Raw genomic sequence first — 144,179 nt, forward strand, 5'->3', positions numbered from 1 at the left:
GAGGGATCTCCCAGGAGGTATAATACGGTTTTCTGAAAAACTGGCCTGTAGGTGGTTTCATGCATGTTTCTCGTGACTCAAACATGACCTACATGAAGCAGCTGGATCTGCAGAATAAGTCATTATGGTAATGAAACAATAAAGTGTAACCCTCATAACACTGGGAATCAGGGCTAAAATAAATCCTTTGTGTTACAGACCTCTGAGAAGGTGTGAAGGGTCACAAGATGCTTATAATTTTCAGTAATCTTTGTGGTGAATCCTAATGCACGTTTGTATTAGACTCCACTGCTTTCCTGGATTTCAAAACAAACTCTCGTCTCTCTCCCCCCATGCAGATACTGCTATGTTATGAGTTGGTGCCTGAGTAACCCATGGAGTTACAAAGGTAACTTCCCCTTGGTAGGGTCTCCCAAGGTAAATGGGTTATAGGTAGGGAGCAACAGAGACCCAGTTACCTTACCAGGGATGGGATACTGGAGCACCACCCTGGAGCCAGGCCTAGTGGAGGTGATGTCGGTGAGTTCCTGGTGGTCGGACCTTCACCCATTAGACACAACTGTGGCTCACTGCCTGCTCGGGGAGCAATAGGCGCATTTAGGCCAAAGACTGAAGCCTTGTTTTTGAATATGGATTGAGTTTTTGATATGTTGGTCATTGCGAGTTTTAAGGTCTTATGTGTTCAAATTAATTGTGTAAGACACTATTCTTGTTTCCTCCCAGCAGCTTGAGCCTCTGCCTAGTTATGGAAAGGTTTATTATAAAATGTCTTGTCGGTAATGTCTGAATTTACAGCATCATTTTTATATCTTCGTTTATTGCTTGCTATTTGTGAAGATATTCTACAAAGATGACTCGGTTCAAGTTATACCAGTATTGAGGACGCTGAAACTAGGCTTTCACTAGAAGTCTTAATTCCATTGTTCAACTTATGTGTATATCTGAAAGTCTACAATAAAAATACCTGTAAGTACTCAGCCTTGTGCATTGGAAAACCCATGTCCAGTATCTTTTATTAGCACACCACACTCCAAGTATGCTATGTGTATAATCTTGTTCTGAGTGTAACCAGTGGTTTGCACCATGCAAACTCTCTGTATTTACGTTCATGAGGGCATCTCTTGGTTGGTTGAGACGCCTGCCTCTTCAAGTCCTATTGGTTAGATGTTTTCTTAAGCATTGAAATAATCCTATCATTCACTTTATTTTTCTTCTGTGGTCTTTCAGGCCTTGTAGTGTTGCTGAGCTACTCAATGCATTCGTTCTTTTTAAGAATGAACCTTACTGTTGATTTGGCCAATCCTGAAGTTCTTCCTATCTCTCTTAGGTTTTAGGGTTTGTTTGTTTTTTTGCAGGCTAATGATGGCTTCCCATATTTTAAATTACAATTAAAAGCTATGAAACACAAATCCAACACTTGAATCATGTTCAGATGCACTATATTACAAAAGTGTTTCATCTTCTACCTTCACACATATATGAAATTGAGCCATGTCCCATTCTTCATCCATAGTATTTAATATAATGTCAGCGTACCATTTGCAGCTATAATGGCTTTGAAACTCTTCCACACCAAGCTCTCTCATCCATGTTAGATGACTACCGTTCTCCTGGCAATGGCTAAACCCATGCTTGTCCGTCAGATTGCCAGTGTCTACTGATCTGAGTCCAGTGGTGGGGTGCTCTACACTGTTGCATTCCACACTTTGCATTGGACTTAATGATGTAAGACTCGAATGCAGCTCCTTGACCATGAAAATCCATTCCATCAAGCTCTCTATGCACTGTTCTTGATTTATTCTAAAGAACACAAGTTTAAATGTCTGTAGTGATTGACTCTGCAGAAACGTCTGTGTACTATGCACCTCAGCATCTGCTGACCCCACCCTCTGATTTTATGTGGCCTATTACTTTCGCTTTTAGTGGTTAAAATACCACCAATAGTTGACTGTGGAATATTTAGTACTGAGGAAATTTCACAACTGGACTTGATGCACAGGTGGCATCCAATCACGGTACCGCGCTGGAAGCTGTCTGCATGCCTAAGTGCTTGATTTTGCACACCTGTGGCCATGGAAGTGATTGGAACACCTGAATTGAATGAACATGGAGCATTATGTCTACTTCATTTGTCATGAAATAACGAGGGAACAGGCCTCAATTGGCAATGAAACTGCCCGTCGATCAAATGTCCAATTGTGTTTGTCCCCATTACAATGGGGGAAAGTGTATAAAAACTGCTGAAAAAAAACCAACAACTTTTAAATAAAGCTGAAAGTCTGCCCTCGCAAAGACTTAATATTGGTTTAAAACCCATGATGGTGGCGTACACATGGAAAACTGCAGAAACTGTCTTTGTCAAACAAGTTATAATTTGATATATATCCACCCACCAACTTGTGAACTGTTCACTACAGTATTAGGGAACAAAACTTTTGTGTATGCATTTCAACTTTGCATGACTTCATTCCCCAAGTTAGAAAGCTTTACGTGCATGTTTCAGCTGAGACGGCTTCGGTTCGGCACTGACAGCGTATGGGGAGAAAGAGTAAGAAAGGAAGGCAAGATCGCTGTCACAGGTCTTCTCCATGCTGCCTGTTTCCACACACAGACAACCAGTGTCTCACACTGAATACCTCATGAGTGCACAGTAGTGTCACATGTTCGGCTCTTTTCCCTGTCCCCCACCCATGCTTGTCTCACACCCTCATTGAAGTTAATCGCTATAGTTATATTAGCCTTAATAATGTGGGAAACTACTGTGACCACAAAAATTTATCTTTCCGGTGGACTGCTTGTCATGCACTGGGTCTTGTGAATGACCCATTTAAGCACAATTCCTATTTCTTCTTCCCTGGACCTTGGGGTATTTCCTTACCCTGAGAGTTTTAAAAACAGGACGAAGCTTTAATGCATCATTTGTCTGGTAGCCTACTAACCCCTTAATGCAGAAAATCAGGAGGTATGTTATATATCCTTTGACTGAAGAGTTTAACAACTTTTTAGGGCTCTCTACCTGGTTTTGTTTATGAAGTCTTCTAATGAGAAGTGGAGCTTTATGTCATTTAAAGCCACCATATACTTGTAAATTTGTAAACACGTTAAAAAGTGTACCAATTACAAATTAAAAGTTTTAGCTAAAGAGTTGTAATGATGATCAGATCAAACAGATCTAATGGAAAAGACTCCTTTTATTTAATCTTCGGTTTCGTAGAGATCAGGTTCCATCAGATAAAGACTCATTGGTAAAAAAGACCAAAAGTGATTCATCAAAGAATGTAAATTATGACAAAATACCCATTCATGACTTTTATAAAGTGTATTTTTAATAATGTGCCCGTCTTATATCCAATTCAATGTTTCTAATCTGGTCCTAAAGCCTCTCCCTGCAGTTCCACCTTTGCCCACAGCAAGGCGCTCAACACCCTTTTTGTGCCTTTAATCCAATCTAGGAGAGCTGTAGCATCTGGTGGATGAGCAAATTAGACAGCTTAGGGGAGCCAGTGGTCCTACATTTGGCATTGCAAAGCTCCTTTACTGGGACATCGGTACTTAATCCTCACAGCTCTGATCATTACAGCTGATGAGAGGAGGAGACTGCTCCACATTGTCTCAAATGCAAGCCCTCCTCCTCAGCCTCAACAACAAACATCGACGTCTAAGCACAGATGCACATCTAAATGTAACATTATGCCAACTAATTACCACGATGAATTTAATATATATTTATTAAATTCTCATATTTTTGTTCTCTAAAGTAAATTATATTGTAGCAAATTATGTTTTTCTTATTGATTAATCTGCTTTAAACTCACTGGGGTTTTTTTTCTTTTCTTTTTTTTACAGGCAGTCAAACTTTCCTCGAGCCTGACATCAGATATGTAAATGTCTGATTTTACCTGACCAGCAGGTGAAAATATATTTAGTGCACAGTCATCTAAAAAGAAAGTAAGTAGATGGTAACCATGTGGAATTAAAAACGTGCTTTCTGTTTTTACAGGGTTTCAAAATTGTACATGTTTGATTTAATAATTAACTTGGGATTTTGGCAATTTTGACATAAGTGAGTGTGAATGAGTGAGTTCTCCTTTTGTTAAGAAATCAATGCAGCATAAAACGTGTTTAGAAGCTTAAATGAAACTATTTGAAGATCAAATAAATGAATATTTCCAAAGATTACTGGCTATCGGCTGCCACAGTGTAAGAAAGTATAGGATGTTGTAAAAATATTAACACTGCACAAAATATCATCTGAACACTTGTTCTTACTCTTACCAGTCTAATTTGACACAGTGCATTATTTTAAAGCATAAGCAGGTCTATCAAACAGGTTGATCATAGAAATAAATATTGTGCTGTGAAGTCCCGAATTAGCTCTGCTGCTTTCTCGGTGACCCCAGCTCTCATCCTTTTTATTTTTTTTAAAGCATCACGCAGGGCTATAATAATCAGGCCTGCAGACAGCCCAATCACTGTAAGTGTATAATGCTGCTCAGAGGTTTGCTGAATCTGCTAGCATTTTGAATGCAGTGTAATTACAGCACAGATATGATTGAGCTGGATGAGCGGTAAATGGGGATCACAGTGGGGCAGATCATCATAATCAGGCTGTCCACATGTTTCTCAGGCAAATCTCATTTTTTGGTATCTAATCAGCAGTGCAGTGTATTAGCAAAAAAAAAATGGCTGGGGTCAATTAGCTTTTAGTTTAGTGGACTCAAATATTTAAATAAATACAACGTAGCTTGCTTTAAGAATGAATTTAGGCTGAGATTAAAAGGATTTTTTTGCACATCTTTGTTTTTGTTTCTTCTCTGCACGGCAGAGATTGACATATAGTTAGCCTGTTCTTCATAACAAGCTACTTCCCCGTCTCTCCTTCTGCCAGAACTGTCAACCGCCTAACAAGGTGCACATATTCACAGCTGCTGCTGCAGGAGATGAGCCCAAATGAGGAGAGTCTACATAAGATGAGAGGGACGTGCCAGACAACAGGTGCATGGATACATCACGGCTCATCCACTGGCACCACACTGTATGATTCCAGCCATATAAAAGACAGCTGGTTTTGATCTGTTTCATTTTTTTTTAGATCGATTACTTGTAACTGTACAGCAACTCTAGCTCCTCAGACAGGCGGGAGTATGACTAAGGGTGTCTCATCCTAGTCTCACAGGCTACTCACACTTACTCTTCCCCCTGTGGTGATAGCGATGCCTCTCCGCAGTGTATCTGTTTGTTCATTCATAGGAAAAGCATTAGTGACACGTAGATGAGTCATAGAGGCTTGCGTCTAAACAGTCCACGGCGTGTCAGAAACCCTGCCACCCTTCTGCTCCTCGCCTCAAGGCACTACTCATACCCTCACCAGTCTCCCTAGTTACTCTAACTCGTACATATGCATACATATGCCTCCTGTGTTTTTTCAAACAGAGCGGATCCCACCTGATGTGTTGGGTGCCACAGAGCAGATGTTGCTGTAGTTGTGGGCCGGACTGCAGTGGGAGGCTGTGGACATCCTCATTACTGAGATGCTGTTGGGGTTCTCCTCTCTAGTGGGATCTCTTTAATGAAGTGGTTCTTCTTATAATCATTCACTCTATTCACCACACACTGTAAATACAGGAAATTCTGCGCAGTAGTGAGCAGTCTTGGTGAATACAGCTGAATCCCATAAATACTGATACCTCAGAGAAACAAGAAAGGTAGTGTGCAATCTGAACTATGTCGATTTTTCAGCTCAAATCAGAAATGAGAGGCCTGCCAGCACTCGCAGGAATGTGGATGTTTACAACGTTAATTGTGTTGTGGTGGTTGTTTCAGTTATGAGAGCTCAAATGATTAGTCACATCCATCCACATACCCAGAGTTCATCTTCAGGGTGGCTGTCAAAATGTTGTATAAAGCAGGATTATGACTGTGCAGTTAAAGACAATGGGAATTGCTCACCTTATGTCATAATTTAGAAAGGGAATATAATAATTCAGTGTGAACGAGGACACACAGGGAACCTCAGCGGTTGTTACCATGTTTTTAATGTTGCAGTTATTCAATGCTTCACTATATTTTACAGTCATATACTGTTTATGGAGATTAGAGGAAGAACACTAAATTAAAAAAAAGAAATGGCACTCGCACAGCTGACAGTATCATACTGCACAGCTTATATATTGTATACAGTTTCATGCTAGCAGATCTAGCTCCAGCACTTCACTGTAATTTAACAGGGAATTTTATCATAGTGCATGAAATCTGTAACCATCCATTCCAATCTGCCCATAGATGCCATCGCTTTCAGGTGAGACATGAGCATAAAGGTTTGCTTGTGCCCCCCCCGAAAAAAATAAATAAATAAAAACAAAGAACAATTACTTCGATGGTCTGCCTCCATAGCCGAATAAAAAAGACCTTCCCCTTGTCCGTTTTAAGTTTGCTGCGGGAATTTCGACATATTCCGGCCTGGCTGCGTTAATTGTAAAGCCAGCAGATGGAGCAGATGTGTGTGTTTATACAGTATGTGTCACACTCCCTCTGTGACTTTCAGAGGTGATGTCAGGTGCAACACCTGGAGTTTGTCTCCTAATTAGGATGGGCGTCTCCAAGGCGATACCCAATTAGAAAAGCTGAACCCGGCTCTCGGTGCTCACGAGCGGATAGAGATCAGATGCATCTCATCTCTCACTGGCAAATTGCTTTCATCAATAAACTATATTTGTGGTGCTGATACTGTATTTCTGTTCCCACTAAACACATTTTCTCACACTCTTCCACACTTATATCACACTCTTGTTTCCACCCCACTGCAGGCTGAAGAGAAAATCCACTCTGAAAGAATATTATTATGAAGGCTGGTGCACCGACTCACCTTGCAGTGCGGTATTCAGTCTCCTTTGCGCTTGACTGTGTCCCTCTGTTCTTACAGCTATCTATCAGTTTCATAGCATGCAATCTGCATCCTTCCAGCCTCCCACTTCACGCCCACCAGCGTTGTATCTGTTGTGTTCTGCATGCATGTAGTGTGCACAGAAACAAGAGCATTGTGTTTTTGTGAAGGCTCAAGTGTTTTCATGTTCCTCACCCCCCCTTTCTGTATAAAAAGAGACAGGAGCTCCTGGGCAGAGAATACCCACCGCAGAGCTGCCCGGCAGGGTTAGGGGGAGTGTAGAGGATGCTCGGCCCCTGGCTACTTGCTACTCGTAAAAGAGGGGAGATAAGAGCTCTGAGGTTGTTGTGTGGTTGTAGGAAGGACTGAGCGAAGGCTGGCGGGGAGGAGGTTGAAGGCGTGGGGGGGGGGGGGGGGGCTTCTTCATACATTTTTATGACCACGTAGATAAGGTCAGTAGTGTGCCATCGTTACTAGGCAACACTGCGACCCTGAGTTGGATTGAGTTGTGAAATTGAGAAGTCAGATATTCTTATTACAACAGCCCAGCTTCGGTTCTGCTGTGTGCATTTGTTAACAAGCAGCCTGTCTCTGTGTGCCATTCTCTGCGCGAGTCGAGGCTGAAGGACTGCTTTAACTGGACAATTAACTGTGGCACTGAAATAATTAGAAGGCCATTGATTGGGTTATTAAATTGTTACAACCATGTTGGTGATATACTGGTATCTGTGCGCTCTTCAGATACGTGATGATGGTAATGGTGATGAAAAATGACGAGCGGGCGTTTGATTATATATTTTTAATGATCCAGTTCATGTGGGGATACACTAGACTGTGGGCGTATTGATTTTTCCAGTTTTGAAGCAGAGAATGGAGAAGATGGAGACCAGGCACATATGCAGCCGGAGTACAAATCACCAAAATAAATAAATAAATCCACCCTATTCTCTCCCTCCCTTTACTCACACTCTCCACCTTCACTCCCTTCCCTCTCCACTGCTCCTTTCTCCGTCCCCCTCTTTGCCATAACCCTCTCAGCTCTCCATCCTCACTTCCTTATTTCTGCCACTCCTCCAGCAGGTTTTCATTAGGTTCCCCCTTCCACTCCTCTCCCCTCCCCTCCCCTCGCTTACTCTCCTGCTCTCTCCTCCCATTTCTGTCCCCTTCAGCGTCCTAGTTTAGCACGTCAAGGTTGGCTACAGATATGCTCCTCTGTGTCTTGGGGCTAACCAATGAAAAACTGTCTGGGGTTGCTGTAGCAGGCTGGGGTGTTTGTATTACGAATTGAGGAGGAGACGGGAAAAGGTTGCTGTGTGTGCTGTGGTCCGTTTTGCAGAGTCGAAGCGAAGTCTTAAGCACGTGACCCTGAAACGCTTGCAGGGTTAACAGTCGATATCTGAAAAATGTGGTCTGAAAAAAAAGCAGCTCATTTTCTCACAGCACAGTTGAACAGACGACTTCATTAACTTTATTATTCACCACAGCAACAACAAACGCTTCCAAGCGTGTACGTCACTTTTTAGTGTCCCCTGGAAACATGTCTGTCTGAATTTCATTGTGTTTTCTCACATTGAAGCATGTTTTTTCCCTAATTGCTCTGTGTGTATTATCAAATTAGTAAAGGTGTTTTCTCACTTTGCGTGTGTTTTGTCGACTTGTCTGTGCTTTCATACGCTGCAGCGCACTCAGCTGTCAGTTGCAGCACACTTAGGTTAAAACGCATAATTTGGGGAATTTGGCTCATTATTACTGCCTCTGAAATCCTGTAACATCTGCTGCGTGTGACTGAAGTTAGGGCCTAAATCTGAATTAGCAATTAAGAAAAACGAATAAAAGAATAGTCAGGTTTTTGAGAGTTTGCAGTAGGAAGGGAACAAAGGCATCGAGCATGCAGACGCTGAGTGGAAATATGGGCCAAGGGATAGCCTCTGCTCCGAGATAACAAACTACACTTAAAGCACATGTAGAGTTCACAGGTGAATACATACAATCATACAATCCAATCCACAGTTTGAGTAATCTGTTTAAAGACTGCGCTTTAAAAGTGCTGATAAAATTATTTTGTAAATTAACAGTAGTAGGTTAGCTATATCCCCTGTTTCATGGTTTCATATGGTATTTATAGATCTTGTCCTACTTTAGAAGAAAATTAATCCTCCAAAAAAGAAATATCTGTCAATCAAATTCATAAACTAAATACTTGACTATAAATTGATATAGCAATAGGTTATTGGTAGTAATAGGGGGTTAAAAATGTTCAGGTTAGCATGTGAAGGACCACTAAGATCTGCTGTAGCGATGTAGAATTCATTAGAAATAAATTGTCGAAAATAACTTGTTTTGTCAGCTCCAGTAGATTTTTTTGATGCTCTTCTGGATTTAGCAACTGAAGTGTGCTACATGGCTGATTTCCAGCCAGAGATACTATAACACTAGTATTATTCATTCACTAAATGAAACTAATCAGTATCCTCACCTTAAATGTAAAACGGTGCCTGCTACTCTTGATCTAATGATGACGCTGAACACAACAACAGCTCAGCACCAGGCCAACACAGTGCACTGCTGCAAACTTCGTCACAACACTGCAAAATATCCAGCACAGCACGCACTAAACTGTCTGGCATTTTCATGCAATCCCTAAATAAAAGAACATTAGCATTCTTCACATTTCTTTGCAAGATGTTTTGCAAAAATGTAACTCAGAAACACATAATATATATATACCTCCACTACCTGATTTCAAAACTCATAAAAAGAAAAAGTTTAAAAATGCATTACAACATCACATATACAATTTAAATGTCCAGTTTTCAACATTTTTAAAAACTATGTCTATGTTAAAAATGATCAAATGCCACCAAACACTCTCACCTTTCTCTCTTTTCTTTCCTTTCGTACTTTGTTCTCCATCTCTCAGTGTTGCGCATTAACCTCACTCCGGAAAAATACAAAAAGCTGTAAATCACCCAGAAATATTATATGTGTTGAGGTATTTGCAAGTTGCATTTAAAATTCACCGATACGCAAACAGTATGACTGATTATCTGACCTCTACCGCAGCACTAGCTAAATGCTACAGCTGCAACTTTATTTATATCTGTACCATGAATGGACTGCACGGATGAGAACGAATAAAATGACTTATCTTCTTCATAGTGAGCAAGTATCTCAGCACACAAAAAAATAACTCATTTGACAGTAGAATGCATGAATCTGCCTTCACAATTTCATTTCTCATTAACGAAAGGTGCTAGAACACCATTCTGGATCATTCTAACTCACCTGGAACACCTGGTGATAATTGCTTACTTAGTTAGCAAGCTACATCCATAAACTGTATGGATGCGTCACACGGACACAGATAGCTGCTGATTAGAGCTGAGTAACATCCCAAATAAAATACTAGAATTTCACCCACACATCTTAAAACGAACCACGCAGCTGATAATAACATAGCATAGCGATGCTTCAAGATTGTCTTTTGGAGATAGGTTCATATATCAGTAACAATACATAAAAACAATACATTTACGTAATTATGTATTACGTGCGATTTACGTAATTTAAGTATCGAGTTCTAAAAAGCTTCTGTATCATATAAACTCATAGTTCCTTTGACATGTTGACTTCCAAACCCTGATGCCTTTCATGCAGCTGGCACATTCCCAGGTTATAGCAGTTCTGCCCTAATTTAAAGAGTGTGCATGTGTCCTAATGCTGATTGACCCGCAGGTATCGTGTTCATCCCAAGGGGAACTACTAGATTGTAAACATATAGCAGCTTGAACTACTCTGGCCACTCTGTCACCTTATACACAGTTGTATAAGGAGCCACGAGCATGGCTTGTCTCTTATCAATGTCATTGTCTTAGCAAACAAAAGGGATCATTATACCGGTGCTGAGAATGTTTCTATTCTGAGTTAATGGGTCACATAGTGTAAAGGCAACCTGATCCTCCTTTGGGTGGCGAAAGGAGTGAGCTGAAGGCTGACATTTTGCTGATGATAGGCCAGTCTGTGTTTTGTTGTAAGAGACGCTGGGCTTCACAGACGTTGTCAAAACAAGAGACCCCATCCTGAGGGATTACCCGGCCTGTCTGCACACACGCCAGGGACAGGGTTGACCAGAGGGACAGCCGGGGTTGTGTGTGTGTGTGTTTGCACGTGTGTGGAAGGTGCTGAATGGAGGAAACGTAGCTAAAGGAGAATATGCCACTTCCTGTCAGTGTTGATATTTTGGTGTGAGAATTTTTAACACCATTGGAGTATGTTTCAGTTAATCACAGAAAGAGCTTGACTGGATGTAGATTATGGGGAAATTACACTGCCTACTGAAGCATACTGCGTATTGTTACCTACAGTGTTGGGAAGGTTACTTTTAAAATGTATTCCACTACAGATTACAGAATACATGCCCCAAAATGTATTTTGTAACATATTCCGTTAAGTTACTCAATGTTAGTAACGTATTCTGAATACTTTGGATTACTTAATATATTGTCATAGTTTTACAACTACATAATGTACTATTGTGTGATTTATTACTATTACTGAAGGCTACTCGCCATGCTAGTTAGTCTAACATTCTGCAGTCTATAAACTAACCTCAGGTAACAGGAAACTAACAATATTAGCTCGATGGCGAGTGGCCTTCAGTAATAGTAATAAATCACACAGCAATAGTACATTGAAGATGCTGAAATGGGACATAACCCAGGTAGCTACCACAACTAAAACAAGGTAGTTGCAGTAGGCTAACGTTAGTTTTTTAAAAAGAACTTACTTTCAGATGTTCTTTAAGGGTTGGAGTTGGAGTCTTTTGAGCTGAGAGCATCTTGGTTGCTGGCATTGAACGGTCACAGTAGTTCCAAGTAAGAAATGCATTCCTGCCCGTGCACTGCTGTTGTGCTGGCTCCAGGTCATTGTGTAACTGACGCCACCAACATTAACAGGATGCTTACATTAGAGCCTCTTATTTCGTGTTTTGTTTGGAGTTACCAAAAGTAGAGAGGGGATAGCCTAACATATAAAACAGGAAAAGACGGCCGTGTAGTCCATTTATTTTTGCAAACTGTATTCTAATTATCACCTTTTTTAACAGTAACTGTAACGAAATACAGTTACTCATATTTTGTATTTTAAATACGTAACGTTGGCACATGTATTCCGGTACTTCCCAGCACTGGTTACCTACATCACATTATAGACACTTACACTTACTCACTATTACAACATTATGGAGTTAATATTTCACTTCATTAAGAGCTTCAGGTTCTTTTATTATGTCCCACTTTGTCTGATTTCCTTCTTTAACTTGTTTTACATTTTTCTTTTTGTCTTACCGTCAAATAAATAAATTACACATTCACGCCTTATTATTTGTAATTTATTTTTATTAAGATTTGTAATTTTAATTTTATACTGCATACGGTGCCGTGGAAAACTATTTTATCCCCTTCTTGATTTTCTTAGTTTGTCCATATTTGTCACACTTACATGTTTCATCAAACAAATTTTAATTTCAGACAAAAATAAATATCAAATGAAGTTTTTAAATTGTGATTTCATTTATTAAGTGAAAAAAGCTATCTAAACCTAAGTGACTGTATCAGAAAAAGTAATTGCCTTCTAAACCTAATAACTGGTTTTGCCACTCTAGGCAGCAAGAACTGCAATCAAGTGTTTGATAACTGGCAATGAGTCTTTCACATCCCTGTGGACGAACTTTGGCTCACTCTTCTTTGCAAAATTATTTTAATTCAGGCACATTAGAGAGTTTTAGTCCATAAACAGCCCATTTAAGGCCGTGCCAAAGAATCTCAATCTGATTTAAGTCCAGATTTTGACTATGCCACTCCAAAACCTTTTTTTTTTTTGCAAGGCCACCATTGCTGTTATGTTTTATAGGACATGTTTGTCCTGCTACAGAACCCGAGTGTGCTTCAGCTTTAGGGCACAAACTAATGCTTGGACATCTGGAAGAAGTTAAGCAGCCCCAGACCTTTTCATGGCACTGTATATTGTATACATTATATGAAAAAACAGAGGAAAAAAAAGAGTGCATTCCTGAACTGCATCATACATTTACTCCATTACGCTGTATTTTGGACCAATGCTTAACAGAGAATAAATGAATTTGAGGTGTCATGTGGGTCCTCTAAGTGCTGTGAAGTACTCAAGGAAGCTTAGGAAGGGAACCTATTTGCTTTCTCTAAAATCTAATTTCCCACTGTCTCCATTAAACTACTATACAACTCCATTAGCCATTTAACCCAAGATGATATCATTTTGTTTGAGACCTTAATTATAGTTTTCTTTGCAATTACTGACTGGCTTGATCAACAAGGTTGTCCAATAAAAGCTTCCAGTTTTAGTGACCAACACATAGGATAGAATAACATAGGAGCCCATGTTTATGGTGAATACAAAGTGCTGATGGGTGTTGCAACTGTATGTTAAAGCACAAATAATGGAGCCAGATGGGACAGTTCGACATGCACATACATTTACATACAATCCATTTATAAGAAGCAGAGTTCATCAGAAGCTTTAACTTCCAAAATTTAAAATGCTTGCTCTTCTGTAGTTCCTGATTCATCTGTTCTTGGAGAAATGGGATGAGTGCAGTGCAAATGGGATAAATCACAACAATACAACTTCCACTGGTTTAACAGTGGCTGCCACCACTCTGATTAATATCTTTGATCTAATTTTATCATCCCCGCTGAAGCTGGCAGTAAAATAAAAAGCGCCAACAGATCCCATGCCAGTGTGAGTATCACAGTCAGAGGAGTCACGACCATGACTCTGAAATTGACTCTGCTCATGTCCAAAACATGGCTGTGGAGCCACTGAATGCTGTTATATAGTTATTGGATTTGTCATATGGATTTCTTTCCCTTGTGGCTGAAAATGGCCCTTTTTCTCCTTATAATTTTGGTTTGGGAGATTTTGTCAAATGAACTAAAATCAAATAAAGTTACACGATGGATGAACCAAAAAAGCCTGATTGGTGTTTCTAAAAGTGCAAACACATGCATTTAATACAGTTTTATAGAGTGACTGTAGGTTACCACTTTAGTATCAGCTTGCAATGGGAGCACATCAGTCTTTGTGCCAATAAAGCTTTGGACCACAGCTTCATCTTCACTTGTCTTCATACAACTGGTACATTTGTGCATGTTCTGTGGAAGGTGCCTCGCAGTGCCCCCCAAAAAAGGCTTGCGAGCTGATGTTAAAGTGGACTGGTTCATCTCTGAAAGCATTTTTTGAAAAATACCAAAATCAAGACAAATAACATCAAACTGCTGCTCAGACATCAGCTTCAACAACTAAACAGTTTTCCTCTAGTAGAAAAACAGCAGCCATCTTGGTTTTCTCCAATATTTTTCTTTTGGCTTGTTCAGAATTGAAATTTTTGGTGGAAGCTGTTGCAAAATGTTGCAACAGCTTCCAAAATGCGACACTGCAGCTGATGCGGAAAAGCAGAAGGCTCTGATTAGTAGGTCGGTCCTGCAGTGCAAAAACAGCTAATTACTCCTGTGATAACAAAGTCCTTTCTAGACACATGTTTCTACTCTGGGGACATCTTCGTGTAGGTGGTTTTAAACATTTGCTAAATTGTAGTTGCCTATTAACCCTTGTGATGTCCTCCCGATTTGTATGCAATTCGTGCCATCAGGGGTCAAAAGTGTCTCCACTTCATTTGACTGTTTTTTAAAGTATAAAGTATAAATTGTCAATCAATTCAGTGTTACACCTTAGTTTTACTTAAGACCAACGCATTAACACAAAATTTACCCAACATTTTACATTTTAGGGCCACCAGACCTTGTTTACAAAAAATACACCCTGTTTTTTAGCGAAAACAAATTGAGAAAATTAAATATTTAATTAAATTAAATATTTAAAAAAAAATAAATTAAAAAAAATTAAAAAAAAAAATCTCACTAAAGTTCAACACACAGAGTGATGTATGTTGAACTTTAGTGAGAATTCTTTTTTTGAACCATTTATAAATTTTAAATGGCAGCACATAATCACACCTGTGGTCCTCAGGGCTCAAAAATGACCCCGTTTGCTTTGACTGTTTATAAAGCAACAAGTATAAAATATCATCCATCTCTGTGTTTCAAGGTTTTATTCAACTTTATTCCAACTCATTGCCTGACAGTTTTCTATATTTTGGCATGGTAGGAACACCAGGGCATGAGTCTGAGTGAAGGCAAACTTTCATGAGGACAAAGGCGTGTCCATATTTGACCCAAGTGCAGGAGGAAGCTCAGGTTTATTCCTCTGCACTGGTCCCATCATGGACGGCATTCTTTCTGCAGTTGCAGGCCAAGGGGCATATACAGTAAACAAGCTGTTACAGGTGATTGTTTTCTTTTGGAAACCTGCAATGTTAGGGACAACTCGTGTCCTGACTGCAGGACAGACGGTTTGCCATCGCACACGAGCATGTTCCATGTACAGCTGGACCTGCATCACATGCTGCCCATGTTTTGTCTCAAAGTTCCCTGGTTTACTTGGATGTTCTGTTGGAGGGGACAGAGTCCTTTGAAGGGGACTTGGTGCTCATACAGTCATATCAGTACCAGGATCTTACATCACAGCAGGAGAAACACCCACTTGTGTTTCAAGTCAAGTCAACACCAACACACATCATACACCTCAAATGGGAGCACGTTTGTGTCATGAACGACGATCATCTATTGTGTCTTTATCAAGAAATTATGTCCTTTTTGTGCTTCTATGATTAATCTTGTGTCACCTTTAAAACTTCTCTACCAGACTCAGGATGTCATAAACTGGCCGTAGCGACTCTACTGGATGCACGGCAGTAAGAATCAACACACCCACATATGCCTACAGCTGCATTCGGTCCATTTTTCTTCCTCTCTCGTTGTCCCTCCTTGTTCGTCATCGAGTTGGCTGTAGAGCAGGTCATCTGCTAATTGGATGGTTGTTGGTTCAATCTCTGTGTGCTCTAGTCTGGAGTTCTTACCAAGGTGTCCTTGGGCAAGTTACTGAACCCCAACTTGGTCTCTGATGCATCCATTGGCATGTGAACGTTAAAAAGCAGAATACAAGCAGAATACACTGTGTATAATGCTTTCAGTACTCGAGTAGAAAAGCCACTGAAGGAGTATGGGACCTGGCACATGTGCTTGGACTGTGGTAGATCATCTTTCTCTGAGACACATGAGAGAGTCATGCATCGTCTGTCACTGGGAAGGTTAGAAGACCAGATCAGTGTTTCCTCACGTTACTGCAAATATTCCTCTGTCTCAGCTGACTCCTCTTTCCTGCTTGATTCTTTGTCTTCATCATAATTGAAATGGATGATGTGTAGTCCTCTGACACATCTTCTATTTCAGTTTCACATTCTGAAAATTCAAGAAACTTCAAGAAGCCCAGTCACTTTCTCTCCAAGCTCCTCAGACTACCATGTCCTGGATGCCTGAGAACCTACTTGAACATAGTTCAGATTCTTCATCACTTTTCTTCCACTTCTGCAGGTGGCTGATGTGCTTTTTCAGAGAAAGGGTAGCATGTGCTCTAAATATTGACAATATTTTCTATATCTTCTAACCCTGGATCTTCCTGAACATTGATTCTCCCTTGTCACGGGCTGCGATGGCAGACCGTGGGGGAATGTGGGAAAGGAGGACCCAGGCGCGGAGCTCAAATTACAAGCAGTGCGTTTATTTACAGTGTGGTAGAAAGCAACAATGAATCCCAGTGTTATCCCCAGACTCCCGTGTTGTGTCCTCCTAGTGCTCTCTGCTCTCGTGTCAGCACCCCCCGGTGCTCGCTGCTCTCCAAGCCTTCCACGCTCCTCCTGCGGGAAACAATAGCGGCAGCTGTCAGGACACTCAGTAATGGCAGGCATACACTTATGGCAAAACCTAGACTGGGTAACTAACGTGGAGTCCCAAGCAATGATCCCGCGTCGGTGGGAGCTCCAAGACTCTCTAAAGTAGCTCCCCCGACGAGGCCTGATCAGTAGCAGGTGTGTGGCTTCGGGTGTGGCCAGTCCCCTAGCAGGGCCACACCCCCCCAGGCCTGACGGCGTCTATAAACAAGTACTCAGACACACAGCCACCCACACACACACACACATATGTACAAGCACAGAGAAGGGGAAGCAACACCAACAATACATAATAATAACACAGGTCCATGACTGCCCAGGGGTCCTGGGTCTCCCAGTCCCTGGACCCTGACAGTACCCCCCCTCTAAGGGTCGGCTCCCGACGACCCAAAAACACAAACCAAAAACAACAGCACAACCAACCCAGGGCGGGAGGTCCAGGACGGAGGGCCAGAAAAAAACAAGCAAAAACCCCCAAAGAAAACAACCCCCCCAAGGTCACAGTCCCAGAGTCCGACCGCGCATCCCGCAGCGGAGCAACAAAAAGAAAAAACGCCACAAAAACAGTCTCAGGCGGCCCATCAACATAACAAAAGAGTTCAGGGGGCCTACCTCGAGTCCAATGGTGGCGACATTGCAGCTCCGGCGGACGGCCACGGGTCCGGCAACAGCAGAAAAACGGTTCTGGGGGCCTGCCACTGCTCCAGTGGCGGCGGCACTGCTGCCCCTCCGGTGGCGAGCCCCGGGCCCAGTAGCGGCGGCGCTGCTCCCCAGGCGGCCTGCCTGAGATCCAGTGGCGGTAGCGGCGCTGCTGCTCCTCCGGCGGCCTGCCCCGGGTCCGACGGCGGCGGCGCTGCTCCCCAGGCGGCCTGCCACGGGTCCGGTGGCGGCGCTGCTCCTCCGGTGAGCAACAGCGAGGTGTGGCACATGGTTCATGACGCGCTGGTCGCTGACGTGGATGCAGAGGACGTGGATGGCGTGGAGGCCGCGCCAGACGTGGAGGTCCCTCCGGTTCGCTGACCTCCGGCTCTGGCTGAGCGGATCCCTCCTCGGCTGCTGGCAGCGAGAGCTCCTCCTCGGCTGCTGGCAGCGAGAGCTCCTCCTCGGCTGCTGGCAGCGCCGGTTGTTCCTTCCGTTCGCCGAGCTCCTCTGCTGGTGGTTCGCTGAGCTGCTCCTGCTCGCTGGGCTCCTCCGGCTCGCTGGGCTCCACAGCTGGCGGTGCGGGCTCCTCCCGCTCTCCGAGCACCCTGAGCACCTCCGGCTGCGCTACAGCTACTGACGGTCGATCTGGAGGTGAAGATGGTGATGCGGTGTCTGCAGGTAGGGAAGGTGAAGGTAGAGTAGGTGATGCAGATGGCGAAGCAGAGAGTGCTGCGGTCGCTGCAGTCTGATGGGACTCTGGTGGAGAAGTAGCTGCAGAGGGCGGAGGTGATGATGGTGCGGCAGCTACTCCCGGTGGACTGGACAGCGATGCAGGGACAGACGGGTGAAATGATGGCAGAGGTGGTCCAGCAGGCATATCGACCTCCAACTGAGGATGAAGGTGAGAGGCAGACCGGACTGAAGACTCAGTCACCAGCTGGGCAGCAGACTCCGTTACTAGCTGGGCAGCGGACTGAGTTGAGGGTGATATGGCTATTATGAAGGGTGGAGGGGATGAGAATGTTACAGCTGCCTCAACAAATTCCAGGGGTCCAGAGGCAACTGAGGCCTCCAGTTCGGCCTCTGGGGAAGCCCTGGGGAGAACCTCTGTCTCCATAAGGCCAGACTGAGCCAAAAAGTCATCTGGGTCTGTATGCTCTGAACACCCTAGCTCCCAGCCTACAGTCTCAGAGTGAACATCTTCTGAGTCTTTGGAGGTAAAGCAAATAGTTTCTGACCCCACCGACTCTGAGCTAACTACCTCAGGGCTGTCTATGCAAAATTCTGCCCCAGCATTAGCCCTCAGGCCACATTCGTCCGTCGGTGGTCCAAAATTCCCCACTGGGAGTTCAGTTACACCTCTAACAGTTTCTCCATTGTTAATCGCTGTAGTGGCTATAGTCTCTATGTCCATGTTCACAGGAAGGGAATTTACGACACCGGCAGAGTCCATTTTACTCACTGTGGCGTCCAGAGCCGCTGGTCCTGAGTCTTCGACCAGCACAGGAGTGAGTGTAGAGGTGGCTGAACGCTGCTTGCGAGGACACCTTCTCCTCCGTGAAGGCGGGGCCGGGTGTAAGGAAACAGTCCTCTGCTGTTCATCTGTGTTTTGATTTTCAATGACAGGATTAATAGAAACAAATGAGTCTGGTTTACTCACTGCGGTAATGAGTGCTGTCGGTCCGTCGCCAGCTGACCGGACTGAAACCGCAGGAGTGGGTTGAGGTGTAATGGGGTGATGATGGCGAGTGCGACCTCCCTTCTGTAATGGAGGATCAAACAATTGTGCCGCGAGCATCGACGGGAAAGTCCTCCACCGATGCGCGAAAAACCAAGCGGCTAGAGTCGCTAGGAGAGCAGCCGAACTGTCCATGCTCGGGCCACCCAAGCCGAATAACTCAAAACTAGAGCTCTCCCGTAAACTAGTGACCAATGGTTTAAGGTTGTGAATGTCCAAAAAGTTCATGGTGAAGGTAGTGGATGAGAGATAATTGTCAAAGAACACTACCTGTAAATGTCTCTTGTGTGGGTCTACAGCCTGGATTACGCTCCGGCAGTAATCCCATAGCTGCGCGAGCGATCTCTCCTCCGTGGCAACTCCTGAGTTTGCTGGGTCCATGGTGTATGGCGGGATCATTCTGTCACGGGCTGCGACGGCAGACCGTGGGGGAATGTGGGAAAGGAGGACCCAGGCGCGGAGCTCAGATTACAAGCAGTGCGTTTATTTACAGTGTGGTAGAAAGCAACAATGAATCCCAGTGTTATCCCCAGACTCCCATGTTGTGTCCTCCTAGTGCTCTCTGCTCTCGTGTCAGCACCCCCCGGTGCTCGCTGCTCTCCAAGCCTTCCACGCTCCTCCTGCGGGAAACAATAGCGGCAGCTGTCAGGACACTCAGTAATGGCAGGCATACACTTATGGCAAAACCTAGACTGGGTAACTAACGTGGAGTCCCAAGCAATGAGCCCGCGTCGGTGGGAGCTCCAAGACTCTCTAAAGTAGCTCCCCCGACGAGGCCTGATCAGTAGCAGGTGTGTGGCTTCGGGTGTGGCCAGTCCCCTAGCAGGGCCACACACCCCCAGGCCTGACGGCATCTATAAACAAGTACTCAGACACACAGCCACCCACACACACACACACACACACATATGTACAAGCACAGAGAAGGGGAAGCAACACCAACAATACATAATAATAACACAGGTCCATGACTGCCCAGGGGTCCTGGGTCTCCCAGTCCCTGGACCCTGACATCCCTCCTCATTATACTAGAGGACAATATGTGCTTTGTCCTAATGGTCATTGCTTTGCACAACATGGTAAAAAAAAAAGTATGCTCATCAAAGTATGCAAATCTCCAGTGCAATGGAGGCTTTTGAGGATACTTTCTGTGTATGTATTATTGTAGAGTCTACCTTACAATACGAAACACTTTGATGCGGCTGTTGTTGTGATTTGGCGCTGTATAAATAAAATTTCATTGAATATAGAGCACCTGCCTCCTCATTGTGCTACCTGTTGTGGTTGTTATGACCAGTGCTTGACCCCACACATCAGTGATCCAAGATCAAAGATGTTTGAAAACAGTATGGTGTGAAAATACGGCTCTTTGCAACACTTTGTACTTTGGGGTCATTTTTGTCCACGAGGACCACAAGTGTTATAAAATTCAATAAAAACCCCATAAATAAATCAAATTACTTAAAACTTATTACAATCATGCATATCATAGTACTGAATAACTTCTGTTATTTTCAGCCCATTTGATGAATAACAAATACATTTTTGATAGCAAAAGATTTCTTTAGAGGACAAAAATGACCCGTGGACATCACAAGGGTTTTAATAAAATATATTATTACTATTATTATATTTCAATCTCTTTTTACTTCAATGGTTTAAAAGTTTGATCATCCTTCAATTATCTCTTAAAAAACAGCGGGGACAGAGCCCATTTCAGCAGTTTACACCCTGTACAGGTCGCACCCTATTACAGGGTAACACAGAGAGACAGACAATCATTCATGCTCACATTCATGCTATCTATCTATCTATCTATCTATCTATCTATCTAGATGTGTCATTGCCTCTATTCCATGCTTTGTGACGCCAAACGTTAGTTTTCAAAGGCAAACAAATATCACCTTTTGATTAGCTTTGCTTTATCTATTTCACTGCCAAAGTTTTAATTTCAGCTTCTCATAAAATCCTGTTTGCTGAGCGAGATTACACCAGAGACGTTATAAGGACTTTGATTACACCAATGCTTCATTTCCCCTAAAATGTCAGATGGCAGTCTCTAATGCCATGGATCCCTCCCTCAATCCCTTGAACCCACAGTCAAAGCCTTTTTTTCCTCCCTCTCTAAGAACTGTTTGTCTTGACAGGCTGTGGATGTCACCTTTAGTTGTGGAAAAGCTTTCTTTTAACATTACTAAAAAGGCTGAACCGAGGAAAACTACGGGCAGTTCTGCTCCATTTGATTACCTGTAGGGCATGAATGGGCTTTGCCTTCGGCATCACTAACACGTAGTCCTTGAACTTTACAGAGATGCCCTTGAGCAAGGTGTTTTACTTTCATTTTAAAATAGCTTATTGGAAACAGATGATGAAACCTTGTTTCTGTATTACAGTATTTAAGTGTGACTGCTGTGAATGAGTATGGGCAGCAAGCGAGGCGAAAACAAAGCTTGGATAAAAATATGGCACGGCAAATGATCATATCTCACATTCTGCAGCAGCTAATCAACTCAGCTGTTCTTCCATGCCAAGAATTTACAGCCAAAAAACCAGCACAGTGCTCCTAATCAGCTCTAAATGACAGCCCGGATCTTTAACCATTTGCCCTGAAACACTAGCACTTTCTCCTTTCCTCCAGTCTTAAACTTGTTTGGATTTATCTTGCACGTATAGGCAAAAAGTAAAACAGCATCACTCATTCAAACAGACATTCTGGAGTAGCATTAGTAGTAAAAAAAAATAATCCAGACAATATCTGACCAATCAAACATGAGTAAATACAAATATCTGAGTACTACTTGAACAGTTTTGAGGCAAGCAACGCTCCTGTTTGTCTGCTGGAGTGTGGAGAGAAACAGGAAGAACGCTGTGACAGATTAGACACAGGGACAAACCAGACTGGACAGCAGCAAAATGCAAAGATCAAAATAGCTGAACCGAGAACTCTCAGCTCAGCATCTTTACCAACTTAAAAGGCAGCTATTAGCGCTACAAATGTAGTCAGTATAGCCTTTCACCATGAAACCTTCTATTTATTTATCTTCGTACACATTCAGACTTGTAAGGATATGAGCATACAAAATGAGTGTCTTGGGGTATATAGCTGGAATCTCACTTGCAATGTATTCTGTCATGTGGGACAGAGCATGAGCTGGCGGTTATATCACACTGAGTGTAACCCGGCGCTGTGGACAGGCCCACAGGCTTCCACAGCTATACCCTTGACTTCAAGGCAGGCATTAAAATGGAGGGGTGGTGGTAGTGGGGGTTGGTGGTGGTGGTGAGTGGTGGATTATTGGGTTGAGGGAGGCGATATAAACTGTGTGAGTATGTGCGTCTTCGGGGTGGGGGGGCTCTTCATCTTAACCCCTTTTCTTCCCCCAGACAGAGTGGCTGCCTTCCCCTCCTATCTTCTGTTCAATGCGATTATTAAATCTCATCAATCAAGTTCACGTTGTTATTCAGTTTAAAAGAAAAAAACAACTACATTTTCTACTTAAACAACAGAAAATACGCGTCACTGGGTGTCCTTGCAGATTTCCATTATTACGGGGGAGCTCGCTTCTGTTTTCACACACGAAAGAAAAACATTAGGAACTAAATTCAAGCCAGATCTGGGGCACAGCGGCGTGTTCCGCGTACACCTGCACGCCAGCAGACAGCGCTTTCTGTTTGAGCTGATACAACCCCGTGCGTAAAAATCTTTGGTACCTTGGTGCGTCAGGTGCAGCTCATTTCCTTAATGCAAATGCCCCACTCGCTGCGTGCTCTCACACTCTTCCACCTCCACAACAGTATCCTGCCCCGAGGAGCGACCGGCTGCCGCCTCTGCTCCTTTAAGGCAATGAGGAATTAAAGCGTCTGCAGGGGCAGGGGAGAGGGTTATTCTGTGTAATGCTCAGAGAGTCAGTGTGGTGCGATTAGAGAGCGGCAGCGGAGAAGATGCGCTTGCTCGCCTCTTGCTGGACGCACAGAGGCGATGAAGATGATCTGACTTTGGAGTCTGAGCAAAAAACCTGCTTTTCATTCTTCTGCCACCGCCCTCTCTCTTCTCTTTGCTTCTTTTCTCTTTTAGTTGTTTTAATTTTGTAACATTTTATTTATTCATTTATTTTTACCTTCAAGGATGATCCGTCTTCCAGTGTTTTATTCAGGAAACCTGAAACCGGACATTTTTCTTTTAAAGATTTAGTTTAACCATTTTTTCTAAATTTTAATTTTTGTTTGTTTCTTTCTTGTTTTCGGATTTAATTTCTTTTCCCAGGATCCGCTCTAACCCGGCTCTGACTCAGCATCACACACACACACCTGGGCTTCACCCCTTCAGCATCCTTTTGAATAACAGGGACAAGCAGCAAGACGCGGAGCACAGGAAGGAGAGTCTGAGCAGAGCTCTCCCCAAGAAAATCACAGAGGCGCATTTATGCTCCGAGACATCCCAGAAACCAAATCAGTGTAACAAAAAAGTACGAAGGAGATATTAAAAGTAGAGACTTGGACCGGTTTGCTTCAAGACAGTGGCAAATGTTTAACCTTAGCCCAAGCGCACAGAAGAGAAACCCAGGGAGGCACCGGTCAGAGGAAGAAGAGAAAGCATAGCTTGGGGGGATTGAACGGAGCAGGGCATGTGGATATTGGCTTTTATCTTTTCCCAGAGCATCTTGAATGGTAAGTTGCACCTGCTCATATTTTTATTTTTATTATTATTATTATTATTATTGCTCATCACATACTGCAGAAGGCAAATCACTGGTAGACAGCTAAGTGACTGAGGAGGGAGGATGGAGGTCACCTGTGACCCACATGAAATGGATTTTATATGCTTGTCAAAAGGCTGACACCCCTGATAGAGGGGGAGAGACGGGCGAGGCATGAATTGCGTTTTAAATCCTTCAAGCTCTCCTACAAACCATTAGACCCATATCTGGCCTTCAGATATACACCCTGAACCAGGAGAAATAAAACGGCTATACCATGTTGTTAGTGTGCCTGTAGTCAGTCTGTTTAATTGCAATAGTTGGATATTATGTCAAGTTTGAATAGTTTTTCATTTGAATCATATTAATAATATTTGTTTTTGTTTTATACCAAATGATACTTATTTTTTCCTGTCACAACCTTGTTTCACTGTGGCCCTTAGTAATAAGTGACGTCTTTGATATAATGGACATTTGGTTTAACCCTTTCCCCATCCCCCACAGAGAGCATATTTTTCAAGTTCAAATGGCCTAAATTGACACTAAAGCATAAAAAAAAAAGGCCAGTTTATACAAAGATCTTTAAAGGCAGTCATTCGTATTTGCATTTTAACGTTTTGGGGTTTGTTTGTTTTTTAATTAAAAAAATTAAATTATATTTCTGGCTTGAGCAGGGTGTTCGCAGCACCTGCAAAACCAGTTTTGTTACAAATGTGAGCTCAGCTTTTTGTTTATTTACCTTAAAATGTAGTTAGCAGAGAGAAAGCGTGCACCATTAGTACAAAATGTTCATGCAACGAATGTAATGAACAGTACAGGTGTAATGTTTTTGGATGAAACACAGTCCTCAGGGGTCATTTTTGTATTTTATTTGTCTGCAAATGCAAAAGTACTTCACAAATTTACTCGTGAAAAGAGTGTGAAATGCATTTTTTCCATTCAAATGCTGGAATTGAGACGTTCAGACCTGGTCGTGCATCTTGTCGCTGTTTTTCGTGTACACAAGTGCAGTTGCATGCATTTGTGCCATTGCACACATGCGAGACACCATGCAGGTATATTTGCACGCTCTCACAGTGCGTATATATGCATATATATAAAATCAATGGTGGAAAATTGATACAGTTTATTGCGGTCACTTATTGGCCAGAGTCCCTTCTACAGGGAGGGATTATGGCCGACTGGGTGTGTACGAAAACAGGGGGAGAAAAAGGGAGAGTTGAAGAAGGAGAAGGAAAGAAAATGGAAACATGTCTGGGAGACATCAGGGTGACAAGATGGGGATTGAAAAAAAAAAATCAGTGGTCGTTTGCTTTTGTATGGAAAAAAAAAGAGAATTCACAAAAGAAAAATTAGGGAAGTGGGGATTTACAGGTATGAATACATTCAACCGCATCAAGGGGCTGTGATATATTATAGTATGCCCCCAAAATGGATTTTCCCCCCTCTGGCCGGAATGATAAAATAAAGCTTCGAAATGGATTTTTGTTTCTGTGCCAACGCGTTTTCGGTGCTGAGGCAACCCTCCGTCGGTGCCGTTTATTGACATTGACTCCATATAAAATGGTATCTCCCTCAGCCCAGCTTGTGCTGAAACTCATAAAGGAACAATAAGGAATCCTCATTAATCATAATCATCTGACTCTGACATTAGATCAACTGCCATGCAAGATTGTGTCCGTTTATTGCTTAAGGGATTTTTGAGGAGGCCTGAGGCAACTGATAGGGATTAAGCAATAGACAGCCTTGAGTGCAGACGTTACACTTTTTGTGCTTGTTATTTGCACTGCAATCATTACACACACACACACACACACACACACACACACACACACACACACACACACACACACACATATATATATATATATATATATATATATATATATATGTGTGTGTGTGTGTGTGTGTGTGTGTGTGTGTGTGTGTATATATGTGTATGTATGTGTGTGTGTGTGTGTGTGTGTATAAGTGAATTTTAAAGTATCTTTACCTTTTTCTATCATTTATATTTGATTTTCCCATTATGTACAGGACCCTGGCTATATATATATATATATATATGGTTGATTATCATGAAAATGAGGTGTTCATCGGCTGAGTAGTCATTGTCAGAATGAATGAATGACCTTGTAGATGGAAGCCAGCACGGAGATTGGATTCCAGACAGTTCTTGCTGTTTCAGAGTTAGGCCTATCATGTGCACACTGGCCTGTCTCTATGGTAACCTCCTTAATGGGTGTTAGGGGCTGCGTCCTAAAACGTTCACCCATTCACTCTTCACCGTATGGGGGGGAAAGAAAGCCATATGATGTGGTGTTGTGCAAAGAAAATACCATGCAGTTCAGAATTCCCGTTCATAACATTGGATAACCGGATGATTTCATTCACTAGGTTGGGCTTAATAATTCTTCACAAACTGGAAACCTTTTTAAAAAATAAAAAAATGGCACACCTGTGGAAATATTAGACTATTCCTGATGGGAACTGTGAGTTTGTCTGCAAACCGTGCTGACCTGGAAGCTCCCGACCCAAAGCTAATCACATCTCGTTACGTCGTTGTGTCCACAGGTGTTATAAGCAACCATATTATAACCGAGCACCTCACAGCGCTTCTGGGTTCTCTGTGTTCTTTGCGTACATTCACTGGATATCAGCTTAATGAACTCAATTAAAGAAAGGGAAATGGATTCGCAACCACACAATGCTCAAAAATGTCACATTTTAATTGCTTTCCTTATCTTTGCAATTGATTGTTTATTATCAAAAGGAAGCAAAAGACAACCCCGGTCCTTATTACTCTTTTTATGAAAATTAAAATGTTAAATCTGACACATTCACCAGCCAAGAGGCACAATTACTTTTTGTATTCCATTTAAGACTTTATGCTCTTGCTATTTCCTGCACCTATCAAAGTAGCATCTATAAATTCAGTCATCAGTACAGGAGAGGAACCATTAAATATCTCTGCCTGAAAGTTGCCTCTGGGCAAAACTACAGCAAGCTAAACCGGCCTATTCAAATTCTCGTTGCAAAGATATAATGAGACAAGGCTTCTCACAGAGTCCCCACCAAGACTGCGATGATTTGTAGACATGCACGTGGCTTAACCCGACGCTCGTGACTTAAAAAGGACTTATCTCGTGTTTCTTCAATAAACGAACTATTATGTAGAGGTCAGGAAATCATGCAATCAAATTTTGATCTCAATTAGCTGTGACCTTTCGCAGACCACACACACACACACACTAACACACACACACACACACACACACACACACACACACACACGGAAATAAGGAAGCTCTTCCAGAGCATCCATCCCAGTGTAGCTTAAAGTACAGTAAATAGCTGCCAACATCAGTTAGCCTGCCAATTTTACATGACCCCACATTATTAGCAACCTGCAACACTGGATGGAAATGCTGCGGAGACTGGGGTGGATGGATAGATTGAACTTGGCTGCAAATAGAAGGTGGGACGAGTGTTTGTGTGGTAATAAATCTACATGAAGGCGATAAAGCCAGTGCAGTGATGAGAGCCTCCTTTTGTCGGAGATGCCTCTGTAAAAATGACTAAAGATCAGTGGCTTCCCAGTGGCCGGGTCTGTAAAGCAAATGGAGAGAAACCTGACCACCCTTATTGTTGCACTCACGACTAACTGTTTACTAATTACCAATTAGGATTTGGTTGCACAAGCAGTATCATAGCTCTTGAAATCAAATTACCCCATGAAAGCACCCAGCGTACAGTCAAGTGATAGATCATCTTGTGCAGTCTCACTCTGATCTGAATATCTAATGGGCTAAATTAAGTTTACAAACCCACTTAACTCTTCCTCACTTGTCTGAGTTGTGTGAAGGTTTGTTGGGTTACGTTTTGAACTCTGCGCGCGATTCCAGTTGAAAGAGGTGCTAATGTTGGGTAATGGATACCCTGATGTGCGATCATAATAGATATCCCCTAGTTCATACATCCCAGCTGTATAATGAGGGCTACTCTACTGTACCATACCTCCTCGAGCCTGTCTAGCTCCCTAATTAGGAGCAAGCTTTGGTGACTCGTGCATGTGCGCGCATGCTTATGTGCTTATTCGTGTGCTCAAGAGTTGGGAGTTCGCCTTGTAATCGGAAGGTTGCCGGTTCGAGCCCCGGCTTGGACAGTCTCGGTCGTTGTGTCCTTGGGCAAGACACTTCACCCGTTGCCTACTGGTGGTGGTCAGAGGGCCCGGTGGCGCCAGTGTCCGGCAGCCTCGCCTCTGTCAGTGCGCCCCAGGGTGGCTGTGGCTACAATGTAGCTTACCATCACCAGTGTGTGAATGTGTGTGTGAATGGGTGGATGACTGGATATGTAAAGCGTATTGGGGTCCTTAGGGACTAGTAAGGCGCTATATAAATACAGGCCATTTACCATTTACCATCTAATTGCAATTGGTCAAAAATGAAGGTGTGTAAAACAAAAAAAAACAAAACAAATTTCAACACACTCACCAGGCAACTACATATAAAAAAAAAAAGTTATTTCATTTATTTCTTTTTCATAGTTGCAGTGAGGTCTGCAAATGTTAGTCAGGAACTGGTTTAGTCTATAGTTCACAAAAAATTTCTCAAAAAGCTTCAAGTTATTGAAGTATAGTTTATTCAAAAATGAACAAAATGTGTCTCATCAAACCCAAAGTGTTAGTAGCACAATTTAATTAAACTACTCAATCTTCTCAATGACTTTTGTATCTTTTTTGGGTTTAAAGTGTTCTAAGTTAGCTTTGCTAACTTGCTTTAGTTTGTGATCTTCTTCCAATCAGATGTTTGCTTTAAATAGCAATTATACTAAACATGAGATTATATTGTTACAAGGTTGCATGAGCCTTTGTGACAATATCCCCCCCAAAATGAGTTCATTAGAAGTAAAACCTTGTTTCTCTATTTGCAGTTTTTATGTGCTGCTGTTTTGCCAGAAGAAACTTGGTTTTGTGAAATTCAATCCAGTTTTGATTCCCTTTTTCCAAACAGGACAGAGAAATGTTATTTAATACTTGTGTCAAATATAAAAACATGCATGACCTTTTCATAAAATATAGATTATATGTGCACGCACACCAGTAGTCCCTTTTGGGTCTCATTGGTGTGTGTGTGTGTCTGCAGGCTCACTTGTGGTGAGTATCCCACCACAGTTTTTGCCCATCGTGGAAGACAGGTGTTGAAGGTGCGACGAGTTTGCTATCCATCACCCATAGAGACAAACAATCACACTGCACCTCATAAATACTGCCTGTTAATCCAGCCATCCACATACCAGGTCCAGGAATTGAACTCGACTCACTTGGTAGCCCAAGGCTGAATTGATTCGCGTGACTTTGTCCTTAGCATGATGCATGCCTGATGTATTGTGGCTCACCAACTGTCTGCCAGCCTGTCTCTTTCTTTCCAGTGATACCTCTGAGCTTGGCTTTTCATGGACCCTCCTTGTATATTCAAATCTGCATCTCAGTCAGTTTATTCAAAAATGCATTTCCTGGAGATATTTCATCATCAAGTCTGTCCCAGTGTCTCATGCTCCGTTGTCCAAATATTAAAGTAGGCTACGGGATAACGGAGGAGGCAAAGCTGGATAGACAGAGTGACAGAAAGACAAATGGGTCCAGCTTGGTTTCTTGACATTGCTCCTTATTTTTAAACCTGGCACAGATGCTAAGATTTAAGACCAAGTTAGTGGCGGTTATTTTTAGCTGGCCATTTTTAAAGCGCTGTCATCTTGTTTGTAAGGTGTGTGAGAATATGCCTGTGTGTGTGTGTGTGTGTGTGTGTGTGTGTGTGTGTGTGTGTGTGTGTGTGTGTGTGTGTGTGTGAGATGTGGAAGGTAGTGCTGTATTTCCTGGTGTTTATGTGAAGTATATATATAATGTGTCGGGAGGCTTTACAGAATGTGTGTTCCTGTGTGCATGCAAACCAGTGCGTACGTGAGTTTAATTGGGAAGTGGGGTGGGTGGGTTAGTGTGTGACATGGAGTGGAGCCACAGGAGTCTGATTTATGTCCTTCTGGCCACTCATCGATCCCTCGGCCCGGTGTGAGACTGAGTGCATTGTCAATAATCTTAGCACTTTGTGGTATTCCTAGAATTCCCAGACCTCCTTTGCTCAGGCCAAGGTGTGATGCTGCAGTAAGCCATCTTGTCCAAGATCAAATAAGCGGACGCGGGGCCTGGCTTCAGTGCATTTGATTGTAGGGTAGTGTAGCAGTGAATATATCACTTTGCTGGGGCTGTGCTGTTGAAGAAAATAGAGACTTGCCTCTATTGTTCGTGCAAGAGGAGGTAATTTGGGCAAAGCCCCACATGGGTCCCTAGAAGCTTGTAACATTTATATACTGTATGTGTTTTTAAGTGTCCCGCAGACATTTAGCAACACATAGACGGGGTCTATTATGTATTGCTCTGTGTCTCTATCTAGACCATCCATCCCCACAAGTGATTATGCTAATTAGTGTTCAGTGTTAGGAAGGTTACTTTTAAAATGTATTCCATTACAGAATACAGAATACATGCCCCAAAATGTATTCTGTAACGTATTCCGTTACGTTACTCAATGAGAGTAACGTATTCTGAATACTTTGGATTACTTAATATATTATCATGCTTTTTACAACAACGTGAATGTACTATTGCTGTGTGATTTATTACTATTACTGAAGGTCCGCGACTCCGAACTGTAGTAAAGGGACCTCTGACTAATACGGCGGGGTCCCTGTCGGCTCGTAGCCAAAAAATAGCTTTACTTTGTTGTGTGGGTCAACTTTTCTTGCGAGAGACAGAGAGAGGCGTTGAAAGGCTGCTCCAACGGAACTTATTGTTTTCGGAGGAAAACACGAACACGGTGTACAGTCGAGTCTTAATAGCTTACTTACAACTGGGCTCGTCAGGCACTCTTCTCGGCTGCAGTGGTTATTATTATATTTACATGTTTCCAGCTCCCGTTTTTCCTCGATGACAACTCGTACCTTTCCACTCGCCTTTTTCTCCCTCCTCGCGCTCACAGACACATAACGTGTATGGCAGTGCATTCTCCCTGCAACACGGACTACACTGCCCATGATGCTACATTCTTTAGAGCTATGCTTGTAGCATTCTGCCTGTTAGCTTAGCACAACAACAACAACAACAACAACGAAAAGGTGCTCTCTCACCCAGGAAACACACAGTCGCAGAAAGAGAGAGAGAGAGCGTCGCCCTGTAACCATGGCAACCGTAACGCTGCCGCCTGGAACGAAAGAACGTAGCTGTCAAACAAAACCCAAACAGTCCTGACCCGCGACAAAATTAAACAGGAAAGTACCGCAGTGTAATCCATTTATTTCAACAAAGTAACTGTATTCTGAATACCACCTTTTTAAACGGTAACTGTAATGGAATACAGTTACTCATATTTTGTATTCTAAATACGTAACGGCGGTACATGTATTCCGTTACTCCCCAACACTGTTAGTGTTTGATCAGATGATTAAATTAAAACTCGATTTATTCAAAGAACTAAATGCTCAGAATACATTTGTGTCTGCTTGGCTGCTCGGCTTCGCACAGCACAATTCCCCTTGTGTCCTAGCCACTGGAGGAAAGGATGACCGGAAAGGAAAAGGGAAGAAACTGTACAAAACTGCCTCTCATTTTATTCAGGCAGGCGTACAGAGGGAAACGAGGACTGTAATAAAGCAAGCCAGGGGGGCTGAGGGAGAGTAGAGGAGGAACGGAGAGAAACAAGGAAAAGGAGAAAATAAAGATGTGTGTGTGTGTGTGTGTGTGTGTGTGTGTGTGTGAAATGTGTGAGTGTGCCGGGGGTGGGGGTGCTGAAAGGATCCCGGCTGTGGTCCCCTAAGTGTTGAATAAACATGCTTGATTTAGGGAAATGGCTGTGATAAATGTTTAATATGATAAGTCCATAAAGACGGTCAAATGAGTCTGGAGTATTAAAATGAGTACGGCACGCAGCAGCAATCACAGCAGCTTTGGAGGGGGAGTAGGTGGTGGCGGTTGGAGGGCCTGATAATGGCAGGCAGAGCTAACAGGATGAGAGCAGCCAGCTGCTGTGACATCCACATTAACACACTCTACCAGCTGCTGGTCACAGACATCTCTTGGACAAAACAGGGACAGGGGTATGTATCTTAAAAGGGTAACCGAGGCAATAATTGTATTATTACCTGTGCAGTATTGGTAGCAATAAAATCACAAGTGTAAAGCACTTCTCAAAATCGAGTTCAGGAGGGTCGCAAAAAAGCTAATAAGGACGCTGCAATCAGCTGGAAGAACAAGGCGGGCTTCAAATGATAGTGCAATTCAAACCAACGGCTCATTTAAAAACACAGAAAAAGGCTGACAGAACAGGAAGAAACCAAAAAAAGCATATGTGATACTGAGCATGGGCGTCGCGTTAGCAAACAAACATCCAAATGCTGATGGTGAAGATATCTGCAAATCGTGTTCGCTGGCAACAAGTTTAATTTGTTTTTCCTTTCAGTGTCAACTCCTGCAGAAGTTTGCTCATTGTAGCTGCTTCCTTCTGGCTATGTTTAGACACCCAGAACCTGCATTATTTCCTCAGAGCTAATATCGACAATCAGTTTTCTGTGGTCTGGATTTAACTATCTCTGCTGCACCTCCTCTGTACGTAAATCGAATTGGTTATGTGAGTTTGCTGATGCTTGTGTTGTGAAATCAGGTGTTTGCTTTGACTTCTAAGTAAACAGAAAAAGTTTCCTCTGCATATTTTGCACAGGTGTGCCATGGCTACCTAACAGATTTAGCTGGCACAGATAAAATAACAAAGCCTGAGGGCCAAAGGCTATCTGTGTCAGGTCAGCCTCTTCAGAAGCTTCTCATATACCCCTATGAAACCACCATGGAGCTCCCTAGGTACCATCTAGGTGGACAGCAGTTATGATAAATCCAACAGCAGCAACTTTTCTGAAGGCCCTTAGACTTAATGCTGGGTGACATAATAAGGTTGCTTGTCCAGTATGTGTGATATCTGCTTGTCTAACTGAGGTTGGGCCTCTGGTAGACTGAAAAAGCATCTGTTCAGTGAGAATGTTGCTGCTTAATCATGTTATCAAGAAAGGCAGTGTATGTTGACCATTAGATTATTTTGGAGGTGATTTGATTATATCCAGTGAAGGCTCAATCAAACCTGTTGAATACATACAGACAGTCTTAAAGGATAGAAGATTATGATGTCTATTTCTGACAAACCTGGGCCTGACTGTTCTATAAAGTCATCATTATAAATATAGAGCCATAGCAACGCAGACTCTTCGATGAAGCTGGACTTACTTCTTTAAAGGATGTATTTGCATATGTTTCTTAAGAGAATGGGTTACTGATTTAGCGATGTATTTTTTGAATAAAAACTGTGGCAGAAAATACACAGTTATGGTAAAAAGAAAGCACATCCTCTTTAAATTCTAAATTTTTATGTAACAAACATAATAATCTTGGCCACAGCCAATCTTGCAATTAGGAAAATACAACCTCAGAACCTCAGACCTTACACTGCGTCATTATTTATTTAACAAAAATTAAGCCAAAATGTAGACAAAGTGTGTGAAAAACTAAGTACAACCTTGTGGCATCCACAAGAATTAAGAGGGTAAGTAGAAGCCAAGTCCTGCTAGTCAAATGGACTTGATTAACTGATCATCAGAGCATGGGAGGCCCTCTATGAGACAGAAGGTTTGGCAGTTTGATGGTCCGGAGCATTCAGGTGTGTGTTAACATGATGCCACAGAGGAAAGACATCAGTAACTATTTTAGACGAAGCAACCGCTGCCGTCTATTAATCTGGGAAGGGCTATAAGGCCATTTCCAAACAGTCTGAAGTCCATCATTCTACAGTGAACATTCAAGACGGTTACCGGTCTTCTCAGGAGTCAATTTCCCAGCAAATTCACCACAAGGTCAGACTGAGCAATGAGAAGCTGAGAAACTGCAACAAATCCTTCAATGCTACATGTCAGACTTTACAGCCCTCAGTTAGCATGTTAAATGTTAAAAGTTCATGACAGTACAATTAAGAATGAACAGGTCTTTGCTGTCCCTATTCCTTGTTTGCTAATGTTTGCTTTGCTACTGCAGTTTACAGTTGTGCTGTATATGTCTGTCGTCCCCCCCCCCCCCGCCCCCCGTTTTAAATCAATAAAATGTTGATCACAAAAAAAAAGAATGAACAGGTTTGGAAGGGTGAAGGCAGGAGAAGACACTGTCACTGAAAAGGACATGACAGCACAGCTAAGAAAGTTGCAACAAGCTCACAAGACCTGTGTAACAATGTCCTTTAGACAAATGAGACCATAGTGGAGATTTCTGACTGTAATGCACAGTGTTGTGTTTATAGAAAAGCTCCACAGAGCTGCTGGAGATGACTGCGGCTTATTCTGCAGCCACAGGGCCTGGGCGCCTTGCAGCCTTTGAATTGATCACAAACTCCTTTGTATACCAAACTGTTCTACAATATAAACCTTAATATTGACAGATGGTCTACTTTCTTTTTACCATGACTCTAGGCAAGCAGAACAATGCTACCGGTATCTTATAAGTGAGCACATTACATATGTGTAGTAGCACGAGTGAGAAGTTATTGTATTTAGATGAAAGGATGGAGTTATTATTCAAATGAGCAAGTTGGGTTAGCAAGCTACATCCATAAACATCACAAAAACAGATACCTGCTAACTGGTGCTAAGTGCCAGACTAACAAAGTAGAATAATTTCACTCACCAATACTGGAGTTAAAACTTTTTAAACTTCTACCAAAAATGCTCCAAAAAAGCAGCAACAGCTGTGCTGACTGGAATTAGCCTAGCTAATCCTAGCAGAGCGCTACGTAGCACCAATTAATCAAAGTTTTCTAGCTAGCTAGAAAAAATCTCCAAGATGGTGCGGCCACGTCCAGACGCCTTCCTGACCACTCCGCTCCGACTATCTACTTTTCTTGTTTTTTACCTATTTTTTGCTCTGGTTTTCATCCCAAAATCCTCTAGTCTTATAGTTTACGACAGCGGATCCCTTATAAACATCGGTGCCAAGGTTGCACATCTAATCTTGGACACTTTTAAACCCGACCCTTCCTGGTCGCCAGAGAGTCTACGCGGCGCGGAGAGCAACAAAGGACGGGCCGCTCATCCGAGGCGCAGAACAAAGAAGCGCCGGGGGAAACGCGCTGGTATTAGGAACAGACTGAGACAGCAGGCGCATCGCGCACCACTGCCCAGTATCCTACTGGCCAATGTACAATCCATGGAGAACATGCCCGACGACCTAAGAGCAAGGGTCACCTTCCAACGTGACATGAGGGACTGCAACATTCTATGCTTCACGGAGACATGGCTGACCCCCACCGTGCCGGACCAGGCCGTAACTCCGTCGGATTCATTCTTTGTGCTCCGCGCGGACAGAACGGCAGAGTCAAACAAAACCAAAGGTGGTGGAGTGTGTTTCATGATAAACAGAAAGTGGTGTGATGCCAGGAGCATTTCTGCTCTCTCCAGCGGCTGCTCGCCACATCTGGAGTTCCTGAGCATTAAGTGCCGCCCTTTCTATCTGCCCCGTGAGTTCACCTCAGTCATCGCCACGGCGGTCTACATCCCACCCCAAGCGGACACAGGTATGGCTTTGTCCGAATTACATGATGTGCTGAGCTCGCTTCAAAACAAGGACCCGGGCGCAGCCCTCATTGTAGCAGGAGACTTTAACAAAGCGAACCTCAGACAAGTCATGCCAAACTTTTACCAGCATGTCTCGTGTCCAACGAGAGGGGATCGAATTTTGGATCACTGCTACACGCCATACAAGCAGGGCTACAAAGCTGTCTCACACCCGGCTTTTGGGAAGTCTGACCACAACGCCATCTTCCTCATCCCCCAGTATAAACAAAGCATACGGAGGGAAGAAGTAACCACGAGGGAGGTAAAACGGTGGAGTGCCCAATCAGAAGCTACACTACAGGACGCACTCAACGACGTCGACTGGGACATGTTCAGAGCATGCGCAGTCGACATCAACGAGTTTACGGAAGTAGCAGTATGTGTTAGATTTGTATTGTTGATTGTCATTTATGCTTAGAAATATTTAACCACATATGCTTAGAAGTGTATAATCATTTGTAGATTGAAAGAAGCTGTCTGTAACAGCTCTGTGTAGCATGAAGGGGGAGTGCGTTCACTCCCTCTACAGAGTGTTCGGGCATAGATTACACACCTCCTAGGAAAGGCCGTATCTTCTCTTGCTGATATATGGTATAGCAAACACACGTATATCTGTTTAAGTATAAGAGCCTTTTGTTCAGATGGACCGCTAGACTCCTGGCACCAGCTTTGGGGAGTCTTCACAGGGTCACATCTGAACCTCACACACACACACACACACACACACACACACACACACACACACACACACACACACACACACACAGTATTCTTTGTTCACATGTATACCTATGTAAGATGTCATATGTTAATGACCCTATGCATATTCATGTAACCACAATAAAAGGAGTGCTATGGGGAGCCTGGCTGAGAGTCTGACAGGGGCTAGGTGGTGGGACGACACTCGGCCCCAGCCAGATTTCCCTCATGCATGAGTAAACCAGCCTGCTTGTGTCTTGCTTTGCAGTGTAATTATATTGTCTTCAACGTTCCAGCGGATAGGTACAAGCTACAAACCTATCAGTATGCTTCGTCAATATGCTAGCGGAGGAGATTATCCCCACTGCGAGAGTCACCACATTCCCAAACCAGAAACCGTGGATGGACAGATCGATCCGCACTGCAGTAAACGCCAGGACCGCCTCCTACAACGCGGGTCTCGCCACTGGCGATATGAGCGCCTGCAAAGCGGCCTCATACGGCGTGCAGCGCGCGGTGAGAGATGCTAAACGCCGGTACCGGGAACGTGTGGAGTCCCACTTCCACCAGGGCGACACACGGAGTATGTGGCACGGAGTACGCACCATTACGGACTACAAAGCCAAGGACACTGCGCTGATCAACGCTGACTCTGCATTCACCAACGAGCTGAATCAGTTCTACGCCCGTTTCGAGGTTAGCCAGGCGGCTAATGCTATCTACCGCCTGACTACCGAGGACAGTGACGTCATCAGCGAGAGACCGGTGCAGATCGCGGAGCATGACGTCCGAGCGGCACTGAGGAGAGTGAACACAAGGAAAGCGGCGGGGCCAGACGGCATCACCGGCCGTCTGCTGCGCTGCTGTGCTGACCAGCTAGCAGGTGTGTTCACTTACATCTTCAACGAGTTCCTGGCGAAGTCTGTGGTCCCCACATGCTTCAAAAGATCCACCATCATCCCTGTGCCCAAGAACAGCAAACCCTCATCCCTGAACGATTACCGGCCAGTTGCACTGACCTCGGTAGTAATGAAGGTGTTTGAGAGGCTGCTGAAGAACATCATCTCCTCCTCCATCCCAGACACCACAGATCCGCTGCAGTTCGCCTACAGATCCAACAGATCCACAGAGGATGCCATCGCCCACGTCCTACACACCACTCTCAGCCATGTGGACAAGAAACAGGGTAACTATGTGCGAATGCTGTTTGTTGATTACAGTTCAGCGTTTAACACAATATTGCCCTGCAGACTGTTCACAAAGCTGAGGGATCTGGGACTTAACAGCCGTCTGTGTGCATGGGTGTTGGACTTCCTCACTGGCAGAACTCAGGTGGTGAGGGTGGGCAGGTGCTTCTCCAACAGCATCACCATCAACACAGGAGCACCTCAGGGATGTGTCCTCTCGCCACTGCTCTACTCCCTCTACACTTCAGACTGTGTGGCCACCCATGGCTCCAACACCATTGTGAAGTTTGCTGACGACACAGTGGTGTTGGGTGCCATCTCCAACAACGATGAGGCGGCCTACATGGATGAAGTGAAGAATCTGGGACAACCACCTCCAGCTGAACGTCAGCAAGACCAAGGAGCTGGTGGTGGACTTCAGAAGGGGTCAGCACAGAGACTACAAGCCCATTATCATCAATGGAGCTCCAGTGGAGAGGGTGCAGTCCTTCAAGTATCTTGGTGTCCACATCTCCTCAGACCTGACATGAGCTGCCCACATTCAGGTCCAGACCAAAAAGGCTAGGCAGCGCCTGTATCACCTACGACAACTTAGGAAGTTCAGGGTCTCTTCAAAGATCCTCAGGATTTTCTATACAGGCGCTGTGGAGAGCATCCTCACACAGAACATGACATCGTGGTTTGGGAACAGCTGTGTGAAGGACCAAAAAGCTCTCCAGAGAGTGATCCGTACAGCAGAACGCTGCTGCAGGATTGCTCTCCCCCCGCTTCAGGACACCTACACCAGGAGATGCCGGACTAGAGCAGCGCAGATACTGAAGGACCCGTCCCATCCAGGCAACAAACTGTTCCAACTTCTGCAATCTGGTAGAAGGTTCCGCATCTTCCGGGCAAGGACAGAGAGACTCAAGAGGAGCTTCTATCCCCAAGCCATCCGTGCCCTAAACACACACACCTGCCCTCTCACATCATCTATAATTGACTGAGTCAGGACTCTTCCAGACACTAAACCAAGGCACAATGTACATTTCAATTCCTTTAATTTTAAATATGTTTATATTCTGTAAAATATCCTGTAAAATAGTCAGATGTCTATTCATATTAATGTACAGAATTCACCTGCTTGCTGCTACTACTGCACATTCACCCAATGTGTGTATATATATATATATATATATATATATATATATATATATATATATATATATATATAAAAAACACCCAGCACGCCCCTGCGGGCGGTTTATCCTTCAAGCTCGGGTCCTCTACCAGAGGCCTGGGAGCTTGAGGGTCCTGCGCAGTATCTTAGCTGTTCCCAGGACTGCGCTCTTCTGGACAGAGATCTCCGATGTTGTTCCCGGGATCTGCTGGAGCCACTCGCCTAGCTTGGGAGTCACCGCACCTAGTGCTCCGATTACCACGGGGACCACCGTTACCTTCACCCTCCACATCCTCTCGAGCTCTTCTCTGAGCCCTTGGTATTTCTCCAGCTTCTCGTGTTCCTTCTTCCTGATATTGCTGTCATTGGGAACCGCTACATCGATCACTACGGCTGTCTTCTTCTGTTTGTCTACCACCACTATGTCCGGTTGGTTAGCCACCACCATTTTGTCCGTCTGTATCTGGAAGTCCCACAGGATCTTAGCTCGGTCATTCTCCACCACCCTTGGGGGCATCTCCCATTTTGACCTCGGGACTTCCAGGTTATACTCGGCACAGATGTTCCTGTACACTATGCCGGCCACTTGGTTATGGCGTTCCATGTATGCCTTGCCTGCTAGCATCTTGCACCCTGCTGTTATGTGCTGGATAGTCTCTGGGGCATCTTTACACAGCCTGCACCTGGGGTCTTGCCTGGTGTGATAGACCCCAGCCTCTATGGATCTTGTACTCAGAGCTTGTTCTTGTGCTGCCATGATTAGTGCCTCTGTGCTGTCTTTCAGTCCAGCTTTGTCCAGCCACTGGTAGGATTTCTGGATATCAGCCACCTCCTCTATCTGCCGGTGGTACATACCGTGCAGGGGCCTGTCCTTCCATGATGGTTCCTCGTCTCCCTCCTCTTTCTTGGGTTTCTGCTGCCTGAGGTATTCACTGAGCATTCGGTCAGTTGGGGCCATCTTCCCAATGTATTCTCTCCTCCTTTGGCCAGCTTATTACCCCAGCAGGGTACCTGATCACGGGCAGGGCGTATGTGTTGATGGCCCGGATCTTGTTCTTACCATTCAGCTGACTCCTCAGGACTTGCCTGACCCTCTGCAGGTACTTGGTGGTTGCAGCCTTTCTAGCGGCCTCTTCATGGTTCCCATTTGCCTGCGGGATCCCCAGGTACTTGTAACTGTCCTCTATGTCTGCAATGTTGCCTTCTGGTAGTTCAATCCCCTCAGTTCTGACTACCTTCCCTCTCTTTGTTACCATCCGACTACACTTCTCCAGTCCGAACGACATTCCAATGTCATTGCTGTATAGCCTGGTAGTGTGGATCAGTGAATCGATGTCTCGTTCACTCTTGGCATACAGCTTGATGTCATCCATGTACAGGAGGTGGCTGACAACTGCTCCGTTCCGTAGTCGGTATCCGTAGCCAGTCTTGTTAATGATCTCACTGAGGGGGTTCAGGCCTATGCAGAACAGCAGTGGGGACAGAGCATCTCCTTGGTAGATCCCGCACTTGATGGTAACTTGTGCTATGGGCTTGGAGTTGGCCTCTAGTGTTGTACGCCACATCCCCATTGAGTTCCTGATGAAGGCTCTTAGGGTCCCATTGATCTTGTACAATTCTAGGCATTCCAGTATCCAGCTGTGGGGCATTGAGTCATAGGCCTTCTTGTAATCAATCCAGGCAGTGCACAGGTTGGTCAGTCTGGTCTTGCAGTCTCGGCTGATTGTTCTGTCTACCAGTAGCTGGTGTTTTGCACCTCTGGTATTCTTGCCAATTCCTTTCTGTGTCCCGCTCATGTATTGACCCATGTGCCTGTTCATCTTAGCCGATATGATGCCTGACAGGAGCTTCCATGTAGTACTGAGGCAGGTTATTGGTCGGTAGTTGGAGGGGACCGGTCCCTTCTTGGGGTCCTTGGGGATCAGGACCGTCCGGCCTTCAGTTAGCCATTCCGGGTGTCTCTCGTTAACTAGCAGCTGGTTCATTTGTGCTGCCAGACGCTCGTGGAGTGCAGTCAGCTTCTTCAGCCAGTAGGCGTGAACCATGTCGGGCCCTGGTGCTGTCCAACTCTTCATACTGGAGACCCTTTCTTGGATATCTGCCACTGTGATGGTTACTGGACCCTGTTCAGGGAGGTCGCTGTGGTCTGCCCTCAGATCCTCTAGCCACTGAGCATTGCCGTTATGGGTTGCATCCTTCTCCCATATGCTCTTCCAGTATTGCTCCGTCTCCAGCCTTGGTGGTGCTGTTCTCTTATTGTTCCCTTGCCACTGAGAGTACACCTTTGCTTGTTCTGTGGAGAACAGCTGGTTTATTCTCCTGCCTTCTATCTCTCTGGTGTACCTCCTCAAGCGGCTGGCCAAGGCTGTGAGTCTTTGCTTGGCAGTTTCCAAGGCCTCAGGTATGGACAACTTGCTGTATTTCTTAGGCACCTTATTTGTCGCACCTTTCTGCAACTCCGTTAGTTGGCTAACCTCCCTCCGTGCTACTTTGATCTTGCCCTCTAGCCTCCTTCTCCATGGAGGGTACTGCCCCTTGTGGCTGTTCAACAATATATATATATATATATATATATATATATATATATATATATATATATATATATATATGTTTTTCCTCTACCCCCCCCCCCCACCCCCCAATTTTTTTGCACATGTCGAGGAGCGTGTCAGGCTACATTTCACTGTGTGTAATACTTGTATAACTATGCATGTGACAAATAAAGAACCTTGAACCTTGAACCTATTAGATTTCTACTAGTGGAGGTTTTTATTCATCAGCAGCAGCAGCAGAGGGAGCTGCTATAGTTTGCTACGGTATAATCTCTCATCAGATTCACTTGCACTCATCACCATCAGCAGTAGCAGCAGCATAATTTAGACATCAACGTCTTTATTGCTTAGTTATACTAACTGAGAACCAGTCCAGGGTCTCTGGCTTTCCCTTGATGAGACAGCCAGCCACTCTGGCCCATTTAAGACATGAAAATAGACCAGGGAGGAGGAGGAGGAGGCTCATCTGCTGTGGGGGCCTCGTTTTTAGAGTTGCCCGCACCTCCTAGACATCAGAGGACTGATCTGTCGGTGTGGATCAGCAGCTTGCGTACAGCCAGCCCTTTCTGTCACAGCCCTGCTTAATATTCATGAGAGCAAATTGGAATACAGTCATTTAACTTCCATGCATGGTGTATTGCCTCTGGCCAGATCAGATCAGTGGGAATGCTTACTCACAGTGGACTCCCTGGCCCTGGCTGGTTATCATTTCCCTGTATCAGAGCTCCTAGCTCTATACATAGCTCTACACATATTGCTTTCAAGTTCGTAGACTGATATAAAGAAAAAAAAACTTACTTTGGTGAAATATGATTTTCATCCATGGTAATCAGATTAAATGAAATGCAGTGTACCTGTACAGTGTATTTCAAATTTGGGTCACCCACAGGTCAAGGCCCTATTTTTAGCTGCTGGGAATAAAGCTTGATCACATGCTCGAGCGCTGCCTACATCACACTAATGCTACTATCCATAAATGCACAGAGCAGGAATTTGTTAAGGTTGAAAATTGCTTCCGCTGTTAGTGTTGAATGTGAGTGAGCCAGGTATGATCTCCACATCCCAGGCAGACATGCCCTGAGGGCACAGAGCACAGAGCTGCTTTAATTACCCAAGGTTCCTGCTGTCACATTGTCACTATGAGGTACCCGGTGCCACGCTACCATGCAGTGCAGAGTCCCCATGCTGCGGTGGCGTTGACAACTCAGACAATAGATCTGCTCGCTCAACAGATGCAACACAAGTGCCCCCTGAAATATGGGAAGCTGAATCAATCCCACTATCTCTCTGATTCTCTTTTTGCCCCTTCTTGTTTGCTTTCTGCTGTTCTCTCTTCTTCACATGTCACAGAGAGTTCATGACAAAAAAAGCTAGCAGCTGCATAAAAGATGGAATATGTTGGTGTGGGATGAGAAGTCCCATGTGGCACTGGGAACATTCATCTTAACTTGCAAGGGACACATGAGAGAGGAAAACATCACACAAAAAGTGACTGTAGCATGTTTTGAGCATGTGTCAGGCTGAAAAATAATTAAGTGGTGAGTCAAGGACTTCAGGACCTGTGGAATCAACCATGTATACTAATCTTTATTACCTTGCATTAACACTGATTCACTGTTTACGTGGCTCTGCTGTGGATGGTAACAGCCTGTCAGCTAGTGATGGGTCGTTCGCGAACGAAATGGCTCTTAGAGCCGGCTCTTTGACGTGAACGACGCGAGCCGGCTCCTTATCGCGAGCCGTCACGTGGGTTTTCTTTTTTTTTTTTTTTCTTTCTCTCAGCCTCTCTCTCGCACTTTTTTTCCGCTTCACTCTGCACGCGAGTCTTGTGCTTTATGCTGGGCAGAGGGGGGAGGGGCGGTAGTTACACTCAGTAGCACAGGAACAGAGCCAGAGAGAGAGAAAGAGAGGCAGGGACAACAACATTAGAAAGGTATAGTAATCATCCACAACTATTTTCAGTTGCAGATGATAAAGGATTGAGAAAGTTTATTCATGCAGGTCCATATGACAGAGAATATGCATGTTCTTTTAGTTTTCATATTATAATTTATATTTAATTGTGTTGTGGTTTGCAGTGTTTTGTGTTCTTTTCACTTTAAATTTGTGAAAGGAAAAAGCTGAAAATTTAAATAGTTAAAACTTGAAATGTGAATAGTTGATTTTTGTATTATATGATTTATTTATTACATTTTATGTGGAGTGAATAAATAAAAGTATATTTACGGTGGCCCCTAGAGACAAAGCACATACAAACTTCAAATCACGTACGAACTCTGAAGCATGTACAAACTCCAAAACACGTAAAAACACGTACAAACTCCAAAACACGTAAAAACTCATAAGCACGTAAAAACTTAGAAGCATATAAAAACTCAAAACACGTACAAAAGACAACAGAAGTGCTCCAGGATGCTGGGCGCACTGTTGAGCTTTTGTTATCTTAACAGTGGGAGGAAAATGTCAAATTTGAGACATTTTAAAAGTCTTTAGACCATAGGTACCAAATTTGGCCCGCAGCCTAATTACATTTGGCCCGCGAAGCCATACCAAATTACTATCAGAGCTGGCCTACTGGTATTATACAGCTAATATATATATTGTTTAGTATTATGCTTTGCTTGTTCCATATTCAGTTTTTCAGCAAAACTTGTTTGAGTCCATAAGAAAAGATTCATTCTTATATCTGAAGGAATAAATATATTTCAATAAATATTAACGTTAGCCCGCAACTTTGTTCCAGTTTTGAATTTTGCCCACTGTGTATTTGAGTTTGACACCCCTGCTTTAGACCATCAAAAGGATATAGTACAATCCAAATCTACTTTTGGTTTTGCTGGAATTGATTTTATTATTGTTGACACTATTTGTTTTGGTGTCACTGTACTGTAATTACCTTGCATTTCATTAAAATATGTTTAGAAATGCTTTTCCGTTGCTTTTGGACTGCAAACCCAAAGTGCCACTTTAACAAATGAGATAATATTACACCTTCTCCCCTCAAAGGTACTTTTGTCATGGTCCTACGGCCATGACTCAGTGACTTTGTGTTTGTGTTCTTTATTGTTATTACTTTCATGATTATTCGTGGCTGTTTTGGGATGGTTTGTGTTTGGGATTTTAGATACTGGGTTCTGGGTTTGTGCTCCCTCTATTGGTCCCTGGTGTTAGTGTTCCCCTGTCTCGTCAGGTTAATCAGGTCCAGCTGTTTCCCCCACCTGTGTGTGATTCCCAGTGTCTCTCTGTGTACTTATAGTGTGTGTTTTCCTCTGCTCCTCGTCGCGTCGTCTGTGTTCATACCCGGTGAATCCCCTGCGTGCTCTCCCTGCTGTTCTCCCTTCATGTTCAGGTTTGCCACTCCCTTTGTGTAGTTTCTCCCAGTTTAGTTCGTCCTTAGTTCTGTTTGCCATCTCCACTTTATGTTCAGTATTGTCAATAAATCACCTTCACATCTAAGGAAGCGCTGCGTTTGAGTCCTCCTTTCCACTCTTCACACGGCCGCTGCCCCGAGCCGTGACAACTTTGGCCGTCGAATGCTGCTGTCCCTGTCTTCCCACCCAGAATTTGAAAAGATCCTGGAGAAATACATCCCTACGAAAGACCTGCAGACTGTCAGAGACACCGTCTTCACTCTAAAAACAAAGGTACGGTACCTTTGTCTTTATGTTTACAGGAAAATTGGTGTTTTGGCTGGAAGTTAAATATAGGCATCTAACTCTGAGATTGTTGGGGGGGGGTTAGGGTCTTGGCAAGATGCCTCAAGATACTCAGGCAGACATTCCCTCCCGGGCAAGCGGTACAGTCAGAGCCTCATCGCTCAACAGAGAGCCACTCAACCAGACCAACAGGTGGGTGTGGATATCAACCAATGCTCCAGAGTGGCCCATTAAGGCAAATTTATTTTTCACAAATGTGTAATACATATGGAAAACACGTGAATTGTGATGCATTTTATATACAGGGAGTCTCACAGCCATTACAGCTGTAGATCTCACACACAGAGTTTTGCAGACAAGACTGAGTACATCAAGCAGATCTCGGATCTGCTGGCTTCAAAGGACTTCAGAGAGAGGATCAAAGGCATCGACCAGCTAGTGGCTGACTGCCAAAACAACCCAAACATGGTTATCAACAGTATATTCCCGGTTAATGTTTTCATTTTTCTTTCTCCAAATCCATTTAGTATGTCTTTATGTACATTGTGGTCTTTTCATTATAATGACAAAGTGTTTATCCTTCACTTTCTGATCTCCCTAATTCTAGGTGTTTGATGCCTTCAGAGCCAGGCTGCAGGAGTCCAACAGCAAGGTCAACTTGTATGCCCTGGAGTCTTTACAGAAAATCATCCACTTGTTAAAGGACAAGCTGTCCTAAGTGGTCAACATCCTGGTCCCAGCAATCGTGGACAATCACCTCAACTCAAAGAGCAATGCTATCTGCTCTGCTGCTATTGGAGCTATTAATGCACTCATCTTAAATATAGGTACTTACTTTGAGCATTAAAATAGAGGAGAAAGTTTTGGTTAAAAAAATTGCTTTAATTTGACTTTCATTTTTTTACCTGCTACAGACAACATACTTCTCCTTCAGCCTTTTTGCGCCAAGGCTCAGTTTTTAAGCGGGAAGGCAAAGGTGAACCTTATCGAAAAGGTCGCAGGTATGTCTGGTGTCCTAGTTTCGGCACTGTAATCAGCTTCTGCTTTGATGTATCTAAATGCAGTGTATTGCTTCTCATCTTCTATATTTAGATCTTGTGACAGAGCTCTACCCTCGTAAGCCCCAGATGGTAAAGCAGAAAGTGCTGCCCTTGCTCTGGCACCTCTTGGGCACCTCTACCCACAGCGGCACCATTCATGGCCGGGGCGGCAGCGTAAGGGGTGCTACCGCCAACCTGTGCCAAGCCCTTTATGCCCAGATGGGGCCAAGCCTGAGCAAGTGTGCCGCCTCCCAGCCTGCCAATGTCCATAAAAGTCTAAATGATATCCTGAGGACCTTGTCGTAAGGTAAAGCAGGCTCCAAACAGAACCAAATGTCGAAAGAGGGACAGCATTAAAACTGATCTTACTTGAAGATGTTTCATTATCATTTCTTATAGTGCCTGCACTTTTATATAAACACAGAGAAAGTCCTTAAGAAGTTGGAGCTCTTATTCTTATCTCAGTGAGATTCCGTCTGGTACAGAAGCATGGATGGCTGTAACATAATGGCATCAGGTCTTTCACATGTCCAACCTGTTCTCTTTGCACTTTGAAAGTAGCTCATTGTCGTTGCTTTGTTTTTGTTTTTCCATAAACTCTACATGTACTGTAGACCAGCGGTCTCCAACCTGTTTTGCACCACGGACCGGTTTATGCCTGACAATATTTTCACGGACCGGCCTTTAAGGTGTCGCGGATAAATACAACAAAATAAAACTAGTACCGGTACCGAAAAAAAGAAGATTTATTCATAACACACGTGAAAAGACCCAGGAAAACCGAGTTAACGATTAAAACGATAACAAAATAACGCTGAAAACCGATAAAAACCCTGAAATGCTTGAAAAGCATTCACAGTATTGTTCTTTGAATCTTTATTATTATTTTTCCGTACGTTTTTTGGACGCTAACTCCTTCAAAACTGTTCAACTTAGAAAAACCATTCAAACACCGTTAGATTCCTCTTCTTTTGGACAAGTGTGCTTCTACTTTTCTCATTTTTAACATTTATATTTTTGTATTATATTTGGTTTTTGTATTATATGATTTATTTATTACATTTTATGTGGAGTGAATAAATAAAAGTATATTTATGGTGGCCCGTAGAGACGAAGCACATATAAACTTCAAATCACGTACGAACTCTGAAGCATGTACAAACTCCAAAACACGTAAAAACACGTACAAACTCCAAAACACGTAAAAACTCATAAGCACGTAAAAACTTAGAAGCATATAAAAACTCAAAACACGTACAAAAGACAACAGAAGTGCTCCAGGATGCTGGGCGCACTGTTGAGCTTTTGTTATCTTGTGGCTACACAAGCCAGCAAGTACCAACGACCGGATTTGATGTGTGGTAGTAACAGGTAAATGAACTTTTTTTTAAATTATTTGAATATATATGAGTGCTTGTGTATGAATACACAAACAATACATACATGCTTTCAATTGTGTAATTTAAGGCTACGTTCACACTGCAGGTCTTAATGCTCAATTCCGATTTTTTGATCAAAACCGATTTTTTTGTCTGCTCGTTCACACTACAAATAAAATGCGACAGCAAACGCGCTCTAGTGTGAACGCTCAAAGCGGCCCGCATGCGCAAACGAAGACGTCATACACAACGCGCTCTGTTTAGACCCAGAACAAACTATATTGTTTGACTGATGGCCTTAATATAAAGACTTCGGACTTCATGTTTCCCGATTTTTGCTTTAAGTTATTTTGTTATTTACATAATAATATAGATAACCTAATAATGATCCTTATTGCTGTTTTAGAGGAGCGGTGCTTCAAAGGATAGTTGCAGATTTCTGTCAGAACCTGCAGGTTATGCAGTACAAATAAAATGTTAACGTTTCTCCAACGTTGTCTTCCCAGCAGTTTCACCGGATGGCCAGGAAACGTTCGCGATGTCTTATCAGGCGCTTCTCTGGCGCTGATAATTGGCGTCTGTCTTGTGTCAGTGACGTAAAAGACGGATTTAATGCGACTTGACCGTTCACACAGCAGTCGCTTTCTGAGACATCGGATATGTATCGGATTCAGTACCACATACGAAAGTGACCCAGATCGGATTTGAAAATATCGGATTTGTGCCGTTCACACTGTCATACCATGATCGGATATGGGTCGCATAGGGTCAAAAAAATCGGATTTGATGCACTTTCGCCTGCAGTGTGAACGTAGCCTAAGTGATCTAGTAGCTTTGCTTTGGAAGTTCAGTTCATGCTAGAAACGTGTTTTGTCTCTAGGTGTCACCGCATATATTTATATATAAACATATATAAATAAAACCACTTTTTTTACGTTAGTAATTCCTTTTGTGCATAATTTTATATTATTGTTAATAATAAATTAATTAAAGCAACAAAACAATCTGAAGAGCCGGTTCGGAGCCGAAAGAGCCGGCTCTTTTTAGTGAGCCGAACCGAAAGAGCCGGATCTCTAAAAAGAGCCGGAAATCCCATCACTACTGTCAGCCGATCAGTTATGCTGTGAAAAGGAGCACAGCTATGGCTCATAATAGGTGTTGTTTGCTGTATATACAGTAATTCTGTAGGAATGTTACAGCTTCTCTGAAACAGATCATCAAAAGGTCAAACACTCAATAAACAGATTTTTCTAATAGTTTTTCAGTTATAACATTAAACAGACAATAGATTACAACAGCTCTGCAAGAAATGACTGTATAGTTATGTTTAAATATCTGTGTGGCAGTCTAACAACAGACACACTACCAACCTTTGTCGTCCCATTAAAGCAGATGGCAATAAACAAAGAGCTAATTTTCCCATATCTTACCTTCCCAATAAAAACCTTTAAACTTTTACGTGATGTTTTTATGTGTATAATGCACATAAAAAACACTATAGAATGAGGACACAGTATAACACAATACAAAATGGTGCTCTAAGGAATATTTTTATATGGTCAATGGGTTTTTTAGTAATAAACTCTCCAAAAATGATCACCTGTCGCTACACACCACTGTTGTGTCTTGCATCTTATTGTTTTATGATGGATAACTTCTGTTCACTCTTCACGCCTCTTTAGTTTTACAAGAAAGCTCTTCTAAGGGGAAAAAATATGTATGCATATTGGTTCATAACCAAACAAAAGATGGAGACAGCTGGCATCTAGCTGGTGAACTTAGTGTAGCATTTAGCACGAGCGGGTGGAGACCAAAGCAGAGCTAAAAGGAGAGCCTCTATTGGGCTTTTATGACTCAGAATCACAAACACATCTCCAGATGTAATAAAATGAATGATAATATTATTCCATGTAAGTCAACCGTTTTTGCGCCATGGACTGGTTTATGTCCAACAATATTTTCACGGGCCGGTCTTTAAGGGTTTGTAGATAAATACAAAAAAAGAAAACCAGCACCGCTACCAAAAAAAAAAGATTTATTCATAACACTCGGGAAAAGACCCAGGGAAACCGAGTTAACGATAAAAATGATAAAAAAAAAAAACCAAACCCTGATTAAAAACCGATAAAACCCCCGAAAACCATAAATTTTACACCCAAGCCTCAACTCTCGTGGCCCGGTACCAAACAACTCACGGACCATTACCGGTCCGTGGCCTGGGGGTTGGCGACCGCTGATGTAAGTAATAGTGTGATTTTATATGTATTTATTTATTTTTGGTGATATAGTCGCGTTTGATGTGTTTATATACGTTCTTAAATATTCTTATATGCTTATAACGCATTTCACACACAAACACTTCATACACATACACTTCAGCCCTGTAGAGATTTCTTTATAGCTTTGAAAGTCTTAAAAAATAGTAAATAATGATCGTTTTTAACATTATTGCTCCAATATCTGTCTCATTGCTTCCTAAACCAGTTGCATAAACAGTGGGAATTACAGAAGTGCAACGTGTAAACAAAATACAATTGAGCTAGCTATAGGAAACTGCAAGAATAGCACTCAAAACTATGACAGTAAGCACCAGATTAGCGAATAAAAAGCTTACATTAAAAAGAGGGTAAATATTAAAAAAGTTCTTGTGATAGTTAAGGTTTACATAAAACAGCTTCCCTCATTCCTCCTGTCCCTCTGAAGATCCCGAAAAAAAAATCATAGTCAATTATAGATACATATAATGCATTATTGAACTGTGTCATTTATTTCACCTTTTACAGTTGAGCTCATGAAAAATTATGCCAATTACTGATTTCCTCCAGGGCAATGTAGTAAGTGGTTGGACCCTGAGGCCATTTGTTGGGGCATGACTTGCTGCTCTTTGTGAGGTCGAGGGGAGTGATGTACATGCGTCATCACACCATTTTGCGGTCTGGCTCCTGAGTTTAGTCAATTAGGAAAACGAGCAGTGCAGCGATATGCGCACTTTCACCAGAGTCCATTTCTTTGTTAAATTAAATCAATCTCACTCAGCCAGTCTAAATTGAATAGCTCTCACCTACTTTTAAATGTGAAATAGGCGAATATCAAAACAGCCGTGGCATAAATCCTAATCCAATTTCTCTGATGCTCGCGAAGAATAGAAGCTTTTCAAGCAACTGCACACTTCTTTAATCTATCTTCTCTCGAGACATTTTCTATTGTAACATCTTCAAGAGTCAATTAACTTCACTTGAATAATTTGATCGGAAAACTTTGAAGTGTGCTAGCTGTTTGTAACTGGATTTTTTTTTTAAATTAAGAAAAAATATTATGTGTATTTTTTAATTTCGTTTAAATAAAATTGACAAACTTTCTTCACTTACTTCCCCAAATCCAATCAATTGAAGTTTACAAAATATGACGTTTTACTACATGCATACAAACACCTCATTCACAGCACAAACTGTCTTTAGCATAATCAGCTGTGTATTTTGGATTTCACATGAGGGAAATTCTCTGCTGGATGAAAACGAACCAAAGCAGTATGTTTAAAATATCTTGACATGAGTTATTTTAAAGTGTCTTCTCCTTCTCACTAACCTTGAGCACCATCAGGTGAGGCTGAACCCCCCTAAAAAAAAAAACTACAACCACCACCACCACCTCCGATCTGTATTATCAACAGAGCACTGAGAAGATTGATACTCCCAGTGCCAGCTGGAAAAAGAGAATGAATCAGAATTTAATATGACTTTGATGTATTATTTTCATCTTAGCCGGTGCCACAGACCCATCGAGAACCCGGCGCACAATCCCACAGCGTCTTAAAATATTTAAATTGGCTACAACTTTTTGATGTTAGAGACTGTACAGGTATATGAAAGTTTCTCTGCTGGGAGCATATATAGTGCACATTGCAGAAATTTTATTTGGACCACCCACTCTTAAAAAGTCAGTCTTTCTATAAACGCATATGTGACATTTACACAATCTGCTTTATATATTGTTGAAGAAACTGTATATGCAATATATATTATAAGATATAAACTATATAATACACTATATTTAACAAATACCTATTTTTTCACATATCTGAGAAACATAATGAGTTGTGTAAACATCTTATCATCCCTTTAAACAAATGAATCTGCAGAAAATATTTTGCATGTATGCATGTGGGCATGCTCTAGGACAGGCAGATAACATATTGCAGACAGGCAGCAAGCAGAATCACGTATTGTATAAAAAAAGGGATGCAGACATTGATTGATTGGTACTTGCTACTTGTGGGCTGTACTACAGTCTGAGTAACAGCTGACATGTTAAAAACCATAATTACAGCATCAAAAATGTGTTTTCTATAAATATATTATTTTATTGTGTCTTACATTTTTCCTCACAAAGGTGATTAGAGCCCCCTAAAAGCTATAATGCAAGCCATATAAGGCACTTTGCTCCTTTTTGGTAATAAAATTTAGGCTGCATTCTTGCCAACAGGGAGACCAGGCAGGCATGGTGAGATATTGCAGTGATACCTGTGATATTACAGTCTCAGTAGAAAAAACAGCATTGTTTAATTTGACATAACAATTGATATGATTCTGTTTTTTAAACAAATGTCACCAGTGTGTTTTAATACAGGAAGAATAAACAGCTACCACCCCATTTGTGGGTTTCTAGCTAGCTAAAAAAACAACAAAAAACAACTAACCTTGTTAGCCTAAACATTTTAATCTAGAAGTTTCAAATACATCTAAAATGAGTGCACTTTTTTGACATAGTTTTTCGCGGGTTTGAATGCTACTAATATCAGTGTTAGCTCGTTTATTTTGTATTTTATTTTAAATTAGCATTAGCCTTTATAGCGCTAATTTAAGCTAACATAAAAGATAAGGTTATTTTCGCCATTTATTCATATTCCTGGGGGAAAAAAACTCTTTCACTTGCTGTCTATTTGCAGAAGCACAGTTTACCCCTCATAATATAATATTATTTAAATTATTTTGTAAGAAAAAATACATTTATAAGAAAATACTGTAGTGGGGGGGCAATATACAGAACACTGTTTCATCTAAGCTTAATGTAGCAAATATATAGCTTTATAATCTCACAGAAAAATATACTGTCTGTTTGTATTTTGATAAATAGTTATCCTGCCCTGAACTACAGTCAAAACATTTAAATGAAATGTCTGTATAGTTTTTTTTAGTGTAGTGGTGTAGTGTACTTTATATAACATTGAAAATATAGGTCTCTGTCCAACTTTTCAATATATCTGCATATTCCTTTCTCAGGAGAAAGGCTCCAGCAGTGATCCTTACCTCCATAATAATTTTTGTGTGTTGAATTCCTAATCTTCAAATGAGTGTTTTGCATGTGTACATGTGCAGGTCAGTGGAGTGTCTCATTGCTAGTTCAGAGCTACTGGAGCAGAGAAAAGGATGGAAATGTCTGCAATTTGAAACCTTGTTAGGAATTTATGAAGTGCTAAAATGTTTTCTCCCCAGAGAGGGTCCAAGCCAGCTGCCAGTGCCACTGTAAGCCATTTACTGCAGAGCTTTGCCACCAGGCTGAGGCGACAAGGCATACACACACAAATGCTGTATTTTTGCCTGAAATACAAACAAACTGTCTTTTCACAGAACCTCAGATCGTAGACTTCTGCTGCCTTGGCTTCTTCACTCTGAAATCAAACAGCTGTAGATTTATATGCAGCTAATTGAGCCAACATTGACATTTATTACCCTCCTATCCTCTTGAGAATGCTCCTGCACTAACTACATTTAATGCCATTCTCTTTACAGTGATGCCAGTTTAAACCGAAGCATGAACATAATCACGGCCGTGGACCTTATTTCATAATTGATGGGAGTTTATGTTAATTTAATGTTCCCAAAATCCCAGGGATGGGAATACACTGATGAATCTATAACTGCTGATCATGAGCAATGAATAAGCAACACTTGGAGTCAGAGATTTTTAACAAATACTGATTCAATCTTCTTCATCTTAACTAATTTAAATTGATACTTAAATATCAAGAGCTTAATATCAAGAGCTTATTTATCAACTTATGTTAAGGTGGTGCTTTCAGCAATAATTACTGCAAAATTTAAAAATGAAAGACTGATAAATAAAATCAAAACCACAGATTGTGATGTTCTCCTATTTTTTTTCTTTTCCAGTTTTCAGTGAAGACCTACATTCCAGCTTATACTTTGTCAATGCATCTCTGCAAGAGGTAGTATTTGCCAGCACCACAGGGACCTCTGTGCCCTGTCCTGCTGGAGGTGCGCCGCCTGCCTCGCTGCGATGGTATCTGGCTACCGGCGAGGAGATCTACGATGTCCCCGGCATCCGTCACGTTCACCCCAATGGAACCCTCCAGATCTTTAACTTCCTGCCATCCAGCTTTAGCAAGCTGATCCATGACAACACGTACTACTGCACTGCCGAGAACCCTTCTGGCAAGATTAGGAGTCAGGATGTCCACATCAAAGCCGGTGAGTCTCCAGATAAGGGTTTGAAGGACTTGTTGTTATTGTGATGATGGGGGAACTTGCATGAGTATGAATTTAACAGACTGAGTGTACAACACTTGTAGTACTGATAGTGTGTTATTTTTTTGTAGTTTAGTGGTTAAGTCCAGCAAAGGTCCAAAATCTTACAATAATGCTGCTTAAAGGCTTAGAGCAACTAATGATTGATCTGTAGGTATAGATCAGACAGTTGCCAGGCAGAACCCTTGATGGTCCAATCCCAAGTTGTTCTCAGGACATGCAAGGTCACTTCTCTCTTTGGGAAGAAACTTAAGGTAGCGCTTTAGATTAGGAGAAACTGGCCTGATAATGTTGGACTTCAATGCACAGCTTTTGGAACTAGTCTACTGGAGAAGGCTGGACTTTAGTGCAATCTGCTATTGCCCTCAGTGATTGGACAGGGCAGTGTCGGACAGAGGTGGGCATACTTGTATCATCCAAGCTTAGTGCCTGAAAACTGGGGTTTTCCCTAGTGTCAAAAAAAGAGATCCTGACTGTAAAGCACAAAATAACAGCTCTGAGTTTCTGGTAGTTTCTTGGAGTCCCTGAGTAGGGTGATGGAAGTGGCCCAAGTTGGAGACACCATTGTCCTACTGGGGGACTTCAGTGCTCATCTGGGCAATGACAGTTAATCTGAATGATCTGAATCCAAGCACTGTTCTGGCATTGGAATATTTGTCCATAAATAACACCACGTTCACGCATAAGAATGTTAACCAGGACACCCTAGGGCATAGGTCAATGATCAGTTTTGTAACTGTATCAGTAGATCAGGTGAGTGGAGGATGCCAATTAGCCCAGCCATGCCTAAATGTATACTGAGGAGGTGCGTCCCACCTCTAGTAGAACTTCAGCAGCATTCTGACGGAGGCTGGGGGTCTGAATAGCCCATGTTATGCACCTCCGTTGATCTGTTCCTACATAGCTACAAGGAGTTGTGTAAGGTGGTTGATACCTGCTGTGGACTGTGTTCTCTGAAACACAGATAAGATTAGAAGTTCATGCTATAACATGCACCAGTTTTGTAGTTAAATTTTTTTAGGTGAAACTTGTGTCTCTACTTTAAGCTACACTTTCCACTACCCTGGAAAGTGTCCCTTTCTTTGCAATTTTATACCATAGATCTGAACTCTGATGCTTTCTTTGATGGCAGACCCAGTTTGCTTCACCCTAGATGTCTTTAAAAAAATGCACAATAATGTCATTTTTTTGCCCTGTAAATGAGACGTGCCTTTTAATTCTGTTTTTTAATTGTTCAATAGTATCACGGGAACCCTACACAGTCAGAGTGGCTGACCAGAAGGCTATGAGAGGGAGTGTAGCCGTGTTCAAGTCATCTTCTTACCTGTTTACTGGCTGAGTCTGCCATTACTGGGGCTCTGCAGCTCTATACAGCTATGTCCTCTCACTAGCCAGAGGATGTTGATAACTGTCACATTGAATCACTGGGCTTCTCTTTCTTGTACACACTCCACCTCAGCCAACGCCATTTTGAGTCCAGCAAGGGGTAAAGTGGGACAGTTTACATAGCATTACATACCAATGACCTAGTTTACCCTCCTTATTTGAATCCAGTGGCACAGCGGGATAGCGCAACACACCAGAATGTTCTGTAGCTTGAATTTTTACTCAGGTTAAATGGGATGCTTATCTCTTTGATTGCTCCATGTACTGCCCGCTGGCTGATTTTGCTTCATACTGTGGCGTTCAGGGACCTGTAAGTGAGCACTTGATGTCATTTGACTGAAGGCAGAATCTGGGACGGTGTTTTGGTGGCATTTTAAATGTGTGTGCTCAAGCATGAAGATGTGTCTTCTGATCCATGCCAGCGACTTATTTACTCGAGGTTACTCGAGTTACTCGCTGCAAGCTGCTGGTTGAAGACATTGCCTAATGTCACGGAGAGCGAGCAAATACGCAGCATGCAGATATGATTAGGTTCCGCAAATGAAATGAATCATGTAGACAAGACCCAGAGATGATGTTTATCTTAAGTGTGACTGAAAAAACAAAAGCGTCCATGCAAATGAAATACTTTTACGTGTGTTCTCTAGATCAAAAACAAAAGTTTGTTGTCCTGAATTAGAAAATACATGAAGAACGCCTCTGCATGTATAGACCAGGAGTAGTATTTGTGCCATTTCTGCAAATTAAAATGCAATGTCTGCCAGTTATTTTTCCAAATCAGCTCTGATACAGTCCACAGTGATGTCTGTGCTTTTTACCGCAGGCCAGACGGCCTATAGAATATGCAGTGAAGTTTTGATGGATTATATTGTACACTTGGTGTTCTTTTGAGTTCTTTCACGAGTGTTCAAAAGAACAACGATATCGGATTGTCTGTGTTTACTCCAATAAGTATTGCAGCAGGTGAGTGCTGTCAAAAGCATGAGCACACGGTCAAAATCACTGCTGCTCGGTGATAAATATTTGATGGTAGATTCTGATGCATGAGCGGATTCACCGCGCACTGTTATGGAGAGGGTATGTTTACTCTAGGAGGGTTAGGAGGTGTGTGTGTGTGTTGTGTGCTCGTGTTTGTGCGTGAGCAAAGAACAAGAGTGAGTGAGAGACACCATAAGGATACCAACCGGGCTTGACAATGGCAGGGGGATGCAGTCTGGCCCAGCCTAGTTTTCCGACTTTTTTTTTTTCCACAGCCCTTTCCTTTCTTTTATTCAGTTTTACATAAAAGACGATTTAGTCTCGGAGGACACAAAATAAAGCTATCCCACCGCCTCACTGAATTATTAATCTCAGGTTTTTGTTGGGAGCGGTAACATCAAGTGCACTTCTCTACCTTTGCACGGTGCATCAGAATTAGAAGAAAGACACATCTTTTATAAGATATTTCTCTGAATAGAGGCTGAAATAATCAAAATGGTTAAAACATTGTGGCAGATCATGGTGATAAAGACCTGCGGCTCTGAAACATCTAAGCTGATACCAACAATGTGCTCACTGCTTAAATGTTCAGGTGTGAGGTTTTGCCTTTTGAGATCTCTAAGTCGCAGAGAGGAAACTGGCTCAAATCGCAGCTGCTGACATCTGTGGAATATCCAGTGATTCACATTAGGGTCAAAAATAGATGCATAATTACAGACTAGAGCTTGTCTTAATTAATCAGTTGTGATTGAAAAGTTAATTACAATATGAATTACCTTTCAGAACGAGGACTGCTTAGTAGTCATTTGAAGCGGCCTGTTTTCAATGTGAATGAGCATGATGCAAGCTCACCGGGTCCTAATGTTGCCACTAACATACCATTAACCCGTCATGAATTTTAAAATGGATCTCGCAGCACGAGCTTTCAAATGGCCGGCTCCGATCGCCTCCTCGCCGCTTTTGATAAACAATTGACAGAGCTAATACAGAGATGAAAGGGGTAAAAAAATATGAAAGGAAGGAAGGTAGAGTAGGGGAGGAGTTGAGCTGTGTCCTACTGTGGTCCTGCCAGGATTTTATATGATGGACCTTTATTTGAATGCACGTGTGCGCTCCTGTTGTCTTACTACCTGTGTGCACACATTCATGTAAATGCAGAGCTTTTCTTTTTTTTTTTTACACACCCCGGTGTGTTTGCATGTCAAGTGCCCGTGCTTTTTGAAAAGGGTTAGTGTGTGTCTCTTTGTTTTCTATCTACCTGCCTTTTGTCTCCTATCATTCATGATATGAGGCAGCTTAATGAGCTGGGCGGCCTTGGTTTCAGACAAGAGCTTCTGCAAAACCAGTGCTTAAACGCTGAATGAGCTGCAGAGAACATGTTGTCTCAGAGACCTTGTGCTCGTCTCTAGGATGCTCATAGTTACCTATGTTGTGCAATTTGAGCACAAATTCGCCCTGTGCTTGCATCGTCAGTCGTGAGCTGAAATCTGTCAAGTCTTAGATTAGTTCCTCTTGTGCCTACCGTGTACAGACCAACTTCTTATTGACTGTTCTTGCGCACTATAGATGAAGAGGGAACATTAGCCCAAAGTTATCATGCTGTTGGTAAGAAAGGATGCACACAAGATAGCTCTCAGGGTTTAACTTTTGTTTTGCAAGTAGAGGCATCAAACTTTGAAACTGAAAGAGCAGAATTTTCGGCGTAGTGCCTAGATGTGAGTGTTTAGATTATGTAATTGGATCCTTTCTTTAGGTTAATAAATTATAATTTGACTTGTATTTCTCAATAATGTCAGATTGCTGCCTATCTTGGTCTAGGATGTTGTCCCAAAAAGCATCAGAATCTTTCTTTTTAAAGATTGTGCCAAATCAAGTTTAATCTATAGCACATTAAAAAAACAGCTGTTGGTGAAAGTGCTATGCATCTAAAATAAAAATAACATGAAAATACAGGACAAAATGACAAAATGAGTTTAAGAAGGGAAATGTTTGATCAAGCACTTGGCAACAGTGGGAAGAAAAACTCTCTTTTAACAGGATGAAACACACGCGCGCTTGTTTTCATATCTTAGTGAAGACATCTAATTGACATAATGCTTTCCCTAGCCGCTTACCCTAACCATTAAAAATGGAACATGGTTCTCAGCCTAAACCTAATCAAATTCAAATTCAAATTTTATTTGTCACGTACACAGTCATACACAGTTGTCAGAGTTCCTGGGTCGTTGACCCAGTGATTTCAGTTTGTTCATGTTCAGTTTAGTTCGCCACATTAATGTTCTCACTTCCTGTTTTTTCCCGTGTCAGCTTGTCTCCTGTGTCATTAGTCAGATTATGTTCAGCCCTGTACTCACCTGTTTCCAATCATTGTCATCATTCAACCTGTGTATTTAAGTTCCTCGGTTTCACCAGTTCTCTGTCGTGTCATTGATGTACATGTGATGATGTCGTTCAGTTCAGTTAAGTCAGCCAGCCATTCAGTCGTCCAGCCAGCCAGCCATTTTCTACCTCTGTTCTGTTCATCCACTTCTTATAATAAACCTTCACCAGTCTTCACCTACCTGCGAGTCCTGCGTTTGGGTTCCTTCCTCCTCGCCTCCACACAACTACTGACAACAGTACGATATGTAGTGAAATGCTTGGACAACTGCTCGTGACCTAAAGAAAACAAAAAAGGAAAAGGCTATGAATAAGATAGGAAATAAATATGAAAAATTAAAAAGGGTAAATTTAACTAGGAAGGAATAAAATATAAATTAAGGTTAAAAATGAAATAACTGTACAACACAAATTAGAATGAAGGGTAAATTTAACTGGGAAAGAATAAGATAAAATATATAAATTAAAGTTGAAAATAAAATAACTGTACAACAAAATACACAATACACAATACACAATATAGAACTATATAAGAATGTATGAAGAAATCTAAATATAAATAAATATATACACAATAACAGCAGCTGTACAAGTATTAACCGGAAATGAAGAATATAGTGACCAGTGTTGTGCAAAAACAATGTCCAGAATGTCCAGTGTGTGTGTGTAAGAACCATATGTGTGGGTCAGTACTGTGTGGTGGTGTGATTGAGAGACCGTATCGCCTGCGGGAAGAAGCTCCTCCTCAGTCTCTCTGTGTTGGTCTTCAGGGAGCGGAATCGCTTTCCTGACCTCAGCAGAGAGAACAGTCTGTTGTTGGGATGGCTGAGGTCCTTCACGATCTTCTTGGCCTTGGTCCAGCACCGCCTGCTGTAGATTGAGTGCAGGTCAGGGAGCTCGGAGCGGATGGTGCGCTCAGCTGACCGCACAACCCTCTGTAGAGCTCGTCTGTCCTGCATGGTGCTGTTCCTGAACCAGGTTAAGATGTTTCCCGCCAGGATGCTCTCTATGGTGCACGAGTAAAAGTTCCTGAGCACCTTGGAGGGCAGTTGGAAGTCTCTCAAGCGTCTGAGGTGGTAGAGACGCTGACGGGCCTTTTTCACCACGGTGTTGATGTGACAGGACCATGACAGGTCCTGCGTGATGTGAACTCCGAGGTATTTGAAGCTGTCCACTCTCTCCACTGGGCACTCGTTGATGACGGGGGTCTGGTAGTTCCTCTCCTGCTTAGTGCTGAAGTCCACTATCAGCTCCTTTGGCTTACTGATGTTTAGAAGGAGGTTGTTCCTCTGGCACCAGTTCTCCAGATTCCTAATCTCCTTCAGGTAGGCCGTCTCGTTGTTATCAGAGATCAGGCCCACCACGACGGTGTCGTCAGCAAACTTGATGATGGTGGTGGAGCTGGTAGTGGCCACACAGTCATATGTGTACAAAGAGTACAGCAGGGGGCTCAGAACACACCCCTGGGGGGCTCCAGTGCTGAGAGTGGTGGAGGCTGAGACATGTCCGCCCATCCTTACTGCCTGTGGTCTGCCAGTTAGGAAGTTGGAGATCCACTGACACATAGATGAGCTGAGTCCCAGATGCTCCAGCTTGGTGGTGAGTGTGGAGGGAATTATGGTGTTAAATGCAGAGCTGTAGTCTATGAAGAGCATTTTAACATAATTCCCCCTTCTAGTGTCCAAGTGAGTAAGTGATGTGTGGAGGAGATGAGAGATGGCATCGTCTGTGGAACGATTTGGACGGTAAGCGAACTGTAGTGGGTCCAGTGTGTCTGGTAGTGAAGAAATGATGAAGTCTCTGACCAGGCGTTCAAAGCACTTCATCACTACTGAGGTGAGGGCTACAGGGCGATAGTCATTGAGAGAAGCAGGGTGGGGTTTCTTCGGGACAGGAACAATGATGGACTCTTTGAAGCATGTGGGGATCACCGACTGAGATAAAGAGATGTTGAATATCTCAGTGAACACAGGAGCTAGCTGGTATGCGCAGTCTCTGAGGATACGACCTGGGATGCCGTCTGGTCCTGCTGCTTTCCTGGTGTTCACTCTTTTGAAGGCTCTCCTTACTTCATGCTCGGAGATGACGAGCACGTTTCCGGTGCTGGCAGTATCTTCCTGTCTGCAGCCGTTAGCGCCGCTAGCACTAGCATTGTTGGAGACCTTAGCTGCAGCCTCGAAGCGAGCATAGAAAGTGTTCAGCTCGTCTGCCAGAGTCACGGCCGCGTTTGTCATACCAGTTGTTGGTGCTTTAAAGTCCGTTATTGTCCTTAGTCCCCGCCACAGGCTCCTAGAGTCACTCTGTTGGAGTTGTGACTCTAGTTTCCTCCCATAGCGCTGCTTCGCCTCTTTCACCGCCCTCCGCATGTTATATGACGCGGCTTTGTACGGGTCCATGTCCCCCGTTGTGAGTCCCGTGTTGTAGGCAGCGGTGCGGGATCTCAGAGCGTTGCGGATGGTTTTATCCACCCACGGCTTCTGGTTGGGAAACGTTGTGATAGTCTTTGTCTCCACGGTATCATCCGCTAGTTTCCCGATGAATCCCACAACCGCTTCTGTAAACACGTTGACGTCATCGTCGGAGCTGTTTCTGAACATGATGATGATAACCTAACCTAATGATAACCTAATTGTAACCCTGACACTAAAACCACATTTTGAGCCTTAAAAATGCCTTTAAACTTGTGGGGACGGGCATTTGTCCCCATAAGTGACTGTTGGTCCCCACAAGTATAGTGCCAAGCCAATTTTCTGTCCTCAACAAGGACGTCTAAACATGTACACACACATACACACACACACACTGACGCTAAAGGAGATGGGGTGCTTTTTCTTTCTATAGTATGTTTCTCTGTAAATGTGCTGCTTCTGAGTAACTATTTCTATTTTTAACAGCACATATTTGTTGTGTGTGCAGCTTGTGATGTTGTCACATAAGGAGTGTTTTGGGTTGGTGGGCTAAGGCCACTCTCTCGTAATAAAAAAAGCAAAAAGCAAAATCAATAGTTGTGCGCATTAATCACTCTGCTGCCACAGAGAATTATGGGAACGCGAGCTGAAGGATGCATTTTGTGCATTTGCGACTTATGAGTGCTGCGTGAAGGGGAGTTTGGGGAATTGGAACAGGACGAGACAAGACCCTTTTAGCAAGAAGTGAGGTTAGCGCGGAGATGTTTTCTTGTGTACACGCATTGTGCGCGCAGTCATCTCACTGTTGCCTTGTCTTAGCTCGCTGTTGGGTGGCATTCACACCGTGTTATTTTGAAAGCTTTGATGTTTGAGGCTTTAAAATAGCTGGGATCACATTTTCATCTTGAAGGTTCTTTAATAAGCAGCGGTTTTTGGATGGTTCAGGAACATTTTTACGCTTTGTACATTATTATTTGGATTCAGATCTTCCTTCAGCACAGAGGAGAGATAAAGAAAACCTCGCTCCCCTCTGACTTTCTCTTTGAGCTTCCACTGTTTGAAGTCTCCATCTTAGTTGTGGTGAGGGCTTGAGGATGTGATACATATTTGATAAGGATCGATAGAAGGGTTACTGAGACTGAGATGGAGGGAAATCAATCTTGGACTGGGCTTCCCAAAAGCATCTTAAACCTAAGGTGATCTTTGAAGAATCCAGCTCTGGAGCTGATGCACAGACTCGTACATTCTCACAGAAACACAATGCAATTTTTAAAAAAAGTTCCTTTCATGTCCTCTCTTTTCCTTTTTCTTTTTTTTTAGTTCATCTGTTGAACAACTGTTTCACTGATGTTCATGTTTTATATTAAACCGTCTACTGACATAATCGCTATGCACATAAAACAATAAAGCAATCTGTTTAGTGATGGGGGACTGAACAGCAGGCAGCGTTCTGGCACAGTGGCTGTGATTCCCAGCTGATACTCCATACGGATAGACAAAATCAACAACTGTTGAGGCGGGCATTCTTCCATCAGTGTTTACTAATAAACAGTAGCAATATGGCAGCCATTAGGCTGTTTAGGCTGAGAATGATTAGGGTGGTGATGGCTAGGCGCAATGGGAGACTGAACATGCTCTCATCTTTAATAGGCAATTTGGCTATGGGGGATGCCGCTTTGTTTTTGACTTGGCCTGAAGACAGAAGCTTAGATAAGCGCTGATTTGGAAGAGTGTGCTGCGAGTGCAGTGATCTCATTTTAGGAAATTTGTGTTACGGAGGCCAGTGCGATCTGCTGAAAGAAAGTGTAGACTATCAAGATGACATGCAATTTGAAGTTACTGTTGATCTTATACGCATTGTCTTATTACCTTAACAAATAAGACAGAAATAGAAAGATGTAAATAATTTAGCTTTTTTTCCAGAGAAAAGTTAGAAATTTAAGTTTTGTGGTTGAAAGAAGCTCATCTAGAGGAAAAGGTCCATCCTGCCTGAGCTTTGCTGAAAATGGACTGGATCCGGGCCAGAACTAGCCTGGCGTCGGGCCAAAACACAGATTAGTAATAAGCATGGTGTGAGCTAATTACAGCCGGAACAAGCAATTAATTTCTGTTTATAAACTCTCCTGTATGTGGGCTGCTGAATGAAATGGCTGCGTAGGTGCAAGCACCCTGTGCTCATGCATGTGTCTGCATGTGTCATGCATGACAGGTGGTGGGGTTCACGGAGGAATGTGTCCATATGTTCCCAGCTCAAGCACTGGGATAAATTGAGACAAACTGGTGTGCTCAGTCACATCCCATAATGCAGCAGTGTCTGATCCCATCTTAAGTGACTGATTAGAGTAAAAAAGGCACTTAATAACTCAAATTACTCTGCTGACCTAATAGGGATTTTTCACTCCATTTTTTTCTCTCTCTCTCATCTTCCATCCAATCAAGGATTAATACTTGCTCTTATTCTTCTCCCAGGGTGGTAAATCTGTAAAAATACAGTAAATCACATTGAGCCTCTTTAAACTTTCACACAGTGCCTGGGAGCCCGTGGGCCCCATGCTGGGCATCTGTAACACTGATTAGACATGATCATGGTTTCAGAACACCTGCAGTGGACACCAATCAGAGAGTCAGAGAGAGGGATCTAATTTTACAACCAAACACTGTGTGGATGTATAAGTTCGTCTTAACATCCAGCTATAGCTTGTGAAAACACTACTGCATCTTCCTGAGTTATGGAGCTTTGGGAGCTCTCCGTGTTATCTCAGCTCAGGTTTAGTTGCTACAAATGTTACCGGACAGCCTCTGTAAAATGCTTGGGACTTGAAAGACACGTGCTCTGACCAGGCAGGATTGCCATTGAGTTGCATTATGGAAAATAAGAATCCGTGTCTGGGAGGCAGAATTTCCCTCTCGGGTCGATCAAATTTGACTAGACTTTGTTTCTTTTTCTTTTCTTTGCTGTGTCTCCTCAAGCGTTGACCTGTTCACGTTCATCTGGGCTAGCGTTAGGATGCATTTTTGCCACGTGCTAAACAAACATAGTTTTAGAAACTATTACATGTTGTTGCATGCATTTTAGCCCCAGACTTTTTCTGTTATAGGATTTCCATTTTCCCCAATACAGGTGAAGATGTGAAACTAATCCTACCCCAAACCCTTAATACAGTGACCTGGTGAAGCCTGCTAATATCATCAGAATATTTTAAAAGCGCAAATTTTAAACTCTTTTGCCAAATAATAAAAGAAAATGAACCGGATTGAGCTGATTGGTGGCTTGAACATTAATCAGTGTTTGGGACTAGTGCAACAAATATACTATCGTAATTTTTATCACTGTTAGTCGCTGTACTGTTCTTTTTTTAATGTTCTTTTTGGTGCCAAGCAGCTATAACTGGTCACTTTTCTTCTGATACAGCTTTGTTTTAGCCATTCCCCGAACACCTGAGATGTCCAATTACTGCACAGTTTTAGCGCATTGTGCAAGTTTGAGTTGACTTCACCGGTGACAAATGGACAAATCGCTCTCCAGATTGAATCCATCACAAGTAAATGACCAGCTGACTTCACAGCAAGGTGACCCTCCATCTTTTCCTTGATGTATGAGGCATCAAGCATCATTATTTTTCTTCAAGGCTCGTTTTCTTTCCTCTTGCCTCTTCTTTGGCATGAGCCTTGAGAACAACACTTAGACACACACAGACAATCACACACTCGGTATACTCGTGGCCCGTCTTTGACCTCACCTTGTCATTGTGCAGCCAGTGACTAAGATCCAAACACCCAAACTCCCGGTGGACTGCTGCTAAGTGGCTGTGGTGAAAACAGCGGGTCTGCTATGTCCTCACTGTGTGCTAGCTGTGTGTTTGTGTGCAATTAAAAGCAGACAAAAACATTTTTAATTAAGCTTCCTGTGATATTACCACACTGAATTAATGATTTCGAGATATGTGGGGGACTTCTTGTACAAGAGGTTCTTAAACCTGAGAGGACGCGTCGTACTGAAGCATTAATGGCGCTGTGCGTGTACGTGGCCAGTCAAACTGTCATTTGCAGCAGTGACGTCACGAGGTGACAACCACGGGCAGAGTGGCCTTTTGACAGACGCAGCCTGTAATCTGCACATCAGCGTAGGAGTTGAGCCAGCCTATCACAGCCGAGCGCCCATCGCCGCACACGCTTATCACCTGCGTACAGCTGCTGTTGCCCCTTTGAGGGAGCGAGTGAAGAGGATGGAGAGAAAGGAAAGAAAGCACAAGAATGAGCGCCTGAGACAGAGGCTGATTTGTGTTGTGTCGCAGCACATTCTCGCCTGCATCTTTCTTTCATACAGTTTCTAAGGTGTGCGTTTGAAGAAGCATTTTTCTGGATCCTATAATCCACATTTTTTCCCTCCCATTTAAGGGTCGAATGGAAGGAAAGTCTTTGTGTTTGTTCTGATTAGTGCTGCATCAGCCCAGCAATAGTTAAAAATGTGATTCAGAGTGGAAGCATGCTTTGTAGCCCTTGCGAAATGAGAAAGGAAAGAGAGAGAGGAGAGATAAGCTCAATCTGAATTGATTTTCGTGTTACTTTCTGCTGTACTTGAGTTTCCATAGCAACGTGGTCAGGTTCCCTCGGCCTCCTAGGGCAAGTGTAATTGTTGTCTATTTCTTCCAGCAAACTTTCCTTTCCTTTCCTTTGCTTTCCTTTCCTTCGTCTTTTGTCTCTGAAAAATGGAAACATACTGTAGATAAAATGGTTCTTGGGTTTCTTTTTTGCAGCTGGCTGAGACAGAATATTTGTATTAATAGTAGCACAGTACCGCCATCCAGCCAAAAAAATTCCATATTCTCTGAAAGGGAGCTTTGGAAATTGCTTAACAATGTAACATTTAAGTTTATCCAACTACTCTGACTGAGAAATCTCATATATATATTGAGAGGCAGTAGCTATGTTTCCCCATATAAGGCCAGTGCATAAATTATTATAATGCCCCTAAGACCAAAGTCCCAAACACCGGTCTATTCAAATATTGTTTTTATCCATCCAACTGTCTAAAACTCAAAGATGTGCACTTTACTTTAAGGTTTAATTTAAGAAGCAATAAAGAATCTGCACAACCGAGAAAGTCTAAGTGTCAAGATCGTTTGCAGTCGCTTGTCATGCGTTTTGATAAATGATGCATCGGTTATCAAAACAGATGAATTTCTCTTAATTCACGGTTAATGAATTTCAGCTTTAAATGGGTTCAAAAGGTAAGTGTTTTATTATTTCCTTTGCTTTATGATTTATTGCTGTATCTATAAGGCTTGTCAGTGATTTACAGCTCTTTGCTCCTGTTGTCCCCTGACTGATTACCATAATATAAGAGCTTTATTTTCAAAAGAAGCTCAGATATAATCAGTGAAAATGGCCGTGACTGAACCTTTGCAGAGTTTAGATTAAAAGAACAAAATGTGTTCACGCACAAATTTTGAAGACGGAGACAGACAAAGGAAGCGAGGAGGAAAAGGAAAAAAAAGAGTAGCAAAATCCTAAACTGAGTTTGCTGCACATCATCTGATAGATGCATCTTTAAAAAATAAATTAGATATCAGAGCTCTCTGTGAGAGTCCAGTGATACACTGCTGTGCACATAACGAGGCCTTCACAGCTGTTTGGAGTCTAATGGCTCAAAGAGGCCTTGCCTCCTCAGCAAGAAGATATGGAATGCATCTCGGGGCATTTGATTGCTGCTGATCGAGAAACATTTACATTATGGCTTTTAGGACATTATCGAAGAAAAATGGTCCAAAAGCTGATGGAGCTGAGGTCAGCACTCTGACTGTATTTACAGTATATTAGAAAGTGCCTGAGGGAGGCACAAAAAGTCTGGATGTCTCCGCAAAACATGCTCACCGATATCTAGGTTAAAAAAGGTCTATATGCTAATTAATACACATTTCCCCCAGGGACGGTGGGGAGGCCATGCAGACAATCAGAAATTGCCGTCATAGGCTAGAGTTGAGCCGAGAGCTTTATGGGGAAATAAACCTTCCAAATATTTGCATACAGCAAATAGCTGGAGCCTCGTGTCGTATGTTTCCAACAGCGCTGCTGCTACGAGGCATCAGTCATGAGCTGGGGCTCAGTCTGAGAAGCTAAGTGGACAATCAGTGTTTATCCAGTGGCATATGTTAATTGGCTTGTTAGGCAGAGGCAGCGCCTTGTCTAATCATGTGCTTTAATGCAAATCCAGTTCGTGCAAAGTTCAGCCTTCTATTGTTTTAGCAGCCATATTCCATTAAATCCAAAGGTGTGCACGCCTGTGGTTTTCTTAAACCAATAAATTTTGAATATTCTACTCAAGAAAAAAAATTAAAATAAAAGAAGGAAGGTGTTGTCAAAGCCATAATCTGTGAGCCACGTATACAGTGCAGTCTGGTCTTTTTCTGGGTAACACCCTCATGAACACATTGTGGCCAAGCTAAAACACCTCGTCTCCCTTTTTCTCTCTTTGCTCTGTATCCTTGTTTCCTTCTGTCTCGGTCAACAGTGTGCACTGCAATAAAGAAAAAACACATCACTCAACAGCTTTCAATACATCTGCCCAACCTCTTAGGGTATTTGTTTGCTCAGACTCCGCTGCCCCGGCACCTGCATTTTATACTTCTCTCTGCGTTATCGGACTCTAATAGACAGCTGCTGAAAGCTGGTGTGAAATATCTGTATGCTACAGTGTGCAGACCCTGATTCGCAGAGGCCTATAATATCTAAATAATGGGATGAAACACTCTCGGGTATGAAATGTTTACATATTTTTCCCCTTTACTGGCATAATTTGTGAAAATCACTTGATGTACCGCCTAAAATTTAGAGCCACCATATCTGTAGCGGCTCAATCTGACGATGAATAAGCAACAAGTAACAGGATGTAAATAATATTTTGCCTCCAAGTTAATAATTGCTCAATTTAACAGGGAGAGTCCTTTGGTGCAATATGGTGTAGCTTTGTTTCTTCACAGCATCAGCACTGTAGACGCCTAAAATGAATCAAAAATGATCACTAATGTGCTTTAAGCCGTCTCTAAACCACAGCGCAGCTTAAAGTTATAAAGATGAAACTGGTTTAGCTTTTTTCATGATATCTGTTGATTTCAAAAAATGTATTATTGTCAAATTAGTTAACGTTAGCAGCATTTGTCTTACTGCATACAATAAAGTGTACATTTAAATAGAAAGAATCCACCTATGAAGATGGCCTCAGTTTTCACAGTTTCTGCAACATGGCTCCCACTGTTTTGTCTTCACTGTGTGTTTATAGTCTGTCTCTCATTCCCATGTAACATTAACATTTCATTATCCAGAGGAAACAATAGAAATATACAAAAGGAAAAAATAATGGAAGTCTCCGCATCCAGAAAGGTTAAAATATTGATGGGGTTGCAGGTAAATGACTCAAAATCTGAGCGAGAGGATGAAAATGTGGGCTATAAGGAGAGCGAGCAAGGCGAAGAGGGGAAGACATCACTTGTAAAGCTGGGCTCTGAGGGGGCTTGGGCGCATAATCAATGAAGTGAAGTGTGTGTGTGTTGTATCTGTGGCGTCGAGTCGGCTTCACAGAAGCCAATCCTATTTTTACAGGGTAGACAGGTCTGTTGCTATGCTCTTTGAGAAGGTCTCCCGCAGCTTGGAAAAAGACACAGATTCAATTGATTATTGATGATTTGATCCATTATACACTCAAAGGAACGTGTTGACACCAGCAGAAATAGACTCTGTACTTATTCATTTCTTTTTAGGGAGAGGTGTGAATGCAGGGAAGACACATGCTGTCTAGAAAAAGGTGAGCATGACGAGCTCGTTTTAACTATTTATTAAGTATTTCATTATTTACTTCTAAAACTCTCAGCTAAAGCGTGTAACCGGTTCAGTTATCGGTTTAAAATGTTTCGATAAAAGTGAAATAAAATCATGTGATTGGATTTTGGTTGAAAGCACAACATTAAAAGGTCGATATCAGAGTGTCATTGTAAGCTTTGACTCAAAGAAAAGATGTTTGTCTGTCTCTCTTTGTGGTAAACATGTAGCTAAACTGATGCTTAAGTGATTAAACATACTGTACAGGCGGGATTATTGTTCACAAACAAGTCACTCAGATTGCCTCCTGTGTGTTTTTTTTTTTCTATTTTATGTCATCTTGTCCAGATGTCATCTATTAGACATCAGATTAGGAAGAGTGGTGTTGGATTAGCCAATCCGGAGCAGAGATCATCTTAGATTAGATTATAGTATATGGACATTTGGGTCGCTGCAGTGGCTCTGCTCAGCCAAAATAACATTAAGTCAGTGTTACACTGCTAGACACTACACAGACTGTAATCAGCAGACGAGCAGAAGGAGGATGACGGCATTACACAGAAGGATATAAAAAACAAAAAAATCCTGCTTTTTTACAACTCAATTACAGTTTGCCAAAAGCTGCCCAACTTCACCAGAAAAAAAAATCAACACTGTTCTTTTCATAAGGGGGTTAAAACGGCAGATGCCCACATAGCCTCTTGTGGTTGCGTGAACAATTGCATGTAAAATCTTAGAATTTTCCAGATGGTTAGTTGTGTAGCCACCGCCACGCCTTATCAGGAAACCCATACAAATGTTAGACAAGCTTCTGGTGTGTGATTTAGTTTGTGGAAGGTGCTTAAATGTAATAATAATATTGATAATACTAAATAAAACTGCCTTTAAATAACAGCTACAAACAGGACGTGAACCCAAGACTCGTGTGCTTCTACATCCAGTAAATGTGAACTCTTTGTATTACCTCACCTGACTCCTAAAGGCTTCCTGGCACAGAGTCTTTTTCACCATCTGTCTCACAGAGGCACTAGACCAACAAATCGGCCCACCCTCACGTCCCGTATGTCATTTTAAGATTCATCAGCACTAGTGGCATTTTGTTGTTGAGGGATATGAGGATGTATTATGGAAAAGTCTACAACAATAGCTTTCCTAACAGGAGGTGTCCTCAGACTGCAGAAAGCCCAGAAATCTGAGCGTGTGCAAAGAAGGTGATCAGGCCTTCAGTACAGACAGCCCTGCTAATAATAATGGTTATTTTCTCCTCCTCCTCCTCTCCCGCTTTCTCTTTTCTCAGTGTTTGTGCCCAGGCCTCCTGGCAGATAGATGTGCAGAGATTACACCTTCTAATTGGTGCTAGCGGCTGTGGGACAGTGTGGTTCACTGTAGTTTAGTGCTGTGTAGACTGGTTTTTATGTAGTGTGGATTTGTAGTAATGATGATAATGACTTCAGAATGGCAAATTTGCTGTTTAACAGAAAACTGCACTAAAGCATGTAAAGTAATGAGATCACAATAGGCTAAACAAAAGTGTGCATTTTTTCCATTAGCAGATTTTTGTTCTTTATTATTATTATTGTTAACTTTCGTAAGTGCTGGTAATGACTGAGTAGATCATGGCCTTTATTATTGATTAAATCATGGTTCAAAATATTAGTAGAAGTGGACTGACATTCCAGTCTTATTTAACATGAACAATTTGCATAAATAAGTATGAAACAGTTTTTCTCTGTTTCACAGACTATCATCTACCATTGATCATTTCTTAGGTATTTATTGTTTCTTGTTTGCATTACATGCAGTTTGTGCCAAACCTGTTATTATATCCTTCTGGCTAATTTATTACAGAAGCTCTAAAAGGAAGCAAAATTCATTTGATACTCTACTACCTGGAAAATGTAGTTACAGCATATCACTTTTCTGAGGGGTTAAAGTTTCTCTAAAGCAGGATGAGACAATGTTTCAAAGGAGCTATAGTGGTAGTTTTGTTAGCTTGTATTTTATAGCCATCTTTTGGTTTCTGCAAACACATATTGAGGTTTGACACTTTGTCTATACTTTGGAAGTGAATCAGGCTGCACAAATTACCTGACACAACTCACATGATGAATGATAAAGTTGTTAATTTGTGATATAATTGGAGATGACACTGACCTGGCTATGGGACGGCAATGCTATCTCACTCCTTTGAATCTGAGGCTCTTTGTGTCACTCACAAAGTGCGGAGAAGTGATAGATAACGATCTCACAATGAAACAGGAAGTGTTGCTTTTCTATTAGCTGCACATTTCGCAGTGTATTCATCTGCAGGAACACGACATCCACACGCACATACATATGCATGCTCTATGTCTGCCATATGCCATTTATGAACACAGGCTCTGTGTGACGCCTCTCCCTGTGCAAGTGTATCTGTGTAAGTATGTGATTCTGGTTGCATTTGTCACTCTTTTTTCCTGGGGTGTGTGTGTGTCAGGTCTGATTAAAGTTAACCCCTGTGAGGCGGCTGGTGCACCCCTCCTCTGTCTCTCCTTCTGCTCTCCCTCCACTCTTCCGTCCCTCTATCACTCCATCCCTGGTCTCCTTCCTCCTGGCAGTCTGACAGCACAGGAGAATATGCTCCCTCAAGGTCTCACCCTCCCTTTCTGGCTCCCGCGGGTGCCGTTTCCGTGGAAACCGTGTCAGAGTTGACTGGGTGGGTGCAGATAGATGGCTGCCCTTTATCGGACTACACCACTGGTCCATTAAACGCTACCAGGCAGGACCTGTGCACACACACGCACCCCTCTGTTCTCACCCTGAATGGACCGTTCCACCTGACACGCGTGAATATTAGTCGGCCCAGGCAGAGTGTGTGTGTGTGTGGTTGTGTGTGTGTTTGTGCTTTCTTTGTCAGTGTGGATATTGAATGTCTGTGCTTATTACTGCCTATGTGCAGCCTGTGCATGTATGTGTGTGACTGACTGGCAAAATCTCTCATTGAACTGGACGTATTTGGGGAGAATTTCTGTGCAAGTGTCTTCCTTCCTCTCTGTCCTTGGGAAAGAAACAAAATGGAGACTGTTTTTTTTTCCCTTGCTTTGTCTCCCTCCGCTCGAAATGATGTAGCAAAGACAGCCAGATCCCTCCACAGCTAGCTTTAGTGAGAGTGAATGCGACCGCTCTGTTTAAACAACTGTATTATTGCACTCTCATAAACATGACTGGAGTAATTGACTGTTAAATTATTTAAATGCAGACAGTTGCAGTTTGTGTTGAGACCACACATCAGCAGGGAGCAACGTGGACAAGCCAACACAGATGCAAAATTTCTTAATTTAAAAAGGAGTTGATGGAAAACACCTGGCTCTTTGGATCTGGCTGGAACATCAAAATATACATATTACATGAATTAAAACCTATCATGTATCATTCAATCTCCTTTTGTTCCCACATTGGTGTTTTTACTCTTCTACAGTTGATACTCTACACCTTATACAGCTACGATAAACCAGCCTCGAACCAAATGCAGCTGTAGGCTCATGAGTAAAAACCTCCAAATGAAAATATGTCTCAGTTTGCACATGCTTAAAGCCAATGAGCCCTTACTGGAAAGAAACATTTGCAACAACCTTAAATGATCTGAAAACGTTTAATATCGAAAACATGTCATTTGTAGAAAATTATTTTACTATTTTGCACACCTGTTGGAAATGGGGTTCCCAGGCACTAATCTGAGAACCACTGACCTGACCAGTTGCATTGCACCAACTGCATATGAAGTCTTGACTCAACCATGTTTTTGCCATATTTGAGTGGCAACATAAAAGTTCAGCAAAAGAGTTTATTAGAACATGCATGATTTGCCAAAAACACAATGCTCAGGGAAATTTACGACCAAAGCAAGGTCGTTTCCCTACACCGCCACACCCATTTCACACTATCCACATGGATTTTATAGAACTAAATGAATCTCAATCCTCCAAGTATGCACTTGTGATAATAGATGTATTTTCCAAGTGGCCAGAAATATACCCAGTGAAAAAAGCAGATGCAATTTCAGTAGCAAAATGTTTGTGCAACCATTTCATTCCGACATATGGCATTCCAAGCATAATACGGTCTGATAATGGCACACATTTTGTAAATGAAGTAATAAGTAAAGTCTCTGAAGCTTTAGGTTTCAGCATAAAGCATCACTGTGCATATCATCCACAAAGTGCAGGATTAGTCGAGAGAACTAACGGCACAATTAAACAGAGATTGAGAAAATGTATGGAAGAAACTAAAAAACCATGGCCTGAGTGTTTAAGCTTAGCTAAGCTATGGATGAGAATAACTCAAGGAGCAGGTGGTCTGACCCCATTTGAAGTCATACATGGCAGACCATTCCCTCTCCCAATAACCAGTGAGCCTATTAATAAGTCCATCACAGAAACAACGATGGCAGAATGGATGACAAAACAGTTTGAGAATAAAGAAGTGATATTAAGCAGTCAACTCCCGAGTGATCTATCTCCAGTCTCTTGCAGGTTGAACCCCGGTGATTGGATTCTGATTAAAGTCCTCCAGCGAAAAAACTGGAGTGCTCCGCGGTGGGAGGGTCCATTCCAGGTGTTGCTGACTACACCGACAGCTTGTAAGATAGCTGAAAGACCTTCGTGGATCCATCAAAGTCACGTGAAGAAAGTGTTTGCACCACAATAAGACGCCAGTTCCCCCGACTCCTAGGTGTTCCCTGGTGGAGGAAAGGGCTGTTTGGGTATATCCCGCCTTTTTGTCTTCTCGCCAGTGGTCTACTCACCTGGAGCCCGGGTGTGCCTGGTCGCCCTGAAGAACAAACACATAATAAAGAGTGACCCATCCCACCAAAGAGAAGAACCAATGACAACACCAGGGACGCCTGAAATAGAGGAAACCAGCCCAATGAATCCAGGAGAAGAAGAGCCACCAGCCCCAGCCCCAAAGCTGTTATGCTTAAGTGCTTGTCACTTTGAACGGAAACGGCTCATGTGTCGCCTATTCTGTCTGATGGCCGTCATCTTGATGATGATGCTCTTCTGGCTGATGCCCAGCGGAGGCCCCAGGACAGAACCAACTATTCCCCATCTCAAGAGGTGGACCCATGACAATTCCCATCTAACTGAAATGACTCAAGAGCACATTCACCCTTGGATGAACAATGCCTGGTACCGATACCTATACAATACAATAGAGACTTTAGACTATCGTTTTGGACTGTTTTTGAACGCTTCCACCCGCATTGACAAATCACAGAATGAAGAAATTGATGCAATCCGCATCACTGTCATGCAACACCGAGTAGCTTTAGACATTATTCTTGCAGAGAAAGGAGGTCTCTGCGTATTGTTTAACATGACATGTTGCACCTACATACCTGACAACATACACTCATTAAACATGACAAATGCTTTGAATGTTCTGAAACAACTGAGAGACGCTCAACAACAGGACTACGTAGCAAGTTCCGATAAGCAAGGCTGGTGGGACTGGTTGCTGAGCGGCTCCTGGAAATCTTTGCTGATTAAAGGCCTGTTGGCCCTCTGCAGTATGATGTTACTATTTTGCATTTTTGCTGCTTGTATTATTCCATGTCTGAGAAGTATGGTGATGAACATGTTTAACCGTACTTTAGGAAATTATGTCCTGATCCAGAGAAATGTTGAGGATCCCTTTCGCCAGTATGATATGCTGAACATGGAGGAAAGAGTGGAGAATCTCTACTCTTAATAGAGCTGTTGTTTAAATACTTCACTGAATGACATGCAAGTTGAAAATGTGATTTAACAAGTGACTATGCATTGATTTAAACCTGTGAAATATATTAACATCAGGAGGGAAATGTTAAGAGATTTTTCTACATTATACAATATAACCAAATCTCTATAATACAATATAATCAAGTGTGCCTTATATTTTGTGTGTTCATATATTTTCACATAACCAAGCTTATTGTTAAGGAGAACATAATGCATTCCTTACCTCAGTGTGTGATGTCAGATAAGCATGATATACTTCTGCATCGTTATTTTCAGTGTATGTGTGCAAGGTCAGATAAGCTGAGATAATGCCTGACCTCTCCCTTTTCTGTTAAAAGAGGAAGTACTATGTAACCAGTTTTACCCTATAAATAAAGAACCAAGCCTGCGCTCAGTGTGTGTGTCTACTCAGAGGCATTCACCCGTGCGCACGTTTTCTAATACTCTCTGAGTCGGTCTGCAGTGTCTTATATTTTCTTGCTTGTGTTTGAACAAATGTCAACCCCTGACAGATTGCAAATTGAAAGGAAATTCAAACACGATTTCAATATGTCACATATTGACGGTGGCTCACCGATGCCAATGACATAATTACCCAGCTACATTTCTGAAAGAATGCAAAAGCATTGACATATATTTTTCCTTCCTACAATAGCCTGACGGGCAGGGCAGAGATAGATTTTGGTAGCCTGACTGAAAAAAATCGCTAGCCCCGGGACGTCGGGCTAGCGATATTGCGAGCCCTGTATCTGATTGAGGAATCACTCATCTTTGGAAAAGAGAGTTTATTACAGAGAAATGTCTCTTTCCAAAATAAAAGCTATACTATCCGCTTCTTCTGGGCTATATTCTCAGCAGCATATTAAACATATAAGGAGAATCATGTGCTAACAGCTGTCTAAATGACTCGGCTAAAGTTAGTAGCATGCTTGCTTTTTTTTGTCTGCTTCCACTTGTCTTTGCACTAGGATGATGTCGGCGTAAATGTGCAGTCATATTCGTTGTGTTCCCACTAGTGCTTTCAGGTTAATCTCGTTGAAATGACGTTAACGCCACAACACGGCAAATCTCCGTTAATGAGCTACCGCCGATCGCCCCGTGCATGGGGCTAGACGGCCAACACGTTAACGAGCTAACTGCGCTAACACACTAGTTCCCACCCATGTAATTGAGCATTGCGTGGCACATCCAACATACTGTTTTACTTTAGTCCATGACTCGCTTACCTTCAGGGTCATACGTCACATGAAAACCAAAATAATTCCAAACGCCAGATCTGAATGAGGGTGGGGGAAGTCCATGTTGCAAGGAGAGCTTAACTTCTGTCTCGCTAGCTTGCCCTGTGCTCTTCCTTCTGTCTATGCTGTCTGTGTTGAGCGCTCAGTGGATCTGCACTCGACAGTGCAGCCTAGGCGGAGTAGTCGAACGCAGATTCACTGAGCGCTCAACACAGACAGCATCGTCAGAAGAAAAGTTGATAAAATAAATTACAAATTTTGTATTGTTCGATACATATGCGTACCGAACCGAAAGCACTGTATCGAACGGTTCAATATCGATACGAATATCGTTGCACCCCTATTAATTACATTATTGGAGACCGAGTGCGTGGCTGTATGCTGTGAAAAGAGTCATCATAATATCACAGAAAACCTCAGCGGTTTGATAATGAGATGATGAAAAAAATCAGCTCCATATTGTCAGAATCACATTCTAATGTGGATGACCTCCCCCACAGAGACTTTGTAAATTGATTGAACTGCCACAGAGCCCGTACTTTCGACAAATTCTCATCCAATTTCACCTCCTGTTTTTTTGGCACCGGGGTATCTTTTCCTAGTTGATTTGCATCAATAAACCTCAGTAAGCAAGGCATTGTAATGCCTAATTGGGCGGTAATGAGCTGTTGCATTATGCATAGTGCTGAGGTTCAAGCTTATTAGTTGCTTGGTTGCCCATAACATTTTCCTGTCTTCTCCGCGCTACTTCAGTGTTGCATGATTGTCAATGCAATCTCCCTTTTCTCTCTCACCTCCTTTTCTCCCTCTCTATTTCAGCCCTATATGTTCTCTTGGTCCCTCTCCCACTTCCCTCTCTCCGCTGTTCTAAAAATAGTCTCCTATTATCCAGGAGGCTTGGGCCATGTACAGTTAGGCAGCAATCAGCATGGCGGCCATGCACATAACGGTTCACAATAGCTGTCATTCCACTAACGCTAGCTAATATAATTCTCTGTGCATTACAGAACCCTGCTGGACCGAACAGAGGGTTATAGTCCGTGCTAATTAAAGGTCCTGTATTTTTCTAACGAGTTAATAGACAACCCCGCGGTTGAATAAAATCTCTAAACCGTTTTCCACAAAATACCTCACAAACATAGCTTTTTTCAGAGCTATCCTTTTGTGTCTTTACTTTAAATGCAGATGTGCTGCTGCTCACCATCATTTGTGTCCAGAGGAGAATGCAGTCAGTATTTAGGGTCCAGCTGCAGTGCTAGGAAGTTACTGCCACTTTTTTTTTCTTTTTTTTTTCTTTTTTCTTTTTTTTTTTTTTTTTGCCTGTCCCATTTGGTTCTTTAGCCATCAGAATTGTTGTCTGAAGACCAACAAGGATACCCAATGGATTTACTTTGCCAAATGGATCGTCGTGGCATTGCCGTATTGGTCCATTTGGTCGATCTTTGTTTTTATTATTTATTATATTTTATTTTCAGATGTTACAGACGGGACAGACATGAGTGAGGGATAGGAAAGGGAGAAAGAAAGAGGAAGGAAAGGAAAAACAGAAGGGGAGAGGGACAGTGAGAAAGGGGGGGGAGAAAAAAAATAAAAATCTCCTGGATCACCTGTTGAGAGAAAAATAGAAAACAAGCAAAAAAAAAAAAAAAAAAAAAGCAACATACTAAACACAACACCATCGCATTAATCTAGCTAAGTGTAAACAGCAGTAAATACTAAATATTCAATGTTGTTGTGCAGCACGTAGGACAGATGTGCTTCGAAGTAGTAGCCAAGAAAGGTGTAATTTAAGTCTACGAGCAGTGAACACCCGTGTGCATACCTGTGTGGATCAGCATGCTTGCATTCCAAAGGTTTCTCCATGTAACGATCTGCTAGGGAGTGTGGGGGGGCCACAGCCCCGTCCTCCAGGGTATGAAGCAGGTATGGAGGAGATCAATACCTCTCCTCCATACTCTGGAATAGCTCTGGTGATGCACGAGTAGTTGAACTTTTGACGTCCTCCCATTGTCCTCCATGCCTTTCCCTGTTTACATTTGTAAATATTAGGCTCAGGCAATGTGCTTGCAGAGTAAAATGTATAACTGTGCATCTCTGAAAAATGTTTATATGCTTGCAAACAGCCGAATATTTGCAATCTAATCCAGCATTCTCCGCGATGGACATGCTGCAGTATATTCGATAGGTTTGATCAAATGGCCTTTTGACACAAAAGCTCATTTGAAAACCTTTGATATATGTTGTCTTGTTCTTGTCAATTGTACATAGCCAGTGCTGAGTGAATTTATGATATGGGTTTATGATAAGACACCTTTTAGTCACTCTAGCTTTCTTCTGAGGTTAGCACATCAATTCTTTTAAACAAGGGTCTGAATCTGCTTCTAAGATAATTGTTGATCTGTTTCTCTGCAGTGCCAAGGGCTTCCAGCACCACCGAATGACCAACGGGGCCATGAATGTTGAGATTGGAAACCCTGCCTATAAGATCTATGAAGGAGATCCTGATGATGATGCTGGGGAACTTCTGGACTCCGACTTTGCTTTAGACCCAGACAAGGTAACAAAGCTTAAAAAAGCCATTTCATTACAAAATATCTGAAAATGCCTGGTAGTGGCTAACCATGCAGATATTTCCACATTTATGAGTCCTTTTGTGAGTTGTTTTTTTTTTTTTAATGAATTGGTTTTGGTTGTGGAATCATTATAGACAGTAAATAGACCCTTCTTTGTGATCTAAAGAACACTGGATGAAAGTAGCTGGGTTTCTCAATATATTCCTGTCCTTTGGACGTCTAGTGAAAAACAGTTTTGTCTTGACTGATCTGTAATCACTTTTCTACATTTATATCCAGTTTTTTGCCATCGAGATCGCCACAGTCCAAATGCAAAAGCTTTAAAGCAAGACTTAGGAAACCAGTGGGTGTCATTATGGTATTTACTTCTGGCATCTGTAATGAATTTTGGAATGAATATTGTTAGAATTATGTGAATCATATACTTTAGTTCTGATGAGTGGCTCCATAGTCTCATGGTTTACACGTTGTGGCTCGAGTGGTTTGTATACAGATCGATGCTTGGGCAAGATACTGAACCCTGAGTTACCTCTGTGTGTGTGAATGCATTCAGCAGATAAAAGCACAGTATGAAGGCACTATATAAATACCATTTCTTTTACATTCACCTAAGAAGTGAAAAAATCTCCAGTTTAATCCCAGCTGGAGACAAAAATCCCTTGGGGGTGTCAGGAATGGAAATCCACTGTGAGTAAGGGGAGCAGCTGAATAAAGCTTTTATGCTGGAGCCCTCATGGTCACTATATTCAAACACTTTTCACCACAATCATAAAACATCAAATGAGGAATTGTCCATAAAGTCCTGAGTGCTTAAAAAGAAGTTGCAAGTTCTTCACTGGAAATACACCTACTGGTTTGTTGGGGGCAGATGATTAGTGCCCAGACTTTCAGAAACAAATAACCAAACACAGAAAACATAACAAACCACAAATGTCTGCCAGGGTTTCAGCACTGAGCTGGGAAACATCTTGTTATTTATGCGAGCTGAGCCTATTTGAATAAGCAAAATACTGCTTCTTTCACAATATACCAAATCTTTTCATTTCTTTTGCCTGAGTCACTGAGAAATTTTCTTCACTCCGCAGCCGACCAACTTCACGAACCCAGTGTATGCCACCCTGTACATGGGTGCCCACAACAGCTGCAATTCTCTGGTGAGCACTGATGAAAAGAAGGAGCTCCTCTCCCAGGTTGATGAGGACATGAGCGACCCCCTGGCATAGACCTCGGCATGGACTGAACTCTGCCAACATTGCCCTGCCTCGCCCAACCTAGAGCCAGCGAGCTCTCTCATTTTATGCCTTTACCAACTGAAAAGAAAAGCAACGAAAAAACATAAAAACAAGAACACTGTATAAAATGTATAAAATGAAGAACTACTTTTTTTAAGTGATTGCAGTATTATATTTTGTTCTTTGACAAAAAGGAAAACAAATCCTCTGGTGACGGAAAAGAAACCATTTTATAGACATTTTATCCAGTTCTTTTTCATTTTGCTCACTTCCTCACAACTTCTCTCTCTCACACACACACACACACACCTTTCTCACGCATTCAGCCACTACCTCTGTGCAAATGTAAAAGATACAAATGGCAGTGGAACAATTTTAATTTTTTTATTTTTGTATAAATTGTGTAGGGGAAAAGAGAAAAAAAACATTTTTGTTCCATCCTAGAAAATGTTGCCAAGTCTTCGTTGTTCATGAAAGAGAGGAGATGCGTCAGTGCTCACCACGAATGCTTCCTGGATGCTGGTTCACATTTTGTGTATATGTATGTTTGCTACTGGAGGTCTTAGAGGGAAAGGCGAGGTGATGTTTAACTGCACGTGTATGCACAAGAGACTCGGCATCTGATCTGTTGTTGCAAAGAGCTACATTCAAGTGATTGTCTTTTACCTCCTTGCACAGACTAAAGTTACATATATATATATATATATTATAAATATATATATTTCCATATATATGAACCTATTAACAAAGTGTCTTGAAAATATACCCAGGAATACAAACATCAGTAACAAATAGCAGTCTGTACTTTTTAATGTTTTTCTTTTGTTTTTTTAAGTCATTGTATAATTGACATACTTTGTGTCACCGATGAATGAATCATGGCAGTGTGTTAGTGTGCGCTGGATGAAGATGATTGTAATTAAGTCCACATTCCAGGATGAAAAAGCCTGGGATGATATCCGTGGCCTTGGATTAGCCTACTGCAGGACACCCTGGACAGGAGCTGGGGCTTTGTTCTGAAACTCTTCTGGAGTAGAGACAAGCTTCTGTGAATTTCCGGTCATCCTCTAAAAAAAAAAAAGAACCTGCGACCAGTAATTAGCCGAGAACGGTTGCTTTCAACTTTTGTTCCTCGTCTTTTGATTGTAAACATACTTTCAGGAAAGGCCAGGGAGACCGTCTGATGGTACGTACTTCTGTGGGAGGTTGGATTTTTTTTTCTTTCCTTCACTGTATGTAATTACATGGACATGTAATTTAGGTTAATGCTCATTGTTAAGTGCATTCTCAGGAAGGAGACTGATCGGCTTCCTGATAAGCATTCCTTTCTCCATTCCTTTGCTTTGCTGCTAACAATCCGGATTTTTAGTCTGGGAAGTGTGGCTCTATGTCTCACTGCTCACCGTATTGCTTTTAATCACCTCAGCTTGTCAGCCATACCTACCATATCACTGCATGGTGCTCACACACACAGAGACACACTTAACCAAGAGGAAACTCTGGCTTTAGTCCTCAAATGTTAACAGTATTCATCACATTTTTTCTTTAAATTCTGTTTTTTTTTCTTGCTTATTTGCTTTTAACATCCTGCTCTGTTAAATCGCCATGTAAGTTGGAACAATCATATTTCATTTGGAGAATTTCTTTAACTGGCAAAAACCCACGTTTGTGGTTCTGATTGTTTTGTTATAATTCGATTTCTGTTTGATATAAGGAATTAAATGGATTTTTATAGTAGAAATGTACGATGGCCGTGTCTGTCATTTGGAAAGATGGAGAGGAGAAGCAGTCTACTTCATACTTCAGTACATTAGAAAATAGCCTCACTTATCATTAAAGAATGAAGAAATAAAACACAAACATGTAGAAAGCACTTGCTTGGATGTTGCTTAATCTGGAAAGGCTTCTGAATTGTAATGAAAGTCTTTGGTCTTGTTACATAAATCATCATATTTATTAAACAGGAAGTGTTGTCTTTCAGTCAACAGACAATCCCAAGAATAGCTTTTTCTTAAAAAAAAAGTATGTTTCTTTTGATTTCAATACACACAAGAATAGTGTTTTATACAATCTTGAGCCAAATTTAAGTAGTGTTAAGATGTATTGCTCCCTTTGTGCCAATGTCATGCAAGTCTCTAAAGCTGTTAGGAGGAATAATCTGTATTAAAACGGATAAGAAAAAGAAGCTTTAAATGCACTTCATCCTTCATCTGTTAATACATTTAGAGCAGGCTAACCAAACAGCAAGTGTGCCTTTGAAACAGTAGTCCACCTGGAGTCTCCTTCATGCGTCTGTCACCTCCTAACTGTCACACACGGTGTGACAGGAAGTGTTGTCAAGGCACGTAATATTCTGTTTTTAACCACCACTTGGTCAAGGCACAAAACTCTGGCGACTCTCGTGTCAGCTGTTCTGATGTACTACAGGTAAAAAGGAACTAACATACCTTTAAGCTTTTTTTGTGCCTTCAACTTGCATATTGTTGTCAGGATTATAAGGCTAATGTTATATTACAAGGCGGTAAAAAATACAATCTTTACCAAATGAAAGATGTAAAATAAACAAATTATGGCTGACTGACGAGAAATAACACAAAAAGGCACTTCTTAAGCGGAACATCAAACTTTGGAGTAATTTGGTTTGTCTAGCTTGACAAGAAGAACCAGTACAGTGATGGTCTTTGCTCCCAGATACAATCAAAATAAACAATATTAAGTCTGATTGAAAGCGTCTCGAAGACTTGGCGTAACGCTGCGAAACAGTCCACGAATGTCTGTTATGACATCGCACCTCCTCTGTTATTTGCAGGAGGCTTTTGCAGGTGTCTTAAAGGCAGGCGTCCCAGCAGCAGCAGAAGAGTCGGCAATTTATCTTGGCTGCCTCCCAGTTTAAATCCTGCTATGACTGCGTAATCTTCGGATATTAATGGGTTTTAGGAATGTCCACATTAAGATCCACATGCTAGCAGGCACTTGTTAGTGAAAGCACAATTCCTCCTCCAGTCCTCAGATGGCCTCACCTGTGCTCTGGTCATCCTCCCAAAGGTCAGTGCCGACAGAGCAGGGAAAGCCTTCTGCTCGCGGTGACGAAGGAGTAGTAGCGCGTTGTGCTTCTGTAATCATGCCTGCTCATTTAAAGTGGTTGTAAAAGGGCATCCATAAATAAATAAATTACCGGGCTAAAACAAGGGCTTTGTCCTGTCCTCGCTTTTCAGTCTTTGTGATCTGCAGCCTCAGGGTTGAGATGCGCCACTGGGACAAAGGGAAGGGTTACAATAGGGAGGGGACTATAAGTGACGAATAAGTGGTTTAGGGTCTCTTCCAACCGCTCCGGATCAACGCGTCCGCTCGCAGGAAAGGCTGGTTTCGGAGATCTGTGAGTAGGCATGGAGAGGGGGGGTGAGAGACAGGGGGACACACATGTTAGACGACCAAGAGGTCAATCTGGACATTTGCTTCTGTTTACATCTCAATTTCTTAAGAGTGTTTTTAAGCAAGAAGAGCAGAGGATGTACACTCAGTTCTCACTTTATTAGGTACACCTAATTTATATCAGTTGTTCCCTCATTTCTGTAAATGAGGTTAAGCTAAAAAAAAAAAGAAAATAGGAACACCTTACTGTATAATGCAGTACATGAAAACAGCACCACAAACCATATTTCCTCTTTTTTACAATGAAGATGAAACTATGAAAAGTTGCCTTTATTGCAGGACTGTTGTTAGTCTGCATTAGTTTGAGCTCCCTAATAAACTGACAACTGAGTGTTTATTGTTATAATTTTCAAATCCAGAAAATCTGGAAACACTTGTGCAGTTAAAACTTTGGGTTAAAGCTGAAATTGTCCATAAGAGCTACAAAATTAGCAAATGTGGCAGGAATGCCACATTCCCATAGCCTTGTATTTCAACTGCTAGAAGTTGTGCTTCAAAACAGAGAAATTCAAGGCTTTGAGACGATGATTTTGGCAAATCAGTAACACTAAACACTGAGGACGTTACAAAGTAACCACTCTGGTTACGATACAGTGGTCAACAAGCTCTTGAGTTTGCAGATTACCAAACAGGATGGCTGTCACAGAGGAAACAAAAGTGTGGATACAGACTGTGTTCACGTAAGTTTGATTCTGTTTTCTTCTAGAGCCTGTTGACCAAATAGCTGTTGAGCACACCGCAGATGACATTTAGCACAGACAAACATGGCGGACGCTGCCGACAGGTGAGAGGTAAATAAACAATGGACAACATGCAACACGTAACAGGAAGGGGTGAGGATGATACTCATTTCTAAGGAAAAAATTTGACATTAATACTAAAAGAAAAATGCCACTGGTGTTGCTTCTGAGGTGGGCTTTGTAGACACTTAAACACCTGAGTTCATATTTTAATGGCTGTTTTAAAAGCAGGTAAGTTGTTTCTTTTTAATACTATGCTGACTTCTTCTTTTTACAAGTTCAACTTTGTGTTGTTTGCTAGCAAATTTTATAGTGTTGTAAAACTTGTGTGTGTGTGTTTCTTTGCTTGCAACTGAAGCACTAGTTGAAGCAGCTGACATCACTGTAGCAGCACACAGGAGCTGGAGGGCCAAGCAGGCCGGCTTTCAGCCAGGCTACCTTTCTTACCCTCTCCTAGGAGTGGGAAATACTGTCATTAATCTTCTTTTCAGCTGGAGTACAGGACGGTACTGCAAGCGTGTCAACATATTTTACACACAAAAACATATTGACACTCAATGCAACTTTCTCAGCTCCAGGCAAAGAGGTTTGGCTGACTCCTATCACCAGACACCTGATAGGAGTCTTCTCAACACAAACAACCAGTGACGGCACGAGTTAGTCATCAGTAGTCATAGTTGAGGGTGGGGTGGGATGACAGAAATCATGCTGCATGCACATGGAGGTAGTGGTAGTGGGTTGCGAGGGAGGGTGGGGGGTTCCCTCATTTCTGTAAATAAGGTTAAGCAAAAAAAAAGAAAGAAAAAAAAGAAAATAGGAACACCTTACTGTATAATGCAGTACATGAAAACAGCACCACAAACACTTCCTCTTTTTTACAATGAAGATGAAACTATGAAAAGTTGCCTTTATTGCAGGACTGTTGTTAGTCTGCATTAGTTTGAGCTCCCTAATAAACTGAGGGTGGGGGGTTCAAAATGCGTATGAGAGAAACCTGGTCAACCTTGGCATTAAAGGGGAAGGGCTAGCAGTTGGCATCGTCACAGAGGTTGGCTTTACAGAAGAAACGTGAGCCGCGTTTAGCAGTGCGGGCCTTGAAGGGCACGCTCTTCAGTACTGGGGGGCAGGAGGCGGACGAATAGAAAACATGTCACACCTGAAACACTGCCCTAAGGGGGAGGGGCAAACCTTGTGAAAGCCGGTCCGTTGCCATGCGTTTACATGCGTTGTTATGGATTATCTGTCCGTTGCCATGCATTTACATGCGTTGTTATGGGTTAACTGTCCGTTGCCATGCGTTGTTATGGGTTAACTGTCCGTTTCCATGCGTTGTTATGGGTTAACTGTCCGTTGCCATGCGTTTACACGCGTTGTTATGGGTTAACTGTCCGTTGCCATGCGTTGTTATGGGTTAACTGTCCGTTGCCATGCGTTTACACGCCTTGTTATGGGCTAACTGTCCGTTGCCATGCGTTTACACGCGTTGTTATGGGCTAACTGTCCGTTGCCATGCGTTTACACGCGTTGTTATGGGTTAACTGTCCGTCGCCATGCGTTGTTATGGGTTAATTGTCCGTTGCCATGCGTTTACACGCGTTGTTATGGGCTAACTGTCCGTTGCCATGCGTTTACACGCGTTGTTATGGGTTAACTGTCCGTTGCCATGCGTTGTTATGGGCTAACTGTCCGTTGCCATGCGTTTACACGCGTTGTTATGGGTTAACTGTCCGTCGCCATGCGTTGTTATGGGTTAACTGTCCGTTGCCATGCGTTTACACGCGTTGTTATGGGCTAACTGTCCGTTGCCATGCGTTTACACGCGTTGTTATGGGTTAACTGTCCGTTGCCATGCGTTGTTATGGGTTAACTGTCCGTTGCCATGCGTTTACACGCGTTGTTATGGGCTAACTGTCCGTTGCCATGCGTTGTTATGGGTTAACTGTCCGTTGCCATGCGTTTACACGCGTTGTTATGGGCTAACTGTCCGTTGCCATGCGTTTACACGCGTGGTTATGGGCTAACTGTCCGTTGCCATGCGTTGTTATGGGCTAACTGTCCGTTGCCATGCGTTTACACGCGTTGTTATGGGCTAACTGTCCGTTGCCATGCGTTTACACGCGTTGTTATGGGTTAACTGTCCGTTGCCATGCGTTGCCCTGGGTTACCGGTCCGTTGCCATGGGTTACTGGTCCGTTGCCATGGGTTACCGGTCCGTTGCCATGGTAACCGGTCCGTTGCCATGGGTTACCTGACCGTTGCCATGGGTTACCTGACCGTTGCCATGGGTTAACTGTCCGTTGCCATGCGTTTACACGCGTTGTTATGGGTTAACTGTCCGTTGCCATGCGTTGTTATGGGTTAACTGTCCGTTGCCATGCGTTGTTATGGGTTAACTGTCCGTTGCCATGCGTTTACACGCGTTGTAAACGGACAGTTAACCCATAACAACGCATGGCAACAGACAGTTAACCCATAACAACGCATGGCAACGGACAGTTAACCCATGGCAACGGTCAGGTAACCCATGGCAACGGTCAGGTAACCCATGGCAACGGACCGGTTACCATGGCAACGGACCGGTAACCCATGGCAACGGACAGTTAACCCATAACAACGCATGGCAACGGACAGTTAACCCATAACCGGTCCGTTGCCATGGGTTACCTGACCGTTGCCATGGGTTACCTGACCGTTGCCATGGGTTAACTGTCCGTTGCCATGCGTTTACACGCGTTGTTATGGGTTAACTGTCCGTTGCCATGCGTTGTTATGGGTTAACTGTCCGTTGCCATGCGTTTACACGCGTTGTTATGGGTTAACTGTCCGTTGCCATGCGTTGTTATGGGTTAACTGTCCGTTGCCATGCGTTTACACGCCTTGTTATGGGCTAACTGTCCGTTGCCATGCGTTTACACGCGTTGTTATGGGTTAACTGTCCGTTGCCATGCGTTGTTATGGGTTAACTGTCCGTTGCCATGCGTTTACACGCGTTGTTATGGGTTAACTGTCCGTTGCCATGCGTTGTTATGGGTTAACTGTCCGTTGCCATGCGTTATTATGGGTTAACTGTCCGTTGCCATGCGTTTACACGCGTTGTTATGGGCTAACTGTCCGTTGCCATGCGTTTACACGCGTTGTTATGGGTTAACTGTCCGTTGCCATGCGTTGTTATGGGCTAACTGTCCGTTGCCATGCGTTTACACGCGTTGTTATGGGTTAACTGTCCGTTGCCATGCGTTGTTATGGGTTAACTGTCCGTTGCCATGCGTTTACACGCGTTGTAAACGGACATGTAACCCATAACAACGCATGGAAACGGACAGTTAACCCATAACAACGCATGGCAACGGACAGTTAACCCATAACAACGCGTGTAAACGCATGGCAACGGACCGGTTATGGGTTAACTGTCCGTTGCCATGCGTTGTTATGGGTTAACTGTCCGTTGCCATGGGTTAGCGGTCCGTTGCCATGGGTTACAGGTCCGTTGCCATGGGTTACCGGTCCGTTGCCATGGTAACCGGTCCGTTGCCATGGGTTACCTGACCGTTGCCATGGGTTACCTGACCGTTGCCCTGGGTTAACTGTCCGTTGCCATGCGTTGTTATGGGTTAACTGTCCGTTGCCATGCGTTGTTATGGGTTAACTGTCCGTTTACAACGCGTGTAAACGCATGGCAACGGACAGTTAACCCATAACAACGCATGGCAACGGACAGTTAGCCCATAACAACGCGTGTAAACGCATGGCAACGGACAGTTAGCCCATAACAACGCGTGTAAACGCATGGCAACGGACAGTTAAACCATAACAACGCATGGCAACGGACAGTTAATCCATAACAACGCGTGTAAACGCATGGCAACGGACAGTTAACCCATGGCAACGGTCAGGTAACCCATGGCAACGGTCAGGTAACCCATGGCAACGGACCGGTTACCATGGCAACGGACCGGTAACCCATGGCAACGGACCTGTAACCCATGGCAACGGACCGGTAACCCATGGCAACGGACAGTTAACCCATAACAACGCATGGCAACGGACAGTTAACCCATAACCGGTCCGTTGCCATGCGTTTACACGCGTTGTTATGGGCTAACTGTCCGTTGCCATGCGTTTACTGTCCGTTGCCATGCGTTGTTATGGGTTAACTGTCCGTTTACAACGTGTGTAAACGCATGGCAACGGACAGTTAACCCATAACAACGCATGGCAACGGACAGTTAACCCATAACAACGCGTGTAAACGCATGGCAACGGACAGTTAACCCATAACAACGCATGGCAACGGACAGTAAACGCATGGCAACGGACAGTTAGCCCATAACAACGCGTGGCAACGGACAGTTAACCCATAACAACGCATGGCAACGGACAGTTAACCCATAACAACGCGTGTAAACGCATGGCAACGGACAGTTAACCCATAACAACGCATGGCAACGGACAGTTAACCCATAACAACGCGTGTAAACGCATGGCAACGGACAGTTAACCCATGGCAACGGTCAGGTAACCCATGGCAACGGTCAGGTAACCCATGGCAACGGACCGGTTACCATGGCAACGGACCGGTAACCCATGGCAACGGACCTGTAACCCATGGCAACGGACCGGTAACCCATGGCAACGGACAGTTAACCCATAACAACGCGTGTAAACGCATGGCAACGGACAGTTAACCCATAACAACGCATGGCAACGGACAGTTAACCCATAACAACGCGTGTAAACGCATGGCAACGGACAGTTAACCCATGGCAACGGTCAGGTAACCCATGGCAACGGTCAGGTAACCCATGGCAACGGACCGGTTACCATGGCAACGGACCGGTAACCCATGGCAACGGACCGGTAACCCATGGCAACGGACAGTTAACCCATAACAACGCATGGCAACGGACAGTTAACCCATAACCGGTCCGTTGCCATGCGTTTACACGCGTTGTTATGGGTTAACTGTCCGTTGCCATGCGTTGTTATGGGTTAACTGTCCGTTGCCATGCGTTTACACGCGTTGTTATGGGTTAACTGTCCGTTGCCATGCGTTGTTATGGGTTAACTGTCCGTTGCCATGCGTTTACACGCGTTGTAAACGGACAGTTAACCCATAACAACGCATGGCAACGGACAGTAAACGCATGGCAACGGACAGTTAGCCCATAACAACGCGTGTAAACGCATGGCAACGGACCGGTTATGGGTTAACTGTCCGTTGCCATGCGTTGTTATGGGTTAACTGTCCGTTGCCATGGGTTACCGGTGCGTTGCCATGGGTTACAGGTCCGTTGCCATGGGTTACCGGTCCGTTGCCATGGTAACCGGTCCGTTGCCATGGTAACCGGTCCGTTGCCATGGGTTACCTGACCGTTGCCATGGGTTAACTGTCCGTTGCCATGCGTTTACACGCGTTGTTATGGGTTAACTGTCCGTTGCCATGCGTTTACAAGCGTTGTTATGGGTTAACTGTCCGTTGCCATGCGTTGTTATGGGTTAACTGTCCGTTGCCATGCGTTGTTATGGGTTAACTGTCCGTTGCCATGCGTTGTTATGGGTTAACTGTCCGTTGCCATGCGTTTACACGCGTTGTAAACGGACAGTTAACCCATAACAACGCATGGCAACGGACAGTTAACCCATGGCAACGGTCAGGTAACCCATGGCAACGGTCAGGTAACCCATGGCAACGGACCGGTTACCATGGCAACGGACCGGTAACCCATGGCAACGGACCTGTAACCCACGGCAACGGACCGTTGCCATGCGTTTACACGCGTTGTTATGGGTTAACTGTCCGTTGCCATGCGTTGTTATGGGTTAACTGTCCGTTGCCATGCGTTGTTATGGGTTAACTGTCCGTTGCCATGCGTTTACACGCGTTGTTATGGGTTAACTGTCCGTTGCCATGCGTTGTTATGGGTTAACTGTCCGTTAACGCATGGCAACGGACAGTTAGCCCATAACAACGCGTGTAAACGCATGGCAACGGACCGGTTATGGGTTAACTGTCCGTTGCCATGCGTTGTTATGGGTTAACTGTCCGTTGCCATGGGTTACCGGTCCGTTGCCATGGGTTACAGGTCCGATGCCATGGGTTACCGGTCCGTTGCCATGGTAACCGGTCCGTTGCCATGGTAACCGGTCCGTTGCCATGGGTTACCTGACCGTTGCCATGGGTTACCTGACCGTTGCCATGGGTTAACTGTCCGTTGCCATGCGTTTACACGCGTTGTTATGGGTTAACTGTCCGTTGCCATGCGTTTACACGCGTTGTTATGGGTTAACTGTCCGTTGCCATGCGTTTACACGCGTTGTTATGGGTTAACTGTCCGTTGCCATGCGTTTACAAGCGTTGTTATGGGTTAACTGTCCGTTGCCATGCGTTTACACGCGTTGTTATGGGTTAACTGTCCGTTGCCATGCGTTGTTATGGGTTAACTGTCCGTTGCCATGCGTTGTTATGGGTTAACTGTCCGTTGCCATGCGTTTACACGCGTTGTTATGGGTTAACTGTCCGTTGCCATGCGTTGTTATGGGTTAACTGTCCGTTGCCATGCGTTTACACGCGTTGTTATGGGCTAACTGTCCGTTGCCATGCGTTTACACGCGTTGTTATGGGTTAACTGTCCGTTGCCATGCGTTGTTATGGGTTAACTGTCCGTTGCCATGCGTTGTTATGGGTTAACTGTCCGTTGCCATGCGTTTACACGCGTTGTAAACGGACAGTTAACCCATAACAACGCATGGCAACGGACAGTTAACCCATGGCAACGGTCAGGTAACCCATGGCAACGGTCAGGTAACCCATGGCAACGGACCGGTTACCATGGTAACGGACCGGTAACCCATGGCAACGGACCTGTAACCCATGGCAACGGACCGGTAACCCATGGCAACGGACAGTTAACCCATAACAACGCATGGCAACGGACAGTTAACCCATAACCGGTCCGTTGCCATGCGTTTACACGCGTTGTTATGGGTTAACTGTCCGTTGCCATGCGTTGTTATGGGTTAACTGTCCGTTTCCATGCGTTGTTATGGGTTAACTGTCCGTTGCCATGCGTTTACACGCCTTGTTATGGGCTAACTGTCCGTTGCCATGCGTTTACACGCGTTGTTATGGGTTAACTGTCCGTTGCCATGCGTTGTTATGGGTTAACTGTCCGTTGCCATGCGTTTACACGCGTTGTTATGGGCTAACTGTCCGTTGCCATGCGTTTACACGCGTTGTTATGGGCTAACTGTCCGTTGCCATGCGTTTACACGCGTTGTTATGGGCTAACTGTCCGTTGCCATGCGTTTACACGCGTTGTTATGGGTTAACTGTCCGTTGCCATGCGTTGTTATGGGTTAACTGTCCGTTGCCATGCGTTTACACGCGTTGTTATGGGTTAACTGTCCGTCGCCATGCGTTGTTATGGGTTAACTGTCCGTTTACAACGCGTGTAAACGCATGGCAACGGACAGTTAACCCATAACAACGCATGGCAACGGACAGTTAACCCATAACAACGCGTGTAAACGCATGGCAACGGACAGTTAACCCATAACAACGCATGGCAACGGACAGTTAACCCATAACAACGCGTGTAAACGCATGGCAACGGACAGTTAACCCATGGCAACGGTCAGGTAACCCATGGCAACGGTCAGGTAACCCATGGCAACGGACCGGTTACCATGGCAACGGACCGGTAACCCATGGCAACGGACCTGTAACCCATGGCAACGGACCGGTAACCCATGGCAACGGACAGTTAACCCATAACAACGCATGGCAACGGACAGTTAACCCATAACCGGTCCGTTGCCATGCGTTTACACGCGTTGTTATGGGTTAACTGTCCGTTGCCATGCGTTGTTATGGGTTAACTGTCCGTTGCCATGCGTTGTTATGGGTTAACTGTCCGTTTCCATGCGTTGTTATGGGTTAACTGTCCGTTGCCATGCGTTTACACGCCTTGTTATGGGCTAACTGTCCGTTGCCATGCGTTGTTATGGGTTAACTGTCCGTTGCCATGCGTTTACACGCGTTGTTATGGGCTAACTGTCCGTTGCCATGCGTTTACACGCGTTGTTATGGGCTAACTGTCCGTTGCCATGCGTTTACACGCGTTGTTATGGGCTAACTGTCCGTTGCCATGCGTTTACACGCGTTGTTATGGGCTAACTGTCCGTTGCCATGCGTTTACACGCGTTGTTATGGGTTAACTGTCCGTCGCCATGCGTTGTTATGGGCTAACTGTCCGTTGCCATGCGTTTACACGCGTTGTTATGGGTTAACTGTCCGTCGCCATGCGTTGTTATGGGTTAACTGTCCGTTTACAACGCGTGTAAACGCATGGCAACGGACAGTTAACCCATAACAACGCATGGCAACGGACAGTTAACCCATAACAACGCGTGTAAACGCATGGCAACGGACAGTTAACCCATAACAACGCATGGCAACGGACAGTTAACCCATAACAACGCGTGTAAACGCATGGCAACGGACAGTTAACCCATGGCAATGGTCAGGTAACCCATGGCAACGGTCAGGTAACCCATGGCAACGGACCGGTTACCATGGCAACGGACCGGTAACCCATGGCAACGGACCTGTAACCCATGGCAACGGACCGGTAACCCATGGCAACGGACAGTTAACCCATAACAACGCATGGCAACGGACAGTTAACCCATAACCGGTCCGTTGCCATGCGTTTACACGCGTTGTTATGGGTTAACTGTCCGTTGCCATGCGTTGTTATGGGTTAACTGTCCGTTTCCATGCGTTGTTATGGGTTAACTGTCCGTTGCCATGCGTTTACACGCCTTGTTATGGGCTAACTGTCCGTTGCCATGCGTTTACACGCGTTGTTATGGGCTAACTGTCCGTTGCCATGCGTTTACACGCGTTGTTATGGGTTAACTGTCCGTCGCCATGCGTTGTTATGGGTTAACTGTCCGTTGCCATGCGTTTACACGCGTTGTTATGGGCTAACTGTCCGTTGCCATGCGTTTACACGCGTTGTTATGGGTTAACTGTCCGTCGCCATGCGTTGTTATGGGTTAACTGTCCGTTGCCATGCGTTTACACGCGTTGTTATGGGCTAACTGTCCGTCGCCATGCGTTTACACGCGTTGTTATGGGTTAACTGTCCGTCGCCATGCGTTGTTATGGGTTAACTGTCCGTTGCCATGCGTTTACACGCGTTGTTATGGGCTAACTGTCCGTTGCCATGCGTTTACTGTCCGTTGCCATGCGTTGTTATGGGTTAACTGTCCGTTTACAACGCGTGTAAACGCATGGCAACGGACAGTTAACCCATAACAACGCATGGCAACGGACAGTTAACCCATAACAACGCGTGTAAACGCATGGCAACGGACAGTTAACCCATAACAACGCATGGCAACGGACAGTTAACCCATAACAACGCGTGTAAACGCATGGCAACGGACAGTTAACCCATGGCAACGGTCAGGTAACCCATGGCAACGGTCAGGTAACCCATGGCAACGGACCGGTTACCATGGCAACGGACCGGTTACCATGGCAACGGACCGGTAACCCATGGCAACGGACCTGTAACCCATGGCAACGGACCGGTAACCCATGGCAACGGACACTTAACCCATAACAACGCATGGCAACGGACAGTTAACCCATAACCGGTCCGTTGCCATGCGTTTACACGCGTTGTTATGGGCTAACTGTCCGTTGCCATGCGTTTACTGTCCGTTGCCATGCGTTGTTATGGGTTAACTGTCCGTTTACAACGCGTGTAAACGCATGGCAACGGACAGTTAACCCATAACAACGCATGGCAACGGACAGTTAACCCATAACAACGCGTGTAAACGCATGGCAACGGACAGTTAACCCATAACAACGCATGGCAACGGACAGTTAACCCATAACCGGTCCGTTGCCATGCGTTTACACGCGTTGTTATGGGTTAACTGTCCGTTGCCATGCGTTGTTATGGGTTAACTGTCCGTTGCCATGCGTTGTTATGGGTTAACTGTCCGTTGCCATGCGTTTACACGCGTTGTTATGGGTTAACTGTCCGTTGCCATGCGTTGTTATGGGTTAACTGTCCGTTGCCATGCGTTTACACGCGTTGTAAACGGACAGTTAACCCATAACAACGCATGGCAACGGACAGTAAACGCATGGCAACGGACAGTTAGCCCATAACAACGCGTGTAAACGCATGGCAACGGACCGGTTATGGGTTAACTGTCCGTTGCCATGCGTTGTTATGGGTTAACTGTCCGTTGCCATGGGTTACCGGTCCGTTGCCATGGGTTACAGGTCCGTTGCCATGGGTTGCCGGTCCGTTGCCATGGTAACCGGTCCGTTGCCATGGGTTACCTGACCGTTGCCATGGGTTACCTGACCGTTGCCATGGGTTAACTGTCCGTTGCCATGCGTTGTTATGGGTTAACTGTCCGTTGCCATGCGTTTACACGCGTTGTTATGGGTTAACTGTCCGTTGCCATGCGTTGTTATGGGTTAACTGTCCGTTGCCATGCGTTGTTATGGGTTAACTGTCCGTTGCCATGCGTTTACACGCGTTGTAAACGGACAGTTAACCCATAACAACGAATGGCAACGGACAGTTAACCCATGGCAACGGTCAGGTAACCCATGGCAACGGTCAGGTAACCCATGGCAACGGACCGGTTACCATGGCAACGGACCGGTAACCCATGGCAACGGACCTGTAACCCATGGCAACGGACCGGTAACCCATGGCAACGGACAGTTAACCCATAACAACGCATGGCAACGGACAGTTAACCCATAACCGGTCCGTTGCCATGCGTTTACACGCGTTGTTATGGGTTAACTGTCCGTTGCCATGCGTTGTTATGGGTTAACTGTCCGTTTCCATGCGTTGTTATGGGTTAACTGTCCGTTGCCATGCGTTTACACGCCTTGTTATGGGCTAACTGTCCGTTGCCATGCGTTTACACGCGTTGTTATGGGTTAACTGTCCGTTGCCATGCGTTGTTATGGGTTAACTGTCCGTTGCCATGCGTTTACACGCGTTGTTATGGGCTAACTGTCCGTTGCCATGCGTTTACACGCGTTGTTATGGGTTAACTGTCCGTTGCCATGCGTTGCCCTGGGTTACCGGTCCGTTGCCATGGGTTACCGGTCCGTTGCCATGGGTTACCGGTCCGTTGCCATGGTAACCGGTCCGTTGCCATGGGTTACCTGACCGTTGCCATGGGTTACCTGACCGTTGCCATGGGTTAACTGTCCGTTGCCATGCGTTGTTATGGGTTAACTGTCCGTCGCCATGCGTTTACACGCGTTGTTATGGGTTAACTGTCCGTCGCCATGCGTTTACACGCGTTGTTATGGGTTAACTGTCCGTCGCCATGCGTTTACACGCGTTGTTATGGGCTAACTGTCCGTCGCCATGCGTTTACACGCGTTGTTATGGGCTAACTGTCCGTTGCCATGCGTTTACTGTCCGTTGCCATGCGTTGTTATGGGTTAACTGTCCGTTTACAACGCGTGTAAACGCATGGCAACGGACAGTTAACCCATAACAACGCGTGTAAACGCATGGCAACGGACAGTTAACCCATAACAACGCATGGCAACGGACAGTTAACCCATAACAACGCGTGTAAACGCATGGCAACGGACAGTTAACCCATGGCAACGGTCAGGTAACCCATGGCAACGGTCAGGTAACCCATGGCAACGGACCGGTTACCATGGCAACGGACCGGTTACCATGGCAACGGACCGGTAACCCATGGCAACGGACCTGTAACCCATGGCAACGGACCGGTAACCCATGGCAACGGACACTTAACCCATAACAACGCATGGCAACGGACAGTTAACCCATAACCGGTCCGTTGCCATGCGTTTACACGCGTTGTTATGGGCTAACTATCCGTTGCCATGCGTTTACTGTCCGTTGCCATGCGTTGTTATGGGTTAACTGTCCGTTTACAACGCGTGTAAACGCATGGCAACGGACAGTTAACCCATAACAACGCATGGCAACGGACAGTTAACCCATAACAACGCGTGTAAACGCATGGCAACGGACAGTTAACCCATAACAACGCATGGCAACGGACAGTTAACCCATAACCGGTCCGTTGCCATGCGTTTACACGCGTTGTTATGGGTTAACTGTCCGTTGCCATGCGTTGTTATGGGTTAACTGTCCGTTGCCATGCGTTGTTATGGGTTAACTGTCCGTTGCCATGCGTTTACACGCGTTGTTATGGGTTAACTGTCCGTTGCCATGCGTTGTTATGGGTTAACTGTCCGTTGCCATGCGTTTACACGCGTTGTAAACGGACAGTTAACCCATAACAACGCATGGCAACGGACAGTAAACGCATGGCAACGGACAGTTAGCCCATAACAACGCGTGTAAACGCATGGCAACGGACCGGTTATGGGTTAACTGTCCGTTGCCATGCGTTGTTATGGGTTAACTGTCCGTTGCCATGGGTTACCGGTCTGTTGCCATGGGTTACAGGTCCGTTGCCATGGGTTGCCGGTCCGTTGCCATGGTAACCGGTCCGTTGCCATGGGTTACCTGACCGTTGCCATGGGTTACCTGACCGTTGCCATGGGTTAACTGTCCGTTGCCATGCGTTGTTATGGGTTAACTGTCCGTTGCCATGCGTTTACACGCGTTGTTATGGGTTAACTGTCCGTTGCCATGCGTTTACAAGCGTTGTTATGGGTTAACTGTCCGTTGCCATGCGTTTACACGCGTTGTTATGGGTTAACTGTCCGTTGCCATGCGTTGTTATGGGTTAACTGTCCGTTGCCATGCGTTTACACGCGTTGTTATGGGTTAACTGTCCGTTGCCATGCGTTGTTATGGGTTAACTGTCCGTTGCCATGCGTTTACACGCGTTGTTATGGGTTAACTGTCCGTTGCCATGCGTTGTTATGGGTTAACTGTCCGTTAACGCATGGCAACGGACAGTTAGCCCATAACAACGCGTGTAAACGCATGGCAACGGACCGGTTATGAGTTAACTGTCCGTTGCCATGCGTTGTTATGGGTTAACTGTCCGTTGCCATGGGTTACCGGTGCATTGCCATGGGTTACAGGTCCGTTGCCATGGGTTACCGGTCCGTTGCCATGGTAACCGGTCCGTTGCCATGGTAACCGGTCCGTTGCCATGGGTTACCTGACCGTTGCCATGGGTTACCTGACCGTTGCCATGGGTTAACTGTCCGTTGCCATGCGTTTACACGCGTTGTTATGGGTTAACTGTCCGTTGCCATGCGTTTACAAGCGTTGTTATGGGTTAACTGTCCGTTGCCATGCGTTTACACGCGTTGTTATGGGTTAACTGTCCGTTGCCATGCGTTGTTATGGGTTAACTGTCCGTTGCCATGCGTTGTTATGGGTTAACTGTCCGTTGCCATGCGTTTACACGCGTTGTTATGGGTTAACTGTCCGTTGCCATGCGTTGTTATGGGTTAACTGTCCGTTGCCATGCGTTGTTATGGGTTAACTGTCCGTTGCCATGCGTTTACACGCGTTGTTATGGGTTAACTGTCCGTTGCCATGCGTTGTTATGGGTTAACTGTCCGTTGCCATGCGTTTACACGCATTGTAAACGGACAGTTAACCCATAACAACGCATGGCAACGGACAGTTAACCCATAACAACGCATGGCAACGGACAGTTAACCCATGGCAACGGTCAGGTAACCCATGGCAACGGTCAGGTAACCCATGGCAACGGACCGGTTACCATGGCAACGGACCGGTAACCCATGGCAACGGACCTGTAACCCATGGCAACGGACCGGTAACCCATGGCAACGGACAGTTAACCCATAACAACGCATGGCAACGGACAGTTAACCCATAACCGGTCCGTTGCCATGCGTTTACACGCGTTGTTATGGGTTAACTGTCCGTTGCCATGCGTTGTTATGGGTTAACTGTCCGTTGCCATGCGTTTACACGCGTTGTTATGGGTTAACTGTCCGTTGCCATGCGTTGTTATGGGTTAACTGTCCGTTGCCATGCGTTTACACGCGTTGTAAACGGACAGTTAACCCATAACAACGCATGGCAACGGACAGTAAACGCATAACAACGCGTGTAAACGCATGGCAACGGACCGGTTATGGGTTAACTGTCCGTTGCCATGCGTTGTTATGGGTTAACTGTCCGTTGCCATGCGTTTACACGCCTTGTTATGGGCTAACTGTCCGTTGCCATGCGTTTACACGCGTTGTTATGGGTTAACTGTCCGTTGCCATGCGTTGTTATGGGTTAACTGTCCGTTGCCATGCGTTTACACGCGTTGTTATGGGCTAACTGTCCGTTGCCATGCGTTAACGGACAGTTAACCCATAACAACGCATGGCAACGGACAGTTAACCCATAACAACGCATGGCAACGGACAGTAAACGCATGGCAACGGACAGTTAGCCCATAACAACGCGTGTAAACGCATGGCAACGGACAGTTAACCCATAACAACGCATGGCAACGGACAGTTAACCCATAACAACGCATGGCAACGGACAGTAAACGCATGGCAACGGAAAGTTAGACCATAACAACGCGTGTAAACGCATGGCAACGGACCGGTTATGGGTTTACTGTCCGTTGCCATGCATTGTTATGGGTTAACTGTCCGTTGCCATGGGTTACCGGTCCGTTGCCATGGGTTACAGGTCCGTTGCCATGGTAACCGGTCTGTTGCCATGGTAACCGGTCCGTTGCCATGGGTTACGTGACCGTTGCCATGGGTTACCTGACCGTTGCCATGGGTTAACTGTCCGTTGCCATGCGTTGTTATGGGTTAACTGTCCGTTGCCATGCGTTTACAAGCGTTGTTATGGGTTAACTGTCCGTTGCCATGCGTTGTTATGGGTTAACTGTCCGTTGCCATGCGTTTACACGCGTTGTTATGGGTTAACTGTCCGTTGCCATGCGTTGTTATGGGTTAACTGTCCGTTGCCATGCGTTGTTATGGGTTAACTGTCCGTTGCCATGCGTTGTTATGGGTTAACTGTCCGTTGCCATGCGTTTACACGCGTTGTTATGGGTTAACTGTCCGTTGCCATGCGTTGTTATGGGTTAACTGTCCGTTGCCATGCGTTGTTATGGGTTAACTGTCCGTTGCCATGCGTTTACACGCGTTGTTATGGGTTAACTGTCCGTTGCCATGCGTTGTTATGGGTTAACTGTCCGTTGCCATGCGTTGTTATGGGTTAACTGTCCGTTGCCATGCGTTTACACGCGTTGTAAACGGACAGTTAACCCATAACAACACATGGCAACGGACAGTTAACCCATAACAACGCATGGCAACGGACAGTTAACCCATGGCAACGGTCAGGTAACCCATGGCAACGGTCAGGTAACCCATGGCAACGGACCGGTTACCATGGCAACGGACCGGTAACCCATGGCAACGGACCTGTAACCCATGGCAACGGACCGGTAACCCATGGCAACGGACAGTTAACCCATAACAACGCATGGCAACGGACAGTTAACCCATAACCGGTCCGTTGCCATGCGTTTACACGCGTTGTTATGGGTTAACTGTCCGTTGCCATGCGTTGTTATGGGTTAACTGTCCGTTTCCATGCGTTGTTATGGGTTAACTGTCCGTTGCCATGCGTTTACACGCGTTGTTATGGGTTAACTGTCCGTTGCCATGCGTTGTTATGGGTTAACTGTCCGTTGCCATGCGTTTACACGCCTTGTTATGGGCTAACTGTCCGTTGCCATGCGTTTACACGCGTTGTTATGGGTTAACTGTCCGTTGCCATGCGTTGTTATGGGTTAACTGTCCGTTGCCATGCGTTGTTATGGGTTAACTGTCCGTTGCCATGCGTTTACACGCGTTGTTATGGGCTAACTGTCCGTTTCCATGCGTTGTTATGGGTTAACTGTCCGTTGCCATGCGTTTACACGCGTTGTTATGGGTTAACTGTCCGTTGCCATGCGTTGTTATGGGTTAACTGTCCGTTGCCATGCGTTGTTATGGGTTAACTGTCCGTTGCCATGCGTTTACACGCGTTGTTATGGGCTAACTGTCCGTTGCCATGCGTTAACGGACAGTTAACCCATAACAACGCATGGCAACGGACAGTTAACCCATAACAACGCATGGCAACGGACAGTAAACGCATGGCAACGGACAGTTAGCCCATAACAACGCGTGTAAACGCATGGCAACGGACCGGTTATGGGTTAACTGTCCGTTGCCATGCGTTGTTATGGGTTAACTGTCCGTTGCCATGCGTTTACACGCGTTGTAAACGGACAGTTAACCCATAACAACGCATGGCAACGGACAGTAAACGCATGGCAACGGACAGTTAGCCCATAACAACGCGTGTAAACGCATGGCAACGGACAGTTAACCCATAACAACGCATGGCAACGGACAGTTAACCCATAACAATGCATGGCAACGGACAGTAAACGCATGGCAACGGACAGTTAGCCCATAACAACGCGTGTAAACGCATGGCAACGGACCGGTTATGGGTTAACTGTCCGTTGCCATGCGTTGTTATGGGTTAACTGTCCGTTGCCATGCGTTTACACGCGTTGTAAACGGACAGTTAACCCATAACAATGCATGGCAACGGACAGTAAACGCATGGCAACGGAAAGTTAGACCATAACAACGCGTGTAAACGCATGGCAACGGACCGGTTATGGGTTTACTGTCCGTTGCCATGCGTTGTTATGGGTTAACTGTCCGTTGCCATGGGTTACCGGTCCGTTGCCATGGGTTACAGGTCCGTTGCCATGGTAACCGGTCTGTTGCCATGGTAACCGGTCCGTTGCCATGGGTTACGTGACCGTTGCCATGGGTTACCTGACCGTTGCCATGGGTTAACTGTCCGTTGCCATGCGTTTACAAGCGTTGTTATGGGTTAACTGTCCGTTGCCATGCGTTTACACGCGTTGTTATGGGTTAACTGTCCGTTGCCATGCGTTGTTATGGGTTAACTGTCCGTTGCCATGCGTTGTTATGGGTTAACTGTCCGTTGCCATGCGTTTACACGCGTTGTTATGGGTTAACTGTCCGTTGCCATGCGTTGTTATGGGTTAACTGTCCGTTGCCATGCGTTTACACGCGTTGTTATGGGTTAACTGTCCGTTGCCATGCGTTGTTATGGGTTAACTGTCCGTTGCCATGGGTTACCGGTCCGTTGCCATGGGTTACCGGTCCGTTGCCATGGTAACCGGTCCGTTGCCATGGGTTACCTGACCGTTGCCATGGGTTACCTGACCGTTGCCATGGGTTAACTGTCCGTTGCCATGCGTTATTATGGGTTAACTGTCCGTTGCCATGCGTTTACACGCGTTGTTATGGGTTAACTGTCCGTTGCCATGCATTTACACGCGTTGTTATGGGTTAACTGTCCGTTGCCATGCGTTGTTATGGGTTAACTGTCCGTTGCCATGCGTTTACACGCGTTGTTATGGGTTAACTGTCCGTTGCCATGCGTTGTTATGGGTTAACTGTCCGTTGCCATGCGTTTACACGCGTTGTTATGGGCTAACTGTCCGTTGCCATGCGTTTACACGCGTTGTAAACGGACAGTTAACCCATAACAACGCATGGCAACGGACAGTAAACGCATGGCAACGGACAGTTAGCCCATAACAACGCGTGTAAACGCATGGCAACGGACCGGTTATGGGTTAACTGTCCGTTGCCATGCGTTGTTATGGGTTAACTGTCCGTTGCCATGCGTTTACACGCGTTGTAAACGGACAGTTAACCCATAACAACGCATGGCAACGGACAGTAAACGCATGGCAACGGAAAGTTAGACCATAACAACGCGTGTAAACGCATGGCAACGGACCGGTTATGGGTTAACTGTCCGTTGCCATGCGTTGTTATGGGTTAACTGTCCGTTGCCATGGGTTACAGGTCCGTTGCCATGGTAACCGGTCCGTTGCCATGGTAACCGGTCCGTTGCCATGGGTTACCTGACCGTTGCCATGGGTTACCTGACCGTTGCCATGGGTTAACTGTCCGTTGCCATGCGTTGTTATGGGTTAACTGTCCGTTGCCATGCGTTTACACGCGTTGTTATGGGTTAACTGTCCGTTGCCATGCGTTTACAAGCGTTGTTATGGGTTAACTGTCCGTTGCCATGCGTTTACACGCGTTGTTATGGGTTAACTGTCCGTTGCCATGCGTTGTTATGGGTTAACTGTCCGTTGCCATGCGTTGTTATGGGTTAACTGTCCGTTGCCATGCGTTTACACGCGTTGTTATGGGTTAACTGTCCGTTGCCATGCGTTGTTATGGGTTAACTGTCCGTTGCCATGCGTTTACACGCGTTGTTATGGGCTAACTGTCCGTTGCCATGCGTTTACACGCGTTGTTATGGGTTAACTGTCCGTTGCCATGCGTTGTTATGGGTTACCGGTCCGTTGCCATGGGTTACCTGACCGTTGCCATGGGTTACCTGACCGTTGCCATGGGTTAACTGTCCGTTGCCATGCGTTGTTATGGGTTAACTGTCCGTTGCCATGCGTTTACACGCGTTGTTATGGGTTAACTGTCCGTTGCCATGCGTTGTTATGGGTTAACTGTCCGTTGCCATGCGTTTACACGCGTTGTTATGGGTTAACTGTCCGTTGCCATGCGTTTACAAGCGTTGTTATGGGTTAACTGTCCGTTGCCATGCGTTTACACGCGTTGTTATGGGTTAACTGTCCGTTGCCATGCGTTGTTATGGGTTAACTGTCCGTTGCCATGCGTTGTTATGGGTTAACTGTCCGTTGCCATGCGTTTACACGCGTTGTTATGGGTTAACTGTCCGTTGCCATGCGTTGTTATGGGTTAACTGTCCGTTGCCATGCGTTTACACGCGTTGTTATGGGCTAACTGTCCGTTGCCATGCGTTTACACGCGTTGTTATGGGTTAACTGTCCGTTGCCATGCGTTGTTATGGGTTACCGGTCCGTTGCCATGGGTTACCTGACCGTTGCCATGGGTTACCTGACCGTTGCCATGGGTTAACTGTCCGTTGCCATGCGTTGTTATGGGTTAACTGTCCGTTGCCATGCGTTTACACGCGTTGTTATGGGTTAACTGTCCGTTGCCATGCGTTGTTATGGGTTAACTGTCCGTTGCCATGCGTTTACACGCGTTGTTATGGGCTAACTGTCCGTTGCCATGCGTTTACACGCGTTGTTATGGGTTAACTGTCCGTTGCCATGCGTTGTTATGGGTTAACTGTCCGTTGCCATGCGTTTACACGTGTTGTTATGGGCTAACTGTCCGTTGCCATGCGTTTACTGTCCGTTGCCATGCGTTGTTATGGGTTAACTGTCCGTTTACAACGCGTGTAAACGCATGGCAACGGACAGTTAACCCATAACAACGCATGGCAACGGACAGTTAACCCATAACAACGCGTGTAAACGCATGGCAACGGACAGTTAACCCATGGCAACGGTCAGGTAACCCATGGCAACGGTCAGGTAACCCATGGCAACGGACCGGTTACCATGGCAACGGACCGGTAACCCATGGCAACGGACCTGTAACCCATGGCAACGGACTGGTAACCCATGGCAACGGACAGTTAACCCATAACAACGCATGGCAACGGACAGTTAACCCATAACCGGTCCGTTGCCATGCGTTTACACGTGTTGTTATGGGTTAACTGTCCGTTGCCATGCGTTGTTATGGGTTAACTGTCCGTTTCCATGCGTTGTTATGGGTTAACTGTCCGTTGCCATGCGTTTACACGCGTTGTTATGGGTTAACTGTCCGTTGCCATGCGTTTACACGCGTTGTTATGGGTTAACTGTCCGTTGCCATGTGTTGTTATGGGTTAACTGTCCGTTGCCATGCGTTGTTATGGGTTAACTGTCCGTTGCCATGCGTTTACACGCGTTGTTATGGGCTAACTGTCCGTTGCCATGCGTTTACTGTCCGTTGCCATGCGTTGTTATGGGTTAACTGTCCGTTGCCATGCGTTTACACGCGTTGTTATGGGTTAACTGTCCGTTGCCATGCGTTGTTATGCCTCACCTGCAGCGGAGCATTCGCCGCGGAGAGTGGGCGTCACAGGCCAAGCTTCGGCCGCTCGCTCTCCCGCTGCTCCGCTCCTCGCTCGCCCGCCAGCTGTTCTACTCACCGGACCTTCAACCTCGCCATGGCACAGCGGCTCCGCCTACCACCTCGGCTCAATGGAGGCTCCTGTGCCAGAGGCTCATCTGTTTACCCCGCCCGCTTCCTCTACCCGGAGAAAGCGGCGCACACGCCACCGTAACATGGACTGTTTCCAGCCACTCCCGGCGGTGAGTCCCAGTGACTGTTTGCCACCTTCCTCAGTTGACTCTTCACATCAGATAAATAATAGACGCCTCTCCGATTCATGGGGAACGTCCCTCTTGGACGACAATGTGGACTGGGTAGACTTTTTCTGCTCTGTTTCCCCAAAGACAGCTCAGTTAAAGACTGTAAATAGCGGTGGCAGGAAGACCAAAACACTACCCAATAACCCCGTCAGTATCACTCACCCAGTCGTTGTTTCCACACCCGTTATTCAGCCATTTCCCACCAGCACGGGGGCCCAGCCTACGCCCACACCAGTGCCAGCCCCCAGGAGGAGGGCAGCTGTGACCCGGTCTGCCTCCACACCTGCTTCTGTTTCTCAGGTGGGGGTGACTGGTGTCCAGCCACCTTCCGTGCCCGTCCCAGCGCCCAGGTTGAGGGCAACCAGAACCCAGCTTGACCCCCCTGGACGCTTGGAAGAGCTAACCGGTCCACCTGCCACTTCACCTCTTCATCCACCTCCTGATCCAGCTTTTCATGCCCTCGCACAATCACTGGTTAGGCTAGCTGAGGTGTCCCCTGCTCAGGCCCCAGCTTTATTAGTCCAGGCTGCACTGTTGTCCCCTTCACTAGCTCACTCTTTAGCTCAGCCATTAGCCTCACCGGCCTCTGTTTATCCATCAGTCTCCTCAGTCCAGTCAGTTCACTCACCTGCTGTCCAGTCTCCTGCTGCCCTCCAGTCAGTCCAGTCACCTGTAGCTCAGTCTCCACCTGTCCTCCAGTCACCTGTAGCTCAGTCTCCACCTGTCCTCCACTCTTCTGTAGTCCAGTCTGCCGCCCAGTGCCCTGTAGTCCAGTCGTCTCCTGTTTCCCAGTCGCCTGTCCACCATCCCGTCCAGTTCCTGGACCTGCAGCCACAGCACCCAGAGCCAGCTGTGAGCTCTCCTGCTCCTCAGCCAGGGGTCTCCGCACCCGCTGGCCCGGCCGCTCCTCAGCCAGGGGTCTCTGCACCCGCTGGCCCGGCCGCTCCTCAGCCAGGGGTCTCCGCACCCGCTGGCCCGGCCGCTCCTCAGCCAGGGGTTTCCGCACCCGCTGGCCCGGCCGCTCCTCAGCCAGAGGCTTCCGCGCCTACTGGCCCTGCCTGTCCCCAGCCAGAAGCCTCCGCTTCAGCCGCGCCCGGCCCGGCCTCTGCCTCAGCTGCACCCGCGCCCGGCCCGGCCTCTGCCACTGGCCGGGCGCCATCGCCGTCGTGGGCGGCCCACGGACCCTCTTCGCCTGAGTGGCCGCCGTCGCCTTCCGCACGGCCGGCCCCCGGACCGCCTTCGCCTGAGTGGCCGCCGTCGCCTTCCGCACGGCCGGCCCCCGGACCCTCTTCTCTTGAGTGGCCGCCGTCGCCTTCTGCACGGCCGGCCCCCGGACCCTCTTCTCTTGAGTCGCCGCCGTCGCCTTTCGCACGGCCGGCCCCTGGACCCTCTTCGCCTGAGTGGCCGCCGTTGCCTTCCGCACGGTCGGCCCCCGGACCAGCGCTGTCATCGTCGCCGTTGCCTTCCGCACGGTCGGCCCCCGGACCAGCGCTGTCATCGTCGCCGTTGCCTTCCGCACGGTCGGCCTCCTGAACTGTCTCTGTGTGGACTCCGTCCCTCCGTCCTGGGCCCCCTCCGCCCGCCCTGTTCTGGTTTTTCGTTCTTTTGGCCGTCGGGTGCCGGCCTTTGCGGGGGGGGGGGGGGTACTGTCAGGGTTTCTGGGTCGTTGACCCAGTATTCTTAGTTCATGTTCACTGTTTATATTCTGTCTGCTTCACCTCCTGTTTTATTGTGTTAGCTTTGGTCCATGTGCATTATGTTCCATCCTCTTCCCGTTTATCATTAGTTCATTATGTTCAGCTGTGTACTCACCAGGTTCTAATCTCTCATCACTCAGCCTGTGTATTTATGTCCCTCAGTTCAACCAGTCCAATGTCGTGTCATTGATGTTATTGTGATGTTGTTCTCGCCGCTGTTAGGTTGTCCTCTGTTCAGTTCCGTCAGGTCAGCCGGTCAGTTGTCAGTCAGTCTTTCATTCATCCATTCAGTCAGTCGTCCAGCCGGCCAGCCGTTTCCTACTTCTGTTCTGGTTGTTCACTCCGTTGACAATAAAACACCAATCTTCACCTACCTGTGAGTCCAGCGTTTGGGTCCTCCTTCTTTCGTCCACGACCTCATCCTGACACTGACTGACAAGCACATTTCCATTTTTTCCCATTAACTCAGATATGGGAAGAAATTTGAAGAAGTGATGAGATAAAAGAGCCTGGGAAGAAATAGACTGGTGGCTCTGCTTCTGAGTGTGTGTGCCTGTTTATTCAAATAGAAGAGACCAGCCCTGCAGTCTGTTTCATCCTTATTGACAAAGTTCTGCTGCATTTTCCTATAAAGTCCAATCAGTGTAGAAAGGATTTGGAACAAGTCGCTGATCACATTTCATTTTTTATTTTTTCTTTGCTTTAGTTAGTCTTAGTTATTCTTGTGCAGCTTGTTAGTTTTCAGTTTGTCTGACCTGCAGTTACCATCTACATGCTTTATTTCAGTAACTTGCATTCAGTGGAAGATCTGAGTAACAAACTATTTCCATTTGATGCCTTAAATGCCGTCTATTGTTTTACTCTGTCTTGAATTTGGTTGTCTTAACTCTGTAATCACAGGCATCAGAACTGTTGATACATGTGGTCCTGTAGCTACTGTAAATTTTAAGAGAGCAGTTGTATTTGTCCATGTGGGTGTACAGTATTTATTTGGACACATGCTTATATGCTTGCACTGTACGTGGGTCCTACCAGCGTAACTGTGTGTAGTGAAGCGTGCATGTGTGTTACAGAAATCATGGCACTCTGCGACAGCTGCTACATAATCAGATTACTACTGCTTCAATTTGGGTTGCTTTATGTGTGTCTGGTCATTTGGGCCAGACCCATCTCTTGAGGCAACAGTGGTAGGTCTGACAGCATGTGTGGCCAGGATACATTCATTCAATTTGAGTCTGTTACCTTCTCTGGACTTCAGAGAGTCTAGAGACAAGGTCAGTGCTCGCACGTGTGTGTTAAAGTGTTCACATATGTGCTACATTTTTGGGTGCACCTGGTTCAGAAGGTATCTAAACCAGAAGAGCTTAAAAGGAAGCGTAGCATGTCAGTGTGTCACACAAGCTGTGCTTTTACATATTCTGCTCCATTTATTGCAGACACACCAGCCTTCTCATCTTTCCCTTTCATCTTTCATTTTCCACATTCCTCCTCTCATTCTCTCTGACTCTTGTTGGATTCTCTAAAGCTAATTAATGTTGAAAAGGACATTTCTTTTAGCAAAGTCCTCCAGATGCTTTTTGGCTTTTACTTGGGGCCATCTTATCACACCAGATTCTCATTTCTCAGGAATTAATTTAAAATTTTCTGCCCTTTTAATTTTTACTGCTGAGTTCAGTGTGTGTGTATTCACCAACACAGTGCTGTGAAAAAGTATTTGCCCCCTTCCTGGTTTCTTAAATGTTTGCACATTTGTCACACTTGGATGTTTCAGGTCGTCAAACGAATTTAAATATTAGACAAAGATAAACCGAGTAATTGCTCAATGCAGTTTATAAATGATGATTTTGATCATTAATGGGAAAAAAGCTATCCAAACCTACCTGGCCCTATGTGAAAAAGCTATTGCCTCCTAAACCTAATAACTGGTTGCACAACCCTTGGCAACAAGAACTGTAATCAAGCGTTTGATAACCGGCAATGAGTCTTTCACCTCACTGGATGAATTTTGGCCCACTGTTCTTCACAGAATTGTTTTAATTCAGCAATATTCAAGGGTTTTAGTCCGTAAACAGTCCATTTAAGGTCATGCCAAAGAATCTGAATCTGATTTAAGTCTAGAATTTAACTCTCCCACTCCAAAACCTAAAATATCTGTTTTGTGAGCAATTCAGGGGCAGACTTGCTGGTGTGTTTTGGATCGTTGTCCTGCTGCTCAACTCAAGTGTGCTACAGGGGATGAACTGATTGTGGGACATTTCTGGTCCTAAAGCAGCAAAATCAGCTCCCAGACCATCATACTACAACCACCATATCTGACTGCTGGTATGATGTTCTTTTTATGAAATGCTGTGTTAGTTTTATGCAAAACCGGACTCAAACCATCTAAAAAGTTCAGCTTTTGTCTCATCAGTCCACAAATATTTTCTTGGACATCTTAGGGATCATCAAAATGTTTTTTGTTAAATGTGAGAAAAGCCTTTGTACTGTTTTTGGTCAGCAGTGGTTTTCTCCTTGGAACTCTCCCATTTTTGTCTCTTTCTTATTGTTGAATCATCAACTCTGATCATAACTGGCCTAACCTCTTGGACGGGTCATCCATCTGCTCTTGGAGTAATTTTTGTAGGTCGGCCACTTTTGGGAAGGCGGTTCATTGAATCCCAAAGCCTTTAAAATGGCTTTACAGACTGACAGAGGTCAATGGCTTTGTTGCTCAGCTGTTTCTTTACATCAGGGCATGATGTGTTGCTTTTTGAGATCTTTTAGCCTCGGCCTAGGTGTGGCTCATGAAATTGAATTCAGCTGTCCAAAAATAAAATGTGGTTAATCACAGATAATTTATGATTAATTTACTGGGAGGTTTATTTTTTCTTCACACAGGACCAGGTAGGTTTGGATAGCTTATTCCGCTTAATGAATGAAATGATGATTTCTAAACTGCATTTTGGATTTACTCAGCTTATCTTTGTCTACTATTAAAATTTGTTTGTCATATATAAGTGTGAGAAATATTAAAAAAGAACAGAAAGACATCAGGAGAGGGACAAATACCTTTTCACTGTATTATACACAGTTTAATGGCAGAAATTATACATTGTGTCTTGGAGCAGATGATATTTATTTGGACAAAGTGAACATCTTGATTGATGACTGCGCATGCTTTCTGTTTTTATTTGTGGAAACCTTAAACCCAGGTTTCAGCAATTAGTAATGCATCGTTATGAGAGGAAAGGAGTCAGTACCTGTCTGCATAGCATCTTAGCATTGTTTTAAGACATAAAGTATCCAGTGGCAGCTCTATCTCCGCTGCCATGTTTGACCTTGTTTGACCTGCCACTCTGCCCATCATTCTCTGCTGTTCAATCAATCAATCAATCTTTATTTATAAAGCACTTTTCATACAGAAAAAATGTAGCACAAAGTGCTTTACATAGTTAAAAGCAGCCCACCCCACCCTCCAACTCACTCCCCACACTCTCAATACACATATATCCCCCCACCCACATACACATTCACACACGCGCACACTTAAAGAGTAAAAATTGGGCTGGGCTCGCATGAGCCAAGTGAGGAAACATTATAACAGAGAGCCGTCTGCACCGGGAGCCGGTCACAGACCGCAGCCTCCGGGCTGGGCACACAGCCGGAGGGAGGCAAAGGAGCCCCCCAACCAGGCTGAGAGGACCCCAGAGACCCAGCAGTCACGGTCAATAACAGCCCCGGTGCAGAGAGCCCCCTCCGAGGAAACACTGGAGATATGCCACAATAGGCTATATACAGGGTAAAATGATAAAATAAATAAGAACGGGTTACAATATAAATATAAATAGAGTAAGAAGATAAAAAAATGGATAAGAATAAAATCAATAAATATTAGGTAAAACCTGAATTAATAATAAAATAACAGGATAGAATAAATAAGCATAAAATAAATAAACGTTAGGTGAAAGCTAAATTAAAAAGGTGGGTCTTGAGCCTGTTCTTAAAAACATGTACGTTCTCTGCTGCCCTGAGCTCCTCCGGCAGGCTGTTCCACAGACGAGGACCATACCACTGAAAAGCTGCCTCTCCGTGAGTATGTGTCCTGACTTTAGGAACAATCAAAAGGCCAGTGCCAGAGGACCTCAGGGTCCACGAGGGTTCGTATGGTAAAAGCAGATCTGAGAGATAAGAAGGCCCAAGACCATTAAGACATTTAAAAACCAATAAAAGAACTTTAAAATCGATCCTGAAACACACAGGGAGCCAGTGCAGCGATTCTAAAACCGGTGTAATGTGGGCCCGCCCTCTGGTCTTCGTCAGCACACGAGCTGCCGAGTTTTGCAAGAGTTGTAAAGTTGAAATATTCTTCTTAGGAAGACCAGAGAGCAGGGCATTACAGTAATCGATGCGACTGGTAATAAAAGCATGCATCAGCATCTCCGTGTTGGCCCGAGAGAGAATAGGGCGGACTCTGGCTATATTTTTTAGATGATAAAATCCAATTTTGGTCACATGTTTAACATGTGGGATAAAACCAAGCTCAGAGTCAAAAATAACGCCCAGGTTTTTCACTTGTAGCGAAGGACATAGTGAAAATGCCTCTAATTTAGACAAGAGTTTCTCTCTCTGAGCCTCAGGACCGACAATTAAAACTTCAGTTTTGTCCTGGTTAAGCTGTAAAAAGTTTTCTGCCATCCAAGATCTTATATCCAAGATACAGTTAAAAAGGGCATCCATTGGTCTGGTGTCATCAGGAGACACGGAGATGTACAGCTGCGTGTCATCAGCGTAACTGTGGAAGTTCACTCCATGCCTCCTGATGACACTGCCGAGAGGCAACATATACAAATTAAAAAGTACAGGGCCTAGAACCGACCCTTGAGGCACACCACATGTCATTTTATGGATCTTAGAGGAGCATGTATCCATACTCACCATAAAAGATCTGTCAGAGAGATAGGAAGTGAACCAGTTGTGTACAGCACCAGAGAGGCCCACCATGTGTTTCAGTCTGTTTAAAAGAATAGCGTGGTCTACTGTATCAAAGGCTGTGCTTAGATCCAGTAGCACCAGGACTGAGAGCTTTTGGGCGTCCCAGTTACATCTAAGATCATTTAAAACCTTTAGGAGAGCAGTCTCTGTGCTGTGGTTCACCCTAAATCCAGACTGGAATATCTCCAGGATCTGTCTATCATTGAGAAAATCAGTAATCTGAGTAAAAACAAGTTTTTCTAAGACTTTACTTAAAATGGTAAGTTGGATACAGGTCTGTAGTTATTAAAATCATTACAATCCAAATTGCTCTTCTTCAGAAGGGGCCTCACCACCGCCGTTTTAAAGGCAGCAGGGAAGACACCCAACTGAAGAGAGCAATTCATCATGTATAAAAGCTCAGCCTCAAAAAATCCATAAAGTGTTTTAAAGAGTGAAGAAGGAATTGGATCTAAAAGACATGTGGTGGGTCTCACTGTGGAGAAAACCTTCTGAAAGTTCTCAGCATTAACCAGGACAAAGCTGTCCAGTGTCTCCTCAGGTACAATCGAGCCCTCAGATGTGTTTACAATCATATCGCGATTAGATAAAATATCAGATCTGATGGCGCTGATCTTTCCCCTGAAGTGGTCTGCAAACTGCTCACAGAGCGAGTCTGTGGGGGTTCTTTGCTGTTAAAATCAGGGTTAAATAAATGATCTATGGTGGAAAAGAGGACCTTGGGATTATTTTTGTTAATACTGATTATTTTGGCGAAGTATGAATTTCTTGACTTCCTTAATGTATTATTGTACATTTTAAGTTGCTCGGAAAATATTTGATGGTTGATATTATTTTTATTTTTCCTCCATCTCCTTTCTGCTGCCCTGCAATTTCTTTTGAGTTTTTTGACTTCTTCGTTTCTCCAGGGTGATGCATGTTTTACGTTAATCTTTTTGGTGGTGAGTGGAGCAACGGAGTCAAGGCTTTTCTTCAGTTTGCTGTTAAAATAACTAAAAATCAAATCGCAGGGTGCAGGTAAAATCACAGGGGGGCATTTGACTAAAACCCTGGTAAAATTTGCAGCCACTTCAGAGGTCAGATAGCGCCTCCTCACAGTTCGCACCGAGGTCTTCCGCTGAATAAAACCGGTGATGTTAAAAAACACACAGTAGTGGTCAGAGACAGCCAAGTCAACAACAGAGGACACGCTGGTGGACAGCCCAGCTGTTGTCACAGTAACCATCTCACCTTCCCTTCACAGTCCCGCCCTAATGAGACCACTGGAGGACACGGAGAGGGAGAGAGCAGCAAGGGGGTGGCAGAGAGATGCAGACACAGAGAAAAACAGACATGTATCACAGGAAGATGGGCAGCATGGAGGCAGGGTTGCCATTGTCTTGTATCTGCTCGCTGCACACGAGAAACCCTCTCTGTCAGCTACCGTTCCAGAAACAAAAGCCACTGCCCAGCCAGCAGCATCTGCTGATTACACTGTCTGCTCATGACCACACCACAAGTTCAGTTTGCTGGCTTGGCATTTCCATGTAAATCCAATAACATTATCGTTAATAGATAATTACCCCGCGCTGCATGATTTGTGACCGCAAACACAGATTAAAATTCAATTAAAGGTAAAAGTGTGCGTGGGTGCTGCCTGCTCTGCTTTGCTGAGTGGCTCCATTGAAGCTCAATGTCATGATTCGGCTGTGTGGCAGGCAGGAGAGGACCCAAACGCAAACTCACAGAGACAAAAGGTAAACTCAAAAAACACAGCTTTATTGCTGGCGTGGAGTGGGACACGAAAAACAATACAAAATAAACTAAACTGGAAAAACTAAAGCACAAGGAGCCACAGGGAAAAATCACACAGCTATGATGGAGACTACGACACTGACAAAGAGAAACACAGGGCTTAAATACACAGAGGGATAACGAGGGAATGAGACACAGAAGGAGGGCACAGCTGGGAGAAATCAGGACTGGACGAGACAGAGACGCAAAACTAGAAACACTCACATGAGGCATGGACCTTCAAAGTAAAACAGGAAGTATCACACAGAGACGCGAACTAGACACAGTGGAGACAGCAACTAAGAAACAGAGACAAACCATAAGGCAGAGGTCTAAGAACCAAAATACACAGAGGGAAATACTCAGCTTTGAACACAAGAGACTAGACTAGAGGGAGTAACAAAAGACCAACCATGAGAACATAATGCACAATGCAGGGTGACAGAAAACAAGAAACTCAAACATGCAAAGACACACCATAAACAGAACAGAGGGGGCACAGAGAGACATGAAGGGCAGGGGAGACTTAACATGGGTTGAAACACAAGGGGGAACTAATAAGCAAATCAACATAGGAGGCCTAATGAGCTAAACATACTATAAACATCAAAATGAACTAAAACTCAAAACACTGGGTCCTAAGACCCAGGATCGTGACACTCAATGAATCACATTCAGCGATTATATCTAATGTACATGTGTATAATGCACTTGAATTCATTTGAAAGAGGCAGTATTAAAATAAATGTGTGAGGGTGTTTTGGTTTTTTTTGAATCTCCGGAAAACATCGCTGTACACAAATGCGATCGACGTCACATGAAGGTTGATAAACAAATAGATACAGCCAGAAAGGGAGAACGTGGTGGAGCAGACCAGCAACGCTCATATTAACATCTGTTCTTTTATGTACTTTTAAAGTCTCTCCATCTGCTGCAGCATCATAAAAGCTCTAAATGAAGTGAACGAGGCCTCTGGGCTCTGCACAGATTGGCCCAAGAATTTCATCTGGGAAAACACATCTGCCAAATGTTACAGTAATAAGCAGGCCGCTCGTACGGGCATATGAGTGTGTGCAACAGGTTCAGAGGCTCTCATTTAAAGGCATACAGTGTGCTCATATGAGACCAAATGTAAGGCATGCAAAAGTACAACGCATGCTTATTCTTGTCAATGAGATATACATGCGCTTTGATTACACGTGTGCATGTGTGACGTTTGAGGATCCTCTAACGCGGGGTGTGTGACCTTTCACCATGGTTATTAACCAAGAGATACCATTAAATGATATAAAAGTTCTGTCCTGCGTTTTTTTTTTCTAAATAAAAGGACATTTTCAGAGAAATTAACAAAAACATTTTGTCTTATAATTACAGGACAGTCTGGCCAATGTGCTAGCAGAACATTTTCTGTAACTTTACACATTTATTTCATACAATTTAAGCCCAGAGAGTCGTGTTGATAGATTTATTTTATTTACTACAGAGATGTGTTATTGAAATTGCACTTATTATCCTTTATTAAAATCTCTCAGGGACTAAATGTCTAGTTAAACTTCTTTAAACTGAAAGAAAGGAGAATTTAAATCAAAATGGCCTATATGTGGCCTGTGGTGTAAAATGAATATGACGTCCCTGCTCTAGCAGGTTCAATCAGTGACATCAATCAGAATGTGTCACATTTAACCATGGTATGGAGCTGTTCCCATCTTATTTCTGTGCTGCACTTGTTAGGGGGAGATAACTGCAACCCTAAACTAACAAACCGCCCAGCCAGGAGCCTTTCAGTCAGTCATAACAGCATCTTCGAGCTACATGCATGTCCTAGTGTGATTTAGCAGATTCGGCCTCGCGGTGAGCCCTCGTTCTTTGTTGGAGCCGTTTACATAATAGCAGATTTGGGTTTTATGAGGTGAATGTTAGATAACACACAATCATAGTGTAGTGTGATTTCCAGTCTTTACTGTGGCTTCATATGTCAGGACTTACAAAATGCTGTTGATCAGCACTGCAAATTTGCCTATACTTGCTCCAAAGATTTGCATAGATTTCCTCAGCTTCACTGCCAGTCTCACATATCCAATGATTGTTGAATATGTGATGTGATATGTGATTCCCTCTTCTTTTAGAGGCAGTCCATAAACATCTGGGAACTGAGGAGACCAGCTGTTAGATTTTGGGGAGAGGAATGCTGTCTCACTCTTGTCTGATACAGGATTTTAAATGGTGAAAGGTCTGGACCGCAGGCAAGCCAATTCAGCATCCGAACTCTTCTCCTATGAAGTCATGCTTTTGTAAATATGCAAGGCCTTCCTTGAAAATTGTAATTTGGATCGGAGCACATGTTGCTCTAATACCTGTATATAAAACCTGTATTTACCTTTCTACAGCGATGGTGCCTTTCCACATGTTCAAGCTGCCAATTTCAGAACTTTAACCTGTATTTATGGATTTCATTTTGAACTGTGTTCAGACAGCGAATTCTGGAAGCGTTCCTGAAACCATGCAATGATTTCCATCACATAATCATCAGCATCTGGTATTGATTTTCAGCCTTGTCCTTTGCACACAGAGATTTCTCCAGATTATCTGAATCTTTTGATGATATGATGCACTGCAGCTGATGAGATATTTAAAGTTTTTACTCTGTGGTGAACCTCTGCTCATCTTTACCTCTGTGAAGCTCTGCCTCTCTAAGATGTTCTTTACACCCATCATGTTACAGATCTGTAGTCTTTTAACCTAATTAGTTGCATTATGCATCTCCAGCTGTTTCTTTTAGTACCATTTACTTTTCCAGCCTTTCGCTGCTCAGTCCCAACTTTTTTTGAGACCTGCTGCTGTCATCAAATTCAAAATGAGTTTTTATGGGTTTATGAGATTTGCAAATCATCGCATTCTGTTTTTAGTAATAATTTGCTCACGCACGCGGCATTTACACAAACGTGGACGGTGCACAACACGACATTCACATTATCTGTGTGTATGATGACTATCCTGACATTGCTACAGTCCTCACCCAGTAATACTGTTCGCTCCCAATCAACGTCCCTTGTCAATATTTACTATCGTCTGCCGGTACATCAGCCGCCTTTGCCGTGTTCTCGTTTCTCACCGTCAACTTAATTAGTCACATCTCTCGGTTTAATTACATCAAGTGGAAGGAGGTTGCAATCTCAAGTAGATCAAATTAAGCTCTATGCAAATGCTGGAGTGTCTCGTTCCAGGTTTCTGTGGCAACAATGTCTCTATCTTCCTTATTTCTGTTGGGAGGAGTAATGCAAAGCTTGTCATCAGTTGCTAAATGAAATCTTACACTGGAAATCACTCCTATTAGGCAGGTTAAGTGGTTGACTGTCTGTTTAAGTTTCTGCTGAGAAGTGACTAATCCCCGCTGTGTGTGTGTATGTGTGTGTGTGAGAGACACCGAGAATGAGAGAGGGGGACAATATGAGAATGAACCAGCTTAGATTTGGGAGAAAACATCAGAGTTACATCATATTTGACTAATCAGCACTGACAGCCTGTACAGAGATGATCAACTTCAGCAACTTTCAGCAGCACTGGCAAGTAAACTAACCATGTATCGTTTTCTATCTTGTTCTATCTCTCAAGATACTGTAAGTAAATGTTTCAGGATAGTATAATGTCATCAATACAAATTAACACTGTGCTATCAAAACACAGCCGAATCAAGTTTCAGCCTGTGGTTATACATTTCCTACTAATGTACTTGTGTGCTGCACTTCCTCTTAAACTGCATGGTCATATTGACACTTTAATCAATGCATTCCTTAAAGGGATTCTTAAAGCAGTAATCTAGTGCTGCTCAATGCTGCACTTCACCTGCTTAATGCTTCAAAAGTTGCTAACTTTGTTGTTGTGTACGTGTGGCAGCACGCTTGCACCGAACAAGATTTCTGCAGAAAATGGCAAAAAAAGGTCAAAATGTTCCATGAATCTAAACAGACATCCAGAGCTGAGTGATAATTCTTATAGATTATTGTTAGGTTTGTGTTAAATCCCAAAATAAAACTTAAATGTAATTCTGATTTATTGTTTGCAATAGAAAAATATTAATCTGATTTGATTTCAGTACAAATTAATTATAGGAATAATTGACTGTAACTGTGTTTTCTTTTTTATTTCATCTTATTTTCTCGCACAGCCCCCATTAAAATGTAACATTTTTCCGTAGTGGTTACTGGGAGCTGCTGGCCGGTCTGTAGGCCTGTGCGTCTGAGGCAGTTTTATTCCTTAATATGAAAGAAAAGCAAATAAACTGAACCTTCTGTGATGCTGCTGATCACAAATTTGATTTTGTTTTATAATGTAGTTGAACTGTTTTTCTGCTGCGCTGAACTTTTATCCTTAGTGCAACTGTGCTTTCAGCTACTTTAGCAACCAATCTTTAAGTAATGCAATGTTTCTTAAGTACAATAAAAAAATTGTGAGCTTGTGTGGAACTGGATTTCTCTAATCATTCCCATCCACTGTGTCCCATCGACTCCATCACTGAAATTCAAGCCAAGATTTTTGTAGTGTGATTTGGAGTCTTTACTGTGCACCAAGATTTCTGTCTTGCTTGTGAGCCACAACTCTTACTTCATCAGCCCCCTTCCCATTCCTCTGTCCACTCTGCACTCATGTGGGAAATGCATAAACTATGTGATATTGACGGACACGGTGCACAGGCCTGCCGGACAGTTATGCAAGGATAATGTGAACTGAAAGGTCTTCTGTGTACATTTTCTTTTATATTATAGCCCTGTGACTTATCTGACTATGTGTTAAATTATTGAAATTATTATATATATGCGAAAGTTAAGAAATCTGAAAGAAAGAAATATAGAAGACACCAAGGTAATTATTCCAGATTACATTTTGCTCATCCTGTTTACATGGGACTAAAGTATGCCATGTAAAGGGCTTTAATGTGCAACACATGCTGTGCACTATTGGAGAGATTTTCATGATCATTTGTTGAGGTTATTGTTTTGGTGGACATGTGGTCCCCTGTAATCCCTTCCCATGAAACAACTGTCCATTGTTCACTCATAACCCAGATGATCCCAAACATTAAATGAAGCATTAAGATAAGATAAGATAGAACTTTATTAATCCCTCGGGTGGGTTCCTCTGGGAAATTCGACTTCCAAAAAGCACAGCAACGACCGAAGCCAGTACAAAACACTTTAGGGGGTCAGCAGTTTTTGCACCAGAGACACAGAGAAAGCTGACTAACCTCATTTTACCCAAATCTCAGTAAAGACAGTGATGGGAATATTCAAATCAAAACAGAAATAACAGTTACGACAGTGACTGTATCTCTATGTTATTTAAAAGGCCTGCTGTATGCATTTCTAAACACATAACTCGAGGTGTTGCACATTGATTTAACTCTTCACAAAAGGTAAACTGACCAAACAAACAAACAAAGAAAAAAAGAAGAAGAAGAAAAAAGCAAAACTGCGGCATAAAGCAAATCAGCCAACAGCAGAAACCAGTCAGCCTTTACTTTGCTATAAAATTTCTCAGTTGGCCCAAACCAGGAAGTGCAGCATGGTGGTTGGAAGAGTAAACATGAACATGACTGAATATCGTTCCTGCAGTGTGACTTCATTATTGATTAAAACAATGAAAACACACTTTGACTGAAAAACACTCACTGTGCATGTTAATGTTGTGAAAACTGTCCTATGTATTACCAAAGCCTGCATTGGTATCGGATCGATCCTTTGTTTCTGTCCTCTAAGTTCAGTATGTAGTCCAGTTAATTATGTCAAATAAATTACTTTTTAGAAATAAAAAAAATACACCTCAAACATGCACTATGCAAAATGTCTGAACCTTTTTGTGTTGACTGTCATGTCTGTTTCATTTATAGTTCATTTAAACAACAGAAGTTGACCCTTTAGAGACAGGCATATTTAAATGGATCCAAGCAAACCCAGGTTCCAAATTCATGAAAAGCTGAAAGGTGTGTTTTGTTGTGTTAACTAATTATTGTGGAAAGTAAAAATCAGTGATCAAGTGGTTATTAAACCCCAGTCCCACAGCCTGCTGCTATCTGGGAAGCGGCTCACTGCTCTACCACCAGATTTTGGAGCACCGTCTTTCCTTTTTACCAGATTCATCCTTTGGTGGCACAAAGTGCTACAGCTCTTATTTCATTGTGCAGTCTCCAAACCCATAAATACAGTAACATGATCCTGAATCTTAAAAACCTAATGGAAAATCACCAAACATATTTCTTTGAACTTTTTTTGTTTTCCTTTTTGGCGGTGGGAGTTCACATAGTCAGTCATGTAATACACTTTTTTAAATTTATGAAATGAGTTGAAATAACAATAGAAATGCATACTCCTCTGTACGGTAACACAGAGTCCATCGTCGATTGCCATCAGGCCAATCACGTTCAGTGTAGTGTGTAGCCACCATCCGAAGGCCCATTTTGAGACAGGAAAAGTTTTGAATAATAGCTGTACTGTAAATATAATGATCTGATAATGTAATACAGTTTAGTAGTTCTGTTATATGTTCTTCCCACATATTTAAATTAGAGTTGAATGAAAGGTGTGGACCTGTACATAAAACATAAAACACAAAATGTACAGTTTAGTCTGCAGCCAAGATGATAAATTATGAATGTGTTACTTGTGATGAGGTTTTTATGTAGTTGCTAACTAATACAATTGTGGTTAGTGTTTGCCTACAATCCTGTCATATACCTGTAAAATAAAGATTTATCTCATGTTGTTACAACCTGATGATACACTCTCTTGGACCTGCTGTCTGTTAGGTTTTGTATTGTTGATTGTCATTTATGCTTAGAAATATTTAACCATATATGCTTAGAGGTGTATAATCATTTGTAGATTGAAAGAATGTCTCATCCTAGGAGGTCTGTAACAACTCTGTGTAGCATGAAGAGGGGAGTGCGTTCACTCCTCTACAGAGTGTTCTGGCGTGGATCACACACCTCCTAGGAGAGGTCGTATCTTCTCTTGCTGATATATGGTTTAGCAAACACACGTATATCTCTTTAAGTATAAGAGCCTTTTGTTTTGATAGATCTGCTAGACGCCTGGCACCAGCTTTGGGGAGTCTTCACAGGGTCACATCTTGATCTCACACACACACACACACACACACACACACACACACACACACACACACACACACACACAGGCAAGGTACTCTTTGTGTGTAGACGTCATATGTTAATGAACCTATGCATATTCATGTAACCTCAATAAAAGAACAGTGGTACGGGAGAACGGACAAGAGCAACTGGGGTCAAGCGAAGGAACGGCGTTTGTCCGGTCTCTCCCGTGCACGAGAAACATGAAGAACTTTGCCTACTTCGTGTCTTGCTTGCTGTGTAATTATATTGTCTTCAACGTTCCAGCGAATAGGTTCAAGCTACAAACCTACCACTGTCCTCCATACATTACCAATTCCATTTATGCATTAAAAAATATTCTGAATGCCATATAATGTATATTAAATCACATATTTTCTCTCTACGAGATGATAGTTTAGACTGAAGTAAAATCCTCCTCTTCATGTGTAGTACTGAAGCATTCGTTGACACTAAATGGCTTCCATTACCGATCAAATAGAGGTAATTTGTGTCACAATCTGACATCGGTGACGGGCTGCATCTGGCCGTGCCCAATCTGTACACTCAGATGAGCCAGGAGAGGCAGAGGGGGGCAGGCAAGGAAGGAGGAAGAGAAGCAGACAGAGGAAGAGGAGAGAGAGAGAGAGCGCGGGTGCAGCTTTCTCAGACAGCTGGTGATGTGCAGCTGTCTGGGAGGCTGGATTACTCCCTAAAGTCTGCTCTCTGAGGGAGAGGCGAGAGGGTGACGAAAAGAGTGAGAGAAATAAATAGAAATGGAGACTGAAATGGGGACAGAGAAGCAGAGTGATGGGGCCTGGAACAAAGGGGATTTGGGCGGGCAAAGACGAAGAAAGCAGTACAAAGCAAAAGAAAACAGATTTAAGTTACTGAGATGGAGGAAGAGAGCAACGTGAGAGAGATCATCAGAGATAAACAGCAGACAGGGGAGGGATCAAACTCATTAAATCAATCCCGAATGTGTTTCACCGTCTTCATTTGAAAGGTTTCGAAAATGTGTTTCAGTGAAGTTACGCTTTACTACAGGAAACAGTCAATTTTTTACTTATTTAAACCATACAGCTAAATTCTGTGTTAACGTGAGTACCCCTGTTATTAAGGTGTAACCTAAAGAGGTACAGTTTATTTACACATATCTCTGATAATACACCAACACATTAAACCATCATTATAGGAACAATTAACCTTTAAAAATCCTTATTTAAACAGCTTCTTGCACTGAGATTACAAACACATACACGTGACCTTTAAATGCTCTGACAAAATATGGATTTTATTTATAGAGTTTGAATGGCCCAGCATTTAACCCCATTTTCCCCAGTTCAGCGTGAATTTGGTGATATGACATACTCCATGTGCATTTGAGTCTGAAAGGTCATTCCTGACTTCTTGAATGCAGCAGCTGAGAAAAACAAGGTCAATTAAACGGTCCACAGGAAATTTGATTGCATCATGTGATTTACCTGATGAATGGTTCCTTCTTCGACAAAAAAATACAGTTAATTCACTTCATATAACAGAGACGAAAGGCTTTAAAATGCTTTTGAATGACTCTTTTTTTGGATTTATATTAAATGTGTATACTGAATATATACTGTAGCTTACTGACCGCTGAACATAAATGTTAAGTCTAATTGTTGAATGTTTGTCATTATGCTTCTTAAATTTGTAAGGTCTTAGTTCAATCTATAGGATCAAGACATTCCTTTGTCCCTGACCACCTCTCCAGCCACTCTGTGCTGGGGGAGGATTATTACACATCCCTTGCAAAGATTCTGTTTGATGTTTGGTAAGCTTCCTGCCCTTTGTATGGCTTCACTGTGTTATGCATGGTGAACCATACATTGGGTGTGGGGGAGGTTACCCTCTTTATGACCAGGATGTTGTTAGAAACAGCAGATGCATACAGATGTTTACACATACACACACATAGTGCCTTGTCTTAGAACCATTTGGGGGGTTTTATGGTGGGCGTTGCTTCGCTGTGATGTGTATTGTGTGAACTGTTTTCCCAATAAAAGGCAGCAAGCGGAGGCCGTCATTGGGGTCATTGCGGTAGGATTCAGGAGTGCTTTCTGAGACACCGGCTGGGGCCTCCCTTGCTAGCAAGTAAAAGATGTTTGTCTTGTTTTTGTCGTTAACGAGAATAACTTTCACAGACCCAACAACAAATATGTGCATATATCCCTTTTTGACATTTACAGATTCACATAAACAGCAGTAATTTTAGCTCTGTAATTCATAACATGCTGGCTTTAAATAAACCAAACAAATATAGACCCTATGGTTTTATTATCTTGTCCAGTCTGGTTTTATGTCTGCAAATTAGATCACTTATCTCACTTTTCATCGTGTTGTCCCCACGCACTGTGGCATGTATAACTGTCAAAAAGAAAGAGAAAGTTAAGGAGGTGAGATGAGCAAGTGTCTCTGCAAGTGCATCGTCACGTTAAGCTAATTTAAAAATTCCAACCAACAGTGAGAAATATCCTCCTTCAGTTTTTGATGGATCAGTGTGGCCACCACATGCGCACACACATTAGTTTGAAAGCATGCATAAGTCCAAGCATGAACTTTTGCGAGGACGCTTCAATTATGTCACAGTACGGCTGTGTGCAGGCAAAAGTAGGACCCAAACGCAAACTCACAGAGACAAAAGGTAAACTCAAAAAACACAGCTTTATTGCTGGCGTGGAGTGGGACACGAAAAACAATACAAAATAAACTAAACTGGGAAAACTAAAGCACAAGGAGCCACAGGGAAAAATCACACAGCTATGATGGAGACTACGACACTGACAAAGAGAAACACAGGGCTTAAATACACAGAGGGATAACGAGGGAATGAGACACAGAAGGAGGGCACAGCTGGGAGAAATCAGGACTGGACGAGACAGAGACGCAAAACTAGAAACACTCACATGAGGCATGGACCTTCAAAGTAAAACAGGAAGTATCACACAGAGACGCGAACTAGACACAGTGGAGACAGCAACTAAGAAACAGAGACAAACCATAAGGCAGAGGTCTAAGAACCAAAATACACAGAGGGAAATACTCAGCTTTGAACACAAGAGACTAGACTAGAGGGAGTAACAAAAGACCAACCATGAGAACATAATGCACAATGCAGGGTGACAGAAAACAAGAAACTCAAACATGCAAAGACACACCATAAACAGAACAGAGGGGGCACAGAGAGACATGAAGGGCAGGGGAGACTTAACATGGGTTGAAACACAAGGGGGAACTAATAAGCAAATCAACATAGGAGGCCTAATGAGCTAAACATACTATAAACATCAAAATGAACTAAAACTCAAAACACTGGGTCCTAAGACCCAGGATCGTGACAGAGCCCCCCCTTCAAGGGCGGATTCCAGACGCCCAAAACCAGGAAAAACAAAACAAAACCAAAAACAACCCACCCAGGGCGGGCGGCGGGGGTCCAGGACGGAGGGCCAGAAACAAAGCCACAAAAACACAATGTCCATCAAAAACACAGGAGCGCAGGGAACAGTTCACAACTCCTCAGGGGGCCGACCCGGAGGGTGACGGTCCAGAAGTCCATAGTTCATTTGATCAAGGGGCCGTCCGTGCGGACGGCAACGGCGGCGACACGGAAACAGTTCAGGGGGCCGACCTCGACGGCGGTAACGTGGAAACAGGTCAGGGGGCCGGCCGTGCGGAAGGCGACGGCGGCGGAAACAGTTCAGGGGGCCGGCCGTGCGGAAGGCGACGGCGGCGCCCAAGTGTCAGGCGTACCGGCCGAGGCTTGGAGGGCACAGGACCAGGCGACGCTGAAGCAGAGGCAGGACCAGGCGATGCTGAAGCAGAGGCAGGACCAGGCGATGCTGAAGCAGAGGCAGGACCAGGCGATGCTGAAGCAGAGGCAGGACCAGGCGATGCTGAAGCAGAGGCAGGACCAGGCGATGCTGAAGCAGAGGCTGGACCAGGCGTAGCAGAAGCACAGGCAGAGGCTGGACCAGGCGTAGCAGAAGCACAGGCAGAGGCTGGACCAGGCGTAGCAGAAGCACAGGCGGATGCAGCCGGACCAGGCGATGACGAAGACTCGGATGCAGCCGGACCAGGCGACGACGAGGCGGTCGCAGGTGGCGGCTGGACAGGCTCCTCGGGCCCTCCAGCTGATGCGGCGTGAGGCTGAACGGGCCCCTCGGACCCTCCAGCGGAGACAGGAGGCTGAACGGGCCCCTTGGACCCTCCAGCGGACGAGGCATGAGGCTGGACGGGCTCCTCGGGCCCTCCAGCGGACGAGGCATGAGGCTGGACGGGCTCCTCGGGCCCTCCAGCGGACGAGGCATGAGGCTGGACGGGCTCCTCGGGCCCTCCAGCGGACGAGGCATGAGGCTGGACGGGCTCCTCGGGCCCTCCAGCGGACGAGGCATGAGGCTGGACGGGCTCCTCGGGCCCTCCAGCGGACGAGGCATGAGGCTGGACGGGCTCCTCGGGCCCTCCAGCGGACGAGGCATGAGGCTGGACGGGCTCCTCGGGCCCTCCAGCGGACGAGGCATGAGGCTGGACGGGCTCCTCGGGCCCTCCAGCGGACGAGGCATGAGGCTGGACGGGCTCCTCGGGCCCTCCAGCGGACGAGGCATGAGGCTGGTGTGGTTCTCCGGAACCACCAGCTGACGTGGCATGACCAGTAGGTGCAGAGACCACCGGCTGAACAGAAGGCTGAGTGGGTGACGGAACAGATGACTGAGCTGAACAATGGGGAGCTGGCTGAGCTGCACAGTGGGCTAAGGGCTGAGCTAACGGAAGCACGGGAAAGTGTACTATGGACTGGGTGGCTAACAGCGCTAATGACTGAGCTAAAGACTGAAAGGCATGCAGTAGTGATGGCGGTGTGGATTGCAGACCGAATTCTCCTGAGCCCTTAGTAGAAACAGGGACGGGCGCAGGCACATGCCGGACACTAGCCACTCCCACCCGAGGAGTAGGTACGGGTGCGGAGACGGGCTGTATCCTGGCTGACCTCACCCTGGGGACCGGAACAGGCACCGGCAACGGCTGGGCAACTGCCCTTCCCACCCGAGGAGCTGGTACGGGTGCAGAAAGGGACAGAGCCTCAGCCGGCCTGGAAACCAGAGCGGGGACCAACTGGGCCTCAGCCTCCCCCACCCGAGGAACTGGTACGGGTGAAGAGGTACGCTGGGCCCGAGCTGCCCCGGGAGGAGAAACACGAGCAGGAAAAGGAGCAGGCTCAGAAAAAACAGTCTTAGAAACAGCAGGCTCAGGGTCGACAAAAACAGATCTATCAAAAATGAACCCGCCGTCCACTTCATGTTTTGCAGTCTTAGTATTAGCAGTCCTTGTTTTAATAGTTTTTGAAATCCTTGGGTTGACAGTTGTAGAGTGAGCTGACTTGGGGATGACTGAACCGGACCTGACAAAACCCGAACAGACGGAACCGGAACTGAGTGTGTTTGACCTGGTAGAGTGGTTCACAGTTTTCCCTTTAACAGCATTTACAGCCTTTGGCGAGTGCTTATTGTCTGTGATTTCTCCCTGTTCAGAGGGAGCAAAATGAAAAAACTTCTCCCAGTCTATTGTTCTTAATGTCCAGAGAAGCGGAAGAAGGATAATCAGTGTTACTCACCACCGGGAGTTGCTTAACATGGTCCATCTTATTGCGGCGTGTGCGCCGCTTCCTACGGGGAGGGGAAGCGGGCGGAGAGAATAGCCGAGCCTCCGGCGTGCAGAACGGCGACACGGAGGCTGGAGCGTGGGCAATTGAAGGGACGCGGAGAATTCCCACCTGAAGCGGCCGCGGCTTGGGTGCAGGTGAAGCGGCAGGTGGGGGCTTTCGGCAGCTCCGGGGACCACCGAGAGCCAGCCGCGTTCCTCGGAAAATCCGCCCGTAGTCAGGAGTGCGCCACGGCCTCAAGCGGAGCTCCTCCTCTAGCTCAGCAAAGGCAGCATCCTGACGCTCACGCAGCTGAGAGCGGTTTGCTGGGTCCATGTAATGGTCGTAGTCTTCTGTCACAGTACGGCTGTGTGCAGGCAAAAGTAGGACCCAAACGCAAACTCACAGAGACAAAAGGTAAACTCAAAAAACACAGCTTTATTGCTGGCGTGGAGTGGGACACGAAAAACAATACAAAATAAACTAAACTGGGAAAACTAAAGCACAAGGAGCCACAGGGAAAAATCACACAGCTATGATGGAGACTACGACACTGACAAAGAGAAACACAGGGCTTAAATACACAGAGGGATAACGAGGGAATGAGACACAGAAGGAGGGCACAGCTGGGAGAAATCAGGACTGGACGAGACAGAGACGCAAAACTAGAAACACTCACATGAGGCATGGACCTTCAAAGTAAAACAGGAAGTATCACACAGAGACGCGAACTAGACACAGTGGAGACAGCAACTAAGAAACAGAGACAAACCATAAGGCAGAGGTCTAAGAACCAAAATACACAGAGGGAAATACTCAGCTTTGAACACAAGAGACTAGACTAGAGGGAGTAACAAAAGACCAACCATGAGAACATAATGCACAATGCAGGGTGACAGAAAACAAGAAACTCAAACATGCAAAGACACACCATAAACAGAACAGAGGGGGCACAGAGAGACATGAAGGGCAGGGGAGACTTAACATGGGTTGAAACACAAGGGGGAACTAATAAGCAAATCAACATAGGAGGCCTAATGAGCTAAACATACTATAAACATCAAAATGAACTAAAACTCAAAACACTGGGTCCTAAGACCCAGGATCGTGACAAATTAACTAGAAAGTGCATTTTCTGAAGAAACTGCAGTGTGAATGCTTGAATCTGAATGTATGCACTGAAATGAATTAATTGCTGAATTTAATAGTGATGGGATTTCCGGCTCTTTTTAGAGATCCGGCTCTTTCGGTTCGGCTCACTAAAAAGAGCCGGCTCTTTCGGCTCCGAACCGGCTCTTCAGATTGTTTTGTTGCTTTAATTAATTTATTATTAACAATAATATAAAATTATGCACAAAAGGAATTACTAACGTAAAAAAAGTGGTTTTATTTATATATGTTTATATATAAATATATGCGGTGACACCTAGAGACAAAACACGTTTCTAGCATGAACTGAACTTCCAAAGCAAAGCTACTAGATCACTTAGGCTACGTTCACACTGCAGGCGAAAGTGCATCAAATCCGATTTTTTTGACCCTATGCGACCCATATCCGATCATGGTATGACAGTGTGAACGGCACAAATCCGATATTTTCAAATCCGATCTGGGTCACTTTCGTATGTGGTACTGAATCCGATACATATCCGATGTCTCAGAAAGCGACTGCTGTGTGAACGGTCAAGTCGCATTAAATCCGTCTTTTACGTCACTGACACAAGACAGACGCCAATTATCAGCGCCAGAGAAGCGCCTGATAAGACATCGCGAACGTTTCCTGGCCATCCGGTGAAACTGCTGGGAAGACAACGTTGGAGAAACGTTAACATTTTATTTGTACTGCATAACCTGCAGGTTCTGACAGAAATCTGCAACTATCCTTTGAAGCACCGCTCCTCTAAAACAGCAATAAGGATCATTATTAGGTTATCTACATTATTATGTAAATAACAAAATAACTTAAAGCAAAAATCGGGAAACATGAAGTCCGAAGTCTTTATATTAAGGCCATCAGTCAAACAATATAGTTTGTTCTGGGTCTAAACAGAGCGCGTTGTGTATGACGTCTTCGTTTGCGCATGCGGGCCGCTTTGAGCGTTCACACTAGAGCGCGTTTGCTGTCGCATTTTATTTGTAGTGTGAACGAGCAGACAAAAAAAAAAATCGGATTTGATCAAAAAAAAAATCGGAATTGAGCATTAAGACCTGCAGTGTGAACGTAGCCTTAAATTACACAATTGAAAGCATGTATGTATTGTTTGTGTATTCATACACAAGCACTCATATATATTCAAATAATTTTAAAAAAAAAGTTCATTTACCTGTTACTACCACACATCAAATCCGGTCGTTGGTACTTGCTGGCTTGTGTAGCCACAAGATAACAAAAGCTCAACAGTGCGCCCAGCATCCTGGAGCACTTCTGTTGTCTTTTGTACGTGTTTTGAGTTTTTATATGCTTCTAAGTTTTTACGTGCTTATGAGTTTTTACGTGTTTTGGAGTTTGTACGTGTTTTTGAGTTTGTACATGCTTCAGAGTTCGTACGTGATTTGAAGTTTATATGTGCTTCGTCTCTACGGGCAACCATAAATATACTTTTATTTATTCACTCCACATAAAATGTAATAAATAAATCATATAATACAAAAACCAAATATAATACAAAAATATAAATGTTAAAAATGAGAAAAGTAGAAGCACACTTGTCCAAAAGAAGAGGAATCTAACGGTGTTTGAATGGTTTTTCTAAGTTGAACAGTTTTGAAGGAGTTAGCGTCCAAAAAAACGTACGGAAAAATAATAATAAAGATTCAAAGAACAATACTGTGAATGCTTTTCAAGCATTTCAGGGTTTTTATCGGTTTTCAGCGTTATTTTGTTATCGTTTTAATCGTTAACTCGGTTTTCCTGGGTCTTTTCACGTGTGTTATGAATAAATCTTCTTTTTTTCGGTACCGGTACTAGTTTTATTTTGTTGTATTTATCCGCGACACCTTAAAGGCCGGTCCGTGAAAATATTGTCAGGCATAAACCGGTCCGTGGTGCAAAACAGGTTGGAGACCGCTGGTCTACAGTACATGTAGAGTTTATGGAAAAACAAAAACAAAGCAACGACAATGAGCTACTTTCAAAGTGCAAAGAGAACAGGTTGGACATGTGAAAGACCTGATGCCATTATGTTACAGCCATCCATGCTTCTGTACCAGACGGAATCTCACTGAGATAAGAATAAGAGCTCCAACTTCTTAAGGACTTTCTCTGTGTTTATATAAAAGTGCAGGCACTATAAGAAATGATAATGAAACATCTTCAAGTAAGATCAGTTTTAATGCTGTCCCTCTTTCGACATTTGGTTCTGTTTGGAGCCTGCTTTACCTTACGACAAGGTCCTCAGGATATCATTTAGACTTTTATGGACATTGGCAGGCTGGGAGGCGGCACACTTGCTCAGGCTTGGCCCCATCTGGGCATAAAGGGCTTGGCACAGGTTGGCGGTAGCACCCCTTACGCTGCCGCCCCGGCCATGAATGGTGCCGCTGTGGGTAGAGGTGCCCAAGAGGTGCCAGAGCAAGGGCAGCACTTTCTGCTTTACCATCTGGGGCTTACGAGGGTAGAGCTCTGTCACAAGATCTAAATATAGAAGATGAGAAGCAATACACTGCATTTAGATACATCAAAGCAGAAGCTGATTACAGTGCCGAAACTAGGACACCAGACATACCTGCGACCTTTTCGATAAGGTTCACCTTTGCCTTCCCGCTTAAAAACTGAGCCTTGGCGCAAAAAGGCTGAAGGAGAAGTATGTTGTCTGTAGCAGGTAAAAAAATGAAAGTCAAATTAAAGCAATTTTTTTAACCAAAACTTTCTCCTCTATTTTAATGCTCAAAGTAAGTACCTATATTTAAGATGAGTGCATTAATAGCTCCAATAGCAGCAGAGCAGATAGCATTGCTCTTTGAGTTGAGGTGATTGTCCACGATTGCTGGGACCAGGATGTTGACCACTTAGGACAGCTTGTCCTTTAACAAGTGGATGATTTTCTGTAAAGACTCCAGGGCATACAAGTTGACCTTGCTGTTGGACTCCTGCAGCCTGGCTCTGAAGGCATCAAACACCTAGAATTAGGGAGATCAGAAAGTGAAGGATAAACACTTTGTCATTATAATGAAAAGACCACAATGTACATAAAGACATACTAAATGGATTTGGAGAAAGAAAAATGAAAACATTAACCGGGAATATACTGTTGATAACCATGTTTGGGTTGTTTTGGCAGTCAGCCACTAGCTGGTCGATGCCTTTGATCCTCTCTCTGAAGTCCTTTGAAGCCAGCAGATCCGAGATCTGCTTGATGTACTCAGTCTTGTCTGCAAAACTCTGTGTGTGAGATCTACAGCTGTAATGGCTGTGAGACTCCCTGTATATAAAATGCATCACAATTCACGTGTTTTCCATATGTATTACACATTTGTGAAAAATAAATTTGCCTTAATGGGCCACTCTGGAGCATTGGTTGATATCCACACCCACCTGTTGGTCTGGTTGAGTGGCTCTCTGTTGAGCGATGAGGCTCTGACTGTACCGCTTGCCCGGGAGGGAATGTCTGCCTGAGTATCTTGAGGCATCTTGCCAAGACCCTAACCCCCCCCCCAACAATCTCAGAGTTAGATGCCTATATTTAACTTCCAGCCAAAACACCAATTTTCCTGTAAACATAAAGACAAAGGTACCGTACCTTTGTTTTTAGAGTGAAGACGGTGTCTCTGACAGTCTGCAGGTCTTTCGTAGGGATGTATTTCTCCAGGATCTTTTCAAATTCTGGGTGGGAAGACAGGGACAGCAGCATTCGACGGCCAAAGTTGTCACGGCTCGGGGCAGCGGCCGTGTGAAGAGTGGAAAGGAGGACTCAAACGCAGCGCTTCCTTAGATGTGAAGGTGATTTATTGACAATACTGAACATAAAGTGGAGATGGCAAACAGAACTAAGGACGAACTAAACTGGGAGAAACTACACAAAGGGAGTGGCAAACCTGAACATGAAGGGAGAACAGCAGGGAGAGCACGCAGGGGATTCACCGGGTATGAACACAGACGACGCGACGAGGAGCAGAGGAAAACACACACTATAAGTACACAGAGAGACACTGGGAATCACACACAGGTGGGGGAAACAGCTGGACCTGATTAACCTGACGAGACAGGGGAACACTAACACCAGGGACCAATAGAGGGAGCACAAACCCAGAACCCAGTATCTAAAATCCCAAACACAAACCATCCCAAAACAGCCACGAATAATCATGAAAGTAATAACAATAAAGAACACAAACACAAAGTCACTGAGTCATGGCCGTAGGACCATGACAAAAGTACCTTTGAGGGGAGAAGGTGTAATATTATCTCATTTGTTAAAGTGGCACTTTGGGTTTGCAGTCCAAAAGCAACGGAAAAGCATTTCTAAACATATTTTAATGAAATGCAAGGTAATTACAGTACAGTGACACCAAAACAAATAGTGTCAACAATAACAAAATCAATTCCAGCAAAACCAAAAGTAGATTTGGATTGTACTATATCCTTTTGATGGTCTAAAGCAGGGGTGTCAAACTCAAATACACAGTGGGCAAAATTCAAAACTGGAACAAAGTTGCGGGCTAACGTTAATATTTATTGAAATATATTTATTCCTTCAGATATAAGAATGAATCTTTTCTTATGGACTCAAACAAGTTTTGCTGAAAAACTGAATATGGAACAAGCAAAGCATAATACTAAACAATATATATATTAGCTGTATAATACCAGTAGGCCAGCTCTGATAGTAATTTGGTATGGCTTCGCGGGCCAAATGTAATTAGGCTGCGGGCCAAATTTGGTACCTATGGTCTAAAGACTTTTAAAATGTCTCAAATTTGACATTTTCCTCCCACTGTTAAGATAACAAAAGCTCAACAGTGCGCCCAGCATCCTGGAGCACTTCTGTTGTCTTTTGTACGTGTTTTGAGTTTTTACGTGCTTATGAGTTTTTACGTGCTTATGAGTTTTTACGTGTTCTGGAGTTTGTACGTGTTTTTACGTGTTTTGGAGTTTGTACATGCTTCAGAGTTCGTACGTGATTTGAAGTTTATATGTGCTTCGTCTCTACGGGCCACCATAAATATACTTTTATTTATTCACTCCACATAAAATGTAATAAATAAATCATATAATACAAAAATCAACTATTCACATTTCAAGTTTTAACTATTTAAATTTTCAGCTTTTTCCTTTCACAAATTTAAAGTGAAAAGAACACAAAACACTGCAAACCACAACACAATTAAATATAAATTATAATATGAAAACTAAAAGAACATGCATATTCTCTGTCATATGGACCTGCATGAATAAACTTTCGGAATCCTTTATCATCTGCAACTGAAAATAGTTGTGGATGATTACTATACCTTTCTAATGTTGTTGTCCCTGCCTCTCTTTCTCTCTCTCTGGCTCTGTTCCTGTGCTACTGAGTGTAACTACCGCCCCTCCCCCCTCTGCCCAGCATAAAGCACAAGGCTCGCGTGCAGAGTGAAGCGGAAAAAAAGTGCGAGAGAGAGGCTGAGAGAAAGAAAAAAAAAAAAAAGAAAACCCACGTGACGGCTCGCGATAAGGAGCCGGCTCGCGTCGTTCACGTCAAAGAGCCGGCTCTAAGAGCCATTTCGTTCGCGAACGACCCATCACTACTGCATAGTGTCGATCAGGTGATTTTTAATGATATCGACCGTCAGTTTTCTCAACACTGGGTCCTCGTCGTTCAGTAACATCAGTAAATCAGTACAAGTACCTCGGGCTGTGGATGGACAATAAACTGGACTGGTCATGCAACACAGAGCACCTGTATAAAAAAGCCCAAAGCCGACTGTACTTCCTCAGGAGGCTGAGGTCTTTTAACATCTGCAGGAAGCTCCTGAGGATGTTTTACCAGTCAGTGGTTGCTGGAGTACTTTTCTATGCTGTGGTGTGCTGGGGGAGCAGCACAGCAAAGAGGGACTCATCCAGGCTGGAGAAACTGATCAGGAGGGCTAGCTCTGTGGTCGGCATGAAGCTGGACACTCTGGTGACAGTGGCAGAGAAAAGGACATTAAAGAAACTGATGGACATTATGGACAATGCTGGGCATCCTCTGCACACGGCCATAAACAACCAGAAGAGTCTGTTCAGTGACAGGTTGCTTCTCCCCAAGACAAGAACTAACAGACTTAAAAACTCCTTTGTCCCACACGCCATCAGACTGTTTAACTCCTCTCTGGAGGGGAGAGGGAGGGGAAACAGGAGGACAAAGGAGGGGGGAACAACTAAGCTGTAGTGCCTCTGCACCTCACTGTACAATACCTTGTGCAATACTTTTTGTAAATAGTCAACAGTGCAATAGACTCAATACTTGAAATGTGCAATTCACTTGTATTTTTTATTCCTATTTATTCTATTTATCCCCTTTGTATATTTTATTTATATTTGTCTCTGTATTTATATATATGTGTGTGTGTGTGTGTGTGTGTGTGTGTGTATATATATAACAGTTCTGTAACTGTAACTTTGGTCGTTGCTGTGCTTTTTTTGGAAGTCGAATTTCCCAGAGGAACCCACCCGAGGGATTAATAAAGTTCTATCTTATCTTATCTTAAATGTTTTTTCTTAACAGAATGTTTTCTGACGTAGCTCTTGGTAAATGGCCCGGTCGAGATCTTTCAGTTTATATACATGTATATGCAGATCTTTGATCCTGTTGTCAGACAACATGTGTTTTTTTGTGTGTCCCGTTTGGATCTTTAGCCATAAGAATTGTTGTCTTAAGGCCAAGAAAGATGCCAAGCGGATTTATTTTACCAAGTGGATCATCATGGCCTTGCCATATTGGTCCATTTGATTGACCTTTATTATAATTACAACACGTGTTTTAACAGGTACCTGTGGAGTTTTTTTTAGAAGGTCTGTAGTGCGAATTATTTTCAACACGTGTGAGCACAGCATCAATGAGTGCGCTCACATGTTCCTCTTCATCATCATCATAATCGCTGACACTAATGCCAGATGATGATTTTTTTCTCCACTATTGGAAATATATTACTTTTAAATTCTTCTAAACGTGTTTCAGACATGGCTTTAGTTTCTTTGTCCTCGTCATCCTCGGCTCTAACGCACCACGAGAAGAACCTTGCCAGCAGGTTTTTACGGAAGTGGTGATCTTCAAATATGGAAATGATCACCTCTAGGTACGGCTGACCTACGGCTAGCGCAATGATCACGAGATCAGGGCTAATGTCCAGCCGCTTTGATGTCTTTAAAAATCACCTTTTCAAGTTTTTTAATCCCCCTGTGTGTGATTTTGAGAGGCTTTTGCTCAACTTGTGACCACAGAGCTGTGAAGAGGCGCTGCTGAATCATGTCAGATGGCGACACCTTTGCGTCTTTGGAGGCACGTGAAAAATCTTAATTGCCCATTGTTTTTGGAAAAATCTAAATTGCCCATAGGTATGAGTGAATGTGAGTACGAATGTTTAGCCCTGTGACAGACTAGCGACCTGTCCAGGGCGTACCCTGCCTCTCGCCCTGAGATAGCTGCCATAGGCTCCAGCACCCCCTGCGACCCTGAAAAGGAAAAGCGGAAGTTAGGGGTGGGCAACTCCAGGCCTCGAGGGCCGGTGTCCCTGCAGGTTTTAGATGTGTCCTTGAACCAACACAGCTGATATAAATGGCTAAATTAGCTCCTGAAAATGTCCTGAAGTTCTCCAGAGGCCTGGTAACGAACTAATCATGCGATTCAGGTGTGTTGACCCAAGGCGAGATCTAAAACCTGCAGGACACCGGCCCTCGGGGCCTGGATTTGCCCACCCCTGGCGTAAGTGAATCGATGGATAGATACATACACATATACACTGTGCTAACAATTCAAGAAACATTTGGAATATTTTATATCCCTCCCCTCTTTGTCCCTTTTCCCTATGTCCTTGTAGTACTTCTATTTTGTGCCCACAGAGCTGTGAAGAGGCGCTGTTTAATCTGCAACAGCATCCTGCCATGCGATTGAATTCGTCCCTAACCTTTGGGAACCCTCACATAAATTTTATCGAATGGAAAAAGGTTAGCTTTCATCCTCCAGCTTCACTGTGTTTATGTTATGCTAACATAGCTGTATCGCTAGTGATCTCGTAGTACATCATTATGTACCAGCTAGTCCAACCTCAGTAACCCTAAAAAATAAAAAAAAAAGTCACTGCTGTTTAGTTTTCTGTCTTCATTTATGTTGGAAGTGATAGCAGAGCTGTACGTTTAAATTTTTTCAAAACGTCTCTCAGTCAGAACATTATATATTATGTTTAGGTGGCCCTTTCGAGATTTTTTTTCATTGATGTGCAGATCTTTGATTGTGTTGTCAGACAACAGGTGTTTCTTCAAAGATACCTGTGGAGTTTTTTTTAGAAGGTTTGTAGTGCGATTTCTTTGTAGCCCGTGTGAGCACAGCATCAACACTGTAAAATTAATAAATACAAAAATAAAAAATTGTTGCGAAAACTTAAACTCAAGGCAACCCACTGCATTTAGATTTTTAGGTTCTGATGGATAACTTAGTTGAAGCAACTTTTCTCCTAAACTTGAAACCTAACATTTTGTTTTAAAAACGCATTTAGTGTTGTTGCTAAAAAAAAAAAATTTTTATATCAATTTGGGAACTTCAGGTTCATGCACAAGTTTTGCAAACAAAGTTATATGGTACTATTTACCTAAAAATGCAGCCAAGGCCTCAGGCATTTTTTATATAACCATCTAAATCTATTTACAGAACAATCAGGTGTTCTGCAGCAAATAAGAAGGCACACAAATTATTTGTGCCGGTCCAAAAAAAAAAAAAAAAAAGAAAAAAAAAGTTTGTGTTCAGTATAAGACAGAAGAGAACAGCACAGGCCTAAACCCTGCAGGTCTGACAACAGGAGGTGTATCAGTCCTGTTTTCCCTGTGGGAACAGCGTTTACACTAGAATCTGCTTTTGATGGCTTTTTTGGAGCAAATGTGACATTCAGCAGTATAACTGACACAATACAAAACAATGACTACACTACACACTAACTCTAGCCTCCAAAAACGCTAAACATCACTAATGTCTCACATATGAAAACTTGCGCTCTCTTTCTTTTGCTCGCCGCTTTCCGTCGCGGGTGTCACTCCTAAAACTGCACCTTCTCCCTAAACAACCAAGTGCCGCATGTTGCCATATCATTTTTTTGATTGGCTGACATGGTAAATTCTAACACCAATCCGGTTGTTCAGTCTGACGTCACTAGCCGTGTCTGGACCTAAACTTCATACATAAGGCGCACCGGATTATAAGGCGCACTGTCAGTTTTTGAGAAAATTAAAGGATTTTGAGTGCGCCTTATGGTCTGAAAATTACAGTACAAATATCCTGTCACATTTGATCTCTGTGAGGTCAGAGGTCAAATTTACAAATTAGTACCTCTTATCTGTGACCTACTCCTACATGAAGTTTGTGTAATCAGAGTAAAACGCCTGTGCAATGTTTTTGTTGACTAAGGTGGAGACTCACGAAATGATCCCGCGTCGGTGGGAGCTCCAAGACTCTCCCAAGTAGCTCCCCCGACGAGGCCTGACCAGCAGCAAGTGTGTGGCTTCGGGTGTGGCCAGACCATCAGCAGGGCCACACCCACCAGGCCTGAAGGCACCCACTGAAACACATATACACACACACACACACACACACACACACGCAAACAGGGAGAAGGACAGCAACACCAAATATACATACAATAACAATAATAATAATATAATTCATAACTGCTCAGGGACCCTGACAATCACCGATGAACATCACATTATCAACTTTGATCTTTTTAAGTCTAGGCCAGAGTTTTATGAACAGCCGTTGGGTGATGGCATCAACTTTTTCAGTAGAGGAAGGTGAACTGGCATTTTTATTGACACGTGTCACCACCTTCTTGATACAGGCTTCCACAGATAACCTGTAATTTTCAGCCTCTTCAGCATCACACAGGGCTGGATTCTGCATAGTGTCGATCAGGTGATTTTTAATGATATCGACCGTCAGTTTTCTCAACACTGGGTCCTCGTTGTTCAGTAACATCAGTAAATGTTTTTCTTTACAGAATGTTTTCTGACGTAGCTCTTTGTAAATGGCCCGGTCCAGATCTTTCAGGTTTTTTTTATGTATATGCAAATCTTTGATACTGTTGTCAGACAACACGTGTTTTGTTTTTGTTTTTTTCTTGTGTCCCGTTTGGATCTTTAGCCATCAGAATTGTTGTCTTAAGGCCAAGAAAGATGCCAAACGGATTTATTTTACCAAGTGGATCATCATGGCCTTGCCATATTGGTCCATTTGATTGACCTTTATTATAATTACTTAAATAAATTGAAACTGAAAATCCTGCGTCCAGATAAACAAAATCTACTTTTAGGGACTTACACAACAGTAACCAAGTATTTTCTGCCTGCGATCCATACAGCATGAAGAAAGAAGCTTGTGATGAAATGTTCACTTTCCAATACAGTGATGGCATGCTCCTTGAAAACCTTTACAATTACATCATCTGCATATTCATGGTCTAATACCATGAATATGTATGACATCTGGCTCTTTCCATTTCTGTATTAAGGAGCTATAAACCATATCACATTATCAACTTTGATCTTTTTAAGTCTAGGCCAGAGTTTTATGAACAGCCGTTGGGTGATGGCATCAACTTTTTCCGTAGAGGAAGGTGAACTGGCATTTTTAATGACAAGTGTCACCACCTTCTTGATGCAGGCTTCCACAGATAACCTGTAATTTTCAGCCTCTTCAGCTTCACACAGGGCTGGATTCTGGGTCCTCCTCGTTCAATCCGGTTGTTCAGTCTGACGTCACTAGCCGTGTCTGGACCTAAACTCCGCTGCAGGTTCACATGTCAAACGATCACTATGGCATTACTGAGAGTTGAAAAACTGTCTAAAGTCTTTCATCTTTAATAAAATGATCAGCGTTCTGTTCTACCAGGTGTAACAATTGAGTTTAACATCCAGGCACCCATGAAAACGAAATTTATGACATTTAACGGAGTTAGAAGTTAGCAGGGAGTTAGCTCGCTAGCTTCTATCTAAATACAATATAGCATGTCCTGACTGCGGGGTTTTGGAAACAAATTAAACCCTACAGCTGTTATCACTTCCAGCATAAATGAAGACAGGAAACTAAACAGCAGTGACGTTTGTAGGGTTACTGAAGTTGGGCTAGCTGGTATATAATGATGTGCTACGTGACCGCTAGCGACACAGCTATGTTAGCATAATATAAACAAGCTAACTTTTTTTCCCCCACTCGATAAAGTTAACGTGAGTGTTCTCGGTGGAGGACTCCACCACCCCGTTCACACAGAAACTAAACCACATTTTTTTGGCTAAATATGATTTGAACAAATTAAACAACATGGCAGCGGGGGCCCCCGAAATTATTTATTTATTTTAAAAAGCGGTGGGGGGTTTGCCATGAGCGAGCTAGCTTATTTTGTCGGGTTTCTTTCGTTCGGTGGTATGGCGAACACCCCCTACATGAAATACACGTAGGGGGTGTCGTGGAGGCTTGTCAGACATGAGCGCGCCTGTTTGGAAGGGATGCTTGTCGGATTTACATTATTTTGTGACATGGCGATTTTTATACGAAAACTATAAAAGAACTATTTCATGATGGAAAACATTAAAGTTGCTCACGAGGGCATTCAAGCAGCACGATTGAGTAAAACAGTCTAGGGGGATCTTAAATGAGGTAGTAAACACATATAAATCCACATTAAAAGAAACAGTACTTGCCTTCAGAAAGTTGAGATGAACACCTTAGCTGCATCCAGCTCCTGGCGTAAAAAGCCTCGTGTTCGCATTAAGGCAGACGGCCAGGTGGCTTTCAGTCCTTGCAAAAGTGCATTGTAGACCCCGTAGTATCCAAAAATATGACATGCGCATGCGTGCTCAGGCACAGAAAGGCGCCAACAGCTTCAACTCATGTAAAACTTGAATTCATTCATTTTGCCAGCAATAAAGTTCATCTGAGACCAACTTTTGCTCCAAAACGTTAAAGGATTAGTTGAAACCCTTAATGTATTTGAGTTTATGGGGCAACTCAGCTTTTATTGTTGAATTGTGAAAGAAATGACTGTAAGCAAGTTTGATTTTTTACAGTGAATGAGTGCGCTGACACTAATGCCAGATGATGATTTTTTTCTCCAGTATTGGAAATATATTACTTTTAAATTCTTCTAAACGTGTTTCAGAAATTGCTTTAGCTTCTGCGTCTTCATCATCCTCGGCTCTAACGCACCACGAGAAGAACCTTGGCAGTAGATTTCTTTTTTTTAGGGAAGAGGTGATCTTCAAATATGGAAATGATCATCAAATCAAATCAAATCACTTTTATTGTCACATCACATGTGCAGGCACACTGGCACAGCACATGCGAGTGAAATTCTTGTGTGCGAGCCCCACAAGCAACAGAGATGTGCAAACACAACAACACAAACGAGCAAAATACAAGAATGGCCAACCTGAAACTAATAAATATATGTACAATATATAATAGTGTATGCATTTCTGGATGTGTATACTAAATATTTTCCTACGTGTGTGTGTGTGTGTGTGTGTGTGTGTGTGTGTGTGTGTGTGTGTGTGTGTTTGGAAGGCTGACATGTTTGCTGTGCATGTTTTATGTTTCACCCAGATGAATGTGAATGTTGCTAAGTGACTGTATGAATGTGAAGTACCATTTAAAGCCTTCTCCAGGCGTCATTTCATGTCTGTTCTTTATTATCAGGTAAAATGTTTTTGTTCTTTTCCTGTGCATTGAATATAAGGCTGCTTTGTCAAATGAGTACTGTATCATTAAATAAATAAAAAAGCAGTCAATCCAAAAGCATGCTGGCCTGATTAATGCATTTCATTTTCACTTTAAAATATCCTCTCCATATTTTCTTGTCGCTCAGCCACTGCATCACTGAAACACGCTGTGTCTACCTGCCTATACATCATGTTTTCAGTACCTTTCCACTGCACACTCGGCGTTACAGTACTCACTCACTGCTCTGACACTTAAGCAGATAACACCTGTGTCATGTTTAGACTCGCCAACTCGTCATTGTCTTTGCTGTGTGCTCAGGAGGGAAACAAACTGATGCTGTGTGAAGTGTAGGCGTGACAGTTTTCATACAAACTCTTTATTTGATCGCATCCATGTGAGAATGAGCAGAGCGGAGCCTGGGAGGAGATGCCGGAGGTGCTGGCAGTGATGTGGATGAGATTATCTGAGTGAAAGATTGCTGCTGGAGTTATCACAGGGGGATTTTATTTCAATTTTTTCAAAATACAGATGATTAAACAGAAAATGACCACCAATCCGGTGAGTTTTAATCTGCATTTAATCAGCCTTGAGAAGAAGACCTGCTTTCAATTTATTTTAAGTATTGTAACTTTACAAAAACACTGTTGCTCTGCCAAAAGTATCTGGACGCTTGTCCTCACTTCATCCGTGAATATGAGAAGATGAAACTTCCTGCGCTCGCCGAATCAGATGTTCAACCCCAGTATGTTCACAATGTGGCGCTGAAGCCTCCACCTGAGAGCAGTCCCTCCATCCCCAAGCACAAAGGTATTTGAGTGTTTTAATACAGTTTGAATACTTTACACGACTGTACAGATACTAGGCACGTCATTTGGACACTGCTTGTAACAAAAAGTCTCATTAGAAACTGTTCTGTGTATAAAATGTAATCGTGAAGCTGGGTGTGAGTGGGTTTCCAGTCACGGTGAGTGCTCTTCTGTCAGATTTCAAACACAGGTGCATCAAGTTCACTGTTGCTGCTGTCATCTCCTTGCTGCTGCTGCTGCTGCTGCTGCTGGCTGGAGTCCTCCTTGCCTATTACTGTAAGTGAAGGATTTATTTAGTGAACTGAGTCAACATTAGTGAGATTGGAAGACTGATTTTTTTTTTCTGGTTCCTGTCTTCAATTCCAGTTTCTTCATCCTGTATTCATGGGATTAAATGTGGAGATGGGAACCGCAAGTGGGAGTCCCAGTGGTGTGATGGGGTTACAGACTGTCCCGCAGGGCAGGACGAAGCTAACTGTGGTAAGCAGCTTCATGGTGGGAAGAAAAAGCTTCTCTGTCCTCCACCTTTAGATTTGTTCAATAAAGCTGAATGAAACACACTGATAAGAACCTGGTTTACAAAAAAGAAAAACTTGGAAAACAACAAATGAAATGTGGACTTTTTGGGGGGGAAGTTTAATGCTTTCCCATTCTCGCACTGACAAGATTTCATTTCGGAGCCTCTTTTGTTGCATAGCGCACAAAATATTTGCAAAGGGGGACAGGTCTGGACTGCAAGTGGGTCCATTTTTCATCTGGACTACTGGCACCTTGCATTGTCTTGCAGAAATGAACAAAACTAAGGACATCTCTGGAAAAGACATCTTCTCCATGGAAGTGTTATGCTGCCCTAAAAGCTGAATATATTATTAAGCCCTAATGAGACCTTCACATATGTGTAAATTACCCACACTGTGTGCTCTAGTGCCCCATGCAATCATCCATTCTGTTTATTAGGCAGCAGATGAAGTTTCTCTGGGATTTCCAAAAAAATGGAAATTCCCCCCCAAAATCCTCTAAAACCATACTTCTTCACAGAGTTGTGAAGCTCTGTTTACACCCAATGGTGCTGCTGACCTGTTCCCAGGTAGCCTCATTAGTTGTTATCTTGATGCACGCTCAATAAAAGAAGGTGAGAGAATCCCAGAAAGTTAACTCTGTTCATCTGGATTTCCAATCTTTGAAAACAAGGTCAGAGTTTATACAACGGAACAGTTTGATGCTTTTATAGGTTTGTTTTTTCTGGAATCATCCATATTCCTCATGATGAGATAATGAGATAATATGTAGACTGAAGCATTTATCTTTCCTTGTTAACTGCCAGTCCTTTGTGTGCTTCACTCTCAACTGGCTGCCTCTTCACCCACTTTCCACTTGTGACAAAATGCCAAGTCATCGCTTGTGTTTGCTGTTTGTGCTCAGTGAGGCTGCACGGCTCCAGTTTCCTGCTTCAGATCTACTCGACTCAGAGTAAAGCCTGAAAATCTGTTGGTTCTCATGGCTGGACCGAGGAGAAGGGCAGAGCGAGCTGCCAGAGCATCGGATACATCAGGTGAGATGCTCAGCTAGTTCAGCCCGAGATGAAACAAAAGCTGCTCTGTGAACGATTTTCAAGCGATGCTCAATTTTTTTTTTACAATTTGTGCTTTGACAGGGGCACGTATTTTAAATCAGGCCAGCAAAGGGCTGATGCTAATGATGGATTCTTACTAGTGAAGTCTAACTTCAACCCTCAGGCATCCATACTGCAACAACTTGCCCTACAGTGAGTGAGCTGGTAATGATAAACCTGTGTCAAAATGCTAATATTGATATGATATTAACCTGATCTCATTCCAAATGTCTTTTTTTCCTCCAATCCTTAGAAGTACATGTCCTAACAACATGGTGTTGACATTGCACTGTACTAGTATGTCTTTATACTTTCTTAGAAATGAACCAAATCACAACAACAATTACCTCAAGGTGCTTTATATTATAAGGTAAACCCCCTGGAAACAAACCACCAACCTTTCACCTGGCAAGTGAATTACAAGCACATAAAGGTTTATTCCTGTTAAAAGGGAGTTTTTCCTTCCCACTGTCACCATGTGCTGGATCACAGAAAGCGGTGTGTTAGCTGAGGTTTCTTTCTAATAGCGTAGGGCATAGGTGTCAAACTCTGGCCCGCGGGCCAAATTTGGCCCGCAGCCTAATTACATTTGGCCCGCGAAGCCATACCAAATTACTATTAGAGCTGGCCTGCTGGTATTACACAGCTAATATATATATTGTTTAGTATTAAGCTTTGCTTGCTCCATATTCAGTTTTTCAGCAAAACCTGTTTGAGTCCATAAGAAAAGATTCATTCTTATATCTGGAGGAAGTTTTTTTTTCATATAAATGTTAGCCCGCGACTTTGTTCCAGTTTTGAATTTTGGCCCACTGTGTATTTGAGTTTGACACCCCTGGTGTAGGGTCTCTACAATATCAAACCTCAGTGAGAGCGACAGTGGGAACGAAGAACTCACTGTTAGCAGGAAGAAACCTCTGGCAGAACAAGGCTCAGTTTGGGGATAAGGCGAAAGAGAAGAGAGCAGAGAGAGACAAGACAGGCAAAGTATAGTGAGAACCAAAAGTTGCTAATTACTAATGATTTAATGTAGTAGTGGAGTGCATCCAGCATATCAAAAAGAACATTTCAAGCCTAAGCAGGAGGTTGTCTGTCTCCTGAATCCAATCTGGGAGTTGTTTCCATAGTTGAGGATAGCTGAAGGCTCTTCCTTGCAATCACACTGGTTTTTTTCAGTGTGTTGTTGAGTTTTGTCTCTCTGAAAGCCTGTAGCTGTAGAATGCTCTAACAGCAGCCTCCTTTTTCAGATTGTGGAAGCAGGGTGAACTCCAGCAAGGCTTCTGCAGGACAGCTGGCCTCCCTTGGGGCTGTGCCCTGGCAAGTCAGCCTCCAGGTTGCCGGCTCTCACCGCTGTGGAGGAGCCATCGTCTCCCCCTACTGGATAGTCACCGCCGCTCAGTGTGTGACCTGGTGAGTCCTCCACCTTCACCTTCACCACCCTTCAGCAACCGTGGTTTGATCCAGCTTTAATCAAATCTCTGCTGGTCACCCCCCACCTTTGCAGGGCCACCAGTCCTGCAGACTGGGCAGTATGCTGGGATAGTGGACCCATTAGGCCCTCTGTTTAACCCTGCTTACTCGGTGCGTCGCATTATAACTCATGAGAGCTACAACAGCCAGACCCTGAAAAATGACATTGCTCTTATGAGGCTCTCCCAACCTTTGGACATAACAGGTGCTTATGATGAGCCCCTTCATTACATTATTTTAATCACCTTTTAGTTAATTGAAGTTATTAATTATTATTTAATATGGACTGAGATGTGGTGACTGTGGAGATCATTTGAGTTCAGTGAACTCACTGCCATGTTCAAGAAACCAGTCTTTTATATTGCGGCCCACATACAGCCCACTTTCATCTTATCTGATTTCTGTAAGTTTAAAAATTTTACCTACACATTTAATAAATGAGAGACCCTAATATAGGACAAAAAAAAGGGTGATTTCAACATTATTTCTCAGTTTTTCTTACATGGTGAAGAAATGCTGCTTTAGTAAACTAAAACAATCTGTCAGCATGGGTTTAAATTGTAAGAATAAATGTATAAAGTTACAGAAATCAATTAGTTAATTACTTTGGTGTACTGTTTTTTATTAAAGCTGTAGAACTTGTGAAAATACAGTTAAAATTCCCACATTTATGTCCTCCTTTTCCCAACGCCATCCAGCAGGCCGGATTGAGGTCAATGCTGGACCAAATCTGGTCCCTGGGCCTCATGTTTAATACCCCTGGTTTAAAGGAAAATATCTGAACCTGCTATTTGAATGTTGGCTCACATCAGACCATGCAACATTTCTACTGCCTGATTTTGTTGAGCAGGTGCAAACTGTAGCCTCAGTTTCCTGTCAATAGCTGACCGTGTGACCCTCTGCTGCTGTAGCCCGTCTGCTTCAAGGTTCGATGTGCTGCACATTCAGAGATGCTCTTCTGCATAATTTGATTGTAACGAGTAATATGAGTTAACTCTCGTGTGCAAAGTCCCTTAAATCACCTATTAAATCCCCATTCTCCATTCAGTTCAAACTTCAGCACCCTGTCACGTTTGCATGCCTAAATGCATTGGGTTGCTGTCATATGACCCATA

The 144,179-nt window shown here is 43.9% G+C and overlaps 3 protein-coding genes and 2 pseudogenes across 10 annotated transcripts; 3 read left to right on the forward strand and 2 right to left on the reverse strand.

The window, feature by feature from the left end:
- Positions 1 to 17,695: 17,695 nt before the first annotated feature.
- On the reverse strand, positions 17,696 to 19,542 carry LOC146693776 (uncharacterized; annotated as a pseudogene).
- Positions 19,543 to 22,860: 3,318 nt separating this feature from the next.
- Positions 22,861 to 74,921, forward strand: LOC146693777 (cell adhesion molecule DSCAM-like). Of its 5 annotated transcripts, none has more exons than XM_085429667.1 (9): positions 22,865 to 23,811; positions 44,475 to 44,769; positions 44,867 to 44,973; positions 45,087 to 45,270; positions 45,389 to 45,608; positions 45,696 to 45,782; positions 45,874 to 46,128; positions 53,371 to 53,688; positions 54,987 to 55,067. In XM_085429667.1, the coding sequence occupies exons 2-5, from the start codon at positions 44,659 to 44,661 to the stop codon at positions 45,497 to 45,499; spliced, it is 513 nt and encodes a 170-aa protein (XP_085285793.1). In that variant the 5' UTR covers positions 22,865 to 23,811; positions 44,475 to 44,658; the 3' UTR covers positions 45,500 to 45,608; positions 45,696 to 45,782; positions 45,874 to 46,128; positions 53,371 to 53,688; positions 54,987 to 55,067. The 5 variants fall into 5 exon arrangements, with proteins under 5 accessions (XP_085285792.1, XP_085285797.1, XP_085285793.1 ...); XM_085429670.1 differs by having other exon boundaries at positions 44,583 to 44,769; XM_085429668.1 differs by lacking the exon at positions 22,865 to 23,811 and adding an exon at positions 43,996 to 44,474 and having other exon boundaries at positions 44,583 to 44,769.
- A 2,462-nt stretch (positions 74,922 to 77,383) lies between these two features.
- Positions 77,384 to 81,258, forward strand: LOC146693778 (low-density lipoprotein receptor-related protein 1-like). The gene is made up of 2 exons (XM_085429672.1): positions 77,384 to 78,265; positions 79,367 to 81,258. Exons 1-2 carry the CDS (start codon positions 78,146 to 78,148, stop codon positions 79,502 to 79,504), a joined length of 258 nt encoding a protein of 85 aa, XP_085285798.1. The 5' UTR covers positions 77,384 to 78,145; the 3' UTR covers positions 79,505 to 81,258.
- Positions 81,259 to 128,026: 46,768 nt separating this feature from the next.
- On the reverse strand, positions 128,027 to 138,223 carry LOC146693779 (TOG array regulator of axonemal microtubules protein 1-like). 4 transcript variants are annotated; one of them, XM_085429674.1, is made up of 9 exons: positions 138,159 to 138,223; positions 131,747 to 133,928; positions 130,331 to 130,423; positions 130,036 to 130,222; positions 129,831 to 129,937; positions 129,534 to 129,717; positions 129,196 to 129,415; positions 129,022 to 129,108; positions 128,027 to 128,930 (listed from the first exon to the last, which is right to left on the reverse strand). In XM_085429674.1, the coding sequence occupies exons 4-7, from the start codon at positions 130,144 to 130,146 to the stop codon at positions 129,305 to 129,307; spliced, it is 513 nt and encodes a 170-aa protein (XP_085285800.1). In that variant the 5' UTR covers positions 130,147 to 130,222; positions 130,331 to 130,423; positions 131,747 to 133,928; positions 138,159 to 138,223; the 3' UTR covers positions 128,027 to 128,930; positions 129,022 to 129,108; positions 129,196 to 129,304. The 4 variants fall into 4 exon arrangements, with proteins under 4 accessions (XP_085285800.1, XP_085285799.1, XP_085285801.1 ...); XM_085429673.1 differs by having other exon boundaries at positions 130,036 to 130,423; XM_085429675.1 differs by lacking the exon at positions 138,159 to 138,223 and adding an exon at positions 135,883 to 136,831 and having other exon boundaries at positions 130,036 to 130,423.
- Positions 138,224 to 139,719: 1,496 nt separating this feature from the next.
- The window catches only part of LOC146693780 (transmembrane protease serine 2-like), a 6,842-nt pseudogene continuing 2,382 nt past the window's right edge, over positions 139,720 to 144,179 (forward strand).

The sequence above is a fragment of the Copadichromis virginalis genome, linkage group LG14 (genome assembly GCF_057382275.1).
Source record: "Copadichromis virginalis isolate Kocher_CV1m ecotype Utaka linkage group LG14, C_Virginalis_male_GT1.1, whole genome shotgun sequence".
In the NCBI taxonomy this organism is placed as follows: Eukaryota; Metazoa; Chordata; class Actinopteri; order Cichliformes; family Cichlidae; genus Copadichromis; species Copadichromis virginalis.

Bases quoted from the DNA above. Each gene is read 5' to 3' on its own strand.
- LOC146693779 (XM_085429674.1), bottom strand. From the start codon at position 130,146: ATGCTGCTGTCCCTGTCTTCCCACCCAGAATTTGAAAAGATCCTGGAG. The intron at 129,938-130,035 runs GTACGGTACCTT...GGGGGGGGTTAG, and splicing joins TCTTCACTCTAAAAACAAAG to GGTCTTGGCAAGATGCCTCA. The intron at 129,718-129,830 runs GTGGGTGTGGAT...TTTTATATACAG, and splicing joins CCACTCAACCAGACCAACAG to GGAGTCTCACAGCCATTACA.
- LOC146693777 (XM_085429666.1), top strand. From the start codon at position 23,769: ATGTGGATATTGGCTTTTATCTTTTCCCAGAGCATCTTGAATG. The intron at 23,812-53,370 runs GTAAGTTGCACC...TTTCTTTTCCAG, and splicing joins TTCCCAGAGCATCTTGAATG to TTTTCAGTGAAGACCTACAT. The intron at 53,689-73,212 runs GTGAGTCTCCAG...ATCTATCTCCAG, and splicing joins GGATGTCCACATCAAAGCCG to TCTCTTGCAGGTTGAACCCC.
- LOC146693778 (XM_085429672.1), top strand. From the start codon at position 78,146: ATGACCAACGGGGCCATGAATGTTGAGATTGGAAACCCTGCCTATAAG. The intron at 78,266-79,366 runs GTAACAAAGCTT...TTCACTCCGCAG, and splicing joins TTGCTTTAGACCCAGACAAG to CCGACCAACTTCACGAACCC.